The sequence below is a fragment of the Acanthisitta chloris genome, unplaced genomic scaffold, assembly GCF_000695815.1.
Source record: "Acanthisitta chloris isolate BGI_N310 unplaced genomic scaffold, ASM69581v1 scaffold3431, whole genome shotgun sequence".
NCBI classification, from domain to species: Eukaryota; Metazoa; Chordata; class Aves; order Passeriformes; family Acanthisittidae; genus Acanthisitta; species Acanthisitta chloris.
The window spans coordinates 22,011-141,252 of NW_008654187.1; the positions used below are offsets into that span (position 1 = coordinate 22,011).

At 39.5% G+C, this 119,242-nt stretch overlaps 2 protein-coding genes across 2 annotated transcripts; one reads left to right on the forward strand and one right to left on the reverse strand.

The window, feature by feature from the left end:
* The first annotated feature begins 13,470 nt into the window (after window positions 1-13,470).
* VIT (vitrin) lies at window positions 13,471-48,128 on the forward strand. The gene is made up of 18 exons (XM_009083374.1): window positions 13,471-13,501; window positions 15,223-15,288; window positions 16,254-16,410; window positions 18,085-18,218; window positions 22,441-22,518; window positions 25,780-25,860; window positions 27,665-27,865; window positions 28,695-28,745; window positions 31,156-31,194; window positions 31,295-31,351; window positions 32,001-32,063; window positions 36,470-36,517; window positions 40,917-40,979; window positions 43,682-43,829; window positions 44,014-44,117; window positions 44,622-44,848; window positions 46,794-47,307; window positions 47,872-48,128. Exons 1-18 carry the CDS (start codon window positions 13,471-13,473, stop codon window positions 48,048-48,050), a joined length of 2,241 nt encoding a protein of 746 aa, XP_009081622.1. The 3' UTR covers window positions 48,051-48,128.
* Window positions 48,129-61,663: 13,535 nt separating this feature from the next.
* STRN (striatin, calmodulin binding protein) lies at window positions 61,664-111,902 on the reverse strand. The gene is made up of 17 exons (XM_009083375.1): window positions 111,772-111,902; window positions 104,626-104,699; window positions 101,421-101,499; window positions 99,373-99,537; window positions 87,257-87,392; window positions 85,244-85,379; window positions 81,294-81,404; window positions 78,205-78,348; window positions 75,231-75,367; window positions 70,621-70,796; window positions 69,381-69,428; window positions 68,581-68,702; window positions 67,587-67,754; window positions 65,469-65,609; window positions 63,031-63,138; window positions 62,138-62,224; window positions 61,664-62,050 (listed from the first exon to the last, which is right to left on the reverse strand). Exons 1-17 carry the CDS (start codon window positions 111,798-111,800, stop codon window positions 61,881-61,883), a joined length of 2,031 nt encoding a protein of 676 aa, XP_009081623.1. The 5' UTR covers window positions 111,801-111,902; the 3' UTR covers window positions 61,664-61,880.
* Window positions 111,903-119,242: the final 7,340 nt, after the last annotated feature.

Here is a 119,242-nt window from a genome sequence, read left to right on the forward strand (position 1 = left end):
GGTTGAATCAAGTAGTTATACTAGCTACACCAGGTTTCCCCACACTTGGGATGCAAGAAAGATACTTTGTGTGGATTCTCTTGTGTCTAGTAAGAATGAGATCCTACCAAAGCCTTTCCTTTCAAGGAGATATAACAAGGTGCTGCCTCTTCACCCAGCTATTTACTTTCACAGAAGTAGTAAGAAACTAATTTTTACACTCTTTTTTTGTCAAAGTTAATTGGACTGTTCCCAAAAGGGGACTGCCTGAGCCACAGTGTGAACAAAGAAGCTGGGAAAACAGGTTAATTACTTCATGTGAAACATCAGACTTATTTATTATTTCTGGACATTGCTTTTTAGAAAACATTGCTAAAAATATACTTGAGGTTTATGTAACAGTGGTTTCAAAAACCTGACTCTATCTGGTCTGCGTAGAGAATTTTGAACTTTTTCCTTTTCACCTCTGAACCACAAGTAAAACTCTAGACAGAAAATACTGCTCAGTAGCTTTACATGCTAACCTAAGGCTCAGTACATGCCTGTTCAACTATCCCATTTTACCAAAAGTCTCCTAAATCACAGAATCATAGAATGGTTTGGGTTGAAAGGGACCTTAAATACCATCTAGTTCCAACCCCCTGCCATGAGCAGGGACAACTTCCACTAGACCAGGTTGCTCAAAGCTCCATCCAGCCTGGCCTTGAAAACTTCCAGGGATGGGGCATCCACAACTTCTCTGGGCAACCTGTTCTAGTGCCTCATCACACTCACAGTGAAGAATTTCTTCCTAATATCTATGCTAAAACTACTCTCTTTCAGTTTAAATGTTGACAGGTAAGTAATTTAAGGCACCTGGATGAAATGAGCAAGCAAAAGTGATAGTTCAATTTGCTATTTGCAGCTATTACTGTATTCCTGGGCAAAAATATGCCATGGCACTCATTAACTCCCTGTACAGTGGGACTGGCATGGGCAGGTGCTGGAGCAGTGAGGTGTGTGTTGGTCCATTGCAGTGGGGGTGCATTGGGGTGGCAGTGTCTTTTCTGAACGGATGGTGGAAAGCAATAGTCTGGGATTTCCTGACAGTCCTGGTCCTCTGAAGCTCTGTGTCCCCCAGGACTCCTTCAGTGTGCTGCAGCATCAGCTGAGGTTTAGACCTCCCATTCAGGGCTCAGGAAGTGGACACTGAACATAAAATATGTTATTCCTTCTGTATCCATCATACAGGTCTTGTTGAGCTGTGTTGGAAACCAGAAACAGAGAACAAACAAAAAAAAGCAAAACTGAAGTTTAGAGTTAGGGGATATTTTAAGAAAAGAAAAATAATAGTCATAGCATGTGTTGTATATAAAGCCAGGGAGGATGCATCTACAGCAGTCACAGCTCTGGCCTCTGCACCTTTCTCCTGTGGAGTAGTTTTTAACTCCAGAGTAGGAGAGAGAAATAGGTGCTTAGCACCTACTTAGAGCACTTCAATTCCTCTTTTGAACTTGCCGGGGCACAAGGAGCCCCCTTGTCCCAGCGCTGCCTGGGGAGCCTGTGCTAGAGCTCAGCTGGGACCTGGGACAATGCAGCCCCTGTTCTGGGCCCGGCTGTCGCACAGAGACTATAATTATCTCTCTTCTAATGACCAGCCAGGCAAGATAACAGTTTTTATGCTATGTTTAGAAAACAATGTCTTACTACAAATTGACGGTTCATTCGCCTGTAAAAGAGCCTCTCTAACAGTCCTAGTGCAGCTGCCACTCTTTTGCATCCCAGTTCCTTTATTTGCTGCACATTTCCCACTTGGAAAACCTGAGTGAATGCTATGCAGGCAGCACAGCTTCCCCCTGCCACACAAGAAGCTCAGAGAGGAGCAGATATGCCCTGAAAATCTGTAGATGTTTAGATTGTATCTCTATTACAAAATTAAACGGTGACTTGTCTGGCTTGCACCAGCCTGCATTGCTCTTGTGAACTCTTTTAGCCCCCAGCCAGAAGGGCCTGGAGGCACCACTGCAAGCACCAGAGAGCAGCACTAAGGCTGCCTTGTACTGACTCCTGACAATGCCCTACGGAAAGCAAGCTGCTGCAAAAAGTGGGATGTGAAGGGACTTGTTGCAGATAAAACTGAATGCTGTGGCCCATAGAGAAAGTCAGGATCTACTGAAGTTATGTAGGCTCCAAAGGCATCTGTGGGGTGACTGAGATAGGTGTACCTGCCAGCAGTCTGTGTGGGTATAGCTGCCCCTTGCAAACACCAGGAGGTATCAAAATTGGGCAGTCCTGACAGCACAGCACTCACAGACTAGCTACCCGAGTATTTGGTCAGGGCTCTGCCAACACTTTGCACCAAACTCTGTGCTGGAGCAGCTGTACATTTAGTGGTGTCCAAGGGCTGCTCCCACATCCTCTGCCGGTGCCCTGCCAGCAGAGAGCAGAGCCTGCTCCCTCTTTTTGCAGCCAGCTCACCCTCACCCCTCTTGCCATCTTCTCTGCTCTCTTCTGCAGCAGGACGTGGCTGGGTTGCTTTGCGCTGCCTTTCTATTCAGGCTCATTTTTCAGCGACTGAGGCCTGGGAAAAAAAATCAGAAAGTGTTGATCAGAAAGAACATTTCCCAATTAGAACCATGACTATTTCTCATGAAAATGCATTTAAATTTTTTAAAAAATCCAAACCCACCATCTGCAGCTTTTGCTTTCCCTTTTGAAGCAAAACACACAAATCTACAGTTCACATCCCAAGCTGGAAACATATTTGCATTCAGAAGAGTATTTATAACCATCTCTGGTTCATTCAAATATCTAGGTTTAAGCAGGTCTTAACCTGACAAGTCTTACTGTCATGGCTGAACTGGCTTTCTAGCACCCATTAAGTCCATCCCACCTTTGCTTTATCTCCAGAGCTTCAGAGTGCATTAAGAGGTCAGTGGCACATTAAGAATGTGATCTATGTCAGTTATCCTCAATGGCTCTCATTCTACAGGACATCCCACAGACACAGATACAAAAACTACTTTCAAGATCAACTTGCATTTGCAACTGGTTTTGAGCCTGTCACCTTATAAAATGGCTTTGTAAACGTAACACCAGCCAACAGCCTTTCAGCTGGCAGCTTGTTACATATGAAAAAAGGACATAATTTCAAAGTGACAGTTATACATGCGCCAAAATTTTTGGTAAAATTCTGAATGATCTTGTGTCGCTTCATGCAGTCCTTTAATGTCCCCAACAGGATGAGCTGGGGATTTCCAGAACCTCCAGGCTTGTACATAAAACTGTGGAAATTTTTGCCTCTCAAAAATCCCTTGTTTACAGGGAAGTTTGGACACGGCCACCTCTGTGCCTCTCGATCTCCCTGCCAGGTTCCTTTAGGGATTCAGAAGGCTCCATTCTTTTTATTTCCACCAAATACATCGTTTACCCTTCAGTCCATAGAACAAGCGTGAGACACAGAGGAAAGCTGGCAGCAACGCTGTGTATCCTGGCCCTGGTCAACTTCAGTGAGTCAGAGCTACGAAAGGGTAATGGCTCTGTGACTACAGGGGTTATTTTCACAGCTGCCAACCAGCTGAGGATGTTGGGAGTTCATCCTGCTCGCCTTGGTGGGAGCCCATCTTTCTCACCTCTCATGAAATGCATCTGTAACACTTCAGAATTTTATTCTGCTGGGCTTGGTCGAAGAAGGTTTTGGACATGAAGCATATGAAGAAAGAGGCTGTTTGGAAATTAGGCTTCATGGGAAGAAGAGGAGTGTCCAGATGAGGCACGTGAGAGGTTAGAGAAGTTTAGGGTAGTTCCAATGGAACATCTTGGTACAACTGTCACCAGGTCAGATAAAGGCATCACATAAGTAAGACACGTCTTCTTTCACCCTGCTTTGGGGATGGCATTTATACCAAATTGCATCTCAAAATATGTGGCAATTTGGGATATAAAGTCTCAGTCTTCCATGGTGAAAACTGTGTGTAGAAAAAAATAAATAGGTTAGGCAATAATCTGATTTGAAGTGATGGTCATATGGTAATCTGAAGACAAAGTTCAGAACAAACTTCCCAAGCATAGAAGTGGATTATGGAATAGTGATGTCTGCAGGCTTACTTTTGTTTTAAAAACATAAGACCATAAATTACAAGTTCCTGCTCCCAGTTCATGTGGTTTTCCTTTTTGATCTTGGGATCTCAGAAACAGAATTCTGTGATTCATCTCTATGCAAACCCAGCAGGTTTTAAAAGCTTCTTTTATGCAAGATTAGTAAATCAGTGTCAGCCTGGTCCTGAGGCAGATTTCTCAATTTCTGGATGTACCTACAATGTCACAGTGTCCAGCACTGGGCTCTGGAGGCCACTTTCTCTGCTACCATGTTTGCTAGCTCTTCATTTCCTCTCCAGAGCACTCAGATATTTAGGGATGCAGTTTTGGAAGCATAGCCTTCCCTCATATTGTCTGCATGACCCATATGTTAGAGAGACCACTCCTGCCAGTTGCCAAGGGCTGCCAACACACATGCCATAAGGTTGCACAGCTTGGCCCACACTATGTCAAGTCTCTCACCAGCACCTCCACCCACAGCATGTCTTCAGAAACCCAGCACTATCCATAATAGCCTCATTTATAATGCTGGCACTCATGCAAATCTATAGCTCACTTTGATCCCAAAACTAACATGGAGTCCCAGGATGTCTTCTTCAGTCATTAAAACATGGAAACAGTATCCACAGGTACCCAGCTTTCAAATGGCTCCCCAGAACAGCCACATCTGGTGAGAGACCTGAGCTCAAATGGGTTGCAGGTGTGCTGCAGACTAGCACCAGGTGGGAGGGATACAACTGAAACCACCTGTAGCAAAGCCAAACCAGCAACGACCACTAGGAACAAAAAAGGCTCCACCCTCACTGCAGCCTTTCACCGTGAGACCTGGAGGAGCAGGACTCACCTCTGATCCAGGAGGAGGAGATAGGAGAGACTTCCAAATCCAAACATCTTTCTGGAGACAACACTGAAGCATCCAGCTCATCCACAAAGGTATTGTTAGACTTTGCTGAAAGATTAGACTAAAGACTAGCTTTTGATGTTCTCTGTAAGGAGTATGAGAAAACACAGATATAATGAGTGGCCTTAGGAGCCCCTCATGGCCCAGACCAGAATGACATAAATGTCACCTTCAGTAGGAGATCCAGGTCTGCCTTTTGCACCTGGCTACCACAGCAGCTCATGCTTATCCTCTCAGCATCCCGGTGGATACCTCTGTCCCATGCCTAAGGAAGAAGGGAGCCTGGGCTGCATCTGAGGGGCACGGAGGAGTGTGGCCATGCACAACATCCAGAGATGTGGGGTTGGGCATCCTGCCCCTTAGTAGCTGACTCTGCAAGAAGGCAAAGGATCTGGAGCTCCTAGAAAAGCAGCACTAGAAGATGACCAAGGGGCATAAGGTGGTTTGGGGTTGTGTTCTGATTTGCCTTTTGTAGCAACCTTCTTTGTAGCATGGGGGTTTTTTTTTCTACACTAAAGGTATCAGAAAGATATTTATCTGAGAGGGCTGGAAATAAACATTCCACAGCAGGAAAATTAGGAAGAAATTTTTTTCTGTACAAAATATATAAGGGAAAATATTAAGCAGTGCAGAGAGCATGAGATTAGCATTTTCAAGAGACCTGTGATGCAAAACTGAAACTACTTTCTTAACTTTGTTTTATTGGTTTCCACCACAGAAGCAGATTTCAGCTTAGCTTTCCAAAACGCTTTCTACAGCATTCCCATGCTTCCTGATTTGTAGAAGATGTTTTCTGTACAAAATATATAAGGGAAAATATTAAGCAGTGCAGAGAGCATGAGATTAGCATTTTCAAGAGACCTGTGATGCAAAACTGAAACTACTTTCTTAACTTTGTTTTATTGGTTTCCACCACAGAAGCAGATTTCAGCTTAGCTTTCCAAAACGCTTTCTACAGCATTCCCATGCTTCCTGATTTGTAGAAGATGTTTTGTGTAAGATGCTTCCTTGATTAAGTTGTCATTACTAGACATAAATGAATATTACCACTTACTGCCTTACTTCAAACCAGTGCCACATGCCATGGTTGTTAAAGGTTTTATTTTTTTCTTTAAATTACATGTATTTCCCAAATCCCTATACAACCAGTCCATGGCTTTGGCATCTGTAGTCATACAGACTGCAGGAGATAATTGATAAAGGTTTTCTGTAAGCCTTGGTATAAGAATGAGTTTTGCTTTTGACCTAGACATATAACTCAGTTTTGTAGTAAAGGGTTATGTGTAGCTTTAGTAAGCAGAGCATAAACATCCTAAAATTTCTCAAAATTTCTGCTTCTAAGTTTCTACCAAAAGAAAAATGTTGTCAAGTTTTGTTTGAACATGCTACAGAAATTCCAAAAACCATCCCCAGGGTGACATGCAGTTTTTTCAGTGCCTTTAACACAAATTCTTCACTTTTAGATTAAATACGTACCTTCAGGGGAATTCTGACACACTACACTAATTCTTAGTTTGCAGGCAGCACAATAGCATGGTTACTCAGTGCTTTTTTCATTGTGCATCCAACCTGAGAAACCATGTATCACATTTTAAAAAGCCACTTTGACTTGTTAAAACCATTTCTTGGAAATAGAAAATGGTGCGTTTTCAAAAAAAAAAAATAAAGAAGAAACCAACTGAAAACTAAAGAAATGTGGCCACAAATCTCATGCCACAAAGCTAGCACAGCCTTCAGGCACTGATGAATTACAGGTACTTGCCTTTGCCCTCAGTTTCTTGAGGAAATGGCAGTGCCAGGGATTGATGGTACCTGGCTGAGGTCTGAAGGATGTTAAGCAGAAGTAGTTAAATTAGAAAAGGGGAAGAAGTTTGCCTGTGAGTGTGGGGGACAGGTACGTGAGCAGACAAAAGCCATGGTGGGGAGGAGGACAGAGGGAGGGAGTTGGGGAGTTGTCTGGACAGGGATTCACAGGTTTAAGCTAAGAGCAATTCCCAATCAGGCATAAAAGCTGCACATCAAAATGAAAAAATTAATTCATAATATATTAGCAGAAACCAGGAAAGTACAGTGTAATGACTCGCATCAAAATCATCATCCAGATATCCAAATTATATTTTCCTCTGTGAGTGGGTGATACATTCTAAATGTGTCTCTTCCTTTGCTGGAAGGGGCAGGTCAGACCAGCATAATTGATGGTTTTCTTGCTGAGACAGATGAAAATGTATAATCATTGCAGTTTTATTTAAGCTCTGAGAAGTCTGGCAAGCTAAATCACACTGTAGTTTTAAACAAATTGCCTTCTTCTGAAAGAGGTCTGTGGAAAGTAGAGAAATCATTCATCACTGTTATTGCAAACTTATGTTGCTTTAATTTCAGGGCATTGCATGAACACAAAATGAGTAGTGCAGAGTTGCTTTTTATTTGGCTCCAAATTGTGGGTATAGCATTTCTTCATCATACCTACCTTAATGGAGTTATTTTGGACTAAATTCTTGCAAATCTGCACATAAACATTTGTTAAATCAACTCTGAAAAAAAAATTACTCCTGTGCCCAAATTGAAACTTATGTAGAATTCAAACCTCTGAATCCACCCATACCTCACCTCAATGACTTGAGAATTACTTGACAGGTAACCCACAAGAAGTACTGGCTACTGGCAGTTCCTTTAACTCTCTTCTCAGTCAGGGACCTCCCTGTGCAGAGCAGGCAGCATTTAAAACATTATGTGGCAACTACAACAGCCAAAGCCTTGTAATAAGAAGCAAGTGATGAGAACCCTTAATCAGGAATAACTATAATTGTCTGTGGCCTCAGAGTTTGAACCTGTGTTTTCTTCATCACTGAAGAGGTCCACTATCATCAGACTCCAGGGCACAAAAGGTTGGGATATCCCAATTTTCTGTGAGGAAGCAGGACTCCTGTGCAACGAAGATTGCCAAATGTGGGGTCAGAAAGAAAGCAAGTGAGACTTTGCCACTCGCCTGGAAGCAGAGCAGAGTCGGTGTCTCCTTGCCTCCTCTTCCCCAGCTGAACGTCCAAACCAAGGGCTGCAGCAAGGCTCCATGGGCATCTGCATAGCTCTTAGGATCCCAGGTGTACAGTGGTCTAGGGGCAGTAGAGAGGGGAGAGTGTGCCCAGGGATCCCTTGAGAATGGCACCGCCAATCTCAAAAAATCTCTTCAACCACTTTGTAGAGGTTCTGCAGAGGTGAGGCCCCTGCTCTCCCTAGAACCGTTTTGAACCCTATGGGCTTCTCCAAGCAGAGGCTGTAACCTTCAACCATACCCAAGCTGGCACTTCTTTGCATGGACAACAGGACTACACCCATTTTAGGCAGCTCACAGAGCACCCAGCAGGCCAGACAGCCCAGCATGCCTGTGTTTACCACCGGCCAACACCTGTAACTCAAGCCTGTTTGCTGGACTTCTGTGAGAAACAAGGCTGAAAGAAGTATGGTGGTTGTTCATTTTACTAAGCACATGATTGCCAAATGTGCAACATACAATACTTCTTACAGTCCCTCTACCACAAGGGAAGACCTACAGCCAGTAAAAGCCCAGGTTTCCTTGTTGGCTTTTTGAGGCACAGGGTAATTAAAGAGTGCTCCACAGTACTCTGAAGCTCAGCACTGCCTCCAGGAAGCATTTTTGGGTTCTTTTATATGTGAAAGAAAATAGGTGAGCATTCACTCACCTTTCTTTTACAGGAGCAGGAGATGAGGGCTGTGATATTTTTTAATTCCTGGATGCATATACCGTATTTCAGACCACTCAAAGAGTAAAGTCTAGTATCCCATGCAAACAGGCTCACCTTTGCAAAACAGCACCTTGGATCATACCTTTTATGACCTGGCCTGGGATAGCTATGGGGCAATCTAAGCTTCTAAAATGAAATATAGTTATCAGTTTGACTTTTCTGTCTCAGCAGAACTAATTACCTTCATTTTTAAAAGAACCAACCATTTAGATGTTTGGTGTTTTTTAATGTACAGACTTTCAGAGCAACTCAGTGCACTGAGGGTACACCATTTCTTCCCTCTGACAAGAAAGGGTGTCAAACTAAACTGCATTTAACAAGTGTTAGCCATATTACCTAGAGTGCACCAAACCAAACAGTTGTTGTACTGCCAAGCAAGGTACAAAACCTTAGAGACAGAGTATGAAACAAAGAAAGGGTTAAACAATTTTTTTAGACGCAAAAGGGAACAAAAAAGAAATCTAAACCATTTTCTCCTAGAAAATGATGATCAGCTCTTGTTTATCCAAACCAGTTTACTCACACCTACACCAAGCCTACTTGATTTTCCCAGAAAGGTCACATATTTAACTCAACCCACAGTGCTTAGAGATCATGCTGCTAACTCCATGCTGCTTGCTCAGAAAACTTTCAAACAAAGTCCACTTCTGTTTTCTTTTGGTGCCAGTGCTGCTGTGATTTTAAAACCCCTGGAGAAAGGGAACAATAACACACACTATTGTGGTACAAAGAGAGTATACAAATTAATTTCTGTGGCACAGGAGATTACAGGAGATAAACTGCTTATTCCTGCAGAGGCAAAGCACATGGCACCAGCAAAGAATTTCAGTTTGCACGTGGAATGGGCAGCAGTGTCTGACACCAAAAATCAAGGACTTAAAACCCACACTTCCATCAGAAAATGTTATAATTTGCCATGCATGACAGTTTATGTGGATTTAAACCATCTGTTTGTTTGTAGTATGTAGCAGCTCTTTCAGATCTTTATAAAAGTCAAGTTGCTAATAAAAGGTCAGTGTAAAAATCTTACTTTATATGCAGAAAGAATAGTCTGCTAACTCTGTCTCTTCACTAACATTCAAGCTTTTGCAAGTATGTATGGTAGGGAAAAAGTAATCAACATTCTTTCCAATAGAACTTTGATTTTAAAAGGTAAAATAGAATCTGCACTGGGAAAAAATGAACGAGATTACTACATTTGTACTTAACTTAGCTGCCATTTAAGCACTTGTTAATGTAATGCATATACTTAATTGCTTTCCTGACATAAGGGTAACTTCTGTTATGATGGTCTGAAGGATACAGAGGGGGAAATGTACTCTGATAGAGGGGGATTTAATACTGAATAGTCACTAGTTACCAGTTCTGACTGGGACTGCAAATACTGTACTAACAGAAATCTGATTAGGATAAATCTCAGCAAAATTCATACTCCAGACTAACCTAAAGTAGAAAATTTTAGGTCTAATGTTTTGGAGGTTTTGTTCCTTTGTAAAGCAACAAAGGAAGTACAGCTTTGTATTTAATAGCAAAGTATGCTTCTAGATCTACAGATAAAACATCCCCAAACTTCCCAGTGGATCTACACAGACTAAAAAGCCTGTCATATGCATGGGTTGGAGCCCTGCTTTCCCTTTCCTTCCCAGGGAAACAAAAACCCCCACTGTTTTATTCCAGGCTGTTGCTCCCTCTACCAATCTGAAGTAGCTGATGCCATGCTAGCCCACAGTATAGATCTCACACAGCTTAATCAGGTGACTCCCTAGGCCCCAAGTACAATGAATGCACACAGACTTCCCACAACTGAAAGCTTGGGGCTTCTATGCCTGATACTTAATAGTCAGCAGTGTAAATCCTCCTGCACATTTCCCCATGTGACAGCCCAAGGTCTGAAGGCCAGGACCCCCCTTTGAGTACTGTCACCAGAGCTGTGTCACAGGATGTCTATGCATTTTCTGTGATATGCCAGTGCCTAATGTAGAAATTAATATAGTGGCAAAAATTAGTTTCTATACTATTACAATTTATTTCCCTCAGGATGCTAGTATAAACTGTACCAGCAGAGTACAGAGTCCACAGTAAGATGCTTTTCTGTGTAGCTATGACAACAAATCTGTTAAGTAAATCTAACACCCTTGTCTAAATGCTTCAGTTAGCTTTCTTGTTGATAAACATCTGTTATTGCAGGCTAAGGGGTCTGCTGAACTGAACCCATACCAACAGGATTTACATTATTAAATTGTTTTAGCTATCTTGGCCTCTTTCTGCAGGAAATTGATAATATTTTATGAGAAAAGCTCACTTTCTGTTGCTTTTAAAAGCAATGCCCATCAGCAGATTAGGTAGAGATTGCAATTGCAGCCAAGCCTAGGGTAGTGCCACCCAAGAGGACTGGGATGACTTCTGGGGTGGCTAGCCATGGCCTGGTACATTATTAAATTGTTTTAGCTATCTTGGCCTCTTTCTGCAGGAAATTGATAATATTTTATGAGAAAAGCTCACTTTCTGTTGCTTTTAAAAGCAATGCCCATCAGCAGATTAGGTAGAGATTGCAATTGCAGCCAAGCCTAGGGTAGTGCCACCCAAGAGGACTGGGATGACTTCTGGGGTGGCTAGCCATGGCCTGGGGGCAGTAAGGCTTGGGGACAGCAGAGCCTTCGGGAAGCAATGGGAAGTCTTGTACAGCAGTGGTGGTACAGGTGGATATACATTGTGTGAGACTGGAAAAGTTAAGTAGTATTGGACTTTCTCTCCAGAGCAGATGCCAACCCCTGCTATGAAGCCAGCTTTTACATGGGTCCTTTACCATTCAGACCTTTTCTACTCTAATTAAATTGGAGATGAAAACACCTCAGTACCAAGCCAAATACTGTCAGGACAAATTCACATAGCTGTCTTTGACTATATGTAAAGATGCCACAGCTGCATTTATTCACCACAGATTTGGGGAACACTCATATTGAGATGCCTTCTCCAAAGCATAAGCCAGTGCCACTATAGTCTTTAACTGGTGGTTCTGCAAATGAATTGCAGCCCTTATTCCGCTTCTTCTTTTCCTGGGACTGACCTAAAGTGAGAATTCATTACAGGGGAGCAATTTTTTGATACCTCTGTGTGTTGATGGGTTGAGACAACAGAATATTACCACATAACTGCTCTTGCTGCTATGGTCTGTACAGCCTGGGAACACCCCAACTGCACTGCTCATCATTTTTCAGAAAGACACAGTCACTGTGTTGAGCCACAGGATTCAATTCAGTGTCTTTTGAGCAACCTCTCTTGCTTTCAGCTTTAGCAGCCTAGGAGGAGGACTGTTTTAGGGAGATCACCAAGGGAAGACACATTGCTATTAGGAAGTGTTACTGTTAGTATGCCCTGGCATTTGAAGTTCTCTGACTGTAGCACAGAAGCAAAAATCAGAGGTGCATCTGCTCCTTGTAAAAAGGGTTATAAATTATATAGAACTAGAACTGGCTGAATGCAGTTTAGTCTAGCATACTATTTTAGTCATCCTCACTAAAAAGCATGTGGCTTGCTTGAAAAAGAAGAGCAATTTAAGTAAAAAACTGTGGAAACATTTTATATGAAGACAGATTGCAGATTTTCTCTCTCTCCTGCATCTGCCTTGTCAGTCTAAATTTCTTTCTGGGAAGCCAAAGCCTTGCTTCTGAGTGAACTGCTATGTGAAATCTTCCACTGCTGTTTCTCCAAGAGGCAGGTATCTTGCTTTTCATAATCATTTGCAGCTTTAACATTCCATGTGCTCTCTCTCTTGCTAGCAAAACAGTTTTTATTTTCATACAGGTCTTTCCATTTGTAAGCATGCAATCAGTTTCTTTGAAGATCAAGTTTATTTTGATCCTTCAGGTTTTCCCTGTACAACACACAAATATTTGCTCCCTCTCAGACCTCTTGCTCTGATTTTTGTCAAGCATTATGTAGTACTTTAATGACTGATTAATTCTGAGTTCCCAACACAGGATTCCTTCAACAATCACCAAATAAGAGCAAAAGCAGCAGGTGATGCTCAGGAGGAGCTAAGAGTTCTCTCTGATAAGTTTGCATTCTTGTAGTCTGGCCAAGAGTTTCAGGGATGGCAGAGGTCATGAACCATATACACAGACACAGAAAAAAATGGTTTCCAGATGTTCTGACAGAGTCCTCCTAATCTCAAGTGCTCACATACATGCACACACATACACGTCCTCAGGAAAGGAAAGGAACCAGAAATTTGGCTCAAAAAAAGATGGAACAATAGCAAAATACATTGCATAATGTCCTTCAGGAGTGAATGGACTTAGGTTCCCCATATCTTTATAAGATTAGATGGTGCAGTTTCATTTGCAGACAATACAATTCTGTGATTATGTCTTAGAAGAGTAGTGAACAGACTTGAATAGCTGTCAGTGCATGTCCATGCCCATCATGCCCTCTCCTGGCACTGGACTCATAAATATGTGAATGAAATCTTGGTTTCCTGAGGCAAAAAGCAAATCTTGGACAGAAGTAAAAAATTAGTTCATGAGAGTGCCACAGCCCAAACACCATCTCCTCTGGGGACATTGACTGTTCTATAAAGCATGAGAACAGGATTCAACATAAGAGAACTGTGAAAGGTTGAAGAATAGTGCACAGTCCCTCTTCCCCCACCATTCCAGTGTCATCTCCAATACCTCCAAAAGCAGTCTGATGTACTCTTCTTTCCCTTTTCAGTGCTCCTTTCTGACACATCCAGATTTTGCTTTACTCACCATGAAGGCCACAGTCATTGCAACCTTCTTTGGTAAGTACAGTTGATGTGCTGCAATTAGTATGGGTTTGTACTCTCCTGTACTGGCTGACCAGTGATTGCTACTTCTCTTCTCTTTGGACTCCATGCCTGATGAAGCTTTCAGTAGCAGGTGTAAGCCTTGGCACAGCTTTTCAGAAATGGGCCACCCAAACTTCTTGACTTAGGTAGAGAAAAAGTATTAATTACTTGCAGAGACCTCTAAGTCCATGACCAGCAATGTGAAGTCCATATCAGATGGCACAACCGGGCCTGAAAAATGTCTGTAATGTGAAGATTCCCTCTAAAGAAAAATCAGCTGTTTCTTATATAGGGACAGCCTTTCCCAATTCTTCTCTTTGTTCTTGCTCTTTTCCTGAACAAGATGGTACCAAGAGGTTATAAATGTCTTATTTTCTTTTCCTTGGCAGTCAGGATCTTGCTTTTTGGGAACATGTAGAGACTCCAGAATTTGCAACTCATCTTACATGAACACTCTGGTTGTGATATTCACAGTCCCCTCCAGCTGTTATCCTCAAGTCTGGCAGGATAGTCATTCTTAATTCAAATTCACAGCAATCCATGTAGTTCTTCTGCATAAATTATTTAATTAATTTCTCCACATTAAATTATGCTCCCACATTCCCAGTAGTTGAGATTTTGCACTTTATTTTCCAATGGTCCATTTTTTTCCCTAATTACAATTTTGCTTCTGTTACACAACTGCACCAGTGACAAAAGGCCCAATACCACATCTATACACTGTCACTTTAGACAACTGTGAGACTGCTTTTCCTTTTGAGCAAGTTCTGGGAGTGATTAAGTCTATAAACTCTCCACAATCAGTCTAGGGGGAGAAGTGCATAAAAAAATATTACTTCCACTGCATATTCTAGTAAGATTAGCTTAACAAATGATAAGAGGATCAGCTAACACGTCGTAGTTTCAGTTCCTTCTGAAAGCTCAGAGAAGGGAAAGGTGAATAGGAAAGTCAAGATATTTGTAAGTCATTAATTATATAGTGCTTATAAAATAAACACAGAGAATGAAGAGGTTTTGTATGTTTTCACTTAGCAAGTAAACCTAACAATACTTACTTACATCGTGATGTATGTTTTAACATAACAGCATATGTTTCTTTTACTGTTACACTTTGAAAATCATAATTATGCTTACTGAAGAAGGTTAGTGCTCCTGCCGAGTTAGGATACTCGGACATGCCACACTAAACCTCATATTGTCCTTAATGCTGCCCAATATCCAACACCTGCTACCACCAGTGAATGAAATGCCACAACACACAATTACAGGATAACCTCCCTGACAGGCTGTTAAGAAGTAGCTTTCTCTCCCTAACTTTCCAGTTGCTTTATGCAGAGTATGTTGTTTCACTAACATCTCTGTCACAGCAATTACAAAGGGTTTCCACCTGCTTGCAGAAATACTGGGACTTTTTGTGGTTTTCTGGACCATATGGACTCACAACTTTAGACAGTGAGTTCCACAGATGAATATGTGAGCTGATCTTTACTCCCCTTCAGAGAACTTCCTTACAGTAGATGTCATCTTGACTGCAAAGTTAACCACCAAGTAGAAACCTAACTGTGGCTGAGAATATTCCTATTTCAGTTTTTCAACTTGTTGATTCAAGTTTGGGAAATCTCATGCATAGGAGCTTGTGGTGACTGATTTTGATAGTCCTCCTTTTTCCTGATACTGTATTTTCTTTGTTCTAGGTGTGTTTCTTACGTGTACATACACAGCTAAGGAAGCCACAAAGAAGATAAAAAAGGCTAAGTTATGTAAGTGGTCCCAGTAGAATTCTTGGCTGTTTTACAGTCTGATGCACAAAAAAAAAAGTCCAAAGTGAGGTTATATTCTGGTAACTCTTCACAATTTTGTGGAGTCAATGGGAGTATATGCTAGCTAACAGATTCTTTTATTGAAAACAAATCACTAAGTAAAGTGTGTGCTATTTGACATGTGCAAAGGGAAAATTTTGTACCTCACTATTAAAATGTACCTTCATAGGTCATTAGGTACCACACAAGGATCCAAGCAAGCACTAAGATTTTCACTGAGAGAGAGAGAGAGAAATATGTGAAATGGACCAGCTGTAACACAACACATATGTAGCTGATTAGCATGAGACAAGTGGTGCATGTCTGTGCACTAGGATGTATAACTTTCAGCTATACTGCTGTAGGAGCAATTCTGTCCACAGATTATTTTGCTCATGTCGCTGACAAATAAGCCTGCTGTGAGGCTGTAAACTCACACTTAAACCCCTTGTTCAAAGTAAATTGTACCCAGCAAATAGTTTTAAAATTTAAGGGCAAGATAATGGGCTGTGACTGCAGCCTGATGTTGAAGATGGCACAGAGCTACACGAGCACAGCAGGAGGCTTGGGAAGCATCCCTACCCCCTCCTTCCCACATGTTAACAACAGCCCGGATGACTACACTTCTTGCTCTCTCCAGCAAAGTGTCATAACAGATATTTCCTTCAGAGAAGCAAACACTGAAGGTCAGAAATATCCCCAGGTTTCTTTTTTCCATCCTTAGTTACTGTCACATCCCTTGGTATAAGGGTTATTATGTGTTATGTTGTAGATGCAGAACACATAGACATCTTGTATCCCAAAACCATTGATACGAAGGCGTAAGGGGAGTGCATCCCTGTCATTCGGTTACTCATTGTTTCATGATGAGATCACTCAGCTATGAGAACATTCAATCTAACTTTACCAAGACTTTGCACTCACAGATGTACCCCAGATTGATTGTGATGTCAAGGCGGGGAAGATAATCAATCCAGAATTCATTGCAAAATGCCCTCCTGGATGTCAAGATGTAAAATACCGTGTTTATGGCACCGACATTTATGCTTCCTTTTCCAGTGTCTGCAATGCTGCAATTCACAGGTGAGTGAGTTGAAATGGGCAAGGCACTCAGACAACACTATTATTTCAGTGTAGGGAGCTCTCAAATTTTCAAACCCTGTAGAGTTCCCACTGCCTTGTAGTTTTGATTGGAGGCTGCTGTTTTAGGAGAATAACCTGATGGAAAGACCATGTGGGATGCAATGGATCCATTCTTATAAAGTGCTATCAATCCCATATTCCTATTGAAATCAGTTGTGTTTGAAGAAGTTTCTCAACCTTTGAGGAAGTGTCTTGAGATTTGCAGGTCTCCCATTGTTGCACAGCGAATTACTATTGTATTATTATTATTCAAGTGGAAGACAGGGATAGAGCTGCTGCTGCTAATAAAACCTCAGAAAAAAGAAAAAGGCATATCACCAGTGATGAATACATATAACTCCTGATACTTCTGGGATTGGTTTGGGTTCTCCAGATTTGAATTTAACCGTCCTTGACATCAAAGGCTGAGTAATGTGCTTTCCTGCCACATAAAAGGACACTCTACAAGAAAATGCATAATACAAATTTTATAGCACAAGTTTTGCCAAGTTTTATTAGCCATGTAAAAATGTGCATTAAATTTTAAGGGAGAATAGCTGCACAACCTAAACACACTGTAATTGGAGGCAGTATGCTGAGGCAGGAAGTATTCAGCTGAAACTGCAGCAAGAACTTATAAAGCCTGATTGACAACTCAACTTCATTCAGAGTTATTTGAGCTATTGCCGTGCTTCCAGTTCTGTGATGCAGCTGGGATCTCGAGTAATGTTGCACAGTTAAGCCTTTGGGAGTTTACATCTTGCCTCTGCACTGTGCAGTGCTCAGGCTGAGGTGCCTGTGTGCATAGGGCTGCCACCTCCTGGCTCAGCTCTGCCTGCTCAGCCCCTGGCTGGGGAGATGCCCGGCAGGTGACTGGCTTCCCAACGGCAAATTCCTCCTTCAGGTACTAGTGCACAATGGAAATTGTCTCTGCATGCAGAACTAGTCCCAAAGGGAGGTTACAAAAATACTGGTAGCAACTGCAATTTCCCTGTGGTTCAAATGCTGCCTGGCTGCATTGTTGCAGTGAGGGTTTCAGGTTTTCTCATTTGTCAGCTGGGTTTGGCCTTGTTAACTTATTTATGGCATTTCCACAGACCGTGAATTTCTTTGTCGTACATTTATTTTAACAGCAGCTTCTTGCAATCATCAGAGAAAGCTACAGCTCTAACATATTCTTCAACACTGCTGCCCATTACTTTTTTTTTCCACAGTCATTACTGCCAGGCAAGAAAGTGGGGGTTTGCCCTCAAATTATATTTCTGTTACATGGTTGGCCCAAAAATTCCTCCGAGTACCAATCCCTGTATCTTCAGTCACTCAATCAAGCTTGCAGGAATTTTAACGAAGGCAGTAGCTTGTTCTTGTGTGCAACTAGGTCAAGCTTAAACACAGGACCAGTAGATCAGTGGGAAGAGCAAACAGATCCTGACAGCACTTTGTAACAAACTGCTCTTCTCTGTGTGGAAGAAGCACAAATACTTCTTAGAAGCAGACTTAGTAGTAGCATCACAGCCCCACTACTGCTCCTGGTTTAAAGGGAAAGGCAAGCACTCCATACCTCTTGTATTGTAGAGCAGCTTCTAAGTTTTTCGTGAAATTTCTGCCTTCAGACACCATGTTTTCTCTTTGCAGTGGCATAATTGATAACACAGGCGGGAAGATCCTTGTCCAGAAAGTTGCTGGCCACTCTGGTTACCGCGGGAGCTTCTCCAACGGGGTCAGGTCCCTGTCACTGCCACGCTGGAGGGAGTCCTTCCTCGTGTCAGGTACCATTCTGGGCTGGAGCACTGGAGCTTCCTGCCCTTCCTGCCTGCTCCAGCAGCAGGGCAGAAATGGGCGGAGGGGGAAGCACCCTCTAATTTTAAAGACCTGGTTAGTGTGAGTGGCTGCAGGGTTCTTGGCTGCTGGCTGGGGTTAAACCATGACATCACCACAGGCCCACCCCACCTAGCTTTAGCATTCGTAATGCATTTGAAACACTTTTTGTTCTGGGCTTCCTATATAGCCCACAAAGATACATACACCCTGCCAGAGGTGTGCTCAGCTCAGCCCAGTGAGGGTATGAGCCCAGTGCAGGAGGTGATAGGTGTTCTGCATAGACTCTCTGAAGGCACCTTAACTCTGGCTATTGATGCATAAAATCTGAGCATTAGCGCTCACTGTGAGGTTTTTCTATTGCTCTCCACCCTGGTAAGTAATACTGCTGAGAAAACTGAAAGGCCCTTTGCCATTTGAAGCATCCTCAGCCTGCACCTGAGTTTGCTAACTTGTGACCTCTGTCAGACCATCTCAAGCCACATATAGCCATATGGTATGCATGCAAACCCTGTATTAAGCAATTCGACTGGTGCATCCCAAGTATCTTAGGAGTTCACCTCTGTTAGCCAAGTAGTTTTGACATCTATTCAGTGCAGGGAAATTCATCTGAATGTTCATTCCTTTTTTCTCCCCACAGTATATACAGGAGCTCACTTGCATTCACTGACAAAATTGACAGGTGGCTTTTGGTTTTTTTTTAAAATTAGATCCCCTTTACACCAGCTTTGGATTATTTTACACCTACTTGCACTCATTCTACCTGTGTGAAAGAAGGTCTGCTTGACATACCATTTCTAAATGTAACTTCTTGCTGCATCCATACAGTGGGTCAGGTCTTTCTGGTCTGTACTTTGGAAGTTTAAGATAGGTACATTTGATGTTAGGTAATTCCTGGAAAGATCAGCAGCTCAAGCAAATGAACAGCCACTAAAAATACAGAGATGTTCTTTTCATGTGAAAATTTGTAGACAGCAAAGGAGGTCTCAGAAACTGATCAAAACAAACTCATCTCGATTTTGCATTCATGTATTTGGATGCACTTTTTACCATAGTCTGCCGTGAGCACACCACCTTATGAGAAGGATTTATGCTGGATGAGTAGGAATTTCCAGGAATAACTGAATTGCTACTTGTACTTGTTGCAGTTTTTTGCCCAATGAACAGCACACTGTAATTCTGGTACATAAATGGGAAAAAAAGACTTTAACCTCAGCAACAGCTCAGTTGTTATCCCATAAAACTGTAGGAATTTTTGATTTATGGTAATAAATCTTTCCTGTTAATTAATGAAACACTATAAAAGAAGATACAAGAGAAAGTTACAAGCACATGCAAAAGCAGATGATGACAAATCTGGGTATGTATAGGCATGATGAGATTTGTCCCTCATGCACTTAATTTTATGCATGCTTAATGCACTCACTGATGTCAGTGGAACTACTTAGTTTATAAACTATCACAGATGTAAATCCAGCATATCATATAAAGTGTCATATCATGTTTCATATGTAAATAGGAAGAAAACTCTCATTATAGCTACTGAAAATGTGGGAAATTTAAAATTTTAGAGAAATTTAGAAGACTGAAACCCCAAGAAGGCAGTACTACTTATCTCAGCAGCCTGAGGCTGAATGCAGACAAATCTCATTCTCAGAAAGAGATAAGTTGAGGTTGTTGAGATTTTTTTTGCAATTATGAGTCACAAAAGAGACAGAGCTGCATAAGGTATTCCCCAATAAAAATACAAAGCTGCCTAAGGCCTTACTTTCAGGATAGCTTTAGCACTTGAACTGAGCCCCCTATTCTCCAGCTGAATTCCCTTTCAGCAGACCAGACCTGTATGCAGTACCATACCCTGGACATATGCCAACAGTTTATTCCTAGTTAGGATATTGTCACCGAGTTTGTAATGTATAAATTGTGAATGAGCATCTGCACAAAAGACACAGAAGAGGGATCCTTGGGGGACCCAGGCAATGAAGTGGCATGATTTAAGGGAAGTGGGGAAGGAGGTCTATCCTCTGGAATTAAAGCAGCCAGCACACCAGGAGGTATGCAAATTCCTTGGTATTCACTTTCAAGCGCTGAAATGCCTTGGCACTCACTTGAATGACTCCATTCAGTTTTGCAGCTAGTGAGTTAAGAAAATAGAGTCCTAAACCTCTGGGTTTGCTAGTCACAAGTAAGTGTGAGAGGGTGAGCAGCCACCATGCTGGAGAAGCCACCATGCCACAGCTTGTATTTCAGTGGCCAAAGCTGATCTTTTCAGCCCAAATGTAAACACGTTTTAAGTATGTTAAGCTACTCCATCTTAGATATAACCTTTTCCAAATAGTGAAAAAGATAGATATATTACCATTGCTCCAGAGAGCAGGGGCACATGCAGGTCAGACCTCAGACCTACCTCTTGGTCACCTATGGGATGCAAATTGCTGTTGATCAGAAACCCCAGAATGCAGGGGCAGCCAGCCTCCCCACACTAGCTGGTGTATGTGCACAGCAGCAGGCTTCAGGTTTGCATTAGAAATCAGATTAGTGCAGAAATATTCTAAATTAAGATCAGGTTATTATGCTATTGCTGTATCCATGTATCAGCTGCTCATACCTGACAACTTTTCCTCTGCTAGGGATTTTTAAAAAGCATTAGAAATCATTTGTAATCCTGGAACTTTTCTGTCTTTCTAACAAATTGATAGAAGAGCTAGTCCTAGTTGGCTCCTGATTCCAGTTTTAGCTCAGGGGGAAGTGGATGTGAAAACCAGCTGCCTTTCACTTAGACCAGCTTCTGTGAGAGAAATCCTGTAGGCAAGAAGGAAGTTCTTTCCAGTTTGTCTGTGCACACTAACTTGCCAGCTCTGGTCTTTGGTGGATCAATGTTGACTGTAGTGGAGCTGCTCTCGGTTTATACTACAGTACATAAGAAATGGAGTAGCTTCCTGCATCATTGCCTTGTTAGTAATTCTAATTTCTTCACCGAGGGTTTTGTAGTGACATCTGACATTTCAGAGAGGAGTAAAACAAAGGAGATAGAAACATGAAAAGGGACACAGGACAGAGACTCTCCAGCTCCACGGCCATCCCTGCTCACAGAGTTCCTCTGACATACACCTTCCTTTGTATACAGGGAAAACTGTCCTCAGTTCCCAGGGACGGCTCAGTCTCTAGAAATTAATTCTGTTCCATACTGTTGGTCTCTGAATTAGTCACCCAGGATGATAACTGACATGCTTGCTGTGCCATATGTACCTACTCAAAGAATTTACCAAGGAAATAAAAGAAAGACCATCATGACTCAGGTTTTGCAGGAGGTAGCAGTAGGTCTCCCCTGAGGTGGTACAGATACATGACACAGTACAGCATCTTGTAGAAACAGTCACCAGGATTTGAAAATCCTACATCTACCAACTCCTAGGGGCCAGAGCAGTCTTCCCTATACTGGGCATCTCTGCAACACATTTCATACAGTGACATATATGAATATAAAAGCTGTCCCAACATATGAAATTGCATGGCCACATGTACCAATAGAGATGGCATCTGCTGTGGCACTAAAAACTTTTGTGGTTTAAAACTGAACTGGGAAACATACCTCATTGTTTTAAGCCAGGACCCTCATTTTAGATCTAAATAGAGGTACCATATGTTCCCACACACAAGCACAGCCTTCTCTCACTGTTATTACTGCAAAAGACTGTTGCCAGAAATGGCATCTTGCAGAAGTGAGGTCAGAGAAGAATGCTGTGTGCGTGATGAAATGAATCCCACATCAAACATGCTTTCTAAGTCAGCTGCATAGTCGGGCACTGGAAAAGGCTGCCTAGGGAAGCTGAGGGTTTAAGTACAAGTCATACAGATGTCCTTCAAAAATGGTCCCCTTGTGCTTAATATCATTGGAGAGAAAAGGAATGAACTAACTGACCTCTTCACAATCCCAGGACTGTGTTTTCATGCTTTCTAACCCTTTTTTACGATGTTGGATTTAGGCACTGGTATTTTTAGTGGTATGGTTTTGATATTCTGCCATCACATGAAAGAAATCTTCATGAAAATGAGTTGGGCAGTAAAGAAGAGGAATCTAATTCTGAATGCATATGTTAGATGAGAACTTTATTGCAAAAAAACCTAGAATATTTTGTGATGCCTTCTAATAATTTTATTTTTTTTTGGTAGAGGGCAAGCCAAGAAAAGGTGTGACATATCCTTCAACTCTTGAATATGCCTCTTCAAAAAGCACAGCTGTTAAATCAGGCAAGTAATTGTGACCTCTTTTCCCTTACATCCATTCACAACTATCTGTTAGAGCTTCTTGGTTGTGTAATACAAAGATAGATTTATTCAGCCAGAAATTCATGCATCCCTTAGCATCTCATCCAAATCACTCATAGTATTTTTTTTATGTTAAGCATATGGAAATCATCTCAGACAATTTCTGGGTTTTGGTCATACCATGTTTCACAGAATTCTGTTTCCAAGCAGTTTACCCCTTGCTTTAGATCTGCTACTGAATATGATGTTGCATTGGTTATATGAAAGCATTTGAGGTTATACATATTGACTTTCTCCTGATGTTATTCATGTTCTCTCTTGGGATATTCAGTGCTGAGAGTATAATATTAAATAGTAATATAATACTAATGACACAGACAGCAATGCATAGCAGCTTTAGCTAAGGATGCTACAATAAAAAAGTACTCTGTATAACCATTTTATTCAGCATCCTACTCTGTAAGACCCAATTCATTTTAAGTAATTTAGTTGTTTTTCAGAGATGGTTTCATTTTGATCAAGTCTCACACAGGGTGGTAGTTGATATTCAAGTGCATGTGAGATGCCTCTGTCACTGAAATGACCCTTGTTTGTGCTCCCTGTAACAACTGTGTAAGGTTCAGACTCTTCCCTTGGGGTTATGACCAAAAATGAAATTAATGTCCCACACTACTACACACTTCCCTAACACAGCCCTTTTGCTGATTGCTGAGCTGAGCCTTCCTGAGCACAGCCACTGTGAGCTGTGGTGTAACAAAATGTGCTGTACCTTCTCCATGAACTGGAATATCTGTCAGTGGGTACATGCCAAGAGACTTGGAGACTTCTCTTCTGTACATTATTGTTTGGTCCTTGGAAGCAAAGTACAGAGCTCTTTCCTCATAGAATCATGGCAACGTTAAGGTTTAAGATCGTCAAGTCCAACTATTAACCCAGCACTGTAGTCCACCATTAACCATGTCCCTCAGGGCCACATCTACACATCTTTCAAATACCTCCAGGTATGCTGTCTCCACCATTTCCCTGGGCAGACCAGGGAATGAGCTAGACAACATCAATGCTTGTCAACCCTTTCTGTGAAGAAATTCTTCCTCATACCCAATCTAAACCTCCCTTGGAGAAACTTGAGCCCATTTCCTCTTGACCAACTCCCACCTTGCTACAACCTCCTTTCAAGTAGTTGTAGAAAGCAATAATGTCCCCCCTAAGCCTCTCCCAGTTAAAACACCTCAGCTTCCTCATCTGGTCCTCTTAAGACCTGTGCTCTAGACCTTTCATTAGCCCTTTGTCTTTAGGCTTTCACTTGAACAAGGGCAAATTTAAGTATGAAAGTTGCAGCTGTTCAGACCAAATATGCATCACTCAATGCCATGCCTTTAATTTGTAATACCTTGGTCTTTAGAATCAAATAGGTACAGATTTGTATATATCTTGACCAGATACACAAAAATTACTGACCTAAATATTATGCACTGCTAGAAAGGAGGCAATACCTTAAAAATCTCGGCTTTTTCTAAGAAATGTTTACTGAAACCACAGCTCATCATTCCCAAATGTACCCACACTTGAAATATCAGCCCAAATATCTCACATCAGACTACAGACAATCACAGCTAGGATTGAGCTCAACAGGCTGCAAGCAACAATGTCTTCCACCAGTGCTAAATCACCAATGCTATGAGAATCAGCATAGAAATGGGGAACCTCAACTCGTGGCTCAGTGGTGCAAACAAAATACCTTGAGCCTGTTCCTGCAGCAGACCAAAGCCACAAGCATTTTCCTTCACTTTGTTCTTGAATCAGTGTGAATGAAAATGCTAGGATGCTAATGACAAAGACTGTGCATTCATGCAGAGAAAACCTAAGATTATCAAAGGAGCAAATTAATGTAACATCAAACCCAATGCTTGAGGATGCCACTGCCTGGTGCTGCCCAGCCCTGTCCCACAGGTAGCAAAGAGATCTGATAGGCAACAATCCATCTTCCCCAAATCTCACCTGGACCTGTCAGCCCTCCTTAGCACTGCCACCTTGGCCCATCCATCTCAGCTGTTCTCTGTTAGAAACAGCTTGTTCTTAAGATAAAAATCCCTGTAATATGGTGCCAGGGCTGTCTGGTGATAGAGGATTTCCTACGTATTTTTCAATTTTAAGAAAGCTACTTTTTCTCTTCTAATTCGAATTACAGAGACCACATTGTTCACTTGGCTATTTAAATCCATTATCTGTAGGAGGTAAAGGCAGTCCTTTGAGTATTACACTCAATTGCTGCCAGATGAGCAAAAAATCCTGCTTCACACCTGACCAGCTGTCAGAGATGCAATTCTGGTCCTCATCCCAGGGATGCCAGAGATTCATAGTGCCTGATGTTTCTTTAAATGCTGCTGGTGGTTATAGTGCTTCTCAAATGCTGGGCACAGCAAGAAAAACCTTCCCAAAGATGCAACTCTTCACAGTGGGTAAAAACAATTAAAAGATACTGTTTTAAAAAATAGTATGAATTTTTAGGAAACCATTATCACTTCTCAAATAATTCAATGCTGCCAAAATAGCTAGAGAAGGAAAAAAAAAAAGGAAGAACAAAATCTTCCAGTACTCAGTCAGACATAAAAGCAGAAGCAGATTCTTTTGCAAGGTAGCAGTAAATAAACTGTAGTAAGTGTTCCAAGTATATTGATGACTTTGGGTCTTAGAAGAGAAAAAAAATCAAAATATTTCCCTTTTCCTTCTAAGCCAGTCCATGACATTCAGGATCTGATCTGAAAAAATCTGAAAATGTCAGGCAAGAAAGAACTACATCTGAACATGGATTAGTGACTGAAATATTTCACATTAGCTGGTATTCTCCAAACACCCTACACATACCATGACCCTGATTCTCAGGACATGCTGCTACTCAGAGGAAAAAATCAACAACATGATACACTAATCTTATTAGTATTGACTTACTAGTGGTAGACTCCCATATTTATTGCTCACTTCAGAAATTCTATCGATCCTGGCAGGAGCTTTGAGCAGTAAAAATGCTTAAATTTGGCATCAAATGTATGGGGTGACTACTCTCTAGAGCACCCAGTCATTGCTTTTTCTCGCTTGGTGATAAAGCTCTGGTTAGACTGGCTGACCTACATAAAGTCATGTGATGGGTTGCCTTCCTTTGGGGTACTGATAATCTCTAAATGAGAGACTCTAGATTATTTTCTTGCAGAGCTGCCTTTTCTAATGAGCTCAATTTTTCTCCAGAGCCTCAAAAGCCAGAGCAAGACCTAAAAGGTACGAAGAATGCAGATACTGCTAATGCATCAGAAAAAGCATCGGAACAAGGTAAGGGTTGGTGATCTTGCTGCTCTTTGACAGTATCCATCCCAGCCTAATCTGCTTGCAGATACTTAGAGGAAGCAGTTTGACAATGGTAATACATACAGCTTTACATTATCCAACCAACCTCCTCTCTACAGCCCCTTTCCCACCAAACCAACCCCATTATGTGAGCACCTGCAAAGGTTTCTCGAAGGACATCTGCCAATTCAGAGAAGAGGGCACCCTCAGAGTTTAATTTCTGCCTGTGCTTTGGGTGAGCTTAGGTATTGTGAACTTCAAAAGCTTGTATTATGGCTCTTGGCAATCTCCTATGCAGGGCACGTGCCCTGAAAACTCTTTGAAGATACTGTGTGAGAGATGGGCACCCTGCCTGCAGGAGCACTGGGAATAGCTAGCCCTTGGGAGCCCTCCTCCTGCGTTAAAGGATCCACCAGAAACCCTGCCAACATGCACCAAGGCAACAGCTTTTCTCTGCTCTTACTATGCTGCTTCCTTGGGTTTTGTGCTAATACTGTTAGCTCCCAGCTTCCTTGCTCGTCACAGACTGGGGTATAAAGCTGGCTGATGTGCCTGCTCCCCATTCCAGCAGCACCAGATCATAGGGGAAGCCTCTGTCTTCTTTCTTTTAGCACAGCATCATGGAGCAGGGCACTGTTTCAGCCCAAAAAGAGCCATTCATACTGATTTTTTCAGCTGACTTGTTTTGGTTTTCTTCTGAGCTCTCTTTCAGCATTATCCCATTAAATTTGCCTGAGATCTGAGTTTTTCACTGCCTAGCATTAGGTGGTAATTATCCACCAGACAGTTTCATGACGATGCTTTCCAAAAGGAGAATGTCCAGCAATAGCAATAAAATTCAAGCTTGTGTTCTGTAGCAGTGAATAGAGTGCACACCATTCCCTGCCAGTGTAGACAGTGTGTCAGGTCATTCTCAGGGCTATGGGCAGGCAGGAGAGGAGCAAGACTGAGGTTAACATGGCATATATTTTAGGGCAGTTTCTTGTAGATAGAAGGAAAAGATAACAGTGAAGGATCTTTTTTTGAGACAATTACTTGAAGAAACTTAAGCATGTTAACAATTTTTTAAGGATATTTAGGATGCAAATTTTGCAACTAGAATGTCTCTGTTCTCACAACAGATGATACATTTTAAAAGTAGTAGCAACTGTGAGATGAGTCAAAGTTAGATGAGATCAGTACCTCCCAGGTGGTGTTCTCCCCCGCTCCCTTCAGCCATTAGGCTGAATGGAGTCTAATGCTCCCTGCTCTGGCTCTGACCTGCTCCCCAAATCAACATTATCTGAAAATTGCCTTTCTGACAAAAACATTTCAGTGCTGTGGTGGGTAACACATATTTTATTCTGTCTTATGACTCAGATTGGCCATCTTGTACTACCAGATGCCAGTTGATTACCATTTATATGGACTTTCTGAGTGCTTAATTACACTGGAGAAGATGATGGCAAAACAGAAACTACAGCTGGCTGGTTGAACCATTCACAGGTCTGAGACATCTGTCAGGTTGAAAAGCATTCCCTGACCAAAGCAGAAAAGCATAGGGGGAACATTAAGGCTGCAACAAGCTGTTGTCAGCACCCTCTGAGAGCAGTGTGAGTGTGTCACACAGGCACCTGTGCTACACATCCACACAGCAATGAAGGCACTAATGGCTCCGCAGACAAAGACGCTTGTAGGCATCCTGAATGAGAATGTCAGTTTCTGGACTGCCTTAAACAGTGAGTGTGTTGATGATGGTTCCATGCATGTCACACATCAAGCTACAGTGACCATGTCAATGATCCTACAGGGGACGTAGTCCGCAAAGACTATCAGACATCTCCAGTGCCGACACCAGCCACACGAATGGCCACCACAACCCCAACGCCAACGACCACGACGACAGATCCTTCCACCACAGTGCCACAGCCAACCACAACACCTGCAACAACCACAACCACAGCAGCTGCAGCCAAGACTAAACCTGGACTGCACAGGGTCAGAGATACAGGTGAGTAGCATGGATGTTTGCATTGCTTTCCTCCTGGCTGACCGCTTTCCTAAACTTTAAGGAACAAGATATACAGCTGGATATACTGTGATTTAGAGGATTATGAATTCAGTAATTCAATGTAGAAATATTAGGAGTGGGAAGAAAAATTTGATTTCGGCAGATGGGCTGGGGTTGGAGTTGTGCCTTTGAGACACATACAAAATTAGTGCATCTCACATACACACAAACATGTAGATTTTCTGAGGTGAGAGTTCATCTGCAGCAAAATTTATGCTTAGTCTTTAGATATAATATACTAGCATATAAACTAATTCATGTGGGAAGTAAACTCTCCAACCCCCAAAGCTGTGAATATAGATATAGAAGTCAACCAATAGCTCTTTGAGTCACAGGTCTAGACTGAGAGTTCAACACATAGGAATGAATTTTACATTTTTTTATAACTTTCAAAGTTGTAATATATTTTTATAACAGGTTTTGAATTTTAAAGATTGAAACATTGTAAAGGAATTCTCATATGATTTTTGCACAACTGGTTTTCCTTAATCTTTCCTTCTCCATTTATTATTCATTAACAGTGTAGTTTTTTGCTTCAGTGGCTGAAAATTAAAATCTCTTATTTTTAGGTTCTAGCAGTGTCCAACTTTCAAAGTTGTAATATATTTTTATAACAGGTTTTGAATTTTAAAGATTGAAACATTGTAAAGGAATTCTCATATGATTTTTGCACAACTGGTTTTCCTTAATCTTTCCTTCTCCATTTATTATTCATTAACAGTGTAGTTTTTTGCTTCAGTGGCTGAAAATTAAAATCTCTTATTTTTAGGTTCTAGCAGTGTCCACCCAGCATATGCATCTGTGGTAGCTGCAGCATCAAGTAAGTATGGTGAAGTAAGTATGCCACAAGGCATGCAGCACAGTGTATTTCAAGGCAGCAATGATTCAATAACCTTTCAAGCCTCAGCAAACTCAATGACTGAATCTAAGTCTGGATTTAAACTGAAAACCAGATGCTTGGCCTGAATGTCAGAGATGCTGATCACCCACAGTTCTGAGGAAGCCTTCCTAGTGAATATCTGTGCATTTCAGCATTGACAAAACTGGGTTTCACAACACTTGAGACAAAGACTGTGCTGTTTGAATCATGTTTATCTGTTACTTCCGTCTGTCATACTCTCTCAAAGGGAGGCTCGATTTAGTTGTAAGATACACAGTGCAGAGGGCTGCATAGCCATCTAAACTTAGGGCTGAGGGCTCTGAAATGCCAACTTACATTAAACCAATGCTCTGTCAAAAACCTCAGGCTGTGGTTCTGAGCCTGGCATAAATGTAAAGTTATTCCTGGCATGCCACTCGTTATTGACAGCAGAGTGGTGGCTGCTCAGAGCTCTGCATCTCAGTCCAGGAGCCTGCTCCCATTCCAGCCCACCACAAGTATTTAGAGGTGTTTTCCCATACAGTGTGTAATTGCTCAGCTGTACAGTCAAGTAAAGGAGAATATTTTCAACTGTTTGCAAGTTTCTGAGCATGGGGATATGAGTGAAAAGGGAGCTGGGCCGTCATTAGGTTTTATGCTCCTTTTTTCTGAGTGCTTTGAGCTCAGCTTTGCTCTCACATACGTATCTGCAGTCACCCCTGCTGCCCCATAATTCAGTGCCAAACACAAGGCAGGGCAGATATTTTCTGAGAAAGTCAGGTCTTGTAGGAAAGCATCATTAAGTCAAATTCAGGTGCCTTTAATAAGACCAATCATTTAGTCAAAAAAAAAAAAAAAAGAAAAATGAAACCAAACAAAAAACCCCAAACAAACCAACCCACAAAATAAACAAACAACCCCCAAACAAACAAAAAAGCACTAACATTTTCCAAGGCTGTTACTGGCTGAGAGGGCTGGGTTAATTAATTTAAAAAGTGACATAAAATACCTGGATACTGAGTTGATCTTTTTCTTGCCCTCTTGTACTCTGTTTCTACTGACCTTGTAAAGAGCATTAGATACACATTCAGGTTGGGTTGCAGCAAACGTGAAACAAGGCAAGCTCTGAGGCTCAAAGTTAATTTTCTACCACCTCTTTGGTACTTACTGATCTCCTGTGTGGAAAACATGCCCTGCACAATCCCATACAACACTGGCTGCTACATAGAGACTTTTCCCTCTGCAGTCTGAATACTTGGCCTGGTCTAGCTGTGGTCCATCTGGAGCCTTACAAGCTTACAGAGTTTAAAAGCCTTGCCAGTTTTGGCAGATGACCCTGTTATTTCCTTACACAGGATCTCTTTGGCATCTGGAGTTTACAAGGTCTCTCAGGACAGCTCCTAGAAATCCCATCAAAGGGCTTCTAGTGGCTTGGAAGGTTCAAGTTTAGGTCAAACACAAGCTATTTTCTGTCACCTAATTTTGCAATATCAAGTTCCCAAGGAACAGCAGTTCCTGTTTTCTAAGACAACCATTCAAAATGGTCTCATTGATGACATCTTATTGATAAAATAATCTCACAGACCCCTGTTCACAGGAGTCAGCTAGAACATTCCCACTGATTTCACCAGGCTTTGGAATTAATCTTTCTGGGAAAACTAATGAATAAAGGCTTGTTAAAGAATAAATTTGTTAACAAGCTTCTTAAGAATAATTAATGAAATGAAAGGCAAGATTAAAGACATGGTTTTCAACTGCAAATGCTTTGAGCCTTTAGTATTTTTGAACAATGGGAATTTAATAACCCAATCACCTTTTTAAAAAGCCTTTTGTGTAGAAGACATTTCAAAGACATGAGTTCTCCCACATTATTTTTTCATTGTCTCATTATTTACAGTCTGCCTGCTTGCTCATATCCATTTACTGTCTGCAGAAAGGAACTATCTGGTCTGGGGGGTTGTTTTGGGTTTGGGGTTAAAACCTTTCTTACACAACCAGGATAATTAGATGGTATTCAAATAGAAATAAACATGAATAACCAGTATGAGTGAGAAGGAAAGTTATAAGGGAAAGCAAACCACAGCAGTAACCACAAACCTTTTAAATGCAAACCAGAGACATGTACAAGTAATATTCATAACTGAAGGGAACATCAACTAGACTAATCCATATCACAGACAGAGCAAGGCAATCCTTTTTTAAGCAGGCTCAAAATATATAGTTAACATCTGAGAAAGTCTATTAGTGAAAACTCTATATACAAACCATTAACTCTGACAGCTATAAAATGAGACAGTAAAAAAGACAGGTAGTAGTAATGTTGAACCAAACATGGGATAAAACACACTTTTCCATTTTCATTTCTCCTTAGGACAAGTTCAGGCTGCACAAGGAAGAGGACAAAATACAGGTATGTCTTAAATTAACAATAACCAGTAGATTCGCATTGCTAGAATACAAAAAAACTTGTGTTTAAGTTCCATGTACTAACCAATAACATATTTTCAAAGCATTCAGGGGCACTTCCACCTCTGCAAGTAACAGGAATATTTTACGACACAATACAGGTAAAGACATTACAATCTGCCTCTGTTTCCTCCCTGTAGATAGTTCCACCACTCACATCTACCAAGTCACACAGTAATGCACTGTTTTTTCCCTCCTAACCATGTTCATAGCAGGAAGCAGTGAGAACAGATAACACACTGGTCGTTGCATGACAATGGTGTAACTTACAGAAAAAAATGAAACAGGATTGATTAAACTTAGAATTGTTCTCAAAATAGGATGCTAAACCATTTGTAAAGGTCTTTTAGAACATTTGCTGTTGCAAAATGAGAGGGAAACTTTGTGGCTGTTTACGTTTGGGGATGAAGGCCTGACCCTGAGAGGAGATGTGTTTTCAGTTTACAGGCCCTAAGCATGATCAGCATCCCAGAACACACTACCAGTTGTTCCAGTGCACCAGCTAATAGCTGGACTATGCAGCACCTACGGACATCTAAACTTTTTTGCCAACCTCTTTCATCTTCTAAGTTTTTGTTTTGTTTTGTGTTTTGTTGGGGGTTTTTATTTCATAGTTTCCATCTTCCTTTTCCATTTGGTTTGAAAATATGTGCAGAAAGACACTTTGGGACCACTGCATCCCTTGTGATCTTGCTTCTCTCTCATTACCCATTGGCATCTAATCTCTCACCTCTTTATCGGATCACACAGGTATTCAGCGCCAGGAGCCCGTCGCCACTTTCCAGAGGGCTGCTGGCTCTTCAGCCCACCTGGGTGAGCAAGACTGCTAGCAGCAGATTTTCTACTCTCTTTTATAGTTTAAGTGACCCCAATTTAGCCCTTGTACTGCAGATTGTTCTCATGTATCCTGGAGGAGGACCAGGGCAAGCCTCATGCACTGAATGCCAACTAGCAGCTTTCTGAATGCAAAAGGCAAAGGAAGGCTTGGTCACTGGTGAGCTGTTGTATCAGGCTGTGGGAATCAACATCTATGAAGTGTTTGCAAGTTTCCTTATTTGTTAGTCAAACCGAGAAACAAAAAAAACAGCTCTGTGAAGCCTATCAAGTCTCTGATAGAGCTAAATCTTTTGTTCCTGTGGTTCCCTGGAACCTCTAGACTGACTGTGAAGGTAGAGGTTGCTTTTAATACTGGGGGTAGGAGCATCACCTATATGTTCAGCCTTCCTAGCAGTGCAAGTGACCCTTTGCCAGCAAGCAGCCCTGTAAGCAGGCACTTTTCAAAGCCACTAACATTTTCCCAGGGGCTCCAGAGCTCTCAGAGCAGCGTGAGGGATGAGAGCTGGGGTGGCATCAAGGCAGACAGGGCTGCCCCTCAACAACTAGGGCCACAGACTCACAAAGCCCTAACAAGAGCAGCAGAGCAGGTCCTGTGGTGCTACCCAGGATCACTCAACAGCCCAGGTTGCCAGGCCAGTCTCCAGCAGTGAGACAGGTCTGACCAACTGAGGCAGGGCATCAGATCAGCAAGGCAAGGTCAGGATCAGGATAGCAAGGTACAAGACTGGGCACAGGTACAAGGAGCAAAGGTGAGGGTGTGTACTTCCATAGTGTCCCATGAATGCTTCCCACAGCCTTTTCCACACGCAGCCCTGGCCAAGACAAGAGCTGTGCTGCAGCACAGCTGACCTCTAGCATGGGCAACCAAACCTCCTGGGGAGGGAGAGGCTGTGGGACATGAAGGTGTCCCTGGAGCCCTGAGGGCTTTGGTGAGAGCTGAGAAGCACAGGAGGTGTAAAGCAATGGGAAAGAGCCAAGTGGTCATTCATACTGGGGTTAGAGGACATTGTTGTGCAGTAAGACCTTCTGGACAAGACCAGTCAAGTAAACTTACCCACCAAAATGACATCTGTAGTTGATCTTGTTGCAGCATATTTAAAATGGATACACTTCTCCTAAGATTTACTCTGTTACCTCACTTTTCAACTTGCCCTTGTTTCAATCTCCATCTCTTCCTTCTGGTTTCCATTTGTGATTATATTTCTCTTATTCTTTTTGGCCATACTGATGTCATAGACATTTCTTTTTTTCTAATCTCACATTTTTTGTGCTACCTCCGTTCTGTTTGCTCTTTTCAAAATTCAGTGCCCAGCTTTAGAGGGGAAACAGGGGTGCAGTATTTTCCTGAGCTGAACAGCAGAGCAAATACATTACCTGTATATATGCCAGTCATGGCAATGCACTAATTATGTGGCACCACATACAGGGTGAGGATAGCCTGGCCAGCAGACCTGCCTTTCTGTCAGGCTGAAATATAAAAAGCCCTAACATCTGGACCAAAGGATGTGCTGGCTAATTCTCAGGCTAGCCAAAAGCGGAATAGTCCTAAGTCTTATTTAAATCAAAGTCAGTGTTTGATCCCATCTAATTGTTTAAGGCACCTTGAGGTCTCCCCAAAGTGATTACAAAGCACAAATTTCCCATCATAAATTATTCTGTTTTCTTCATCACTGAACAAGAAGGAAAAAAACCCACAAACACATACTTGTCTTATTCCCAATGTGTCCTGATCCTTTTTTCAGCACAGGTTTTGGCAGTTAAGATCTGTTGCTTTCAAGCAGCAAATTTTTCTAATGATCAAAGGGAAATTCCTGAACAAGTCCATGCTTTCTTGGAAAGAGGAGTTGTTTTTCTTGATCCTACCAAGCTTGTGCACACTGCTCTGCAAAAAAACAGCAATCAGTTCTGGGAGTTTGGCTGTGCTCTCAAGGAACTTCCTGTCATTGGCTCAGGTTAGCAAAAGACTGTGCTGGGAAAACACCTTCCCCAACACACACCAGTCGCTTGTGCAGCTTCTCACTGCACATTCTTCAGAAGGTCTCAAACTCTTCCAAGCTCTTGACAACGCACATTAACCCTCTTGAAATCCCAAACTCACTTAGCCCAGAATGTTTTTCAAGACAATCATTCTGAAGTATTGTGGTGGTGGTGTCTATTTTTTTTTTAAAGACCAGTCTTGAACTATTTTAAAAATCAACATTTTCTTTTTATGGGCATCTTCAAGTGGGAAAAAAAAAAGAAAAAGCCCTAGTTGTAAGAATAATAATTTCCTTTTCAGATATGTATTTCACTGACAGCTTTCTTTGTTATGTGTCTAGGACTACATGCAAGAAATAGAGCTTTTGCCTGGATTAAGAGATCACTCAGAAAGCTGTAGATTCTGCATATTTGCAGCCAGCTACCCAAAAATCCTTGGCACTTACCTAGTGTTTTTCTTCATTAAGAAAGTAAACTTAGGGGCTTTCTCACTGCAGAAAGTTTTAAATGGGTGAACTGAGAAGACTGCTCAAAGAAACAATAGACAGCTCTTACCCATAGGGATTTAGGACAGACTAGAGCACCTGTAGACATCTGAGTTGAAGTAGTTCTTAAAAGCAAATTAGAAAAAACCTCAGCATCGGTCATACTGACAAAAAACAGTCCTTTTCAGCACCTGTCTGTCTTTCTGAAAAGCATCTCTGTCTTTTTTGAACTTAAACAGTCAGAGATGTTAAAGGAGCCTGTGTTCTGAGGATACACCCTGGCAATGAGGTGACAGCAGAAACAAACCTGTGACACATGGGATGGGCACATTCCATTGCTCTGATCCTCTTCAAGAAGAGAAAAGATGAGCAGATCTTTATGCAGCTCCTCAGCTGGTTCCCTGTGTCATACAGTTCCTACTGCTTTAAGCAGGTTTATGACTGCAACTCACACAGCAGCATATTCATACATAAGTCTTGAGAAGAGCAGTGCCTTCTTCATAATTTGCTCTTTAGCTGTTGTGGTTTTTTTCAGCTGATCAGGCTGAAAAGTAGCTTCATATGAATATTCCTCTTTCACAGTCACTGGAAGCTCCTCCACCCTGGGAGGGTGAGGCACACTTTTGGAGTTTATCTGCTCACAAGCTCGTTCCACTGAAATTTGTTGTTCTTCTCAGTGACAGCATTCAGGAGACATGTTGTCCACTCTGACAACAAATGAGCACCAATTCTTTTCTGTGGATAGGATCCTCCTGCTCAGCAACCATCAGCCCTAGCTCCAGTCAGTGCTGTTTCCTCATGACTCTGCTGAGGGATGTACAAAATTCTGGCAAACAACACTGCTGGAATATAGGAATATTCCTCCTGTTTCCTTTCCTGTTACCCAGGCCTGCCCTTCCTTTACCCTACTTCTCCTCCTAAGCAAAATCACAGCATAACTTCTGTGTGCATCATGACTGACTTAGTCCTTCGCTTTCCTCAGTTTTTAGATCCTTCATAAGGTGTTCAAGTAGTGCTCAGCATAAGGAAGGAAATCACCTTAGCAATGAAACATGACAGGGTTCCTCCTACCCTAAGGGAGACCACACATTTTACTCAGCCATTTGTCTCATGCAACAAGTTTCCCTCCCAAAGAGAAGCTGATAGCTCCTCACTGGGAAGGCAACCTAAGGATAAGGTCAGTGCTCGTGCTAGGCTGGAGGACACTGGCAAGCTCATGCATGATTTTTTTCCAGACCTACATTGTAGTTCACCCAGTGGCTCCAGTCAAGAGCACACCAGCTCTGTGCAGCCTATCAGGTCTTTGATAGAGCTACATTTTCTGTTCCTGTGGTTCCCAGGAACTGCTCTTGTCCTAGTCAGCTGCAAGGGCATTCATCTGGCTGTAGCCCAGAGCAAAACATCACATTTTGGAAAAGTTTTTCAGCAGGCTCCAAAAACAGAGACGTTTTTGGGTTTACTTATAAAAGCAGCAATTTTGATGAAGTTTTTCATGCCTGATAAATGGCAAGCAATAATAAGACAGCTTCTTTGTGTTTGGATGGGCTGACGGGATAGAGAAATCTGTAGGTGAGAGGTACTTGCAGACTTTCAGTGAAAAACAACCTAAACAAATAAAAGTATATTGAATTCAGTATACATGACTCAGTATCAATGCAGTTTAGAGGAACTAGACCAAAACAGAACTAAAGAGGCATATATAAAACCATAAAAACAGATTAGTGTTCTGGAGACAGTGATATGAGGCTCCTAAATACACCTTGAAATGTGTGCATAAAGGTTTCCGGGTTTACTGCTTTCCTCAGGTGCTAAGTTGTTATGATAAGTCATTGTATGAACTGACCTTTCTAAACTGAGTCAGAACTTCCAGTAATTCTGCTATTTTCAGTAATAGTTTTTCTTCTCTTTCATGTGTAAAAGCAATGGAAACAGACTTGTGGAAACATGGATTGAGCCTTTTTGACACAGGTAAATATTTAAAGCATCCACTAACTAGCCTGGGAATAAGTGGTTTCTATCATGCATGAGAAAAGCTAAATCTCTCTATTCATCAGGCCCATGTCACTGATGATAACAATCTCATTTTAAGAAGTAATTACAGCATTTAAAATTATAAGTACGGTACATGATTTACATATTAGTAAATTATTCTGTGCTCTCATCACTCTTGAGTTCCCACCTAAAGCAGGAGCAGAACAGATGAGCTCTGGAAAGAGTTGGCAGCTATATCACAGGAAAGGGGTTCTAGCTACTGAAAACCATTTGTAAATAAGAAGGTACTTTGAGAATGCCAGAGCTGGGATCACAGGTTAGAGCTGCATACAGATTATTCTGATGACAATGTACTTAGGGAAGATATTCGGATAAGAAAAGGAAGGCTTCAGCCAAACAGAGAATAATGAGCATCATTGAAATTTTCTGACATTTTAGCCTTTAAAACTGACAATATGGAGATGATAATACTTTTATGATTACTATGAGGGAACAAAACCCTATATTTGTAGCAGGCTCTAGTAGCAACAAGACCAAGACTTGTGCAACCCTTAATCAGGAAGAGTTACCAACTGCAGATTCTACATGTTCAATATTTGAGAATATAAATATACTTGAGAATATAAAAAGCAGACTACACAAGATACAGGCCAATTCATGATATGGTACTCTCTCTCTTGCAAGGGGCTTGACCACCTAAAATGTCTTTTCTGTCACCGGTTTTGTTGCTGGAGAGGACTGTGCTGGTGGCCCTTGTAAAGGCTCTGCTGAGTGTTCAAGGGAGTGCCTCAAAGCTGAGGCATGACCAATTCTTGCATAGGCTGTAATGAGCAGCATAGCCCATATGCATTAGCTTGAGAATCCAGGGTCAGCAATAGTAGCTGTTGAGTCAAAATTTGCATCATCCCAAACAGGAACAGCTCTCCCTTCTCCAGCAGTCTGAGTCAGAGGGGAAGGGTTTCTACTCTCCTTAGCTTAAGCCATTAGTGTGCTTACTCAGGAAAAGCTACAGCTCTAGGAGCAGGGGTGCAGAGGGATATTTTGAGGCAGAAAACGACATATTGCATTAAATGTAATCAAAGGTTGGGCATGGGGGAAGGGATGTTGTATTAATAGTTTTTCAGCAACTGAAGTGCCAGCATAGACCAGTGCGATAAAGTCTGATGAATTCAGATTGTCACTTCAAAGGAATGGTTTCTGGCGTGGATGTAGGCACTGCTGTCTTCCTTAAATGAATGGGAAGTTTAATCAGTATAGACAGCTGTGACAATCAGTGAAGGGAACTTTAATTAGCATGGTGTAGACTGCCCATACAGCAAGTTGAAATTCCCATGGCAATACCAACATTAAATTGGACTGGCAGAACAGGGAGGCCCACAGAGACCGACCACCTCACCAATTAGTTGGGAAGAGTATTTGGTGGGTGACCTTGTTGTTCCACTAAGCACAAATCAGCCAGCTGACCCACAACCTTCAAGAACCAGTAATTGCACTGGCAAGTAAAAAAGAAAAATGCCACACTGCCTACACTTGAGTTTTTCATACTGACAAAGCTGATGTCAGCTGTATGCCTGGGAAAGGAATATGCATTTTATTGGATGCAGATGAATGCATGAGGCAAATAACTATGAATTAGCTTCCATATGCAATTTAGTTGCTAAAATGGATGGCACATGTTAATATCTAATTTTACTACAGTGTTAAATCCACCTACTTTCTGTTCTGCAAGTAAGAGAAGGTGGGGGGGAATGGCACATAGGGAATACCAAGCTGGGACATTGAGGTATGCAGCATGCAGGCTACAGGATGAAGCATGGTTTTGGTCTGTTACTGAGGAACTATTATGTGCCTGTGTAATTAAAGGCTGTACTGGAACATACACAGCCAGGAAGGCAAGCTGTTGACTATCTCAGGTTTAAAAGAAAAAACCCACAATCATTCCCATTCATGTGGCTGACAAAGAGAGGCCATATACGGGTCCAAGTCATGTTGCCCATAACTTCCATGTCAAATAAACCCATCATAAGCCAGCACAGGATTTGCTTTGTGCCCTTCCTCAGGCCAAAAGCAGATTCGATCCCTGGCAGCAAGACTTTCAGACCTGAGAGAGGCAAGAAATGTTTGCTGTAACAGATATCACTGGACAGAACTGTTTGGTGTCACCTCTGTTCCACACCACTTTTCCTCAGGCAGGAACAGGTGGCTAGCCTCCGGCAGTGCTGCCCCAGCACCACTACTCTGCCTCCCACTGTTGATGTTTCCCCCATCCAAATGGACCTCCCGTGGGCAAACACACACCACCAGGAGCCCTCTGCCCTGTTCCTTGCCTGGGAGCTCATCCGGGATGTGCAAACAAGGGGCAAGACAAGAGGCACAAGCCAGCAAATGCTGGACAACAGCTCCAGCCCTGAGGAAAGAGGCCAGTCAGAGTCTGGCTTGCCAGCCCACTTTTGAATGGGTCCAGCCCACTCTTCCAGGAGAGGGCCAGATCCACTAACTGTGGGGGTGAGAAATTTCTGACACAAGAGCCAGTGTCAGGATAGGTGAAGGGCCCCAATTCTCTGTCCAGAAAGTATACTCTTCAAATCTTGGGCAGGAGCACAGGGAGGCTGCACGCAGGGCTGAAGGCACTGCGAGTACCATGTGCACTGTAACAAGCGACACCAGTCCTGGGGCTATCCTAACTTGGCCAGTCATAGCCAGGGAAATCCTCAAACAAAACATACAAAGCAATTACTAGCTCTTGCCATAAAAAAAAGTAGGGCTACTCTGTGCCCTTTACCTATTTCATTCACAAGTGACCACATGGGCTCCTGTACAAGGCCAAGCCCAGTGCTCCAGCTAGCTTCATGTCCTGGCTATAGCAACAGGCAACAGCAGATGCCTGGAGACAAGCAAAGTGGAGGGAAATCACACAGTGCTGCTGTAAGCAGGTCTGTTTGTGCCCTGTTGTAGAAACTTTCTTCACTGGCAGTTAAATTTAAAACTGAGAAGCCAAAGCAACATTTCTGTCCTGTACAGATGCTGCAGTGTGCTATAGCCTCCTGGTGAGGGATCAGGCACCGGGTCGGCTTTACACTAGGTAGTGCATACTCAGACTTAATACAAATGTGGCCCCTGACCCAAAACTATGCACAGCTTTCAGCATGCAGGTAGAAGTAGTTAAAGAGGTTGCATTTGGCAATTATGAGGGGTGGATTATTAAACTTAACTGGAATAGAAGTAGGAACAGTGACAGAGGGACATGAAGCTGGTATTTACGTCCATTTTCTTAGCAGTTTTCTGCATTATTATGGCTTGGACATTAATTCCTTCAGCAAACCAGCTTAGGTGGTGCATGAGTCAAGAGCTGTTACACCTGCCATCATATTTAGGTAGTGACTTTCCCTGATGTCCCTTTACATACACTGATGCTGTCATACTTGGCTTGCTCACAGCTGGCTGCTGTGGAAAGACAAACTCTGTGGCACCTAGTAATTTCTCATCCTTTTTCTATATCAAGCTCACACTTTCTAAAGTTACCTTTTTAGTCTCTCTGGAATCTTTCCTCAACTAATTTGGTGATGAAAAATTAAGGAAATTTTCCTCTTCTCTTCTTATAAAAATTAATGTGCAAGTTACAAAAATAATAAGCTGTTCTGATGTTCTTTAGACCAGCTGCTTTCTTGGTGAGCATTCCGTTTGGGGCTTGTCTGATCACTACTGTCTCTTCTGAGGATTATTCCAGCTAAACCCCCTTAATCTTGTCATGCTGTAGCAAAAAGAAACAGCTCTTTGTCCTTGCTTGGAAAGGAGATGCTGTACTGTAGAAGACTCTCACCAGACATTCAAGTCATGAGTGAAGTTCAGCATTTTCAGACCTTCTGACACCAGCCTGATGGTGCGCCCTGTGAGTCAGTGCATCTCACAAGGACATAAATGCATGTTCCCAAGGCTGCTACCATCCAAATACCTTGCTTGGGTCCTGAGCTAAAATCCATGAGTGACTCATGAGACTTTCCCATAACTTAACTGTAGCTCTCTGACACTATTTACCCTCTCTCTTTTGTGCTTTGCAAAATAACCCAGACCTCCAGGGGCATCCTCCACTTGTGCATGCTGTTCTCAAGTAAGGGGGCTGACTCCCGAAAGAGACTCAAAGTTGGTGCTTGGAGAGATTTTGGTGGCACTCCTAGAAATGCCTCTGCTCTTGTTTTACCCTAGGAGTGATGTAGGTGGAAAAACAAAAGCTCCCAGGATGTGCTCCCCATCCTTGTTTCCCCCTCACATCAGTCCTCAGGCCAGGGGGTCCCTGCTGTCACCCCATTGCCTGCTTTCTTCCAGGGCAAGGGCAGCCACCAAGCACACACTGATGGAGCCTTTCCTCTCTCTCTAGGCTTCGGTTCAAAGGAAGAATTGAATCCAAAGCCGCTGGAGTCTGTCTCCCAGGGGAACCCAAGTATGTACTTCAGAATTAATTTCATAATTAAGCAATACCATATTATTAATTACACATTGCTAGAATGCATTCAAATTAAATAGAAAAAGGTACGTTTTCAAGAAAGCCTAAGAAAATCCAGGAACACAGTTTTGCCTTGCAGAGAAAGAGCAAAGCACTCTCCGCTGACCCTTCTTATACACATAATTGGTTTTTGCTTCTCCAGGGAAGGAAATAACAGCCAAAATTTAGCTTACCTGGGCAGGGAGATGGTGGCTGCTCACCACTGCCTCTTTCCAGACTGTATCAGCTCCATGTTCCTGGAGTGCAGAGCTTCTTCACTCGGAGATTTCATGGTGGAGGACAGCAATCCAGTGTGCTGCAGTCACAGTTAGATGAGCGAGCCGTGCTGACCAGAGCGGGCTCCTGTGGCTATGCTGAATGCAGACACTCTTCCTAGAGCAGTGGGTGGGAGGGAAGGAAACCACCTGAGAAAGTGACCTGGTGCCTGACACAGTGAGGAGAGAGGGGATGCAGGGGGAGCATCAAGGATCCCTCAAGGACAACGCAGAAAATGTAGGGTCCCCTACTCTGAAAAGGAAATCTACAGTCCTTTCTAATTAAAAGGCAGATTTGCCCATTGACACATCTTTGGATGGGCCCCAGAGTGGAAGGAGAAAGAAAAAGCAAGCTCTGAGTGGAGAGAGGGAGTTGTCTGCCACCTCCTCATGAGAGCCACCTCTCCATCCTGGAGAGGAGGCTTCACCCTCCCATCAGGATCTGGGTCCTCTCTTGCCCATCCTCCAGCGGATGAACGCTGACTGGACACTTTACATCAACTACTGAACCAAATGTATTCCCAGGAGCTACTCCTAACATTTAAAAGTATTCTTTTCCCTACCAAAGATGTCAAATACACCTGAAACTTGTACAGAAATAAGGGGGGGAAAAAAGAAAAGGGGAAGGCTCTTCCCTACAGATCCCATTGCACTGCAGGAAAGCAGAACTCATTGCAGCAGAGATGCAGGCAAGGACAGCTGTGTTTCCATCAGTTGAACTGAGATAAGGCACACCAGATTCAAAACTCTCATCCCGCTGATACACCTAGGACCATAAAAGCTCTAATTCAGATCTTGCCTCCCTGCAAATCAGAAAGTGCTCACCTCCCTACGAAGCACCCTTAGCCTGAGCTCTTGCAGTGTTCCTCTAATGTCCCAGCACCAAAATACTCCTGCTGTCTGAATCCTCCCCAGAAATTAAGTCAGTATATAAGTGTATGCAAATCTTTGCGTAGCCAGACCCTGCTGGCTAACTAACTGCCCAGTTTCCACATATAGACAGCATGGTGCAGCTCCCTTTGAAGGACAACAAATTCAGGAAAGTTTGGCCGTTAATTGAAGTGTTATTTGTTGTGGGTTCCCGACCTTACCTCATGATCTGCTGTGAATGGACACAATTCTCAGTCACGCTCCTGTAATTCAGCATTATTGGAATTAGAAAAAAGAGACAGCTATGGGAGAAAAAATTGAAGGTAATGAGATGGGAGGCAGTTGCATAAGCCACTAAGAACAATTGGCGCTTTGTAGCCTTGGGGCTACCTAATGATTAAAACACACTAGTTTGAACAGTCTGATTGGTAGGAGGCATCATCAGAGGAAAATCAATAGATGGGGATGACCCGGACACCGGAGGAGGAAAATGTTAATTAGCGCTCTAGTTAAGCCAAATTTTGATCCTGCTCATGGTTGCAGTCCATTGATGAGTATTTTACCACTAACTTGCAGAGATACGGAAGTAGGCTGGCAGTGATGAAGACAGCATTTGCAGAAGCACAAATATGAGGTTCATCTGTGTAATTAAAGGGAAGAGTTTATTTGGGTGCAGGTATACCTTTCCTAGAACATTGCTTTCAGCCCAGAGGGGCAATACACAACAGCACAATGCTGCTGCTGCACACACAGGTACAGCAACATACAAAAAGAGCCCCTACTCAGTCTGAACACACCAAGCAAAATCATCACCCCTAATGTTAGCTGCAGCCCAGAATGAAACTGATGAACGATTCTCATTCAGAAGTACAGAGTTGCCAGGATTGCTGTCTACAGCTCCTCAAAGAGACCCCATGGTGTCCTTCCCCTGAGGCATCACACATTTCAGAAACTTCTCTCCCTTCTAAGCAGCATTAACACAGTATGTGAAGAACTGTTCCTGGTATGTCTTTTATACCAATTAAGCTCAAAAAAGCATAACCAAGGAAATCCCTGTAGTTTCTTCTCTGCAGGTGGCCAGACCACAAAATTCAAGGATCATGGCTGGCTTTGCAAACTCCCACCACTTCTGGGCTGCAAATAAAGCATGCTGAGCCCAAGCCATGGCTCTGAGGGCACAGGATACAAGCCAGCTTGCTCCTGTGTGGCTGACCTCTCTAGCCCGCAAATGCAGTCCTCCTAGACTGACCTCTGGGAAAAGATTCTTACCCTTTTGTCACACAGCCAAGCTTGTATGTTGTCTAGGAGAAACTAATGCCAAGGGTTGTATTTATCAATGACTAGAACAGACTTGAACCCCCAGCTGTGACTTGTCCTTGTCAAAGGCTTTTCCGTAGAGCTTGCACAGCAGGACAAGTCACTGGATGCAGACTTTTTAGGCCTTTGCTGTTAACAAGAAGCACAGCTATCAGAAAGGACTAAAAATATCTTCTGTGTTTCTATAACTCTCCTCAGATTGCAAGGTTGATTTGTCCTTCTTGATGGATGGGAGCTGGAGCATCGGCAAACGCCGCTTTCAGCTCCAGAAGCGCTTTCTTGGTAATGTGGCTCAAGCCCTCGGCATCGGCAGTGCTGGTCCTCTGATGGGCATTGTTCAGTATGGGTAAGAACTTCTAGTGGACCTACTGTCATTGCCACAGGGCACAAGTGCATGCTCTGGCGGCTGATATGTGCTAAAGGCCTCACTCCAGCTCGCACTCAGGAGCCAGGCAGCACAGATGGGTCCTACAGCTTTTGTGTTGCATGTGGAGCAAAACACTGATATTTACTCTCATTTCTTCTTTTAGAGATGACCCTTCCACAGAATTTAACTTAAAAACCTATGCCAACTCCAAGGACCTAAGAAATGCCATTGAGAAAATTCAACAAAAAGGGGGACTTTCCAATGTTGGTAGGTGATGGGACTCCTTGCACATCCTCAGTTATGGAAGGGCTTCAGATCCTGGGCTATAGCAAGCCCACACCTCCTCATGGGGTACAGAGGCTGTGATGAAACAGTGCTCAGTGCCAGGGCAGGGCTGGTGAGGGGGCACTCCTCCCACCATGACCTGCATGTGTTGCTCCAGGGCACTGCAAATCCACCATAAGTGGACAGGATATACCTGTCTCCCTGTGGGCAGTTCCCATTGATGCTTTGAGGATCCTTGCTAGCCCAGCTCATCAACCCCAGCTTTTCTGGTGCATAGCGAGGAGGTTCAGTGCAGGAGGGCTCAGAAGGCACTGGCACTACCAGTAGTGACCTCCCCTCCTGCTCACACAGCCACAGCCACTGCTTTCCTCCACTCTCCACAGGCTCCAACACTTGAGTCAGCCCTCTGCATACCATTTCATGGGATGCTATCAGGTAGGGTGCTTCCAGATCTGTAACTCCTCCTCAACTCCTCTTTTCTTCCAGGGAAGGCACTTTCATTTGTTAATAAGAACTTCTTTTTGGATGCTAATGGAAACCGAGGTGGAGCACCCAATGTGGTTGTAGTGATGGTGGATGGTTGGCCAACTGATCGAGTGGAAGAGGCCTCCAGGCTGGCTAGAGAATCAGGAATCAATATTTTCTTTGTCACTGTTGAAGCAGCTGCTCAGAGTGAGAAGCAGAACGTTATTGAACCAAACTTTGTGGACAAGGTACTTAGAGGGCTGGGTCTTGCCAGGAGCTTGGCTCTGACTATATTTTCCAACCTATTTCGTTCAGGGCATTTCCTTTTCCTTCTTATCACTTATGGTTGTTTCTTGTCCTGCTTGCATGGATTGTTGTCTTGAGGTCTCCTGTACAAAAAGTCAGGCAGCAACACTGAAGTCAGAAAGGGGATGGAAGTCAGTAAAGTTCTGTTTTGAGGTGCATCGTGGTGCAAATGGCTTTTGACTGACAAGAGGTTTTCCAAATGTTCAGCAGCATGACAAGGCACAATTGAAGTCCGAGCTTTCCACAAGCCTTCTGCTGTGCATATCCCACCTGGCAAAGGGTGAGGAGCCCTGTCAACCTAATGTGAGTGTTGCATTTACAAACAGGTGCCACACAAATGAATGTTGTGACACTCCCAGCATAGGCACCTCCGATTTTATCAGCTATATTGGGTAACTCAACCATTTTGTTTCCACTGTTGATGCAGGTTATTTTTCAGTTATTTCTTTCTGCTGCTATAGGACTTCATGGTAGCTATTTGAAAAATAGTTTCCCTGCTGGGTGCAGTAAAAAAAAAATACAAAAAAGAATGCAAGCCTTGATTGATCTGTATTTGGCACCAGCAGTAGCTGCCTGCTCAACAGTGCTTCAGGGCAAGCTGGCACCCAGTTACAGCAGGAGGTATCTATCAAAGTGCCAGACCAGGCTGGGTTCAGAAAGCAGGGTTGAGTTATCTGGTATTTTCAGAATACAGATTCCCATCTGAGCTGGGTCACTCTGTGGCAAAATAATCTCCCATGAGTTTCAGAGCTGCTCCAGAGAGTCGAGCTGTCTCCGGTCAGTGTTTAATTGGATTGTAGTCTCATTTGCATTTAATGTTTTTTGAAAGGGCGAAGCTACAGTGAGACTCTGCAAACCTGCTAGGGACACAGCAGAAGTGAGAGTAGAGCGGGCTCAGAATAGGAAGGTAAAGAGGGAATGGTGACTTGATAAATCATAAACAAAACTAGTAGCAAGACAGTAAAAAGAGCAAATGAGAGCAGGACAGCATGAAGAGCCCAGACTGGAGGGAACTGTAACTCCCTTGGAGCTGATAGGCTTTATGCAAGTCAAGACCAGTGCCTTGGTCTCTTAAAACAGTCAGACACACACACCATCACAAAGTTGATGGATAAAGCCTGGTTTAGCAAAATATTCTTACCCAGAGACCTGAGGCATTGGCATTTAGAAGGCACTAAAGCCAAGGAGAATTTGATCCAGACCGTCCAGACCACTACTCCTGCCCCCACTTGACTTCCCGCACTTCCCCTTCTGTGCCACCCCTACTTCCTACCCATGCTCACCTGACTCTCACTAATCATATAAAAAAACCCCACAGATCTGGCCCCTGTAAGTATTCTCTTATAAAAGGTAAAGATTTTTTCCTTTTACTATTTGCCAGAGCCAACACAACAGGAAATCTTTACAGGCTTTTTGCATTTTGCACAAAAATTGCCTGGATTTTTCTGCTTAGAAGGGTGTGACCCACACACCACCCAACTCCAGTCCCGGTTTTCAGTTCAAAGCAGTAGGGTTTGTCAGCAGGCAAACCTTTCCTTGTTGCCCTGAACGATGGGAGCTAAAGTTACTATCCGGCAAACACACAGGCTCCCATGGAAAATAGCTTGACAGGTGACAAACTTGCCTGTTACATTTCTTTCACTACTATAATATCAGCTCCATCCCACAGCTTTTTAAAAAAGGCAGGAAAAACTGTCTCATTACACAAGATTCTGTGATGCTACATTGACATCATTTCCCAGGGAAGCAGATGGTAACTGGAGGAGAGGCCATTTCAGACTCCAGCATTGCTCTTTCCAGGCGCCTATATTTACAACTTATCTACATACCCCAGCAGAAACAGGTGGACTGAATTTCCATTGCATTCAGCCTTGTGTTGCCTTGCAGGCAGTGTGCAGGACCAACGGTTTCTATTCCATCAATGTGCCCAGCTGGTTCAGCCTACACAAGGTGGTGCAGCCCTTGGTGAAGCGTGTCTGCGACACCGACCGGCTGGTTTGCAGCAAGACATGTCTCAATTCAGCTGACATTGGCTTTGTAATCGACGGCTCCAGCAGCGTCGGAACCAGCAACTTCCGCACGGTCCTCCAGTTTGTAGTCAACATCAGCAAGGAGTTTGAGATCTCGGACACCGACACCCGCATTGGAGCCATTCAGTACACCTATGAGCAAAGGCTGGAGTTCAGCTTTGACAAGTACAGCACAAAGCAGGACGTGCTGAGTGCTATTAAAAGGATCAGTTACTGGAGTGGTGGGACCAGCACGGGAGCAGCCATCAGCTATGCCTCAGAGCAGCTGTTCAGCAAATCCAAACCCAACAAAAGAAAGATCATGATTCTCATCACAGATGGCAGGTCTTACGACGATGTCAGTGTGCCAGCCATGGCAGCTCACCAAAATGGTAAGCTCCTCTATCACTACCTGCTCTCCCCATGTGCCTCTGCATTTATCCAGGTCAGATAAATGCAGTTTGCTACAATTTGAAGGTACCAGATGAAACTTTATGAAGGAAGAGTAGTACTGGGTCTCATTTAGCTCTAGCAAGATCAGCATCTGTTTAATATCTGACCAAGGAACTTCTGAAGAAAAAACACCACCTAAATCATCACAAATGCAGCTATATCTAGGAGATCTCAAAGGATTTCTACTGCCTTAGTAACACATGACTCCTTTGGCTTTCCAGTCAGGATAATCATACATCTTTCAACACATTTGATTGGAATGAGAAGCTTTGTACAGGAGCATGTTTAGACTCAGAGCAAAAGCTTTACTATCATTTAAACCTTTTTGCTGTTGGCAAAAGCACAAACTACACCTTTCGCCCAATTTGAAAACACCATTTTTATAGAGAGAGCACTGCAACTTTTTTGGTGGCCTGGAAGCTACATTTGCAGTATTGGTCTTAAATTAAATTTAATGCAGTGAAAACTTTTATGCTTATTCTAAACTCTGGGTTTCTTTTCAGGAATTATTGCTTACTCCATTGGAGTTGCTTGGGCAGCCCCAGATGAACTTGAAGCCATTGCAACAGACCCCGATAAGGAGCATTCCTTCTTTGTGGATGAATTTGACAACCTCTACCGCTATGTTAATCAGCTCATCCAAAACATTTGCACAGAATTTAATTCCCAGCCACGGAACTGATTGACTCAAGCAAGGCAGGACCCTTGGGCACCATGCTGAAGGCACACCAAGTGCCACAGGAATAATGCTAGCCCTCAGTTCAAGAAACACTGGAGGTGTTTTCCTCTGGCACTTTCCAGTCAGCAAGGTTGATTGCAGCTCTGTCCCTATGCATGATCATGCTCTGTGTAGACTCTTGATTTTTAATTTTTCCCTTGCAGGCTTCAGAAACTCTGGTTTGGCTGGATAGCAAAAGAGGCAGTAAACATGGAGAAAATAACTGTAGTGCTTTGAAAAGCTCCTTCCGGTATAGAGCCCCAGGTTGCTCAATTCTCAGCTCTGGACACACACAAACTCCTTAAAAAGTACCACCTGCTCCCTGAAGTGGCCAGGTTCCTTCAGAAGTGGCCATGCTGCTGAGCTGCTGTGGCAGAAGCACCTCTGTGTGGCACTGCCCACCAGATGGCACCCAGGTCAGGGCTGAAATACTAGACACTTCTTTTGGAGGAGGAGCACAACTCAAATTTGAGTACCTTCTCAAAAGCAGACAATCTCTCCATACTGCTCTCTTGCCAGCAAGTTAAGCTTCAGCTAGTGTAAATTCAACTATTGAGATCTACCCAAACCCTGAGAGACTGAAAAGCAAGTCAAAGGAAAGGGTCAAGCCCAATAAAGCCCCAAATCCACAAGGCAGACAACATGCAGGAACTGGAATCTAGCATCCTACAATACTGCATTGATATTTGATTTAAAGAAATGTCTTGCCCCTTTAGCTCTCTTGCTTGACTCTTGGGTAGTTCAGTGCCTGCAGGACCACATGAGAGTTGCCAAGACACATGAGACTCCTTGAGAAAAAATGTGGGTTTAAGTTGCCTGCAATCAGAAAAGCATTTAAGACCCACCACTCTCTTGTTAAACCACCCCTCAAAACGGCTTACAGCAGCCTCTAGTGTGAGGAGAGCTATTCAAGAGCCATTAACCAGATTTAAGAGGGAATTATCAGGAGTTCCACATTATACACTGGGAAAAGCAGCATTTCAAGCATTTACAGAGACCCTTTTTCATATTTGGGATTAACTTCTGTTCCATGAATTCATTTAAAAATGTACCTACTACAGCTCTGGATTATTTAAAACACATGGTGGTTTCTTAACTGAAGAACTACCCATATCACTGGTGAGTGGGGGAGGACTGACACATTAGCAGGGCCAAAAGAATTGCACTTTAATTAGGAAGCAGCAGTTGCTGGTTACATTCCATCAAGTATAATTCAAGAAAATATGTTAATTAAGCAAAGTTATCAAAGGAACCAATAAAAAGTGCGTGCTCATGCACCTTATAAAGTTGTGTCACGTCAGGCTTGTGGAACTAGCAGGAAATGGAAGGAAATTAAAACTCAAATTTCCCATATTACTTGCAAATCAGAATTTTAAGAGCATTGGTCTTAATGACCATGACCCAAGATATTTATTAGTCACATAAAAATTTTAATTGAAGCAAATTACCATAAAGGAAACTCCTTTCTGTTTGCAAAATTAGCCCAATCTTTTAAATCATTATCTTTGGAAACATGACTGAAGTAGCACAAAAATTGCTAATTAAGTAAGCATAATGCAAGTAATATATTTTGTATGATCTCCCTGGTGTGGTAACAAAATCCAGGCTGGGGACCTCTCAGGAGGTTATCAAAACTAGTCCTGTATGAAACAGTGGTTTTACACAGGGAAGGTTCAGGTCTTCCACTTAAAGAAACATTAAATTTCAGCTTTAACTGAACATCATCAGTCCAGCAATACTATCTACACAGAAGGTGCAGGGCACTGCCAGCTTCCTAAAAACCAATGACATAAAAGATGTATTTGTATGCAGAGTTTTTAACACTAATCTGTGCTGCTGCACTTCCACAGCAATAGCTTCTTGGCTTGAAAAAACGATTAAGGATAGAGAGTTAGGCATAAGCAGAGCAACTCCTGATACTCCCCATTTCCTGACCCACCTCCTCACTACTGTTCTGCTGAACACATCTTTCCCTTCAACAAGGGACATTACATGGGGCTGAACAAAACTCAAACACAGAAACTAAATTTACTGGGGACTTCAGTTCAGACACCAGATTTATTGTCTGAAAACCTGTTTGCTTGGGGCTTGACTTAGGGCTAGCTGAGAAAAAGGCCTAAATAAGTTATAGCTACCCCTAATATTGTGGCTTAATTTTTAATGCGACAACTTACCTCCACATATTGTTCTCCATACTGACTGCACTGCTGCAGCACAGAGGACTGGTACCTGGCAGAGACTCCCCAGTGGTTCAGTTGTGCTCAGCCAAAAGCACAGCAATGACAGCCAAGACGTCAGGAAGAGCTGGAGCACAAGTGTTCTTTAGGATATGCATAAGGGGTATATGCATATAGGATATAATTTCTTCCTAAAGCTTAAACTTCAAGCACTGACAGTAAGCTTTCCAAGGCTCTTTCACAGGGCAGTTGCACAGCTATCTTCTGTCAAGCATTTATAAAGGGCACTTCAGGGTTTGTTGTTGTTTGAATGGTTTATCTTAAGTTTACAGAACAACTGTGGTGTTCATTTGCCAATGTGCGTTTTTATTAACTTCTTGGGATGACTTTGAAATTGTTGGATCTCAGAATGTCAAAGTGGTTTAATCTCTCATCTAAACTTAGATGCCCTATTCATAGTGCAAACTTTAGCAGAAGCCTCAAAACTTGTAAAAATATACCCTTTCATTAACAAAAGCAATCAGAACACACTCCTCTGAACCCTTACCTTTCATAGCAATCAAAATACTTGCCACCTACTGAAGTCTTTAAATACTGTTTTATTAAAAAACAAGATAACTCACATATATATCTTCATAAATATTCAAGCGGGTATATTTGTTTGCAGAAAGCAGCAGAACTCCTTCTGTAACATATAGAAGCTATTTTGAGCTTATCAACATAAGTTGCTATATCTTTTGCAATAAAATTGTCCCAAAGGCATATGCAGTGCATGTCATCTCATATGGGGTTAAAAAATAAACACCGAATATGGCCCATGTATTTCAGTTTCTGAAACAAAGCTGAGGTTATTACTACATTACAGAAGACCTAGCAAGGTTGCCAAAGCCTCAGGTGCTTCAATGTGTCCTTTTACATGCTCAGATGACAAACTCCCTTAGAGTGAGCTACCAAAAAAATTTCCTGTCAGAGGAACTAGTCACTGGAGCAGAGTCTAATAACTGAAAGGCATCAAAATCACACGTACTTTCCAAAGTCTGCAGGATGATGTCTTATTTGGAACCAGACCTTGGAAGATGAAAAAAAAAAAAAAATCAAGAGAGTTTCTACACACTTTTCTAGATGTGGGACTGAATCAAAAGAGGATCAAGATTTCCAGACACTTGATGCTGGGCCACTTACTTTCAGATGCCTGATCAGTACAGTGGAACTTCCCATCTGGCAGAGACATCCAACAGAGAAGGGCCACGAGATGAGTCCCACCTGGTGCTGCTGTGTGTACCCTCCTGTTCCTCAGCTGCTGCTGCTTTGCTGGTTTGGCAAGAGGGTTTCTCCATGCCTGCTGCTGACAGGCAGGCAAACAAGCTTCCCCTTCTTCATTGTATTCTTTCCCTCATGGCTCTCCAGCACACAAGGGGAACTATTCCAGTGACCAGGAAAAGCTCTGGGGTTAAGCATCCAGCCAGGACCAACCCAATCTAAACATCTTTAGGGATTTAATACCCTGTCTGTAAACTCCACATAAAATTATCTATGTTATCTACTTAAGCAAGTCAAAGCAAGGAGTAAATACCAGAAATAATGCCTAGACACCAAACTTAGGTCAGTCTTCTGTGGTATACATACCTCAAATTACTTCATGGTTGAACAGTCACTCTATCATTCTTCTACCTATTTTTCTCTTCCCAGCAGAAACATTATGGAAACAACTTGATCCCTTTTTTTTCCCATCTCATTTTGAGAAGTCTTAGACAGTACCAGGCTATCTATATTTCCTAAGTCATCTACATATTGAAACCATTGCAAATGTGCATCTATACAGCTGAATGCCTCAAATTCCTCAAAGTAATTTTTTTTCTTTTTAAAACTTAAACTGGGAGTGGGGATGTCACAGCTTTTAGCATTGCATCAGCTACATTCCCCACAGTCAACTGTGTCAGTAATACTGAATGGCAAGAGACACAAATGTTATTTTCCTTAACACCAGATTAATCCCTTCTCTTATTTCTAATGAAAACTCTGATAAAGAACTCCAGCACTCGCTCATAGTAATGACTTCTTTTCAAGCACAAGGAGAAATGGTAAAAGTTTCACCATATTTGCCGAATATGCTCACTTTTCTCACACCCAAATCGTCACTGGGACATGTCTTGTTCATAGGCAAACTCATAAGCATGTTAGGAAGACTTCCCACATGGAAGGATCACTCCTACATTGCCCATGAAACCTTTTTTCTCCCTGAATCAGGAATCTCCTATTGATCCTCTCTAGAGGCACACCACCAGGGTAAATGCAACTGTATTGCCATTTCATGAAGTTATTCCTCCTATCCTATGAGGCAAGATGACGAGTAGGACCAAACCAGAAGGGTTATTTTACCTACCACAAAGATAAGATGAGAACTTGGTTTATCCCACCTACAAGCTTAGAAAAAACAGCATGGACTCACTAACGAGTTGTTCTGCTCAGTTCTGTGTAGGTTCCCATACCACCCCCTCACAGTGCCGTTCTGAGCATCTTCCTGTAGCAACACAACTACCATCTGTGATGTGTGGTTTGCTCTCCCTCATCCTCTCCCCAAGGGCAGAACCATGCTCTTATTTTAATGTTAAATGAATGTGCAACATATCTCACTGAGATCAATGCACCGCTGACAGACCAGCTCTGGCACAGCGGCCCCGCACGCACTTTGCATGTCTGCTCACTCCATATTCACCCCCAAACAAGGGACCACGTGCCTAAGTAAGTGCATGGAAAGATGTAGGGTGCCAACAGCACCAAGCTGGCAGAGCAGTACAAAACCAAGACATATGGAGAACAGAAAAACTGAAACACCACCGTGAAAGGTAACACGTGGCACAGTTCAGTATGAAGTTCACATGGAGTTAAGTCAAGCCCCTTCAAACACATCTACTTGTCTTTGTCTGAGTGCACTTCCCCCTCCTAGCACACACTCCAAACCCACACATCATGTGATAAAATGCAGAACTATGAACACAATGCAAAAATGTTGAAAAATAGTATTTATTAGCACCCAATTTACATAATTATATGGTACAAATGACACTTACTTGCTGCTGTAACATTAAATAAAGCTGCTTTTAAAAACCATTGCTTATTCTGGAAGTCCATGTGATTTTGCTCAGCACAGAATGCGGGTACAGTACACAGCTACCCCACTTCACTACTGTCATACCAATACAAATACCTGCATGGTTACCTCAATGGGGTCTTATTTTAAATTGCACACTAACATAAGCAGATCTATATAATTTTAATGACAAAATATTTATTTGACTTATTCAGGCAAGTGAATGTAGCTTTAAATATAACCTATCCAAGAAGATTCACAAAATATGAATTGCAGTGAAAAAGAGAAAATTCAGGGCTGCAGTTGAGAAGCGCAAAATTATACTGGCGTTTTTCAAAGTAATCTCCCTCTGATTTTCCTATCTTTGCCATTTTAGATATTTATCCAGGATTTCAAACTCCTGAGTTTTAATAAGAAGCTAATATTAAGTGTTTGAAGAAGCACTTTCATTTAAAGTGAATGGAGAACGAGTCACTTTCTCACTTTCCTCATGTCCCATGATTAAGAAGCCTTTTTGAAATCATAAAATACATTACATTTATAGATGCTTACTCCCAAGAAAACGATTTCCTTCACAAATTAGAAAACAGAATTTCTCACTTAAAATAACATCCACATTTGTACAACAGTAGCTTTTAAACAAGGTAATTTGGCGGTACTGAAATTCTGACACAGCCTTGTACTGAGCCACAGACAAAAAAACTGACAAAAGACCATTACTCAACAAGTAATTTCTCATTTGGATCCAATATTTTGCAAGACACTTGAAGCCCAACATTGTTTCAAAGCAGTCATTCAAAACTGGCATACAAAATTATAAGCTCAGCATAGTTCTGAAGGGGAGTCTGAATTTCCTTTAGCTGTTTATCTATCAGCCACAAAAGCCTTTTCTTATCAAATAGCTGTCATGGAAGTGACCCAAAAGAGAAGAGGAGCAACTGTAACTACTAACATGTAAGGGAGGTTATCACCTGTGGTAACTTGCCTGAAGAGAACTGTCAGATAAGTCTAAGTTCAATACTTATTCTTGTAGAGAGGAAATAAAGCATATTATATAAGCAACCAAAAAACCCCAAATCCAAACTACAGTCCATACAGCAAAGACATTTGTCTTTTTTAACCTGACAAGTCAACTGAAGATATTTATGCAAAATACAATGTGGATAGTTTATATGCTGACAAATGTCAAAAGAAAACCTTACAGCAACAAAAGTCATCTCATCATGGAGTTCCTTCTACTAGCTTTTTCAGATGCACTATTCAAGGAAAATACAGCACAAGACTGCTTTTCAGTCTGCCTGGGCTATAAAGGTATAAGAAATTATTAGCTAACATGCTCAGTTTGCATTTACAGAAAAAGTGCAAACACATGAAACAGTTTTCAAAACCAATGCATGTTTGTAAATGTCCAACTGCAAGGAAACTATTCTAGGAGCCATTCCTCTGAAAGCAAGCTACATTCAAAAAGCACTGTATCTTGATGACAGGAAGAATAAAAAAATAAATTCTTAATGGAAAAATATTAGCTTGAAGTCCATCGTTTATCCCTTGTACAATGTTTTTGGCTGCTTTTAGTAAGTAATCCAAAAATAATATATTTGGCTTGGCAACAAGTGATCCTTTCCCTTTCAGAATAGTACAAATCCAGCTGCATAAAGCTTTTCTACACACACCAGTCTAATATGCTGGTGTGAGGACCAAGGGTTTTTCAAAATAGCCAGGAAGTGATTTTGGGAGCCTGCACTTCAAACTGAGGGCATGTGAGGAGGCCTTGAGGACCATGTCAACACAAGGCTTTGAGCAGCTTAAAAGCAAACGTGTGGGCATTGTTTAAACACCAGTGTGATCTCCCAGGATGACTACATGGCTTGGCAGCACAAGCAGGTCAAGACTAGTTTAACACACACTTGATCAGGAAGAAAGTTGGGCTAAAAAGTATATATTATTATTAAATGCCTTTTTAGCTCAGCCATAGTTTGGATTCCTTAATCTAGCAACAAATCTGTCCTGATAATGAACCAGCTGAGACCCACAAATTGCACTGTCCAACTGAGGAGCTTATCTTTACACCTTCTGTAGAGGAATTCAGATTCTCAGAAACATCCTACATGATACAGCACTTCACAAGCTTTCACAACTGACTACAGAGCAGCAAAATTAAGTCAGCAGGCTGAGGAAGAGATAATTCGTTAGAACTAAATGAACTGGGAAGGAGCTACGAGTCAGCCTTTTGGTGGTGAGGGGTACAGCTGAAGCTGAAACCCCACCACCCTTTAAAAAACCACTCCAAGAGAAAGTCAATAGTCCTTTATGAAATTTACCCTGCAATAAGAGGTCACTGCAGAAGAAATTTCATGATTCTCAGAAAATGCAACCTAAAGGAGGATTTAAGTGGGAAGATAAAAAGCAGATATGAAAAGGACAGATAACCTGCACAACAGGTATGTTCATTAGCACAGGCAGAGTCATCATTTTAAAGGTCGTATTTCCAACCATCCTCCTTCCTGGGAACAGTCCCATCAGCTAAACAAGAGCCTTTGCTCAACAAGGACTAGTTACACAAAAGTCATCCTAGTCCCTCCCCACTCTCCCCAGAATTTTGTTCATTTGCTCTGTTGTATGTAATACTATCTTTTACAATAGGAGTTATTTCTTGTAAAACATCCCTGATAATAGCTGGATGGACCAACCCTGGTTTTCATCAGTTTCTCTGCTGCTCAGTAGAAACATGGCAAAGGTTTTGACTGGCAGTTTACTGGTTTTTCTGTAACAGTATTCGTCTCTAGCTTAAAGACACTGATGATGAAAGAATCGAGACTGTTCACCTACTGTAACCCTCTTCAGATAAATACATTATCAGATTTAGACAAAATATTCTCCATGCCTTCATGTCCCTATGGAAAAAGGGAGCTTCCTGAAGCATCTGAGTATTTTTTTCAGGAATATCTCTTCTTCCTCCCTGTCACTCAATAGTAACAGCTACACTGAGCATTCCTACAGTGCTCACTAGCAGCAGATGCCCAAGAAAACTCGTATTACCATGTCAAGGATTGCAACACCTTATTTACCACATAGAAATGGTTAACAACTATTGTATTCTGATTTCTTAATTTCTAATGGTGTAGTCCAAACCAATTTCCACTAAACAGCCACAAATCTCAGCATATTTTAAAATGTCACATTATAAGCACCATCATGTTTTCACAGTTATTTCCATGTATCTTACCAGCTCACCAATTAGAAAACTGAAAGACATACATGCTAAGTGAGTCACAAATTTCCTGGAACCACTGGTCCCATTCACATCGCATTTGTATGAGAAAGTACCAAAAATGTATTTTGTTACAGAATGGGCTGTTTGTGTCACACAGATAGCACAGTATGTAAAATATATATCCAGAAGCAAAAGAGTAGTCTCACTACAGTGTCTGAGGAGCTCACCTTCACATAACTGGGTCCCCAGCATGAAGACTATGTTGGCAGAGGCGTAAGTCTGTTCTTAGGATTAAAGTAATAGCTATTACAAACCTCTTGTCATCTCCTCATCTAAAATTCTGAAATTTGAACAATCTTCACCTTTTATTCTGACAAAAAGAGTGCGTAATTTGGAACCTGGCTATACAGATTTTATGCTTCAAACAACCTACAACCTTGGGAAAACCTTGCTAAACTTGTTACTCTAACCTTTTAATGCTTTCCTCTGTGGTACCATTGGGCTAATCATTGCACTGCTCCTCAGCCAAATTCTCCTATGATGACACCAGTCACATGAAGGGCACACTGGTTCTGGCTGTTTAACCTACTATCTATCCCCTCAAGATTTCAACAAATGGTCTCCCTGTTTCTTTTGCTGCTCAGCACACAATTCATATAATCACTGCATACAGACCTTCAAAGTAAAACTATCAATAACTTCATTTGCAGATACTCCTATAGTACAGACATTAGGTGTGTTAAATTGCAAACCTGATGCTTCAGCAAAAAGGACTCCAAGGAGAACACTCCTACAGTCTGTTCCACCAGCACAGGACAACCACAATGGCTGCATTTTCTTCCTTAATAGAACTTGGGTTTACTAGGGATTCCACAGAGATATCAAGCGTATTCTTGGATGCCTAGGACAGTCTGCAAACACACTGCCAAACCACAGCCTGCAAATGCTTCCAAATACACATCTTGAAAGGCATTAAAAGAAAACCCAAACTTGCTTATCTGAAGGTTATGCCCACTTTTCAATTTTTTGTTTCCTTTGGGATGGACTAACACTTCTACCCATCAAACACTGCTCAAATGACACATCAGTTTATGGAAATTGCTGCTCCTCAAAATTACACTGTTAAAAGGTAAGGAGGAAGGGAAAGGGGAGGACACATCTGTGATCCAACAGGTGTACTGAAAAGGTGATATGACTAAGTCCTTTATCTCTCACACATTTAGCCAAAAGGTCAAGTTTCTGGTTACTTTAAATTCACAACTTAAAAATGGTGTTGTACGACCTAATCACAAAGGTGTATGGTGAACATCACACACTTACACAAACACATTACATATGGGACTGCTTTAATGTAACATTACTTGAAAATATATGTCCTAAAAAAAATAACCTAAACAATGTAGCATATAGTTCTAGAGGCTTCTTGCTAAAGAACATATTTTATCAAAATAAAGATGAATAAGATCCCAAAATATTCATCAGGTGATTCTCTTACAAGTAGTAAAATCTTTTATGTGGTATGTCAGAAGTTTTCTCTTTGAGGCACAAAAATAAAAAGATAAATGCAGACACTAGGATTTTGTAAGAGTGACACGATATATCTAGAGCTTCTTCCAGGCGACTCTCAAATCATTCTGTGCAAGCGTTTTGGTAACTGAATCAAATATGTGAAAGCAAGTAGCACAGTGAAGTAAATTAGAAATAAAAGTGAGAGTATTTAAAACTAGCAGACCAACTTTCAGCATACAGAAGGACTGAAAATTCTCCCATTAAATTAGTTAGTAAAACCAAAATCAGTAGCACAGGCTAACATACACAAACAATTATAAGTTACCATTAAAAGTATTACCATGTGAATTAGATATGGGAAAAATAGTAATGGTAAAATGCTATATGCTGATGTTGCAGAAAAATGGGTTTTGCAAGAATAAGCCTTAGGTCCAGTTTTGTTTACAGTTTCAATAAATGTATGTATCACAATTAATCAAAGTTACCAATTACACTGAACCAGGAAGAACTGCACATAAAAAGGGAGAAAATAAAAATAATTTAGTGCCCTCAGAGGTCAGAAGTTCAAAGCTTATAAGACCCAGGATAATCATGAAACATGAATTAAGTCTCTAGCTGCAAAAGAATCATAGCAACGTACTGAAAGGGAAGAAGAAACTTAAAAAGCAGCAATGCTCAAAGTTATTTAAAGCAGCTGTCAGAAATAGAGAAATATGATTTGGGTTTCTGAGACATTAAAAGTTTGGTCTTCCTATACAAAAGCATCATGTTACAGAGGATAAGCCCAACCAAACAACCACCACTCTTAACAGATGACTAAGTCCAATAAATCATGCATGTGGAATAGTGGTATAGACACCAAGATATGGAGAACGGAGCTAAAAAGTTGAAAACAAGAAAAAGTTGTGTAAAAACGAGGAGACTTAAAAAATAGCTTGAAGAAAGCAGAAAGGAATGGAAATACCCAGATAGAACCAGTTGTGCATGCAAGTTCCAAATTACATAGACCATGAGGAATATGCAGAATGGCACAAAACATGGCTTGGAATACTGGCATGAAGTTACAAAAAATAGCTACTAAACATCACACAAATCCTCCTGTCAGTGAGATGTAATCATTGAAATAATCTTTGAACGGAAGCCTCATTGTTTAGAACATATATAAAATCTCACTGGCCAAGACAATATTAAAACACAAGTCTACAACCCTGCATTAGCAAGCAGATGGACTAGATAGCCTAGATAATTTTTCAACCCTATCTCCTATGATGATGTTCAGAAGACCTGACAGGCTCATGCACAATACCCTGCAGTCCTACAAGTATGTGAGCAAGTACAGTAAAAAGACATTGACATCAATTATGAAGACAAGCACAAAAATATATATACTCCACAACCTCTTTGTAAGGCTACATTTGTTTTGTTTTAAAGGCACCTCATCCTCTAGCTATTGCCAGCTTTAAAAAAAAAAATATCACTTTTCAGTTTGAGCAAGAGCTCAATAATGAGAAGGAAACATCTTTCAATTCACATTTGAACAGCCACTTCTTACATTCCAATTGTAATCAGAATGACAGTCTTGAAAAACAAGCATGCTGGCCTATTAGTTTTTATGTACAGCAATTTAAACAACTGTAACTACATATTGTATTGTGTAAGCAAAAGCACAACATTCATTTCATACTCACACCATTATCCTTTGTATACACAAACTCAAGAGAACTCTTAATACTAAAACATTAAAATGCACCCATGGAGTCTTCCCTTACTAGACACATTTAATACATGTTTACAATATATATACACATATATAGTATACATAACTTTTAGAATTTTTCAAATAAATCTTTGTAATTTTCTCTTCAAAAAGAAATAAAATAATGACACTGAAAGAATATGAGTCAAGTACACAGAACTCTCACAAAGTTGAATGCTCAGTTTTGCAGCCAAGTTTCTCCTTTCCATCACAACCAAAACATTTTATAAAAACTAAATAATCTGTATTATTATCATAGTCATCTGTTTCATGGTAAAAGTTCTAATCTTACCTATGGAAATATATTGCATATCAATATCATGAAGTGACACATCTGAATATTCTGAGCAATAGAAGGTATTCCAGGATATTTTAGCAGTACATATAATGCATTGCAGGCTCAAACAGCACAGGTCAATCTTTTATTCTAAATAATATACTTGATTTAAACTCTGAGATCAGCTTCAAATGTGGTCCCATCCCCAAATGCCATTCCAGGAACAACACAGTCAAACCCTATGTTGATATATTGACCCCTGTTTACAAAGTGTCAGTTTAAAGGTAAAGATTTACTTATCAGTTTCCAGTCTTATCCTCAGGCTGGTATATGAAGAGTTGCATTGGGCTCTTTCCTATTCACATCAGCAACAGAAATCATGTCCAGCAGAAATTCTGCTTTCCATTCCCATTAGAGGAAAACACCAACTTCATGCTTATGAGCCATAATAATTCTGATGACACATAACAGAAAAGAATCCTCTCACCTTCCTTTAAGAAGGGATAGAAAGACTTAAAGATTGGATTAAAAGTGATTTGCCATTCAAATAAACAGAGAAGCTCTGAATAGATGAACAAAGCACATCTGTTGAGTCACTACAAGAAGCACACATTCTTCAGGTAGCCTAACCAATGGCACAATACCCCAGTGATGCAGACAAGTTAAAACATCACACAAATAGTGAAGCTGGGAGATACCTCTAGGAGTAGCAGAATCCCTCAAACTGATGGAGCTTTGTTTAGTTCCCACCTATTCCACTGGCAGGACTCATACAAAGTATCAGGTATAGGTTTAAATCTTCGAATGAATTATTTCACTGTTATCCTTAATGCCCAGAATGATACCCTTTTTAGCATGAATAGAAAAAGGAGATGAATGTTTGTTGATAGCTAAATTGCAGGACAGCTTCTTTGGAAAGCTTTGTGATAATTTCTTGTGCCAGATCTCCAAGAATAAACAGCATTAAAATCTGAATAAGTTAAATCTGCTACTACAGTATATATAGACTGCTTCAGTCTGTTGTTAATTGGGACTACAGTAAAGGTTCAGCTAACACAGTCTTTGAAAAATCATATACAATTTTTTGCAAACTAAATATTTACTGTATAACACAGATGATGTAACAGAAACTTTACTGCATTTTAATTTATGTTAGTAATTTGCTTTCCTTTAATTGCATTTATCTTAGGCTAGCAGCCAGGTGGCTGAGATAAACTATCTGCTACTGCTCTCTGAATAAGATCTACTTTCTTCATACCAAAGGGATGACAAAGTGCCTCTCACATGATACAGCAATGAGCATGTGAACTGACTTTGAATAACTTTTCCAGGTGATTTAACTTTGAGTATATTAAGATTCCTCAATGAGAAGCATCCTAGGAAGTTTCCCTCATTTCCTACTCCCTGATGCAATTAGACCCCTTCTTTCCAGTACTCCATTTTATTAATAGAGAATTTGTAGACCTAGTTTCACCCAAGGCCTGCCTGGACGAAAATTCACACCCTCTAAAATAAAAGCATTTCTTTTTTTTTATTTCTTTTTTTTTTTTTTAAAACTATGTGAAACTGAGAGATTCCAAGCTCTCAGCACCAGCTGAGCTCACAGAAACCAGAACAAACGTCAATTTAGAAAACAGCACCCTGCAAAACTAAACACTTACAAACATTCTCTGAATTACAGGGCAAGATAAGATGCCTCATGCCCTCCTCTTCTCTTTTGTGCAGCTGGTTAAATATATACAAAGCTAAAGTTGAATGGGAAGCACTCTGTCATACAAACACTTTCGCAAGGGCATCTGCTCCTGCACTGGCAATATAACATTTGGAGGGGTGGAATGCCACATCATGAATGGACTCATCAAACTTTTTGCGATGAGCAGTAAATTCTTGGATGCAGGTCTTGCTTTCAAGATTCCACAAGCGAATTGAGCAGTCATGACCTAAAAAAAAAGAAGTACAGTTTACTTTATGATTGTCATGCCTGCTACCATTATGAGAATAAGAAAATGAAATCTGAATGTACTTACTGCCAGACATCAAGTACAAGCCATTAGGATCAACAGCTAAACTTGTAACTGCATCTAAGTGAGCTACCATGGAGTGGATCAGTTTTCCTTTGAAAGAAAAGATTTATTTAGGTTATTTTCTGCAATTCACTTTTTTATCTGTATTCACTGTTTGTGACCTTACCATCTGATATTATAAATAGAAGACTTTGTCCCATGACTTTACAGTCTCCAGAGACCCACAGCAGCAGTATCATCAACAAGGTGACAACTTTATGCCTGCAAAGCCACACTGACACTGCAATCACTGTGCATTTTAAATACCTACCCCTTAGGTGAATTAAGTGAATTCTTAAGTAATGTCTCGAATGGGAAAAAGTCAGGGACTGAATATACTAAAAGCAAAGAATACAAGCTACATAAGAATATGGGATAATTTTAGTCAACTCAGAGAGATTAATGTTCCATTACAGCTTATTGTAATTACAGCAATGATTTAATATTAAAAATAAGAATTCATGGGTCAAATGTGGCAGAGGTCTAGGAAGCACTAAAGAAGTGGCAGAGCTTCCTGTTCTCAATATCAAAATAATATGGACAGCCAATAGAACAAACATAAACATAAGCACAAAGATTTGGAAAAAACTTTCTTTTATGTTAAGTATTTATAAACTCCACACATAGGGTATTTTAAAAGAATGGACAGAGAATGATGCAGGTTCCTTATCATTGTGCCAACAAAGTTTTAAGTGGGCTGGCAATCTTTGGGCTCTACTGGTGATGAGAGATTTCTGTTTCCAGAAATTCTTAACATTCCTCAGCATTTATGTGAGTAATATTAATCATAATGAACTTCTGGTTATGATTTATGTTACACAACCACTATGGCTAAGACCTGCTAAAAAGATGCATACCTGTATTGTTGTCATAGAATTTGATGTGCCTGTCTTCATGAGCAGTGATACTAATTGGAAGAGTTGGATGGCTGATGACTCTGTTTATCTGACAGGAGGAACTGACTGCTAAGAAAAAAAACCCACACACATCAATACACGTAAATTGATAAGTTCTTTGAAAGATCGACACTAAGGAATAAATATGTAATCAATCTTATTTGCAAGATAATTCTTACTTATATATACACATTGGAAACTCTCAGGTAAAGCCTTATGTTATGTGTCTTACTCTAAAATACTTCGCAAATTACACAGGCACAGAGGCATACATAAACCATATGCATGCCAAGTAAGGTCCAGCTTTTGGACATGGTTTTAGATAGGGGCATCAGGCAAAAATGTGAAACCAAAAACTGAGTGAAAACACTCTCTCTGTCATTTCCCCACTGCTACATTCCTCCTCTTGCCAAGTCAAACTTTCTTCATAACATACAAGGAGTACAGGAAAATTACCACTGTAGGCAGCATGCTTCAAGCAAACAAAACACACCTATTATTAGTAGTATTATTATTTTATATATGGATTAAAATTATTATTGAAGAAAAGGATGCTAAGACTATTCATAGGAGAGCCACTTTCCTAGCCTTCTAGAATTCTGAAATAGCATGCATGCATATAGATATATATATACACACACACATACACACACACACACACAAAAAAGTATAGGAGTTTTCTGATCAGAAATCTAGGCATTGCTGTGATGCACAAATTAGTGGTCTAAAGAAGTGCAGATTATGACAAAACCACTAATAGTCACTCCACAGAACATCAAAACACAGATATCAGCTTTCATGTTGACTGCATTTAGTTAAACTGATTCCAAAGAACACTCACATCATTTAATCAAAATTACTACTAAAATAAACAATACTACTAGAGGATCACTTGCTATTAAAATGGTAAAGATTTCACCTGACATCTTTGTATCAAAATGTGAACCATCAAGCAGTGTCAGCATCCACAGGACACTCAGAAATTATAAAAGTGTATATTAAGGAAAGTAACACATTCACATGAATAAACTCCCCTAAAATTACTAGAAGCACATGAGCCTCCATCACACAGCCAGCTACCCTCGCAGCTTTAAAATGCCAAGCAGAGCCAGGTTGATACTGAACAGGGGAGTCCCTGAGTAGTGGTGGTAGGGCATTTCAGGTGACTCATTTTCCTCTTGCCTAGTTCTTGTAGAAATAATCATTTCTTTTTTGAAAATACATGTAAGCTCTATAGTACCGTTACATAACTAAAGATACTAAACGGGGACTGCTGGTTGCCATACCACGCTCTCGATTTCTTAAAGGAATATTACTGAATTACAGTGAGGAGGATGTGGAAAAATAGAAGTGGGGGGGTGGAAAGAAGAAAGGTAGCTTCCAGTGAATAGAGCTAACTAATTTAGGACTGTTTTTTTTTCAGGCAGGAACAAAGATGTGGGTTGAAAAGAGAAATCCTGCACAGTAAGGAATAACAAAGGGTGATGGCACTTGCCATTCCCTCTTATAAAAATGACAGTCATTTAACTATTTTAAAATAGACAAGCAAAGCTAACAAGAAGGGTTTATTGCTTTAAAAAATATATTTAAACAGTGGAATTCAGCGACATAAATTTTTAAGGAGGAGAGGAGGTTATATCAAAATTTTACAAAACTCAATGTTTATATTGTTATCAGGTTACCATTGTGGCCTGAATATGAAACCTTATGCTTCAGCTCATTCTTGTCTCCTTTCCAGTGCCAGGATAAAATAATTTACTGATAACAGGCTCCTCACAGTACCCTCTATAACTTCTAATATCAGTCACTGCCATAATCCCATGCTTTATATGGGACCTTGTGAATGAATTCTCTTCCACTGGAGCTTTGTATTTCTCCTACAGTCAACACTTCAACTAAAGCCCAAGTCCAAATGAGCAAAGAGTGCAATACAGCTTCAAAAAGGGATACCTCTGAGGAAAAAAACTGTATCCACACACACGTCCAAATTTTTAATAAACTCCATTTTAAATTTTACTAATATTGCCTCTGTTTTGCAATTTTGGACTGAAAAGAAAACGGAAATCTTGAAGCTGCAAAGATCACTGAGCTGTCTTAAAGAAACCTGTATTTTTACCTGTGCTACTGTCCCTTGAAGAGGAATTCAGACAGTGTGAGCTTGTTTGTTCTACCTTTTTTCAAAAGTACGTGCACTCTTCTGCTCCTGGAATACCCATGAGGTCTGTTGTAGTAGCAATAATTTACTGCTACATCTCAAAACACGGCTTGTAACGTAATTCATGTTCTAATTTACCATGACACTGCCTGTTGTTTGGAAACACTAAAAAGATTATCAACAGTATCAATCTTAAACAAGTCATTTTTTCTCTTTGATGGACTTTTTTTAGTTTGATACATACCAGTATCCACACTGGACTCCAGGGTAAGAATTCGCTGCCGTGTCTCCATGTTAAAAATGCTAGTGTGCCCACTGTTAAATGATGCTACCATGAGGCTTGGGTCACTGCTCACAAGATCTACTGATGAAGGGATTCCCATTTCTAGAAAGCAGTGCAAACAAGACTTAGTTGGTGTGAAGAACACAAAAAAATTAAAACCAAACCAAAAAACTCAACCAGTAAGCACTTTAACATCCAAAGGACCACTATTCTGAAAGGAAATGTTGCATTTTAAAGTATACATTATGCCAGTCTAAATGGATTGCCCTATATGATCACTATTTTAGTCTCATTTTTTTAACATGTATATCAACATTCTTTACTAAGATGTTGTATCTGGAACTCCAGCTGGACAGAAATCTACTTTGAAATTCAGAGCTCCCTGACCATTTTTCCTTCCTTTAAGAGCAAGTCTCGAAAAAAACCCCACTCCATTGCATCAAGTAAAAAGACATGAAACTGAAGCAGTCATTGACATGACAGACAATTAACATTGTTATTATTAACATTATTATTATTAACTTCAGCAAAATCAGAGCTTAAAACAACACCAAAGTTCTCCAGGTGCAAATTTTATATAATGACACTATCATCACAGAAAGTTCTATCAATATATCATAAACTTGTATTTCAAAGCTTTGCCCTTCCTGCCTATTGTGGATATACCTGATCTCTTCACACTGTAGCTATCTGAACACTACAGGGCAGAGGGCCAAATCAGCAAAGCTGAGTTTTTCTCCTCAAATGTCCTGTTCACCACCTGCTATGTAATATTCAGATAATGCAGGAATATCATCACATCTCTAAAGATTCATGGGAGAAACATCTTTCTTGGACACAGGACCACAGAAATAATGGTACTTAGTTACAGGTACTCCAAAACAAGCTAAAAAGGATTGGTGTGAGAAGAAAACACATTGTTTCTGAAGTGATCTTTTCTAATACTGCCATGAATGTTTATCTGCAGCTTCCTGGTAAGTCTACAATGGTTAATCTAAAAGACTTAAACGATGACTGCCAGATAATTTAGAGAGTTTGTCCAAGGTTGTCAATAAGTCATAGAAAAACTGAAGGAGCATCTTTGGATCTCACAACTGGGTTTCATTCCAATTTAGAATATAAAAAGCCCTAGTATTAGCTCTGTGAGGCAAGACTACTCCCTCTTTGCCCTGAATTTAATAATTAAAACCAAAACAATTCATAAAACCCCCACAACTCTACCAGGAAGTTTTCAAGGTAGGCAGATAGGCAAGCTGGCAAGAAGCCAGCTACATATTTCATAGAATCCTCCAAGACCTTTGGAAACATAGTTCTGCAAGAACTAAAGTACATGAAATGCATTTAGCTCAGTCTGTTTTAACTAACAAGCAATGGCATATCTGACCAGCTTTACACCATATTTCAATTTAAGTCTGTTCAGTTACGCCAAAGTTTGCTTTGCCTCAAAGTTCTTCTGAAGAGCCAAGGAACTGTCTCAGTGTGCTGTCTTTAGGACCATCAGATCTAAAGAGAGTTTGGCAATGTCCATTGGCTCATTCTGGAGCACTTACACAGCAACTTCAGGAAATTAGGCTCTAAACAGTGGGATTTTAATTTCAGTAACTAAATACAAAGTAGTTCATTTCTCCAGCTAGCAGTGTTTAGGATCACTAGGTTATTGCTATTTAGTTAATGTGCAAACTCAGAAGTTCAACTGGAATTTCTGTGTTAGAGCAATAAGGAACATAATTTGGAAAGTACAATGACACTAGTCTTAGATGAAGCACTGACTACTCCAAACTTCCGTTGGAGTTTTCTGGACAAAACAAAAGCAAAAACCTAATGGAAACTCGGTGTAATTCTGAATTATGAAGTTGATATGTTATACTCCATGGTGCTACTGACACCAGCAGATCATCTGCAGTAGTTGGCTTTTAGATGTATGTCCCCCTGTATGTAGGTATATACTCAGCTAATGTCAAAGTAAGGTCCCTAAAACATTCATAAAGATACAAAATCCAGGAAAAAAGCAAGAAGGATTTCTATTCAGTAGTCAAAATTATGTCAGTCTGAACTTTAAGTTAGGGCAATGTTCTGTACCTTGATTATCATTAAATATATTGAGAGCTGGAGCAATTTCTGTAGCTTTCCACAAACGTATGGTGCCGTCTGCCGAACAGGACAGCAAACGTTGGTGTGCCCCACTGTAAACCAGACCCCACACTGCATCAGTATGGCCTACAAAAGCACCTCTTAGAACAGAAGGATCTGTGAACAAAACACAACAAATCACATTTCAAAACTAAATCTGAATTAAGTCAACAGCTGTATCTTGGTCTGTGTTCATGCCCCAAACTTAAGAAGCTAATCCATAAAGAAAAGCCAAGATTAATCACATCATATCAATATAAAAGTCTCAAATGATGTAGTATTAAGATGCTTGATTTCATCAGCATACATGACATTAGGTTACCCAGTTTACAGCTAAAGGAACAAAACAGTGTTTCAGCAGAAAGGACATTACAGAAGTCGGCAAAACATTTCAGTGTTAAAATTCATTTTCAAACAGCCACACATCAGCCCCTTTTTTTCCAAAAAGCTTTGTGGCCAGCTGCATCTGAAGCTGCCAGAAGTGGAAAATAAACTTTAAAATCCAGACACAAGGCTGACATCCATTCAGATCTGGTAAATCTTACTCAACTGGGCCTTTTTAGCTGTTTGAAGACAACATTAACAGCTTTGGTCTCAGACTATATAACCTCTTTTTATCTCAACTCAACAGAAATCTGTCAAAGAAAATAACATTTAAATACAATTTGCTGTACTTGCCAAATTATCAGCTTTATCCCTGTACTTTTTAAACCTCGCTGTTTCTCAAAACTGTGATGAGATCAAGGCCTGTTTTAAGAAACTGACATTTTATTTTCCCATCAATCAGCATCAGCATTAACACAAAAATTTAAGCAGCTGAAAGCAAGATTCAATTTTCTCTTTTAAGTTTTCAAAGTATTATCTACAAATTATACTGTTTTAGCGACATAACATTAATGTCACCAAACGTACTACTTCACTGCTGTGTGTGACAACAACGTACCGTAAGAGTCATAGGGGTCGATGTTGGGGTTGGTTGTGCTCCAGCCATGGATGAGGCCATCAGTTCCCCCACTGTAACACTGTTCACCATTGCTGCTCATCACCACACAGAGCACTGGCCCACTGGAGGAACCCCCCCAAAAAAATATTCACTATTAATATTTTCATGATGTGAAATGCAGTGTCAACAGCATTTTCATATTTCCCTGTTAGCTACAACTCCCTTGCTGCATGGATGGCAACAAAAATTCTGCATAGTGAGATCATATGCTACACACCACTTCCCACAAAAAAACCCTCCAGAATATTTGGTAACATAACTACAATCAGGACAATTTAGTCATTATGCACATGCAATGTGAAAAGTGCCACACTTTGAAACTGTAGGGTGTTTTATTTTGCATAAACAGCTGCTTTTCTGTTTTTGAAAGATCTGAGGCTGTTTCATGAAATCTTATCAGTAGATTTAAATTCACTGCATTAATTCTTCCTCAGCTTCATTCTACATATGCACATACCTGACAAAAAGGCAAGAGCTGCAATGATGAACAGAACACCTAATCAAATTTAAACTGTGCAATTTGCAGGTTTTTGTTTTTAGACCTGTGATATACCTTAGCTTCAGACATAAATAATTATGCAGAAGATGAACATATGCAGATATTTTAAATAACATGGGAACTAAAAGTATCACATGAAATCAGTAACTGACAAGGTGGAAATTATTTTTAAAGAAAACTGTTTCAGTTTAAAAACATTATTTTTCTCAAAATATGACCATATTTCTCAAGAAATACTTACTTATGTGCTCTGAAGGTATATATTGGCTCTACATCAAGAGAAGCACTCCTAAATTAAGTACAAAAAAATGTTAATATGATGTATATGATCTTACACAATGCTTTAAAAAAAATGTGCCCGAAATGCTAAATTCTTAAAATCACTGCTACATCTTTTGCAGTGTTTCTCCCACAACTTCCTCTCCCAAAGTGATTTTTCACATGTCTACGAACCATTTGTAGGCTTTCAAAGTATAATAGGACCTTCAAGGTATTTCACAAACTCTCATAGACCAATCAAACCAGTAGCTAAGTACATCAAAGGTGAGGGAAGGAGTGGAGAGACATCAGTATCACGTGGAATATATCATGAAGTGTTTCAAATCACTATCCGAGCAAAGGTGTTTAGGATCCCTTGTTTTTATATCAACAGTTACACAGAATCATATCATAGAATTTTAGGGGTTGGAATGGACCTTACAGATCATCTAGACCCAAGCCCCTGCAATGGGCAGGGACACCTCCTCATGAGATCAGGTTGCTCAAGACTTCATCCAACCTGGCTTTGAACACTGCCAGGGTTGGGGCATCCACTATCTCCCTGGGCAACCTGTGCCAGTGTCTCACTACAAGTGATTTTGAACCACCATTTACAAACCACTTCAAAATTGCTGCTCTGGACTTTATTAATCTGGTACTTGTTACAGATTGAGGAAGATGCTGTTATGCCCAGTCCTCCTCAAAGGTGTGACATACTCCCTTGCTGTATTAGCTCTACTACAAATGTGCCCTCCTTTCTGCAAATCCCCAGCAACATGCAAGAGACAGGGTACAAAGGAACCTGGCAACATCTCCCAGTGTAAAGCCGTACACATGTACATGCATATATGTGTATAGATACATATGTGCATATATATGAATGCATGTTATGCATTTCTATACACATGCAAGCACACCAACAGGCTGCATCCAAATATTTTCACCAGTACATTAATTGGTCATGTTATCTATAAGGAAAATATTAAAAAAAAAGTGAATGGCTTTCCTTTTCACAAACAAAACATTCACAAACACACATGGATTTCTTCTGACAGTCTTTAGAAGTCTCTACCCTTCTCTAAGAGCTTGTTTTCCGACTCTTAAATTCAGGGAACACCTTCCATTAACTCCAAGGGCCATCCAGTGAAGCAGTATCTACAATTATTTTGTTTTTTTCATAAATGAAAATTCTTTTTGAAGCAAAGCAAAAAAAAAAATCTTACTTTTTTGCTGGGGCTGTTTTTTGTAAATTCCACATTTTTAATGTATGGTCCTCTGAAGCTGTTATTAAGACTGGTTCAACCGGATGAAAAGCGAGACCTCTTATTCCATCAAAGTGACTTCTTAATGTGAATTTGGGATTCCAAGTCTTTCTCAATGCATCCTTATTGTTGGCTATCTAATAAAAAAAAATGCCAAACTTGTAATTAATCTGGAAGGCATGAGGAAAGGAAGAAATCAGAAATTTAGTTTGGCATTTCCAGAAGATGTCAAATTACCTCACCCACTTTTTGTAACAACCTGCTCTTCAACAACAGCCCATTTAACATTAACCAGGCAATTCAAAATGAGAACAAATGTAGATGTATTCCATACAACAAGTGATGACACATCCACAATGATACATTCTGTGCAAATCTGAAATACTCCCATGTCTGTAAAATTACACAATTTAAAAGCACTGATACTTCTACGAACTCAGTGAGGTATTTGAAATTTCATCTATACCTACTGGCTCATTCACTTCTAACAGTTAAGCTGCAGTCTTTGAATATAATGATCTAAGAGAAACAGAGAAGTCTCTAGAAGCACAGAATGGAACATAACCTAACATTCATCTAAGGCAACACAAGCTCTGTAATAATGGAAGACAAGTAAACCTTGCCAGAAAAAAAAGGCAAAAAGGACTTGGCTACACACTAAGAATATAACTGTCAAGCAATAAGCTATCATGGACACAGACACAATTACTTGGCAATAAATGCATTTTAGAAGATCCAAAAAGAAAGCTTTTAAAAAAAGTAACAGTAACTTCAGTATTGCTCATCTGAACAAATGTTGACACAAAATGCTGAACAGGCTTTTATCACTCTGCCAGTCAACAATGCCGTAAGTTAAATTTACCTTATCATAACCCCTGCTGATGGTGGTTATGGAAAACCAAGAAAACAAACAATTGTACTGATGGTTTACTATGTTGACAACTACAGATAATCACAAATAATTTGTATCTTTAACTGCAAAGAAGAGACAACTGTTTTGAGCCACTTCAAGAATCTACCTTTTATTCTGGAGAGTGGGGGGAGGAAGAGGAAGTCTAAGAACAAAAGTGCTTTTTCTTAAGTTTTATTACATTTGGATTTAATAATAAAAATATGCATCAATTAAGAGCTTCTATAGGTTTAAAAACAATGAGTAAGGAGTAACAAACAGCAGGTTTCGTCGCATCATATTTCTTAGTAATTATGTACTGCCTTGCTCAGGGAGACAAGTTGGTTTCCTTGCCAGTTTATTGAGCCAAGTTGGCTCACTGAGGGAACAGACAAATGCTCGAGCTGGTGCAAGGATGGGGTAGGACTGCACAGTTAGCAGCTCTGGCAGGTTTCCTGGAGATTGGCCAAGAAAGTCTCAGCAAAAAGGGTACAAGATGTACAGAGTATTCACAGATATCTGGTGAGGAATTTGGTTGCCTTGATCTAATTAGGTGCCTGGCACTTAATCCCAAGTAAGTGATGGAGGGAACCTGCCTGCCCTCCAGCTGCCATACCAGCAGCACAGGTCCTGTGTCATATCTGCAAAAGCCACAAAAACACCTCAGACAGCCTAACAGTGCATTCTGGTTCTGGCAGGGTAATATTCTCCATTTGCTTCTCATTCATTCAAAAGCATTCTTCCAAAGGAGCCCAAGATGATTAGTTTATAAATTGAGAAGTAGATGGAGGGAAGTAGATGAAGGGCAGTCCCAGCCAGTAGACCAGCAACTGAGGTGGAAACAGATCCTACCCCTGATGCGCTACGTGCTTGGCTGCACCACGTCACTCCAGTCTCTCACAAGCTGCAAGAGGCTGAGTTACTAGCACAACAACCAACCTTCTTCTACCTTCCCCCACTAAAATGCAACGGTGAGGTAACCTGAGACTTGAAAAAAAGTGGCAGGAGGAGGATGCTCAGCCCCAAAATTAGCATCTGATCTGAATTTGCCACTAATAACAGTACTTGTGTCTATACAGACAGATTGAAAACGCCTGAAAAAGCAATGAGAAGCAAGCAGGCTTACAGACAGTTCTCTTGTTCAAAGTTGTAGGAAATCAAGCAAGAGCCTCCTGCGACATCCAAAACCGCCAAATCAGTACGTAACATTAACTGTAATGATTTTGTAGTTCAGATACTCTTATGTACAGTACTCAGACTATTATAATTTTATGAAGCTGATTAATCTATCCAGAAGTCCAAGGGAAAACCAGAACCAACCAAAGTGAACATTTGTTAAGACAACAATGTGTAAAGGAAGGAAAAGGAAAAGATAAACTTGAGAGTACTGGCTAGAAGAGTGGAAAATTTCATCTTGTTAGATATTCTAAAAACCTACCCATAAAAGAAATAATTTCTTACTTAAGTAAATAATTAATAATCTCCATTACCAACTGAAAGCCATTTTTTAATGTACAGACAGACAAAGCAATATGTAAAAAACTGTAACAATGAAATAAGGAAGGCTAATGCTGCCATGTTTTAGAAAAAAAGAATCCAGTAAAAATGTCAGTGGGATAAAAGGGACTGAAAATGGGAAAGTGTCTGCAACTCTTCAGAGCGAATTATTTAAATACCAATTCAGATGACCTTTCAACCTAATTCTCCATATGATTCAAAATTGACATAAATAACATACTACATTTTTCACTAATCCTACCTGATTCACATGTGGCAGCCAGAAGAAGTTACTAAATAGTCCAAAATAGAAACATTATATTATTTGTAAGCTAAACTTCCAGTGAAACTTGAAACAGAAAAAACAGCCGTTCATTTTGCTTCAATGAAGTGCACAGTGGCAAGAGTGAGTAGCTTTGTACATGTTTTATTTTGTCAGCACTAGAAAAAGGTAAGAGTCGAGGTAAGCATGACTATGAATTCCTGATCACAGGACTTCATAAAGGCATTTAACAAGTGAACAAACAGAAGCTAGTATTCTCAATCATGCAGGATAGGAAAAGAGTGGATAAAGAAATGCTAGATTCCATAAATGAAAGCTGTTAGTTCAGGATATAGAGACATGAACAAACACAACAGTTTATATGAGCCTTTGAGCAACTAAGTCAAGCAATGAAAACATCAGTATCTCACACAGGTGGTTCAAGTTTGTCATGTCCTCTGAACTTAAAAATTCAGCACCTAAGTTTTAGGTGTACCTGTAAAAGAAATTAATTTGTACACCATCTTACCCCTTTTCTGAAGATGAAGTTAGGGAAAATTAGCAAAAAAATCAAGAAACAAGCCCAAAGTAGGATATAATGCTAAAATACTGAATTTTAGCATAAATGTTCTGTATCATGGCAATCGTGATGATTCACAACATATCACATGCTCAGAAACTTGCTATAGTAGTAGAAGACATCTCTGCAGTGGCACTCTCAAAATGTGTGTAAACTTTTATTAAACTATGCAATTTATTGCTTCACAAGTACATACAAGAGTAGAACTTCAAAGTAAGGACCTGCAGGTTATTTGTGACTTGATTTGTGATAGTAAATCCCAGATGGTGATTACTTAAGAGTCAGATTTACTGCAGAGTAGGATTCTTCCCCAACCCACAATACTAAAAATGATCTCTGAAATACCTCAGCCTTGACAGAGCTGGGCAATGCAACAGCAAGATTAATCTAAAGCTGACTGATCATAAAAGAGCAAATTATGAAAGTAATACATTAAGTATTTTTCCCAAGAAAACAGAAATACAGACAAAAATTTGACATGATTGAAAAGAAGCAAGATTTAAGAAATGTTTGACAAACTGACAGAAAAATAAGCCATTGGCTACACACATAGCTACAGAAGTGCTGGCCACAAAAACCTCCTCAAAGTCTCTGGTCCAGCTTCCCATTTGAAATGAGACTATTGCCCACACCAGGTAACCTAAACCCCCAGGCAAGTCTTGAACATCTCCCATGAGAGGGATTCTACCATTTCTCTGGGCAAGTTGTTTCAGTACCACCCCCTACATAACACTTTCTCCCCCAGTGTCTTACCTGAATCTCCCAAGTCATAATTTGCTATTGTTTCCTCTTGTTTTAGTGCCTGGAACTATGGAGAAGTTTGGCTCTATCATCCTCATAAGCACCATTCTAATACCTGCAGGCTGCTATTCAAACACCCCTCGGCCTCCTAACAGCTGAACAAGACTAGCTCCCTTAACATCTGCTCACCCATCACATGATACTGGACTCTCTTCAACTTCTCTACACCCTCTTGAAGTGGAGGGGCCCAAAACTGCATACAGCCCATGTGGAAGGGACATAAACTTCCCTCAATCTGCTGTCTGTGCTACTTCCAATTTTGCTCAGAGTCGCTGGAGTTACACACATCCAGCTGTATCACTATCACCAATTACATTTACTTACAACTACTTGCATGACATGGCAGGCAAATGAGAGAAGGAAAGGGGCTTGAAGGCTGCTGTGCATGGGAAGAACAGATTTGTCACATAAAAATTTGTGACATCTCTGGCAGCATAATCTTAACTGGAGAATGTTTTCTGCTGAGTCTTCATGCATATAACTTGCATATGCCTTCAACAAGAAGACAGTAGGACCTTGAGTTACCATTAATAACCACTTACATCGTAAGTCAGCGAATCTGCCTCATTTGCTACAGTAAGGCCTGCCAGTTCTCCAAGACCCAGCTCATTTTCAAGGGCTTCATCTGTTCCCATAATGAAAGACTTCCCTGAAGAAGGAGGAAACGTTAAAGCTTCCACTGCAAGAAAACAAAACAAAGGACAAAAAAATCCTGAAACATGGCTTGATACAACATCGAATGGTAAAAGCACATTTTCTACTTTCAGAGTGCTAACCACCTCTCAAGTAGCCAAGGGCAAAAAGATATACAGAGATGCACAAAAGAAATAACTGTTCTAGAGATAATCACTGTACTCACCAATAAGCAGCATCTTCCAAACATACTTATACTTGAGATGTGCATGACCCAAGACAGTCAAGTGCAATTAGCTGCAGATGGGAAGAGTACACTACCATTCACTCATATATAATGCAGAAGTAACACAGAAAAGCTCAGGCCCTTCCTCAACTCTGCTACAAAATATGTAAATAGGTGCTGAAGAAACAACAAAAATGTAGATAAGAATAGCTGGTGGGAGCAGTTGGACTCTTTCTTCCTAGCACCATATACACACAGATACCCACACTCAAAAGCATGTCAGCAGTGAAGCTGTTTACATGCTCTCCAGTACCCAAATGCACTGTTTCACACATGTTATAGCATGCCTATAGGAGCTCCCATCATTGTAACTTGAATGCATCTATAGGCTGATTCACTAGAAATGAAAGGATCAAAGGCTAAGAAGTACAGCACACACACACCACATAAGGCTCTGCATCAAGTGGTACAACTCAAAAGCTGTGCCTTTACCAACTTTACATTAGCTGTCCCAGTCTGCACAGCACTAAAGGGGGGTTGAACAGATGAAAACACACTATCTTCTGAACACAAGAAGCTTCACTCATTTTTATATACCTTCTGTCTCAAATTACAAGAGTTTCACAGTAAATTACAATTTTTCCCCTTTTAGCTCCATTGTAAGGACAAGCCTTGGCAAATCCTGGTGCAATCAGGGAGTGAGAAAAGGAAATGCCATCTCATTCTCAGCATCTGATTAAGTCTAACAGCACCAATACTAAGTTAAATGCAAGCAAACTACGGTTCACAACGAAAAACTTGATCTGTTCAGTCTGCTTCCCTCTTGTCCCAAAGGCATCAGTTTCAGATGCTGCCCAATTCCCCTCCAGTTCACCCAGCATAAAGAAAGCTAATCTTTCCATTCCACACAAACATTTCTACTGAGTGTTCTGTTTGCTTTCCATAACATTTTAAAACCAAATAAAGCCCTTTATGATCTGCCATTTGATTAGGTCTCTTAGTTATTACCTTTTAATCACAAACATCTCTTACCTTCTTCACTCTGAAGTCTACACTACCAATCTTTTTTTCTCACTTTTGAACATACAATGAACATACAATGTAATACTCAACACACAATACATACAGGATACCAAATTTGAAAAGTTACTAGAATAAAAAAAAATTGTCTGCCCAAAATACCATGGTGTCTCAGCTTTATAAAGGAACACACAGCTAATAGTTTGTAATATTGAACTCAGACTGGCAACAAACACCTGTCCTCTTCCTTGTTTGTCCATCTGAGTCTCTGAATTAAAAAACATTATTGAAAGGACATGAAAATAGAGCGCTACTAATATGTCTCTCAGTACATGTGAGAAAAGTTGGAAACATTCAACAAAAAATTCCTCCGCTTCTCAAAGCGTTGCTAAGTTACCCTCTTCTTTCATAAAGAAAATCACTGAGCATGAAGGAAACAGAACTACTGAGATCTTTGGTAACTATGTCACACGCTGGGGCTTTTTATGCATCTTAATTATAACTTGGCCGACCTACTTTTTCACCCTCACTGAAAGACTGCTAAGTGGAACTTGTGTTTTGCTCATTTTTCAAAACATATATTTACCACTTAAATAGAGCACATGATATTACAGAATCATAGAATGGCTTGGGCTGGAAGGGACCTGGCATGAGCAGGGACACCTTCCACTAGATCATGTTCTCAAAGCCTCATCCAGCCTGGCAGTGAAAGCATCCACAGCTTCTCTGGGCAACCTGTTCCAGAGCGTCACCACCCTCACTGTAAAGAATCTCTTCCTAATATCTAATCTAAACCTGTCCTCTTTCAGTTTAAAGCCATTCCCCTTGTCCTAGCAGTACATGCTCATGTAAAAAGTCTCTTGTAGGTACTGGAAGGCTGCTACATGATCAAACTTATATAGCCTCTTATGCTATATGTTACTATGCTGCATATTATAGCAATTCAAATATTGAATCAAATAGATGATTTAGCATTTTTCAGACATAACACTAGTGAAGGAAAGCACATGCTCCATTGCAAAGATGTGTGCCCTTCCATATTTGGACTAGCCACTATGAGAATTTTTTAAATGTTTGGAGCATAGTATGGAAATTAATATACTGGCAAGCTGTAAGTTGTTCTGAATGACTCACTACACGATCACCACAGGCATTTAAAAGCTATAACTAGCCACTTGTGTTTACCTGTAGAGCCTTTTCCTTTGCGCTTAAAAATAGGGAGACATTGAGGGGGTGTATATGTATATATATACATATACATAAAATAATGTTAATTGGGAGAAACAAATATGCTCTTATGTCCTCGGAATTTATGTTCCACACTTGGCTGCCAGGCCTGAGCACAAACAAAAGCAAGTGACTTAAGATCACCATATTACTAAGTCACCAAGTGCCAAATTTTTTTCCCCATCATGCTCAAAGGTATTCAGCCAAGACTTTACCTTAGGTAGGTATCTCGACCTTACTAATAGTGACCAGAGTGGAGGAACAGGAATACCATTTATTGCACTTAGACAGAACTTGCAATGCTGAATCAGGATTTGTAAAGTGCTTGGAAAGTCTTAGAGGATAATCTTTAAGAGGTAACTATAAACATCGACCCTTTGCGAAGGCGTATGCATACTTTTAATATTTACCTTCATCCGTCCTGTTTATCTCATGTTCAATGAGCCTTGAGCTACTGGGCCTAGAAGAAGGTGCAACAGATGGCTGCAATGAAGGGAGATCATCAACGTCTCTCAAGTTTGCAAGCATATCTTGCAGCTTTGACCTGTTGGGCCCTAACCAGAGAAAAAAGAAAAAATTAAATAGTTTATGGATAGTTTACGATGACACTACTTATATCCGATATGCTACAGCAGCACATGCAACAATGGATCCTACCTTGCATTATGACATTACCACAGAAAAACTAATGAGCACCTATTTTCAGCAGTAACTAATCATCCAGCATGAAATGAATTTCTTGAAAAGAAAGTGATAGAAGCAACTGAGAATTGTGAACGTAGAATTTTCCCCATATGTATAAACTCATACTGCTACTTGTATGGGATGCTGAGGAATGCCTCCAACTGAGTCATACTGATTATTAGAATATTTACTTTTCCAAAACAACAGCTGACATCTGTGTCTATTTTAGAATTTGTGCATCAGGTACTTTGTGCAGCATATTCTTATGCCAACATTATTATTATGAATTTATTTGTGCAGCAGTGTAGTATCATGAACTATATCATCCAAAAAGTTACATTAAGATATAAATGCAACTGGATTCACTGCCCTACTTCCTGAAGCTACATATGGTGAAGACCCATGCCCTTCTTGACACTTACCTGTGCTTTGCTCCATCATTTTCCCACATCCCTGTTTTGACTGTTTTATATAGGATTGAGGCTGAAACATATCTTCGGTAGTTTTTCCTGTTGTAAGTTTAATTAAGAATGGGAAAATGTCTTACCCATAGTCCATTATGTCTTTTCCTAGACCAGTACATAATACAGCTATTTTCAAGCAGCTTTAACACAGCAGTGTACTCTAATATATGTATTCTCTCATAAAACCATTCTATGATTCTATTCTCTTATTACTTCACAGGAATGTTTACTACAGCCTTGCAAAATCGTAAGTTTACTAATGCAGTTGCAAACTCTACTTTGTCCACCCTAGTCATAATGACTGATAATAAACTAAATTGTATTTAACTTGTCTGTCACCAAAATATTACTCAATGCAGGAAAATACTAAGAAGGATTTTGCAAGATTGTTTTACTGTAATATCTGCTTCATAAAAACAATATTTTATTTAGCAGCAGTTCAGCATCTAAGCACCATGTATGATGAGATTAAAGTCATAGAAACAAACTTTGCAAAATGTAATGCCAAAATACTTAGTCCCTTCTTTTCCTCCAGACTGCCTTCCTCCCATTCTTCTTCACTACGTGCAACATCACAAATAGCTGAAAACAGCCTGTGATTCCTCCTGATTTTTCTGCATTCATGCCCTTCCAATGATGGTTTGACCATGGAAAGATGCTTAATTTCACTACTGAGGTAAACCATTTCATCTCCAAGGATCAAAACAATCAAATCAATCCAAAAGGTACTCTAAAGGTACTGAGCAGTAGTTATCTTCATGAAGGAGCACTGGATGTCCACGTGCTGCCTTTACATCATGAGTTTTTTTCTTATAAAGATATAAAACATGTTCCAATAACATCCATGTTTATATTAATAATTATTAACTTTGATTATAAAAACTAAAAAGGCTCAACAGCTGTTCACGAATAGAATTTCAACAGTTTGATCAAACAATTTCTGCTAAAATAACACTAGAGCTATTTCCCCTGAACTACATAGCATGTCTGTATATTTTTTAAAGTAACAGACAAGTTACAAAAACCAATTTCACTTAAGTCATATATTGGCATGCCCTCTCTGTCTTAACTGCAACAAAATTCAGAACCAATTTTGAGAAACTTGGACACTTTAGCTGGCCAGCTCAGCTTGTTATTAGACTTGCAATTAATTTCTAGTAAATTAAATGATTCCAAAGATGACAAAAACATCACTTGAGAAATTTAAAGCATAGTTTGTTTGGTTTTTTATATTTTTAAAAAAAGGTTTAGTTTGTGTATTTCATAACATAATTTCAGCAACATAACCAACTGCTGAGCAGCAGCTTATCAGAGTATCAATACAAAAAGTAACAACCAAGTCAGCCTCAGTGACGTGAGGATCTGACGCTTTGGCATCATTACACATCTCTTTGGAAGTGAGAATTTCTTTGGTATTCATAAGCATCTTCCCACCAAGGGAGAAACATCCCTCAAATTTCTTACTGGGCTACATGCAATATTATTAATATACATCTTTCACACATGAATTCTCAATATGGCTAGATGTTTGAAACACAGCTGTGAATACAGTGTTCCATTTCAAACACTCCATCTGAGGTCAGAAAGTTTTAAGGCTTACTTATCAAAAACCATCGATTTTACAAAACAGATCTGTATTTAAAGAAATGTAACAAAAAGTAATACAGGGCTAGAAACTGTATTTCAGGTACTGTTCATGGTTTTTTGTTTGGGTAACAGTAACCAACTGTTTTTAAAGGCTAGTCCCAGAGGTATGAAAGTCAACAAATAGATCCTGTGATTTACAAATAAACTGATGGTCATAGTTGCTTCCTATTTCGAGCCCTGCATAACAAATTATGATGACAGCATGACTTTCATGTTGTGAATGTTAAATATAAACAGGGGTAGAAATTAACCTGTTTTCTCCCACTGTCATCTAACAGGATACTCAAGACAGTTTATAGTTTGGCTGGTTGATTTATTTATATACCAGACTTTAACTCTTCCTGTGAAACTGGCATGTTTCCAGCTAAGAAAGGGTTCTGAATTCTTCTATATTAAAGTGTGAACTATTACAGCAATGCCTTTTAGAATTTAAGTAGCTGAATAACAAAAGTATAACCATGCTCAAAGCAAATATTTTTAATTAATCCAACACTTGATTGGAAGAAGTTATAACTAATCCAGCTATTTAAAGGGTAACTTGATTGTCATTAATTTCAACCCCTGAGAACTGGTGAACAGGAAAGCAGTCAGGAGCAGCAAAGTAAAAGAGTAAGTAATTTTAGGAAAACATTGAAAGAGAGATAGAATTAAGGGTGTGAAAGATGTGAGATTTATGATTTTAAGGTGCAATGTTTTCCACTTACTCTTCACCCCCTTTTTCCCCTTGCGCTCCTTTTTGTATTGTTCCTTGAGTTTGGTTATAACTCCCTGGTCGACATTCCAGGCTTCAGGCATGAGACACTGGTCTTCCTTTTCTAAACAAAGTGAAACAAATGAAACATCCTTTTTCAATAATGTCACCAAGTGATCTCCACTGAAGGAGGCAACAGCTGCTGTCAATGGCATTTGTCTTTTATTTTAAACAGACAGAAATAGCACCAAGCTTGTGAAAGCTGTAAAACTGCTACTCACATTCCACTTCTGTTTGCTCAGAATTTTCTTAATAAAAAATTGAGACCAAATTTCACATGTCTAATTCCTATAACCAAGCACTTAGCCGTTCATAAATGTAAGCGACATTTACTTTATAATAAATCAGGACATATTTTTCAGTTCTTTCTTTCCTCCAGGGAAAGAATTATTATACCTAGAAGAAGCAGCTATGTTACTATTCAACATCACTTTACAACTCAGATGTTGCCTTATTGCATTTCAAACTCTCATTTCATTGTTTTTGTGCTATGCTGTCATCTACACAAAGGAGTAGCGCATTTAAATCGTTTTGGAACATAATATACATATCATCATGGTTTAAATAAAATCCTAAAGCACTAAAGCCATGAAATTTCACAAATATGTGAAGGCCTGAGTTATTAATCTTTGAAAAAATACACAAAATATTTCAACATGCCTAATGTAAAAAACCCTCCACTTTTTTGTTTGCTGTGGTTTGGGTTTTTTCTAAACATCTCTCTTAAGCTGCTTCCCCTGTGACATGATACAGAGAAAAAGTATCCTTCCAATAGTATGGTATTTGGAGATTTTGAACAAAATATGTTATGCGAGTTCAAATCTCCAAGTCATTTTTTCCATATATGGAGAGACTGTACTGAGGCAGCTTAGAAAAATAATTTGCGAGAGGAGGGGAGGTAATACAGCTTTTCCTCAGATATTTATTTTCATTGTCACTGCCACTGCAAAATTTTTTGCATTAGCTTTTTGCTTTTTCTCATTAAAATCTCAACCTTATTATTTAAAAATTCATTCCTTTCAGACCAAGTCCGCTTTGTACGTCAATAAGCTATTCTAGACCTTTTAAAATTTGAACAATAATAAACTTATCCTCAGACTAAGCTGCAGAAATTAAACGTCTGTAAAGGAAGCACACTACTATCAATCACAATCTGAAGGAGTCACTATGATTGGAGAGAAGATAAAAACCAGACATGAGATTTTATGGGGACTGATTTGCTAGAAATGAATTATGCTGAAAAAGACCTAAGGATCCTCCATCAACATCCAGTTCAACAAGAGTCAGCAGACACTCTTGCAGGAAAAGCAATCAACCATATGCTGGGCTATATTAACAAGAATGTAACCAGTAGGGTGAAGGAAGTGGTTGTTCCTCTGTTTGGCACTTTGAGACCACACTGGGTACTGACTGCATACAGTGTAATAATTCTTATACTGAGAAACCTTTTAGGTATAACGTTAAGTACTCAGTAACAGTGTACTGTATCAGTCTGAGGGAGCCACCAAGATGGTTAAGGCAGCTGGAGCAGATGAGCTACAAGGGATGAGACTACTGTGAGTGTCCAGTGATGGTAAAAAAGGCATCTTAGTGAGGCCTGTAACTACCTAATGTACAGGCATTGAGAAGACAGACAGACTCTGCTCAGACTCTCATTGCCAAAGGACAAGATACTTTTTGAGACACTCCTTTGAACCCTCCAGTCATGATCCTATACTCATGAGTGACAGATTAATTGAAGACACAAAGTTTAGTGGCATAAGTCTTTTTGCAGAAGCTGTGAAATAGGTATTAGTAAGTTGAAGAGAGACTAAAATAGTTTGTCTGTGGGCTAAGTCATATCCTCTTAATACATATGCCCCAATTACCACTAATGATCAAAAACTGTACAAAGAATCAAAAAGGTATGAGAAAATCATACTTCAGAGAAAGAAGTATGGATTCTTTCTGGGACTAGGTTAAAAGTTTTAATTATGCTTTTCCTCCCTGGTTAGACAAGATTTTTTTCTCTCCTGCAGAAAGTTTAAGTAGACTTTTGTTAGATTGTGGTATTGTCAGTAAAATACCTAATATATTAATCTTCCACAGACTGTCCCAGGATGCTTCCTGCATGTCCCACAGATTCTGTCCAGAAGTGGAACCTGAACTACTCCTGTTCAAATGCTTTATAGTTTAAAAATTACCCAAACACATCTGAGGACCTTTCAAGCCAAATGGGTTCAACAGATTACTGTAACTGATCAGTAATACTTGGGATCCAAAATGAATCAATAATTTCCTGTTTGCTTCTGTCCTTACTACACTACATCACTATACTATGCTACTCTTAACAGCTTCACTTAAATTAACCTAAGTGATTCACAATGGCAGTTCCTTGAATGAGCTTAGTCTTATATACAGTTACCATAAAAGACACAGGTTGTGAAACTAGTAATTGAAAAACATTATCACCTCTAACTCAAAAAAAACAGTCTTATGTCTAGAAATGAAACTACTACTTTTCATGACAATTTATTTTTTATGTTAGACATCTGCTCATTTGTACTTATCTGCCATCAATGAAAGTAAAAATAAACCAGAAGTGTGAATTTGGGAACAAAAAGCTCTTGTTGGCATACTGACTTTTTCTTGACACAAGCAAGACACTTACCAAGCACAAATTTTAATATTAAGAGATGTATCACAAAAGCCTAATAAAAATATCTTTCACAAAAAGGAGCAACATTCCTAAATTTGTTTGGTGAATAGAATATTGACTGCTGTATCTAACAGTATTGAGACACATCCTCTTAAGGAGAGAGACTATGTCACACTGATCAATAATTTGGAGTCCAACCAGGAGCTGGACATGGCATCAGTGAAACGCACCATCTCAGAGCTCCTAGGTCACATGAGAGCCACAGCTACCATTGCTAATTGGTCTGTCACAGTTGCAGTTCCATTATAAAGCTCAATTATTTCCCATTCATCTTCAGTAGCTCTCTCTGTGTCCTCTTATCCTTTAGACATTCCAGAGCAGCTGAAGTAGGAAACAACTCCCCATCAAGATATTTAATCAGTTCTTTCTTCCCTACAAAGTTTTAGGCAATTGTGTCAAGGTATAGTGAGTGCTGACATTCTGGGTTGCAGGATATGAACCTCAAAGGACAGAGAACAGTTTGTGAAATGTCTCCCTATGACTAGTGGGCTTAAAGATATATTATTCTGATAAATTATAAGCGAAAGTCTGAGCAACTGAAGAGTTCATATTGCCCAAATTGCTAACCCACAAGAGCACAACTAATTTGGTTGTGTCAAGGTATAGTGAGTGCTGACATTCTGGGTTGCAGGATATGAACCTCAAAGGACAGAGAACAGTTTGTGAAATGTCTCCCTATGACTAGTGGGCTTAAAGATATATTATTCTGATAAATTATAAGCGAAAGTCTGAGCAACTGAAGAGTTCATATTGCCCAAATTGCTAACCCACAAGAGCACAACTAATTTGGTCTTTATGACTCACATTACTCTCTGCATTAAAGTGGGAGAAAGCAGAGAAGACTAAATCACCATCACAACCTAACTGTAAAATACAGCTTTACCATAGCCCTTCATTAGCATGGGTCACTGGAAAAATACATTGAAATTCCACTCTGCCTTAATGCCACTATCTGCCTTATTATTACAGAAAAGGAAAAATGACCAGAAGCATAAACCTCAAAGAATCCTTACATTAAATCAATGTACAGAAAAATGAAAATACTATGCCAAGAGGACTTCAGTCGGCCAATTATTTACTGTAGGAATACTCAAAAGGTGCTGTGATCCTGACAGATATGCCAAGCAATCAATCAAACGATCAATCAGAATATATTCTTAGCACATTTTGTTTTTCTCCTGGTACAATCCATTAAATTTCCTTACCCCAGTCTGTTCCATCTCCTGAACTTCTCGATTCTGCATCACCATCATCTGAGGTAACCAAAAAGTCAAATTCTTTCAAAGCTTCTTCCGTATCTCTGTCTTCACTGCTGTCAGATAGGACTCTTTTCCTTACAATCTGAAAGGTCAGAAAGGACAGAAAAAAAGCTGAATTAAGTCACACTCACATCTTTACACTGAGCAATACTGTCTTGTTTTCTATGCAAAACCCTAACAGGAAGTTGAAGAGGAAGCAGAAAAGTACACATTAATAAGCAAATCTGGAATAGTACACAGACGTGGTTCAAATTTCTAAATCAAAAATAAATTTGTCTCTAGCTCTTCCTGTGACCATCAATAATCAATCACTTTAATCAATCAATTTACAGTGATCTAGACTACTGCTACTTTTTAAATACCAGAAAGTACAAACTTTCTCTTAAGACAGATACTTGAAAAGCATACAAAATCCACAAACAAACCCCCCAGAATGCTGTAGAAAAGACTCCAGCAAAACCAAACTCACTCTGCTTCTCTGAAAATAGCCTTTTTCACTCTCACTTCTGAAATCACACTACATGTAAAGCAAAAGACAAGTCTAGGAGGAAAAAAAATCAAACCCCACAACCAGAACTGCAAAACTGACAAGAGCTAATTTGCTTAGATTTAGCAAATCATTCCATCCTGAACACTTTCTCAGTATTATTATTTTAAAATGGTGCTTTCACATTTACACTGCATTTCCCTTTCAAGCTAGAAAGAAAATTCTGGTAAAATAAAAAAATACGTGTTTTAATGAAGGGCCTCATTGTATGCTTTCTGCAATAAATCTACTTTTCCCTAAATAATCAAAATGAACTAGATGTGTTTTAGTTATTTGACTAACAAGTAAGCTGATGCCACAATACATAACTGCAGCATAAATTTTACTTCTACAGAGAAAGGAAATTTACATTCATCACAAAATTTTGTCTGGGAACCTTGCTAAGGGTCAGTCTGAAAAGACTTCAGTGCATAGGCCAACATCCCATAGTTCATGAGGATCAATGACTGTTTCCTCTAAATACAATGAACCAATTTCAAAACCTGATGCAATTCTAAACTTCCAGCTTCCTTTCTTCAGCAGGCTTAGTGAACATACTGTATTACAGACGATTTTACAGAGGAGTCTCAGACATGAGTACACAGCCCATGGAAGACAGGAACAAATTTACAAAAGTCCTCTTTAAAAATGCTGTAGAACTGACGGGTTTTTAAGTGTTAACTCTTAAAACTGACCATAGAAACAATCACATCCATCATAACTCTTATCTGCTTCAATTGTTAGGAAACACAACTCACTGAATGGATATTAATTTTAAGAAGAAGAGGATAAAACTGAGTACTGATTGCACATATTTATTCTATGGGATCATAGGAACAAACCATATAGCAAAGTATAGATCACAAGGGAGGTTCAGGCATATGACTGAATAATTTAAAAAGTTTATTAACCACATTAGGGTTCTTCCAGTTACACTTTTTCTTCCTTCCACAAGCTATTTAAAGAGAAATGTATTTCAGTTCTGTACCCTACAAGGACAAATTTCTACAAGATATTTTAAATATCAGTATTTTTTAATAAATATTCAAGAAACAATGCATTTTTCACATGCAACATTATGAACAATACCTTCAAACTGAGCTAAAAATTGCAAAGAAGGGACATCTGATACCCTAAAAATTGTATCCAATATATATCAAAAACAGTATAAAATACTAAAAAGACAATTTAAAAAAAAATTTATCTGTCACTGCAAACTGAAAGCAATAAAGAAGGCAACGCTTAACTCGTATGCACAAACTCAGAAATGCATATATAATTCCTCTTATGCACACATGCTTGGACAGAACATCATAAAGATGCATCAATGATTTGCACGTGTACATACACAGTCATATAGTTTGCATACAGGCATCGCATTAATCTCACTTTTGCTGCTCTTCGTAACTTTTTCAATTATTTTTTCCACTCACTGTTGCGGTATCAATGATTGTTTTCTCTCTTCCTTCAATTTCTTCTTCATCTTCTTCATCACTAAAGTCTGCAGCTGCATTTTCAAGAAACTTGAAAGTCTCTAGCAGAGAGGCAGAGTCTGTCAATTCAGGCTTCCTAAACAACAACAACAACCACCATCATGAGAAAAAAGAAATCACAATAAAGTCTCTTTTGCAATTACCAATCTGTTCTGTATAATGATGTTGAACAACACATGAGACTAAAGTAAGCCTACAAGCAAAAATGGACAACAACCGGTAAATTTCTTGTGACTAAAGAACTAAACATTAGACATAAAGTATCTAATTAGAACCAACAATTATTCTTCATCTGGCTGCAATTACCAGGACAGAGACTTCCATTTTTTTATTTGAAAAGCATTTTAAAGCAACATTCATCTGACATGTGTCCAAAAGCAACATCACTACTGACAGGCAATCACTGAAAGCCTCAGCAACAAGGATGTGAGTTACAGCTACCTAGATGGGTTCCTACATGCACATCAGGGTACAGGAAAACTTTGTTGCTGCTGTCTGATGCTCCTCACCTAGTTGGGAAACACCAAATTCTAGACCTATCATTCATTAACTTTTGAGACACGATAAATTTGCCACAATAAAAACGGTATAATGGGAAAATATCATTGCTGACTAAACAATGTTTACATAGACTTTTACATTAAATGAATAAGGAAATGGACGAAGATTGGGTAAAATTACGACTGCACTGGCAGAAATACAGGCCATGCCTCAGAACAGGAAGCATAAGAGTTGTTATATTAACAACTGAAGGGGAAGAATCCAAGAAGCAGGATTATAACAATTATCAAAGCTCTGATAAAAGTACAATTAAAGCAGTCCTAAACTTATCAACAAGTTCTGCATTTTCTGTGCAGAAGATACACTTCTCCCATCAACCCCTCAAAGACAAAGCGGTGAAAAAATTCATTCACTTTGAATTGTAACAATTACTTCCAGTAAAACCTTATGCCTTCTTTAGATGGCTTTACAGCAGTGAAGATAAGCTTTATTGTTTTCTTACCTTTAATCAGTAGCCTGTTTTTCATAGTTCACCACTAAATGCACGTCATCTTGATTCTCACAACCACTGAAACAACGTAAGTCTCTCTCTTTTTTCAGAATTGTAGCTCTAAATTGCCTTGTACAGTCACACTTACTTCCAGCAAGTGCCTTGCTTCTACATTTTGCTTCTGCTTATGACCCCTTTCCAAAGGTTCAATCAATTAACACACCTATATAGTAAGGACTTGCAAGCTCCCTGCAGTGTAAACACCCAACCATCCGTCCATCACCCACCAACTCCAGTGTTCCTTCATAACACTTTCCAAAGGTCTATGACAGGAAACATCCAAGGGCAAAAGCTTTTATGCGTAATAAGGCGTAATAAGTAGCACAATTCCTTCTTGCTCAAGCAATCCTAGGCTTACGTGACAACAATTAGCAAGAGTGGCTTCTTCATAGCCCCAGTATGTCTGCACCTCATTAAGACAATTTGCTATTCTATTCTTTTTTCATTTGCTTATTTTACGGTACAAAAATACCAAGAATGATTTGACTTGCCATCAGAAATTCTGCATACACAGCAGCATAATATACCATGATCTACAGTATGTTTTCATGATCATTGGGTTTTCTGAGAATATTCCTTCCGTTTTCCATATTTTACCTTAGATAAGAACAATCTCAAATATAACTCTCATTTGTCCTGCTTCCTGCAGTATTTTTACCCTATTGTTTCTATGACAAGTGTGAAAACACTCTGTAATATTTTTCATTTTCTTTAAATAATCACTACTTTGGCAGACTATAATACCTTACGAATCTGTAGAAATAATGTACATTTTCATAGAAAACCTATGATACTGTTGCTTTGCTGTTTCCAGCAGACAAACCTTGATAAGACAAAACTCGTATGTGCCATTTGACTAACTTCTTCACTTTCACCCAATTCTGTGTGTCCTAGTCAAGTTTTAGTAGACTAAATCACCTAACCACAACTATTTCTGGTTTTCCCTCTGTATTTTGCCCTGCAAAAACACTATGGCTGCTGATCTATATTAGCAACTATCAGAAATTCTCCAGTAATAGCAATGTATGAACTAATATCAAATGCAGAATATAAAATTTTAGTCAACACAACTTGTTATTAAGAGATAAATATCCTTCCACAGGTACAAGTATTTGCAGTAATTCATACCTAGATTTGGCTCTGTACTCATTTATGTTAAATCAGGCTCGCTCACACTGAAATTCAAAGTGACTACCAAAAAATAAGTTATATTTCCTTTTAGTAATTGGTCAGAAGTCAACTATCCTATTAATTATTACACACTTTAGTGGGCAGGATACAAACAAGATCATATATCTGCACTTACACAGGGAGGGGGGGTAAAAGGCATCTCATGCATTGGGAAACACAGTAGCCTATTTATCACATATTTCAAAACTCCTGCACAGTACAAAAATGTACAAAGTCAGCATAGTACCACAGAAGATTACTTGTGTTAAGGCACAACTGCCAAAAAAAGAATTCATAAGAACCAAGAAAAGAAAACAGACGTGACAGAATATTTAAACTATTCAAAGGTTCTACAGGAAAACAGTTTCAAGCTGACAGACAGGCTGATTTCCTGTATTGCACACCAATATCCTTTAGCAGTCAAATCAAAAATAATTTTATAATTTACCTATTTTTTATCCTTTATCAGCACATAAAGATAATACATTTTATATATTACTGTCAGCATGAACAGTTAGGAATAACACCAAGTACACTTAAGAAAATGTCGAGTCTTAGTTAATTTATGTTATGTACTTTGATGGCAATTTGAAGCTTTCTTGTCTCATTATTTTCCATCTGTTTATTTTGTTTCTCTTATGGGGTCGTTCACATAAAAAAGCAGAAGTAGCAAAAAAATATATTTAGAGACAGGGTCGTAAAATAAATTACTTTAAACTTCATTTTAGAAAAAGAAACACAACTCAGCATTTCCAGGGCTTTTGTAGTTTAGAATATTTTTTTGTAAAAAAAATATAATGTATGAAAACAATAGAATGAAGCTTCAAAAGCAGGGACTGATACCCAAGCTGTAGTATTACAAGCATGAGTGAGGCAAGACTACAGCAAGGCTCAGGACCTGTTGCAAACAGACACCAAAAACTCCAAAAGGGTCTTAATTCCTCTTTACTGGACTGTCCTGGATCAAAACATGTAAGAGAGACTATAATTTTTAAAGTGCAAGAACTTAGGTGTGCCTTTTTCCTTCTTTGCCAACCATATTGTCTAAAGAAAAAACTGCTGGTAAAGAACAAGCCAGAAACCCCAAACAGCAGGAGCAGCTACAGAAGCTGCCAAAGCAGAGAGCATAGAGCAACCCAACTGTGGCAGGACTTCCTCAGCCCTGTGCTCCTCAGCTGCTTATCCTGAATCTCTTTCCCCCTGCTCTGTCCTCAAACATACTCCACAACAGCACTCTTGCATGGTTTTATCCCCAGCACCTAACTTTGTCTTCTTTCCTTGAGGGTTTCATCCCAGTTGACTTATCACTTCCTAACCAACCAAACAAAATTAAAACAAAAGTCATTTAACCAGTATAAGATCTTCTATCAGATACTGTTAACTCTGTGAATCACATACTCCATTCCAGTAGCCTTATCCAACTACACTGTAAAGTTTGGGGCAGAAATAGAACTTGCTACTCCTATCTGCACATGATTAAGTACACCAGGACTAACTGCTTCTCACAAGTATAACAGTAAGTAGTGCCAGAAAGTAAGTATAGCTAAACTAATGCTGTTGGGTTTTCCATCTTAGTACTAACTGATGGACAGGGCACAGATTTTGGGAATATTGCTCTTGAAACAGGGAAATTCTGATCCCCAAAGTCAGGACACTTTCCTGTTTGAAACAAAATTCTTGTTACAAATGGTATGGTAACTGAAATACTTACCTCCCTTAAAGCAACATAAACATGAAATCACATGAATATTTGTCTCTTCAGGAGAAGTTGCTAGACTTTTCTGCAGCTGCAATGGCTGTGAAAATCTGATCCCAACTCGTATTTTACAGGCTGTTCAATTACGCAGATTAGTTTTAACCCCTTGGCCCCTTTAAGACTAAAAATAATACCATCTTCCCATGAAATGTAAAAAATATGAATTGTGGATATTCCACAAGTACTATTTAAAGCTCGCCTGGCTCTCACTGGGGCTCTGCAGGCCACAAAACCAATTCTTCATTTTCTGCCCAACAGTGACACATCTCAAAACAAGTATTTTGTGTAAAAATCCAGATGGTTCTGACATTGAAATATCACCACTTTTACAAAACATATAGTTGAGAACTAATGTATTTCCTCTCAAAATTTAATATTCAGGATCTTAACATAAATCCAGTTTCTTACTGACTGAAACGTAGAAGCCATAACGTACAGGTAAAGTGAAACTATTAATGTGAAAACTAGAACAGCACATTGATGATGCCTTTTCTGCTCCCGACATGATCCAGACTGTTTCATATTGCAAAGTCACAAATAAATTAGACTGAAGTCACATTATAAACATGTATTTTCTTTGTAACTAACAATCAGTATTTCTATCATTACCTGCTCCTTTGTTGCTGATAACTCTGCAAAGTCTGTGGTCATGTCCAGGGAGAGTCTCATAAACTTCTCACAAGGACAGTCCAACCACAAGGCAATTAAATGCCTCAGTCCTACTCACACCCCCGAAAGAAAAAGTAGAGGGCTTTCTGTTTGTTTGTTTTATCCAAGACATACACAAGTTATCTTAAATAAACCCAGGATTTTATTGATAAACTCAGAAGCAGGAAGAAATACCACAGTAAAGTTAAATAAATACAAGTTCAGCTTAGGCTGAGAAATGTTTCCAGGGGCCTGTACAGGAAAGAACCTGCCGTGACCCAGTGTTCAGAGCTATTCTAGCATACTCTTCCTTGAACCATTTTATTTGGTTGAATTTCCTCCTTCTATCAAAATATGCTACTGCATGGTCATAAGTTTTATTAATTCCCCATCGAATTGTTATCACGTTTTAACAAAGTTTTTTCAATGTGGCTAATTAAGCTCTTTTGAAAGGTACTCATTAAGTAAATGCATGCAAATTCAGTGAGGACTGTCTTCAAGAACAGTTCATTAGATCTTCAATACTGTGTAAAATCTTTCATAGTGCTGCACAGAAAACATCAAAACAGTAATTCATAAAACTATGGGACACTTACAGTCATTAAAATTTACACACAAGGAACACAAGGCAGGCTAAATAGTCTGTCACAACCTTTGAAACATCTTAAGAATTCACACCACACAATGCAAGAACTAGTGCAATACACATTACAACTGATGAGCAACACTTACAAAATGGTTTGTATGTAAATTGGAATCACAAAGGAAATGACATTTAAAAAGAAAGGCCACTTCTCTTGCCAAATCTAGCCAGATAACTGCATCAAATAAACAAGCTCTATAAAGAATAAAAAAACTTCATGTTTGAATTACTAGAATAACTTTTATCAGTTATTTCTCTGCTCACCTCCTCTCTCTTTGCCTCTCTCTCTCCCACTGCACAATTCCTCTGTCTCCTTCTCCCCATTCTTTCTATACCATGAGTCTTACGTGACATTTCCAAGAAGCATCCCTCAAACCCTTAAACCATGGAACTGTACCATTCATACTACTTTCTTCAAACAAAACCCCAATCTATCTACATTTTTTCTGCTTTAATATATCTGTAGAAAGTGTCCAGGTCTGGCCTAATTAGGTACCTTTGAAATGCCTTTTAGGTCACTGCAAGATGAAGGCAGGGAGATAAAGTAAATAGGTGAAAAAAAAACCCCACCAGTAAAGGGAATAAGTTAGCAAATAAAATTTGGATTTTTCTTCTTCTTGCAATTCAGTATTTTAGTCCTGCATACTATTTTGGAAATATTTTTCATGGCAGATGTTACCTCTGGTTGATAAATTCAAAGATATTTTCCCAAATAAACCATTTTATAAGCTAGTCAACACGCAACATTCACAAGCCAGGATGCAGCATTTCATTACATGAGCCAGTGTTAATAGGCTTTAGAGATGCAAGAGTTATTCAAGGTCTTCTGCAATAGAAAGACATTAATTCCCTGAAGTGTCAGTTGGGATGGTTTGTTGTACATCAGAAAGATACTGTTTTCAAATGCTTAATTTTAACCTTTGAAAAGGTCTTTGGATTTACACTCAAATGCTGAGGTTTGGTGCTTTTTTGCTCATATAAAGTGTAGGCAGTGGAAGCCATAGGCAGTTCAATAGAATAGAGCAGAAGATCTGTTTCAGAAAGAGACTGATATCACTCAGGACCATTTTTCTTTTAAAAGTTTCTATTGTCTATTTACAATCCTAATGATCAAACCCTTAGGGAGAACTCAGATAATCTGTTTTCATATATACACACAGTCATATACATGTACATACATACATTTGATATATCCACATTCCTTTCCAGTCCTATTTCTTTATTACATTTGCTTCCACTCATATCAAATGGTAGTCAAATACACACCTTCAAGAAGGTAAACTAATTTGACTGGTTAGCGTTCACACAGTAAGACTAAAAATGAGGCAATAAGTGAACTAAAGATGCTTAAATACTTTCATGTTTCAAGGCTACAAGTGACATTTGCAGGTAGCTTCCATTTCTGTTTCAGTTTGTTGGGGGAAAGCACCCATTCCTCTCACTGCATGTGTTAAAGGATTGAAACCATTATTATGAGGTTATTATTTTAGTATCTATTTTTGAGTCCAGTCATGCCAAGTGGTACTTATCTTTTGTAATGCAAGTGAGCTGATTGAAGAAACTGAAAACTGATTCCCTTTTAAATTCCATGAAATAAGTGAAAACAGGACTACATCTAGCTCATGTTATCATATTAACATTTCATATATGGATTCAAAATCTTGCAGGGTGCATTCAAAATCCACAGGATGTCTTGAGTGCTAAAGTTTTCAAGAGGATCTGTACATTAGCAAATAAATAGGCAATGTAAGAATACAAGTTTGGCCACAGAGGTAGCAGCTAGTAACACATCAAGACTGAGACTACTTCACCTAAGGATGAAGACAAATTGATTTGCCTTAAAAGAAATTCAGACAACAGTAGTTTGTTCATCACTGTACCAAAAGAAGAGGAAGTTCTCTGGTGTAACTGCAGTCCTTTAAGATATACAAAATTAAGCTGAAAGGCAAGAAAGACCAGACAGCAATTTTCTACAATAATTGGACCCTAGTAGAATTCAAGTTACACATTCTCTGCTGCCAATAGATATTATTGTATTAAGTATCTGCACTACAGTAACTATCCTATGCTTCTAAATACCAAAGTAAAGAGCATCAACTTCACAATAATCACCCTGAACATTCTCACCAGCTTTTCCCCTAAAAAGGCTCAACTTACTGTTGGTATCAGAGCACTGAGTGTCTGAACCTTCACGGCTGAAATAGGTATAAAAGCCAGACAACAAGACATAACTCACATAATAGGCAAGTTCTGGTATAATAAACAACTCAAAAATCTTAAGATGCAGTAAGCTGAGCAGGGGGGGAATATCCTCCCTACCCACCACAAAGTGGTCAGAGTTAAAATGCCAGGGCTTACCCTTACAACAAGCAAAGGCATTAAAAATTAAAAATAAAAGAGAGAATCATGGGTTTCTGCTGTTGCCAAAAGTACAGTCAGAGGTAGATCAGAGGTATTGCTGAAGGAGATTGAGTAGCAACAACAATCACTGTGCACAGATTAACAGGCTTACACAAAACCTGTGCTAATATCATAGTATCATAGTATATTAAGGGGTTGGAATGGACCTTAGAGGTCATCTAGACCCAACCCCTGATGCTGTGGGCAGGGACACCTCCCCCCAGACCAAGTTGCTCAAGGCTTTATTCAACCTGGCTTTGAACACTGCCAGGGCTGGGGCATCCACTACTTTCTGGGCAACCTGTGCCAGTGTCTTCAGCACCCTCACAGAAAAAAACTTCTTCCTAATATCTAATATCTTCCCCTCTTTCAATTTATACGCATTAGTCCTTGCCCTATCACTGTAGTTCTTAACAAACAGTCCCTCTCCAGCTTCCCTGTCGGACCTTCAGACACTGGGAGGTTGCTATGAGGTCTCCATGCAACGTTCTCTTCTCCAGGCTGAACAGCCCCAACTTTCTCAGCCTGTCTTCACAGAGGAGATGACTATTGGCCTTGTCTACAAATGAAGTGACAGCTGCAGTCCGTAAAATGTAAAGATATAGCCGAATATTGGCACACACTGGGAAGGTGCTCCAGTCCTCTTATGAGCTTTGTGGCCTCCTCTGGACTTGCTCCAACAGCTTCATGCCCTTCTTGTGTTGGGGACACCAGAACTGTATGCAGTACTCCAGGTGGGGTCTCACAAGAGCAGAGCAGAGGAGAAGAATCACTTCCTTCGACCTGTTGGCCACACTCCTTTTGATGCAGCCCAGGATACGGTTGGCTTTCTGGGCTCTGAGTGCACACTGCAGCTCATTGTTGAGTTTTTCATCAACTGTCACACCCAAGTCTCTCTCCACAGGGCTGCTCTCAAAATGAGAGTGTGGAGAAGCAGATCAGCTCTTCTATTCTTTTGCAGGAATTTCTCTCAGTTCTAATTTATTTTGTTCACCACTGCTTTCATTTCATTAAGAAAGTATTGTTTGATTACCAATACACAATAGTCAGAACATAAAGGAAGTTTTGTTTCCTGTTTCCATTACCCTCTCTCTCCGCCCAAAGAGATAACCATATGGCAGTGTAAAAGAATCAAATAGCATTTTTTCACTTTCTTTGGGATTTACCACAAGTGTTCAGTTGTACAGAAGGCAGTTCAACCAATCTGTTCCTTCTGCAATTTACACTGCTATATGGAGAAATCTAAGGAAATGAAAAGTTAATGTGTCTCCCATTTTCCTGTTCCTGAAATGCAGCACTGAATTCATATTCCTTCTGTTTTTCACTGTATGGCTTTCCCCTCTATTGTACATTATTTTCATCACATTCACTCACTTTCCAAACTCCTATTGATTTGTTTTCAATTCTCACCCACAAGCTTTCTCTTTATTCAAGTCCTGCACTCCATTTCCTGCATTCTTCATTCCCTGTCAACATTTTTCTAAAAATCAGACTTAAAATCCTCAGACTCAGCTGGGTCCGTATTATGCAGTTCTTCCAAGATCAAACAAATCAAATATAAGCTGTCAATATAAGCTGTCATTTTCCACTTCAACAGAGGCATATGCCCTGTTAGGCTACATTCATTTTCATGCATTACTTTTAACCCAGCACTCTGCTCCTTCAAATGTAACTAAAATACCTTCAGGTTGACCACTGGCTTCAGACTTGCTAGCAGATATTTGACATTGGTGTTCATTAAATGTTTTGAACCACAAAATCTACCAAACTGCATTGGCTTGAGCAGGTCATGGGCTTCTCTGGCAATAGCAAAGCTTTCTCCTACAAAGTGTTTCACTGTATCCATGTAGTCACAGAGAGTTCTCCATCTGCACTTTAGTTTGCAACTGTCCCCATGTCTGGTGGGTCTAGGAAACACTCATGCAGGTCCTCAAACTTCCTGGAATTGCACTAGGGTTTATTTGGTTTCTTGTGCCTCCAATTTCTCACTGTAACTTTACTCTTCTGCCACTACCAAACTTCAGACACTTGTTCATTGCACTCCTTCCAACCATACAAGCTTGCTGTGGCCCATATCTGTTTCTCATTTTACATGCACACATGAGACTGCTAAAAGAACTGCCAATCCTTTAGCCCTCACAGTAAGCAGCCTAGCACTGGTGAGGCTGCTTCAGGGTGCACCTTCCTCAACCTTAAGTCAGAATTTAGCTGACTCACCTAAGTTCTTCCCAGTTCTGCCAACCAGGTCGAAAAGCATTGAATTAAGTTTTCAAACACTCACTAAGAACTCCAGTTGGGCAAGATCCATGTGCATTAAATCTTAGTCCCCTATTCACTACTGATACTCTTCCAAGAGAAACTGTTCTATGCATGTTTAAGGAATGCTGACAATAGATGAGGCAGGTAACAGGTAAGTATGAGCTTGTCTCTGACTTTGCACGTATCATACAGTTGCACTTTGAAATCTCAGAGGCAAGTGATAATGCAGTTGGGAGGAAGTGAACAGTGCCACATTCCACAGAAACAGCAAGGTGTAACATTTTATAGTATCTAGTAGCACAAGGTGAAACAGCTGTTAAACAAAAGGCAGTCTCTGCCAGGAGTAAAGTCACAGAATGCTTCCTGAAAGCAAAATTGAAAGAGATGGTCTGAAAGCAGAATTGAAAGTCCCAGAAGAATCACAGCATTGAAAGCTAGTCCTATACTCAGACTGATCAAGGAATTTTAGTCAAATCCCAACCTTTTCCTCTCAGAGATCTCGGTGGACATCCAGAAACTCAAAATCACCCATGAAGACTGACTTGGCTATGTTGAGCAAGAATCCTGGAATATTCTTCCACTGTAAAACCCTGGAGTCACTTCTTGCTCATAACATTCTCAAAACATTCCCCTAAGCTTTCTAATACAGTCTGCCATCTCATGCATCACCAGCAAGATGAAAATAGTTTTTCAAAGTGTGCAGCCTGACCAGCCTTGCAGCTGACAAACTTGCAGAGCCACAGTGGAAGGGAGATCACTTTTCTCCATCAGTGTATATCCTCAGCCACAGGGTAAACTATGAAGTGTTAAACCTAATATCAGGTCTACCCTGAAAACAAGTAGGAAAGAAGTGCAAATGTATCCAAAACTGCTATATCAAAAACACTGTCCCAGAACTTCATCCAACAAATAACTACCTTATACATATATCCATCTCTTTCAAAACTAAATAAATACATATAAATAAATTTAGAAGTGTAAAAGAGGAGCTTTATTTACCCACTTCCCCTAAGAAGAAGTGACCCCTTTACCAGAAATCAAACAAAAGCTGTTATTGCAATCTATCAAGCACTCCTTGTTCTTCAAAACAAAGCTGCTGTACACAAACGACATGACTTCTCGACTACATAGCAGCACAGTATATTTTAGTAACTTGCAGGTTTTCTCACACGTTCAAATCTTCCATCTCACAGCACTACATTTAATTACATAACAATGAACTTCTGCCCTTACATAACTTATCAGCCTGGAGTTGCTGCAGCTATCTGGTAGGTATAAATGAAATTTTGCAAATGCTTTTTAAAAGCAGAATGTGTCATATAACAGTATTAGACCTTAGAAAATAATGGTCTTCAATTTTGCCACATCAGTATAGAAAAGGAAAAAAGAGTGAGAATCTTTGAGGGAAGCTGTGCTTGCTGATGCAGCACAAACTAGTGGAAACAGTTACCTCATCTACTGTTCATACAATTCCACATCACTTTCATTATTTTTCAAGTTTTGCAACTACAGTATCTTAAACAAGAACAAACAGAATGTTTTCCTGAAGCCTTTACAGTTAAGTTTAACTTACTCCGCATGGAAAAGAAGAAAATGCAAAAAAGCCTCTTAAGTTTTCAACATTGCCTAAAAGCAAAAGTAAACATAAGATTTTACTCTCTTTGACTGACTTTGCATAGTACTAGAAATATTAAAAGACAGAAATTAATACCTTACATTTCAGTCACATCTGCATATGTATATTCATCAGTGGAAAAATCAAAAAACTATGGGACTCGGAATGTAATGAGTGATTTTGTTTTTCAGATTCAGCCAAAAAATCCTGCCACTTATATAGATTATCATGTCCTAGTCAGCACAGACCAGAAGAGTAAAGCCTGAAATCTACACAGTAAAGTTTCCACTAACTTGAAACAATCACATCTCAAAGAGGCTTTGAGTTAGTGCTTTTAAGATGTGAATCTTAAAAGTTACTTCCATTCTTATTGCTTAATATAATAAAACTAGTTAGAATTCCTCTAATCTCCAACTAGGGAAAAAATACTGACAATTTCTTAGTAAACAGAATCTTGTTCTACACCATTAAGTGCATTTATGCAGAAAGATAATAATGTCATCTTGATGCTTACCCAATCATTGTGTTTTCTTTAATCTGGCCCTCGGTGCCATTTACCATTGGCTCTTGATTTTTGTTTTCTTTTTCTGAAGCATCACTTGAGAGGCCCAGCAAAGCTCGCACTCGTTTTGACTTCACATCCAATATCGTGTCGGTGTAGCCCACTTCTTGTAGGTACCTGCAGGAACAGAACTCATGCTAATCTTCCGTGCACCTCTCACTTAGGCAAGAGAGTAAATGAAACCTTCCCCCTAAACTCATCTTCAACCCCTTAGCTTAGCAAAGTATGGTGCTGAGCTAATGAAACATGCTTATAAATCATCCTGTACCAGCTGCAGAGGGATCGCCTCTCGCAGTACCAGCCTCTACAGTCACTGAGAGGGAAAAAAAAACAAAAATCAAAGAGCCTAGTAGTCAGAGGTTATACAATACGTTATTCATTCATTTACTAAAATGGATGGAAAAGCACTTTCAATTAAAATATTTACAGCTGATTTATCAAAATCCCCACAGTTGAATGCACAGCCTGGTAATTTTATTCTTTGTCACATGAAAACTAGATACAAGAAGTACAAGATATCATAGAATCATCAAGGTTGGAGGACACCTCTAAGATCATCAAGCCCAACCACTAATCTGTCACTCTGCTGTAACCCCTAAACCACATCCTCCAGCATCAGATCCTATGTAAACACTAATAGAAGCCTAGAAAACAGAGGGAATAAACCCCAAATTCTATAGCTGTAGCTATTAGTAAGAGTTGCTATTAGTAAGAGTTGCCTATGCACTAGGCTTGATAAAAATCTTTGTCTTGCCTTTTCTTTATTCTGCAATGGAGCTGCAAAATATTAATTTGTCTTCCATATAAAGACCAGGCAGCAAGAATCCTGGAATGAAAACGTCTAAGTCTAGAGTGGGCTCTTTCATCAATATGCCATATTGTCTTTGGGGGAAACAGGAGGAAAATGAAGATTTTTTTTAAAAAAAAAAATTGGTCTCTGTCCTTCTCTCTAAAACATGGAATGATTAAATGGTCAATATTCTAGACAACTCTAAAGAAGGGAAATGCTATTTTACCGTAACAGCTGTTACAAATCAAGGGCATGCGCTTTTCCCGCAAGAAAATTCTCCTCCAACTATTTAGCAATATCATTCACATAACCACATTAGGAGAGAAATACTGACTGTTGGCTGCAGAAAAATCAAACAAGCCACCTATGTGAAACAGAGTCTGTCAGTAATATGCACTCTGTATTCAGCACTGTGTCACTCATTTATGAACTGCACTGAGAAGGAATGACTTGTCTTCAAAATCACAGATCCAAGTCAAGACCACTTGATTTACACTTACTCAACATGCATGCAAAGATTTGAGCTCGTGCAAAAGAAAACCATGTACAAGCCATTCAACAGAGAAATGTAACTTTTGTATATTTCCTTGGAATAAGGTCCTTTAATATAAGCTCCACACTGTCCATTACTGTCTCACTCCTCTCTCATTTAATCCTCTGTAACACACCAAGTATCTTGACAATTCATTTTCTCATGATCACAATTCAAAAACTAACTGAGATTAACAGACATTTGCTTTATTGAGATGAACTGAGAATTAGATAATGTCTAGTCTAACCTTCTGGATGTTAGTCTTTATTGCATCTCAAACAGGCCAAAGTAAAAGTTCTCCCTCTCCAACACTAGTTGCTTTTATTTTGCACAGCTTTCAACAGAATTACTTGTGTCTGTGGATTTTTTAGTTGCAAAGTGTCATGACCCACTGTTCTCCCAAGTAGATTGTTTGATTATACTCGGTGAAAGAAAAGTAAATGAGATCAGGTGTTTGTGACTTGACACGGCTTCTCATCTGAAGTTCTGAAATATTAAAATTTTTCAAAAACCAATGAAAAGTAGAACAGAAAACAAATGAACTTCATCACCATCACTCACTTTTCTTTCAATAAAATATAACTGAAGAAAGAAAAAGGTAAATACCACCATCATCATGTTTCATTACCAGATTCTTTCCTTTGCATTCAGTATTTGAGTTCTTTTTTCGACACTTACTGTCTTAGCAGCTGTCGTCCTTGTTTCCATATTAGCTGACTGTTCTGTTGTGGCTGAATCTCTGTTTCATTCCCTTCATCTGAAAAAGATTGTTTTATTACATTTTCTTCCTTTTCCTATTTATAAAAGGCATGCCTATCCACTTGAAAAGACAAATGTCATTTGCCTTAAAATACTAACCAATCATATCATACCTAATCATACCTAATTATATCAACAATATTCAAAGTGCCAATAATCAAGAGAGAAAAAAATGCACATAGCACATAATTGTAGTACCACAAATGCAAAGCTTATCAGGTTCATCCTACTCTATAGGAGCAAGTTCCACTAGTCATCAGTGCCTTTCCATCAGTCTCACATCCCCAGGTCCCATCTAACTCTTTTTCTGTAAGGGTACATAACGACATACACAATCTGGAGTTCTATTTTTGCATTAACCTTCCAATATAATTGCAGCTCATATTAAGTTTGAATACAAATACCTTTAACTGCTAACAATATCACATGCAATCGCAGCATGATATCGATTTACAACTTACTTAGGATCATTTTCCCTAATATCTGGATGTTCAACATAAACCAACAGACCTACTCAAATCAACTTGAAATTCATTCTTACTTGCATTTGTTTTGTAGAAGGAAAAATAAAATCAAACAAACAATAGGGGTTGTTTGTATATTTTTTAAAGTGAAAAGCTGTTGAAAAATTTTCACATTTTCCCTAACCATAAATTTGTATCTAAATGTTACTACTCCAGGAAAACCTAGAAAAAAAAAAATCATGCGTCTGTTCCGGTAAGAAAATTATCTGAATGCTGTCAACCAACAGCTACACATTTATTCCATATACAGCTTCATACCACATGATGGGGGGGTTTTTTTCTCTCTTCTCTAGGAGACACATATGCTTCCCAAGATAAAAGATCTTATCTATTATCTATGAAAGCCTCTACAAAACTTGAAAATCTCATGGTCCAAACATTGAAGGATGAACAATCTTCCTGTGTAAACAAAAATTAAAAACCAGAAAAACCTGTGGTATAATCCTATGAGTAACTTGATATGTGATGCAGGAAATGAGCTATTACCCTCATTGGGAAGTCATTCACCTTTAAAGAACTGAATTAACACCACACACACACAAAAAAAAAAATCACCATCCACCCGAAGAAGCTCTCAAATACTAACGAGAATTCACATGCAAGGAGAACCATATGAATTTTATCTGTCTCAAATTCACAAATCCATTTAATAGCAGCCACAGGAAATAATCAATTGCACAATAATTTACCGATGACAACAGAACACAGCTGGGTCCAACGCATGAATACCAAAGCTCAGTCTAATAATTAAAACATGACTGAGGTAAATCGGCCTGAAAATTCCTTTTGAAAGCAAACCCCTTTCTTCTGAAGGCACTATTAAGTATATCCAGAGGCAAGAATTCTCTTTTGCATAGTCTCCTCAAAACTGATGAGGGCTAGCAGTAACAGCAGCTTACAGATGAGAATGAAGAGACTTGCAGTATGAGCAAATAAGAGCAGAAGATATCACAAAAAGTCTAAATCAAATTTTTTTTAAAAAAAGCATCCCTTTACCAGGAGATTGAGCTCTTCTTCTGACTTCCCGAGAGATCATAAAGAAAACAAACAAGGAGCCATTTGAAATAACTGCTACAAACAATTCCACATTTTTTCATGGCTGAGCAGGAAGAACAGGGACAGGGAGGGGGGAAATATATGGACATACAAGTATCTATCAAAGACAGCTTCAAAGGAGCATTATAACAAAGTTTCTATTTTAAGTGTATCATTTATTAGTCCAGACTTGATAAAGAACAAAAGTACACATTTCTGACAGTCACATATATAGAATGCAGTGGGATAAAGGAGGATAATGGAATTCTAACAAAAGTAATTCCACTAATGTTCACTTTGCAGAAGTAATGTACAAGCTATGGCTCTGCTGGGTAAGCCAGGCCTTGCACTACGCTCCTCAGCTGGAAACTAGAGCAACATGCTATAGCTGCACTCTGAGAAATTACAAAAAAACCCAAGGTCTTCTAGGATCTTGGTATGGTAGAACAAATTTTTCTAATGGTCCAGATACAGACTGGGGTCTTTCACTTGGTAACACCAAATTAAATATTTCTTCAGTTAAGGAAATAACCTTGATAAAAACATGAAAAAAAATCTCAAAAATTCATTACAACTTGGACAAGAAAAGCCTGGTGTAAAGCTTTATCAGCTGGTGTGGGGTTGGATCATTTTGTTTGTTAGGAGGTTCTTTAATTGCCCTTCTGAACTCAATGAGGTAAGAATTAACCATGACAGTAAACCAGACCATCCCTTCCACAAACCAAGTGACAGAGCTGAGGTCTGTAGACTTTCTATACTCTTCCTTCATGCACGCGTTCTAATCTCACCGTAGCAGGAGCATCAAGGGACTGAGATACAAAAAACATCACCTATTACTTGTTTCAATGGCTTGACCTATTACCAGATCTATCTCTTCTTGTTTTTCCTTTTTTTTTTTCCTGAGGAAAGGATAGGGAGATACAGGGATGAAAGGAAACAATTTAAATTCTTAATTCTTCAAGTTCAGTGCTTAAATATATTTTGTGAAGTAGGAGATGAAAACTCTACAAAAAACAAGAGACCAAGGCAAAAAACTGTCCCCTTACAGCATCACACTGAAGTTAGTTGAATGCATTTCCAAGGATCATTTGAATTCTGGAAGTAAATCCTCCACTCACAAACTCTCACTTACTTCTTACATGTACTTTCATTATTTTTCCTCCTGGAATACCACTGAGTTAATTGAACAAAAAATTATGTATTCTACATTTCATTCAGAAGAATTATCCCAAGATAAAAAGATTCTACAGCCATAAATCTAGTATCTCCTTGTTCTAAAATACCCATACACATTACTAAGGAAGAGAAAAACTATTCTCTCCAAGAGCAGTTTGTTCATTTGGGTTTGGATTGTTTTAAATCTAATTTCATTTATTAATAGACTCTGTCAGTGCATTAGCATGTATTTTTAATTTTACAAGAGTAAAATAGAGTTGTTATTAATTATCTCTATTCTCACTGCTTCCATTAAGGGGCTTATTTTATCAACACTATCATTTCAGCATTTGCACAAACCACAGTCAGCTTTTATGCCAGTAGTGAACTCATTATTTATAAATTCTTACCAGAATCATAGTTTGGTGGTTTCATATCTCCCTGATTCAATTCTGTGCCATATTTTAATTTGTGATATTTAGCCCTGAAAGAAAACAAAGCAAAACAAAAAAAAAGGGAAAAAAAAAAACTATTAGCACATTTAAAGGGTATCTCTAAACACACAAATGTCACAGGTTTTCACTTGAAAAGTCACTCCTTTCTTCTAGGCTAGAAACAAAGCAAAACGAATCATTTGACCAGGACTTCAGATAAGTTTGCTTAATTATTTTTTCCAAAGTTTACACGTAATTCCAAAGTGAATACTGATGGAACACAGGGATCAGTAGGCTGCAGATTTTACAAAATGTTCTTGCTACAGAAAAGGCTCCTTCCCTGTGGACATGAGCTACTCTTTTGTTTCCCTCCCCAATCCCCTTGCCTCTCCTTTTTAGCCATAACAATGAAGCATTTTTACTACCCATGTCAGTTCAGTGCCATCTACTTCACATCTCATATTGTCACCTCCATTAAGCAAATTTTAGTTTTGTTCTTCAAAGTGCTGTGCTTTCCAACAGCAGCAAGCCCACAGTTAGAACCATTCTGAGATTTAGCAATCACAGCTCATATACACCAGTTTCTCTCAAAGCTGCTACATCTATCACTTGACCAAGTGCAAGAATGGAGCCTTCTCTTCCAAAAACATTTAGCCTTCAGAAGGCCTAATGCAATAAACCCCATGAAACATGCTATAAAATGACAAGAGTAGTTATAAAAAAAAAGGGAAATGGTTTTTAATTTGAAAAGCTTCATCCTACAGAGTCTGTATCTACAGACTTGTGAACACAGAATAATGCCACAGCAGTACAGGATTACAAAAGCACATCTAAGTTATTCAAGATTCGTTAGTGTGTAGAACCCTTGTAACACAGAAACAGAAATTGAGGCAGAGAGAACCTTAGCTAGTTTCACAGTCTGTTCCCTCCTTCTCTTGCACTCACTGAAACTTCATAACCGTTTTCTGCCAAACATGAAAATTTAGGAAATGCAAAAGAAAATCTTGATGCCCTATAAAGTTTTGTAGACATTCACAACAGGGTAGAAGAGTGGTCCTTACACTAGTTCCTACCCTGAACAAGGCAGAGAAGAACTCAGGAAATGCCGAGTGTGAAGCTTGGCAGTAGTGGGTCAACAAACTAGCACAAACATCCACATGGTTCCAGTGCAAATGTACAGAGGAAGGGGTAGGGCAGCAAGGCACAGGCTACAACAAACCTCTCACATACAGTAACATGAAAATGAGTTTCATTAGCTCCACTAGTCACAAGGGAACTCTTCCACTTAAAATTTGTTTTTAAAGATATTAACAGGTGTGACACTGTGAGTGAGGCAAGTCTCACTTAGCTCAAATGACTGTATCAAGAACAACTGTAGAAAATGTTTTCAAGCTACCTGCACCTCTTGATGGCTTCTCAAAAATCTTCATTACATGGACTGTTTTCTTTTGCCTTTTCACATTACATCAGAAAACTCATTACTTCTAACAAAATGGTGCTGAGGGAACCGATGCTTAGTAAATCTGATGCTTCAGTATTGACTTAAGTTTTCTATTAATCCAGCTGCATTTTAATTATAGTAAACATTTAATTTTGGATTAGAAGGGTAAGTGAAGAGTGAAGAAATGCCTCTTAGGCATAGCATCATAAAAAGATGAAGGAACTAACTTCTCAAGAGCCAGAGCACTAAGGTCTAACTCAGCTGAGCTGCAATCAGCAGGGAAAGGAGAAAGGATGCACTTGAAATGTATTAACAGCAATAATTGAACGTTAAACATTTTGGTCAGTACAGAAAAGAATAACCAAGAGAAGAATGAAGTAAAAGCTGAATACTCAATCAAAATATTTATCTTTCCCATTCCAGCTATCTGTTTCCTATACCTCACCAGCAGAGAGATGCTACCCTGGTAAAAAAACTGCATTATATTATTGTTCAATACCGATACTACGTATACAAAAAGTAACTCACCCTTATCACTAATGAAAAGTAATGATTAATCAAGAATTAAGAAATCCTCTACTCTGTCATCAACTTGCCTCACCAACTTTAAACACTACAAGTTTTCATGCAGTCATGAATTCAAGTGACCCTGACATTTAATCCATTTTGATTCGACTTATCAGAAGAGAACAAATATTAATACTTTAATCTGGATTACTGACATATGCTGTGCTCTACTCAATTCCTTCAAATAATTTCAGAGAGCAGCTAGTTTTGGGCATGTAGTATTTGCTTTTAGTTCATGGGTCTTATACGAAGTTCCACTACACTATGCATTCATTAATTTTCTTATCAAGTTATGTTAAATAATTTCCAGCCTAGGTAAAATGTTTGCTAGGCTCACTGAAAAGATCATTTCTTGTACCTCTCCTATTCCTCAGATCTCTCACATGCTCTCCAAAATCTACCTTTCAAAGATTCACCCTGCAGCTTTTTAAACTTCCCAGTATATTTATTTCAATCTCCTAAATCCATGCATGCTCATTTTTTCATTTTCTTTCCCTTTTAAAACAACATTAATAATCATATTTCTTCTTATTAAAGTTTTCCCCCACTCAAAAAAGCATTATAAAATCAGTTCAGAAGATCATATTGTACATTCTATTCACATTTTAAACTGTCAGTAGCAGGTTTTTGTAACTGGCTCCTCCTCATAACGCAACAGCTTTTAAAGGTTTTGTTGTCATTCTTAACGTGTATTACATGGTCTTGTACACCACCAACCATTAAATTTATTTTAAGGCCAAGCTGGACTAGCATGGGCAGAGATGAGTAGCACTATCAGAAGAACCATGTTCTAATGAAGAGGCAATTGAAGAGCTGAAAGTCCCCAAAAGTAATGCTCATTTTCAAGACTGCTGGGAAAGTTAAAAACAAGAAGCTATAGAACTTTGCCTGCACAAAATTTCAGAAAAACCAGTGCTACACTCAAACCTGAATTCAAATCAATTAGTATAAATCGAGGTGTCTGAGTATCACGTCAGAGTACTTGACCTAGTGAACTCATCTTTAGCTATTGTGAGCTTCTAAAGGCCCAGGAAATATTAAAAAGAAAAACATAAAATCAATATAGACCGCTAACTGTCCATCAAGGAAGCATTTTATACATTTCTTCCGGCAGCAAGCATGAGATTTATTATTAAAAACTTTCTTATGGTACAGCCGAAAATGTCACAAGTATGAAAGACAAACAATCTTCTTTAGCAAGTGCACTAAGAGCGGAACACTATGATTCAGACACCAAGACTAGAAGGGAGAGTCTTGACCATTCAGTTACATAGATTGCAATCAAAGCTTATGAAGCTTCTCACAAAATAATCTTTAATTCTTTTCCACATGAATTCTGAATATAGCTTATTCCATTAGCATATTTTATTCTATTTCTACAGTAACAACCTATCTCCTGCCCACCTGTCCTGCTTAATTTCTTCACTTTCTCAGAAATCACATGGACCACTTATTAACCATTTTAAACTGGTTTTCTGCAGCTAACACCGAACTCTAGTTCACACATGACAGCACTGTGATACTATCATGGCAAAAAATCAGAGAAGTTTTTGGGTTTTTTTTAACAGTACGCAGAGACAGAAGAACGACTTCAAAATAACTACCCAAAGGATACAACTTCATAAAAGGTATTTTCCACCTGAAAACTAGCCTTCAAGGTGTTGGAAAGAAGGCTATTTTGCACTGTCGAACTGTTACTGGGTAGATGCCCTTACTCAGATATGTACGAATATTACCACTGCTTTGGCTTTTGCCCTTCATTACATAATTCTCCTCTTTGGAACAGCAGTATTTTCTTTAAACTATGTGTCTTCTATGCTTGGAGATATTCAACATGGCTGCCATGACACTTCAAGAGGTGCTTAGGAAAATGCTAAAATCTTTCTTCCTTCTAAATTTTCTAAGACTCAGAGCCATGAAACTTCACACAGAAACAAGTTTGATCCCGATCAAAAAAGGCCACTATTTCTTGGAAATATCTGTCTCCAGACCTGAAGCATCTGATCCAGCTGTGCTGAGGGAGCCTGCCAAAACATCCGTAGAAGATCTGGGAGCTGCTGCCAAATCAAGAGACATAAACAAGAGCGACTGCCAGGAACAGCACGGCGAGATATTCTACCCAGGGGAGAAGGCGCCAGCCTTACACTGATCAGACCCACCAGTGCAGAAAACAACATAAAATTAAATCAAGTGTTTCTAGAGACATGGCCCAGAAGTCCAGTTCTTTGGCTGAAATATGTTAAGACAGGAAGTGAGCTAGACTAGGTGAAATACGACATGTACTTGAGAGAAACAGTACCATGTTTCAGCTAGCTCCGGAAAATCCAGAGGCAACAATGCAATTTACTGGTGGCAGAACAAGTATTGATGAAGTAATAAAAAGTAACCCTCAAGTGTCAACAGCCTCACACTGCAATCTACTGGATGTTGGCAAAACTACATCAAACCTGCTATTGAAAATTGCTAGCACTTAACTACTCACTAGCTCCTTCTAAGCTCTTTGCTATTTAATCTATTAAGGCTCTTCAGCAAAAATAACTGGGCTTCCTATACACACAACAAAAAGGTAATCTCACCATTACTAACATAAAGACCAAATGTTAAACTAAATTGGTCAGAAAAACATGACAATCGGCAAGTAAAACTCTTTTTCTACTGTATCCACTGTAAAATGACATGTGACATGAAATAGACAACAACGATGCTTCCAAAGTTGTTTCTAGTAAAATTCGAAACCACTTGGTTGATAAAAGAAATGCTGAGCACCCACTGTAAAGAACAGCAGCTCATAAAAACAGGTATTTGAGAAAACCAATGTTGCTCATTTCCTTTCCATGGTTTCCTGAGGGTATTCCAAACATGGAGTACTCTGGGCCACAATTTCATGTTCTCTCCGGTTATTCATAACTTATTTCATCTAGTTCAGAAAGATTTGGTATGCTGCAAGGCTAGGGGAGAAATGAAGGAATTCAGGAATTATTCCCTGCCCCCTCACACAGCACCAACCTTCCCTTAACTTGACAGAAATGTCTTCCTCCTACCATGTAGAATCTCATTCTCCAGCTCTGAGATCCCAGTGGAAAATGCCAGCATCCCAACTGACTACTGCCTGACCTGGCCAACGGCTGATTTAGGAAAGTGCTGGGAACGACAGCAGTGTTTCCAAGCTCAGTATGTTGCCATTCTTTTAAGTATCAAGCAAGAACACTTGCTGGGAGATATTTCCAGCAGAAATATAAGGCTGTTTCTTCAGAAGCTGGCAAAAAAACCCTGCTGTTTAAAACCACAAACTCATAAATAGCTGTCCCCAGCACACACCAGTCACAAGCAGCACATTTACTTACAGAACCATTGCACACCCGTACTGAAACTGTCACACTGGATCAGATCAGCTGACTGTAGCCTACTGACCTAAGTAACTGAGGCTAATACCATGCACTGCAGAAAAACATACAACAAAAGATAAAAGATTCCTACATAAAACTGCTAAGAAGCCACCAGGTAGATGTTTTACCCTAGTCCTGACAGTGACTGCTGCATTAGGCTTTAAATGTCATAATTTAGGTGGATTTTACAGAACACAATCGGGAGATGTTTTCATTATCAATATGGAAATTTGATTTTTGGTATTTTTTAAATGTTATGAAGTTTATTTGAGAGCACACAGAAATGTATCTGCATAGTATGATAATTTTAGATAAATTGCTAGTTTATCTGGGTTATTAACACAAAGTATAGAGATATCTTTAAGTAATCAGGAACAGCTCCCTCAATTTTGAAATACAGAAAATCTTCACAGATTATATATAGAACTTAGAGCCTAAGTGAACAAGAATATTCTCATTGTCTGTCTTTTTTAAGTGACTCTAAGCTTTGCAATCATAGCTCAAATGTAAGCCTTTCCATGGCTGTAAACTGCCATCTCCATTATGCATACATTTGATACACCTCTGTATCAGTACCTTAACAAGACCCGGGCAGTATCTACCCTGGGCATTCTTCTGAGAGCTTCCCAAAGGGAAAGCAACTACACTGGAGCCCTGAGGCTACTGCTGGCCAGAAAACTGGCTGCAGCTCCGTGCTAGAAGATGAATTACTTTCTATCAGAAAGAGATGAACTGGATGTTGCAAGGCATGTCTTGTGCTGAAGCAGTCCATTGAGGATGAGCAAATCTAAATGCAATACAGTGATGTACAACTAAAGGGGTCCTTTTCAAATTATCTAGCAGCAATATCCTATTCCTCACTTGCCTATGTGTATATTTTATTTCTACTAACACAAACTATTTGAGAGGTTTATTCTATTAATATTTTATTAATGAGAAGTAGGAATTACCTGATAGGAAAATGGTATGTTATCCATGATTGCTTTGCAGTAGTACCATAAATATACTCTTTATGTGAGAACTTTAAAAGACATTTTACTAATAAAAAACTTTTAAACTAAACTCAGCCTAAAATAAATGAGTTGAACAGAGACTTCTGAAAACATGATAAAACCCTAACTCTGCCTCAAAGATTAGAATAACAGGAAAGTATATGTAAGAAGAAAATGGTAAAGCAAACTGGGGACTTCTACAAAAAAATCCCTATAACCAAAGAAACAGACATTGATTAACTGGTGAACACATTTTTTTCTCTCATACAATTAGTCTCCAGAAGATATTCCTGTAGAGTCTATCACATTGAAAAGACTAAATACTTAGCAAGATTAAAAACTAGCAATTACAGGAGCAGAGACAGTTATTCAAGATCTCAGTTTCCACATATTACTAAACAGAGCTAGTACTCTGAACAAAAAGAGAATACACTGTAGTTCTGGGGTACAATCTATTCAGTTAGGTCGAATTTTACCAAGGCAAAAGTATTCATTATTGATCAGCTGTGGGTTTGATTAGCACGTTTTTGGAGCCATACTGCACTAGCTATTGTTCTTACCATAATGCAGACATTTAGACTAGTAGTGTTACTTAATATAATATTATTTGCCAGTTTGAGAACTGAGTAAATACAGGACAAAAAAAGTATTTCTTGGCTTTGTCAAATACAAAGGCAAAATAAAGCATCTGCCTTCAGAATTTCTTCAGCATGCACTCATAACTAAAGCAGCATACCTTTCCTGCTTAAGTGCATATTCCAGCATTTTGATTCTTCGCACTAGGTCCTTCTTCAGATTTTCCTGTCCTTTCCTCTCACCTTGAAGAAAGGCAATCTGGGCCTGCAAAAGAAAGGGTTCAATTTAGAATCTGCTTCCTCAAAATCATTCAGCAAAGCTCTTAACTGTGTGTGTCTTCCCAAGTTATTTTAAAATTTGTTTGTAGAGTTCAAAAGAAATTGGCTTACTATGTTTCATAAACATTAAACGCTTACACAAAACACTGCATAGATAAGCCTTCTAAAATCACAGATGAAAAAAAAAGGAAAGAAAAAAAGATAAGAAATAAAGCAATTTTGGTTTGTTTGACAGGGTTTATTTCCTCTCTTGGCTAAACATGCAATAAAGGATAAGGAATAGATAAAATAAGCATACAAAAAGCCTTCAGTAGATAAAAGTATTTACCAACAGTAAGTAGGAGAAGATGGCAAAAGTGTTTCTGCTCACTAACTGAAGTAGTGTATAACCGGTGCACTGTTCTACAGATACATGGTAAGATACATGATAGTAAAAAACCTAACATAAACTATGTTCAGCTAAAGGAAAAATAAAACCCCATTTGTAATATCCTGTTAAGTGTTAATTATACCTACTAAAATAGGTTAAAGAAAAGTTCTCCAGAAATACTGCAATTAAGAGACAAAAAGCTTCCTGCCACCTCTGCAGCTGAGTATCCAAGTATCTCATCTGTCTCTTGAGAAGTACAGACAGGATAAAAGGCAACTGGTCTAGACCATGAGCTGTTGAATGAAGACCAATAAGCTTTTCATTTATATAAATGACCACTGCAGTTCTGTAAGTGGTGTCTGTGGGCACTGCTGTCTGCTCCAATCCATACAGAAAGTCAGGGAGAAATGATCCTATCCTCATGTGTCACAACCTTGCAAGTAGTCCTCAGATATTTCAGTTAATGAAGACAGTTGCTTCTAAAGAATCATTGATCCGACTGTAGATTTTTACCCCAAGCTGAGGAAAAAAAAAAAAAGAGGGTCTGTAAATGCCATTTTCTTTCCACCAACCCTAAGGGGAAAACACATAACTAACTCGGTTGAATTTTGGAGACCAGGCAAGATGACTGTTACTCCAAAAGGCCATTTGTTGGTGGCCAGCTAATAGCAGCTGCTCTAAAATGACACCAGCTGACATAATTTCATTGTTCAAGTACCACCAGTAAACAGCTTGATAGACACATGAAGGATCCTTAACTGCAAGTCACCAACTAGAAGAACAGCCAGTTTATGAGAAGTGAAAAACATTGGCTGCTCTCCAACAAAGCTGGTCTTCACCTTTAATACGGGAAATACATTTGAATTCCAAAAAAATTCAGCTGAGTCAAAAGCAAGGCCTCTTGCTCTGGCATCAAGCTTCCTCTCACTTAACACTTAAATCAGGATGAACAAAAAACTACAGTTGAATTCTAATGTTCCTTTTATACTAAGGTTTAAAGAAAGGCACAGAAGAAAGAAATGCTGGCATTGGAGTCAGCATTTGCTACCCTGAGGAATAATACTGTGCAAGAAGCATGTAATCTCAAACAAGGTCACCAACTCAGTAACAAGAGGAACACCTCAAGCACATACAACTGAGTTGGCAGAAAGCAACTGTACAGACACCCAGATTCTCTCTCCCTGTCTCCACATAGGCCCAGCAGAACTAAACATATGTCCTTCTAGTCAAAAAGTGGAAGAATATCAAAACAATATTAAAAACAGTAGAACATAATGTAAATATGTATTTGGTTGGAATGAAGATGATCATCCAATGCCATCAGGACACGGGCTGAAGTGATCTATGATGTGACCTGCTCTCTGCAAGCAATTTCTAGCTAAAAACTGACTAAACACACTGGATTGAAGCATTTTCACCAGGTAGGTTGGTGAAGGACAGCCAGTAATGACCTGGCTCACACATTCCTATTGTACAAAGGCCATACCAGCATTATCATGCCTGAAGTTGAGGCTAAAGTCATCTTCCACTGGTAGCAGCCTAAACAAAATTAAAAATGCACCTTCTCTGTAGTTTTGACAGCTTATTTTTGTAAGAGGGAGAGACATAAATCAATATGATTTAAAAATATCGTATGACATCTCCTTCATGTGGACATCTGTTATTGTCAGTAGTATGTCAGTGCTCTTACTGATGCCTTGTAATTTTCTTTTTCCCAGACTTTCAAAAAATCCTTGTGCTTCTTATTCTAAAAGCATGCAGCAACAACAGAGTCAAATCCAAAGCCCAGGAGCCATCACTCCATCCCTACACAAGCTTATTGCTAGGATCTTTCAAGGTCACTATATATCTTACAGACAGGTAGCTTTACTGTCACATCAAGAAACAGACAAGTGCACCAGAGAGCCTGAGAAAACTTTTGCTCTCTCCTTGGAGGCTGCACAGTTTCTACCACAGTTTGATCATGCTTTTCTTCAGAGTAGTCCCTTTAAGTCCAATACTCATTATTTTTGAGAAATTCTGGCTCTGAAAATGAGGCTACTCATGTTTGGTCATTTTCATAATATAGAAAAAGAGACTATTTCCCCTCTTTTCCACAGGATGATAGCAACATCTATGCCTCATTTATACAAGTACTGAGTAATTACAATTAAGTAAGCTTCAGTGGGCAAGAAAACATCAGTTATATATGTAAACTTCAATTTTATTTCAGAATTTCTTAATTACGATATTCATATTTACTTGCATTGCACATAACGACAGCATTCAAATGATAACTAAAATTTCATACTAACAATGATACTGTAACAGTTCATATGTCTGAGGCAGATTTCCTTCTTTACAATGTTTGGGAATTAACTGAATGCAAAGGAACCTAAATGTTCATACCATAGTGAAACACTCTGCAGTATAAGTGAAAACTGACTGAGTTTGAATATATAAAATGACAAATTATGACATCTAGCAGTATTTTCTCAGTCTCTAGACCTAAACAGTGATGACTCCAGGATCACTATTTCCAGTCAAAATACGTAGGCAACACCTGTGCAAACGTTTAATTAAAACACGATGAAAAGGAACTGAACTGTACAACTACAGTTTTCTTACAATTCTGACGTGACAGAATCTTATCAACGGACTGAGACTCCACAAGTCACTTCTCACAGCTTCAGCTTTAGCACAAGTCAAACCTGAAGCCTACACTATACCTGAGGGAGTAGGAGAGCAAAGGAGATTCGCTTCCACTTTGAGTAATCTGCAACACTGTTCTACACTTGTGCTTTGGCCACTCCTGGGAACGTCTGCCAAAAAATCTGAAGAATTCGCAAATATTCCGAACAAACAGGTTCTGCGACAACTGACCTTCTGGCTAATAAGGTTAAAATGCATCAAGTTGTAAGCCAGTCATTGCAAACCCCTACATCGCCTACGGGGACCAGGCAAAACCTCATATTGTTCCTTGCTCATGGGTGGGGCACACGGACTCCAAAAAGCACCCGGCCCCGCTGGCTCCGCAGCGAGGGATCAAGGCAGCATCCGCCTCAAGTTTATTCCAGGCTAAGTTCTATAACTTACTGTATTCCTCCAGCTCAACTGCAAAATTAAAATCAAGAGAGCAGCAAAAAAAAAAACAACCCACAAAACCAGAGAACATTGAGAAGGGAGATGCCTGGAGCAGTCTACTTCAGCTGCAATTGCACAGTCCAGTTTGGGGTTTTTCCACTTTCATCTCACTAAAGTTTTTAGTATTACTAAGTGCAACAAAACTTAGAACTGTCATACACATCCGGTCTAGGTTAACAGCACTGTAGCTATCTCAACTATTCCACTTTTTTATTGAGAGATTTTAAAAATAACATTCATTCTTACGCTGAAAAAATTTCTCACAGGCAACAACACTGTTGTTTTAAGACATTCCCCAGAAGACTCTAAGGTCACATTACTGTGAATTAGACAAAAGGGTGAGGCAATGTTTTAGGTAGCTCTGGGTTAGAAACAACTTCTTTTTTAAAATGCTGTTGTCTTCCTAATACCGACTTAGCAGCCGTAATAGTATAATCAAATAATAAAATTGCACCCTGATAAGTCTGGATTTTACCAGTGTTCAAAAATTTAAGCTGAAATTTACACTTCCTAGAATCAGCAACCACAACGACAAGGACGTTAAAAAGTATATTGTATCTGCACACCTTTCTGGGCTGACACCTTGACAATATCAAACAGCAGGAGATTTTAAAAAAAATTATCTTTAACAGAAAATGTTTAAAAAGAAACATACTATGACTGCTAAATGCTGCATGCTTAATACCAACTTCTATCAGTTCCTGAATTTTACGGCTATTCTAAGTTAAAAGGCAATTTATTTTTTTGAAGTCTTAAGACTCAGGAACTATAAAAAGCTTTTCCATTCTTTTCTTTGTCTTAATATTTTAAACCTCACTTCAAATTTATGGGCACTTGAAGGTCAACAGGCATCATTTGACAAAGAGCTACTAAGACACACAATTCTCTATATGATGCTTCCCTAATTTGACAACAAGGTCTTCGCAGGTCAAGAGAAAGAGAACAAAGGGGGAAAAAAACTGCAAGAAGAGTATTGCAAAAAATATGTAGACAGCTAAAATAACTAAATTCATTATACAGCTGAATCACAACACTGCAATTACATGTCACAAAATAATCCCATATTATGAGCTGAAGTCCAAATTGCAAATGCTCAAATTCCTTTCCACTTGCTGTACAAGAGCGGCAGTAATGCAGCGACAACAGTCAGCACCAGGACTGATAAATAGACTCATGGCCCACATTTAAACTGAGACAATGGAAGTTCACAGGCCGAATGAATCACTTGGAGTACGGCAAGACAAGGGAGAACAAATCTGGAGGAGATTTTTAGATTTGGCTTCAGTAACAAGAAGAGGAGTGAAACAGACTTGACCACACAAGCATTTGCAGAGGCAATTGGCAAACTCCTGTTCCTCACTCCTACATCCAGTATCAGCTACTCCTTGTTTTCAAGCATGCATGACCACCCTGAACTGACTATGGCATCAAGTGAAACAGATACAAAAATAAATGGGTTTGTTCTCACCTCCTGTTTACAAGCTTGGATATGAATATCGTGCATGCCATTTTTGATCCAATGCTTTTGCAATCCTGCCCTATGTGACTGCCCTAAAGGGAAACATATTCCTGGCTAAGAGTAGAAAAAATGCAGTCTTTCCACACTGCAATCTTTAATTTAACTTCTTTGTCACTAGGTTATTTTCAAAATAATAAGTCTTAGTGAGCATATAGCAAACTCTTTTCAAATAGCAAAAGAACATCATCTAGATGAATTCATCTACAGGCCCACACAGAACAGGTCACTCAGATAAAGTGAACCTTTGTTTTCAAAGTATTTTCATTTCTAAGGTATTGTCTGCAAAGCTTGGATTCAGAAGAGTTGTTTCAGCTATCTAAGCACGTCTCAGCATTTAAAAATATAACAATCCTTCACCTATTTCAAAGTCAGTTCTTGTCACTTTTTAGCTAAGAAACTTAGAAAGGAGGACTTGACAAGGCTTCGCAGCCTTGTGAAGCCAAATATGTGAGCAGGTTCCTGATCCATACCTCTTTTCCCAGAAAACTGTGTACTTATAACAACTTCACTTAATGCTTGGTATTTGTAGAGCCTTACTTCCATTAGCAATAAATTAAGATGAACCAAAAGTCTCTGCAGATGCATGTGATCTTCCTTGGGGAATTTTACACAGCTTGTTCTAAAATTAGTAAATAAAGTTTCCATGTCCACTGAAACGTCAATAAAGGCTGAGTTATATTTGCAACTTGTTGTTCAAACACCCCTGATGCAATGAAACTGACATGAGTCAAGACCTTTGACAGAAAAAGAAGGGCTACAATTTGAGTAGGACACACAGATACCAATTGAAATTACAACTGTGCACAAGTAAAGACATAGGGTGTTTCACCATATGCTAACCTGACATTGAAAACCAAAGTTTTCCATCTAGAACATAACTTATTCCATTTTTGCTTTATCCAACAATTCTATAGCAAATCATGAAAAACAGAAAAAAGCTCTTTTTTTTTCAAGTATAACTTCCTGTGAAAAATGTTTGTAAGCTTTAAAGACCACTTGGAAACAATGTAGCATCGCAAAACTCTCTCTGTTCCAGTCACATCAATATTTACAGCAGCACTTTCCTATAAGACTTATGCCTGCTTAAGAAACACATTTTCACTACACTTAAATTAAATTACAGGTTTAACAGGTTTGAGGAAAATGGGAATATCTGATGCTAGGAAATGGTCTGACCATTTATGCAATTGAAAACAAAAATCAAACTCTAAAAACCAGATACTGACCTGCAGAGAACCTGTCTCATCAGTTTGTACTGACATTCTATGAATTTCTATACTGCAGCTCTGAACATTTAGTCCCACTAGTCTCCCTGGCTTAAATAAAACAAGCCATGACAGCTTATCAATGAGTATATTGAATCAGCTGGCAAACATGCATGTAAGCAAAGAGAACAGCACAGAAGCTTCTTTTCTTTGCTTCACATGACTTTAACAAAGAGAAAGTTTGCTAAAAATTTCGCAAAATAAAGGATATCTGGTAGTCACTAAGACCCATTAGCATCATCTTTCTCAACGAAACATACCTCAGTACTGTGACCATGGCTTATTTTCTTTTTAGCTTTTGTTTGATTTATCTGACAAACATAAAACAAGAAAGTTGAAATTATTACTCTTCTGGGATGGTTTAACATTAATTAATGGCTTTTTTTGTAATATCTGTCTTATGAGAAAAAAAAAGTTTATAGAAGACTTCTACAGCATTTCTGCTGTAGAAGTTCTGAGGTTCACAGAGAACCTCAGAAATTTGACCCATATCATCATATTTGAAAATCTTATACAAAACTACTTCAAACTGTAATTTAACTTCTAATTTATTGATCAACCCAAATCTTTAGGAGTTGTCCATTAACTCAGTAACTGATTTCACCAACTCACTGCTCATTAATTTTTCCCTGAACAACACTCTCAGACTATCAAGCTATCAGAATGAATTTTAGCTAGGAACTTAATTCAACAAGAGGACTGTTATCTAGAAGCCAACAAACCGTAAATATCAACAATTTCTGAATCAAGTAACGAATGTCCTAAACCACACTATAAATAGCCACAGCCATCTGTCTGATTTGCCCCTTCTCCTCATTACTTTAACTTGTCTATCTGCAAGGACACAATCTTACCACGTAGCAGGCCTGGTTTCACTGCCTGCCTCTTGCGCAGGAAAGCAGCAGCAAGGGGCAAGATCACCATTCCTGACCTCCCCCCTCGAGAGTTAGCATGACTAAATCTGACTTCCATACCCGACCTGGAGTGCTTATCTATTACTTCCATCGCATTCCTTCTATTACAGTTGTTTGCTATCATTTAACCAACATTTCATCTCATTTCATTATCTCTTTCCC

Bases quoted from the DNA above. Each gene is read 5' to 3' on its own strand.
- VIT (XM_009083374.1), top strand. From the start codon at position 13,471: ATGAAGGCCACAGTCATTGCAACCTTCTTTG. The intron at 13,502-15,222 runs GTAAGTACAGTT...TCTTTGTTCTAG, and splicing joins AGTCATTGCAACCTTCTTTG to GTGTGTTTCTTACGTGTACA. The intron at 22,519-25,779 runs GCAAGTAATTGT...ATTTTTCTCCAG, and splicing joins AAGCACAGCTGTTAAATCAG to AGCCTCAAAAGCCAGAGCAA.
- STRN (XM_009083375.1), bottom strand. From the start codon at position 111,800: ATGCTGGAATATGCACTTAAGCAGGAAAG. The intron at 99,538-101,420 runs GTAAGTGTCGAA...CTGTTCCTGCAG, and splicing joins GGACGACAGCTGCTAAGACA to GTACCTACAAGAAGTGGGCT. The intron at 70,797-75,230 runs GTAAGTGGTTAT...TTTTTTTATTAG, and splicing joins CAGATTCGCTGACTTACGAT to ATAGCCAACAATAAGGATGC.